The following is a 144,179-nucleotide window of genomic DNA, read 5'->3' as shown; positions in this document are numbered from 1 at the left end:
GGTGCATGATGTGAAACTCACAAAGAATCAATAAAAAGTTTTTGAAAAGGAAAGGATAATACATATATACTATACTGTTATTTAAAATTGTGTATCATAAACAAAACCCTCAATCTTTCAGTAGGTCTACTCCCACTAGATAAAACTGCATGTTGGTATGAATATTTCAGTATATACAAACACTTCAAAGAACTGAATTCATACAAATAGTAATAATTCTAATCAAAAGCAAAGGACCTCGCTTTATCCTCCTCCATGACATATTTCTGTGTCTCTCATCCCTCAAGGGCAGCGCTACCTGCAAGGAGAATTACTCAGTGACAAATTCTAGCCACCTTTCAGAACTATCTAGCAGGCTAGAGTGTTAACTCCACATAACTTAATCTGCTTGTGCCTGTACTAAGATGCCCATCTCAGGATCTGTAGCTGGGGAAACTCAGGGTACAGGACACCGCTACTCACCTCTCCCACAGACTCCCAGCTTCTAATAAATGACCTTGTAACAGCCACCAATACGCAAGCGTGAAGCACAATGGTACAGTAGCAGAATCATCAGCTATATATGGAAAGCGAAACACGGTACATGTTCCATAAGAAAAATTACTTCCTCATACCTCTTTCTATTTTAACAGTCATTGCCTCTATGCTTTCATAGAAATAGAACTACATTGTTGACAGTAGTTTTATTTGTGAGCTAAATTGTAGGTGTGCGGTTAGATGAAGAAAGAAAAGAAAAGAAGGAAAGGGGTGAGGGAAAGATAAATACACGTGTTTGTAGGGTGAATGCTTTGTCGTTAAGTGGCTTTTATGAATCATGTACGTTAGCAATGTGTCACTCGATCCACGTGTTCACCACAGGATCAAATGTGGAAACAAATGAACCCGAAGCCTGGATTTGGATGTCAGGCAAGAATGAGGAATGTTTCTTTTTCATTTAGCTACATAGGTTAAAAAAATAAAAACAGTATATAACAAAACACCTCTTAGCAGTTTTAAGGAATGAGGAAAAATGTTAAGTCTTTGACATAAATCTACCATATAGATGAAAGGCAAATATAATATAATATTGAAAAGGTCTCTATATTGTACATAAGGAAATCTTTTAAAAACATGAACTACACTCAGGAGACACGGTCAGTGGAATCACTTGAGCCGGTGAGTTTGTGACGAGCTTAGACAATGCGATGAGATCCTCATTTCAACAAGCTAAAAGTAAAACAAAAAAAGTATGAATTATAATTTTAAAACTTAATTTATATTTTAAAGTTTAAAATGCATGGGGTAGTTACTCCCCAAGCACCAACAGTGTGACTTCTTACATACAGCTTTATTTAATGAACAAAAAAAAATGACATCACAAATTGTTCAAATACGTAACTCTTGGAATGGAAATGCTCTTTGATCACTTGCGTTTGTAAGGCGCCCTTTTTGGGTGAAAAGCAGCAAGCACTATTACAGATGGAGTTGCTTATGCTCTTGGTTCACGCAATGAAACATCCTCAGATAGATTTGTGATAGTTCCTCTGTTGGTCTCTGAGGTTCTCTTTCCCTACCAGTTGGAGGCACCTCCATCAAGTCCCTAGCCTGTCGTGTAATGCTCCTTTACCCAGGAGAGCTTACCTGTTTGACTTTAGCATTTGAACAACTGAGCTCCCAGATAAGCCTCAGGAGACACCCCTGCATGACCTTGCATGAGCTGCTTCACTCATCAAGGGGCAGCTCTTCAGTGGCCACCTGAGTTGTGGGATTTGCATGGATTAAAGTTCAGGCTTTGCTGCTGTTTTTGGTGAATGATTAAAGACAAGATGTTACTGGCACTGGAGGGGAGCTGGGGGAGGGGAAAATCATTCTTCGTTGGTGATATGACAACTCCCAGGGGGTCTCATGCTCAAATGGATGGCTGCACTTAAGGGCATGTAACCATAGATGTAAGGGCAGAGTTAACTGGGCGAAGTGGGTTATATTAAAAAATCCACAGGGTTGGGAGGAACACATGGTATGTGGGAGGAGCTGGATGGGTAAAGAGAGTGCATATGATCGTATTTTGTCGTGTACATGGATGAAATTGTCAAAATGAAGAAAACTGAAAAAGAAACGTGTGAGACTGTGAAAGGCAGCCTGTTTTCTGGTTGAGCTAGGTTTAAACCCAGGAGACCCAGTGGTGTTCCTGCAAGGAACGGTAGGTGTTTGCCACGCCCCTAGACACCAGGCTCCTGACAAGAGGCCTCAGCTCCATAATTCTGTGGCCATCAATCACATAGAGCAATGCCCCAAGCCCCTGGTTTTTTGTCTAGACTCCACCCCCACAGTTACCTGGCAACAGGTCTCTTACTCTTGCCTCTCTCTCTTGCCCTCTTGCTCTTGCTCCCCTTCTCTCTGCATTCCCTTCCCACCTTTCTCTATGTGGCCATGGCCATGCCTCGCCTCGCCTCGCCTCCCTTTCTCTGCCTCTTCTACCCTCTTAGCCCCCCTTCCCAGACACTCCACCCTGCAAAAGGTATTCTAACCTCAGGCCCACCCTGAGAAAGTGGGGTACAATTTCACTCATCACAACTCTCCACCATGAAAATAAACTCCTTAAAACCATGGACTGTCTCTCATCATTGGGATACGCCATGCTGGAGCAATGAAGCAGGTCTCCCTCTAAAGAGATGCATGTCTAATCTCACGCAGGAGGTCTCTCAGTGCTCCCAGACATGGCCACCACCAAGTCAAGCCAAGCCAAGCCCACCTAGCAAGCCAAAGACGGTCCTCCCCGCAGGACCCAGCCGGAGCTCTCCTCCCACCCTTTTTTCCCTTGGGCCTGGGCTAGAGCCAGGCGGATGGCGGACACCCTGTTCTCAGTTCATCTACGACATCCAGCTGCATCCTAGCTGCATCCACAGTGTCCAAGAGTTTGAGAATCTGTCTTTCTTGGCCTCTGTGCAGGCCCGGGGATCTTCTGGGTCTTCTGCAGCACCCAGTGGCATCTGTGGTGCCCGAGAGTCCGAGCCAACTCTGGCAGTCTGCGAGGACCTCAGACTGTGCTTCCCCACCCCTATGGCTTCTCACAGCCCACCGTCCACCCAGCAGCGGTGGTGTGGGGTATGCGCAGTCAAACTTCCCGCTCCCAAGCCCTGAGCTAGACGCAGGACACCATTTTAACCCACAGAAACAGTGAGTTAAAATTGAAAAGAAGCAAGCTAGATTGTCTAATAAATGACTAGTTCTATCTGGGTTCTATGGGTGAGCTAAATGGTGTTGGGAACTCTGCTTTCTGGTTTGTGGAGGCCAGTCTCTGAAATAACTGTGATCACTAACTCACCTATGGTTGCACTTTCTCTAGTGGGAAGGACTAAGCCATAAACCAATTTCACACAAGCGACAACTGTGTTGTTGCTTTGTGACTCAACTCCAGCCGTTTACCCTTCCAGCTCTGGGTCTACCCCGACTTTGACATATAGAGCAGTGAGGAGCAGAGAGTGGATCCGCCACTTAAAGCCCAGCCTGTGTGATCTTCTGCCCCCTCAGAAGACTTGAGCAGGAATGCGGCTGGAGAGCTACAGTTCACAAGTTTTTTAGGGGAGGCTATCAGACTACTGAGATTATCTTACTTTTCAGTTGGAAATGTATCTGGGAACCAAAACATAAAACCTACATCTTACCTAGTTAGACTTTTAGTGTTCATAATAGACCTCAATATTGTTCTTTGATGTTATAGACTTTAACAAGTCAAGGAGTCATGTGTAACTAAAATGGATTTTCTAGTTTTGGGGTTAGAGAGTGATGGATTATTTTGGATTGCATATACTAATAATCTTCTCTGTCATGTGCTATTGTCTTAGAATCCTTTTGGTTTGGCTAATTACATGTGCTGAAGTGTGTGGGTCTTTTTAGTCTTTAACTATTGCCCTGCTTCATGTATTAGGTATTGGCCACTGCATGTGTTTTGAGAATACAGATGGTTTTTAAGGGCTAGGGATACAGTTTTAGAATTGTAATTTTTTCAAATCTTTTTCAAAATGATGGTTCTTAAATGCATTAACCTTCCTTGTAGCCCATCACCCACCAGAGGTAGTGGAAAAGAAAGGATTTGGGGGGAGTGGACCTGTTTAGAAAGGTTTTTTGGAGCAACTCCCATCTGTGTTGTGTGGAAATCAGCAGTTCAGTTCACAGGTTAGCAGGCAGTGGAGCTCAATCCACTTGTAAACACTTCACAGATACACCAGCAGTCCAGTTTGGTAGAGTTGGGATAGCCACAGCAGTGGCACGACCTAGCAGAGACAGCCAGGCCTCAGCTTTGGCTCCAGTCAGCAGGAGAGACCAGGAGGGACACCAGGAGTTCTCAGCTGTGCCTCTCTCAGGGAAGCAAAGATCAGAGAAGACGCAAGACACACAAGCATTGCATAGCTAGTTGTACCAGCAAGCCAAGTTCTGTCTCTGTCACTCCATCCTATTTATACCCTCCAAACATCACATGTCCTCCATGTGCCTTGCCTCAGCATGGGTCTTGCCTCAGCATGGGCATCCAATCAGCCTGAGTCCTCGGAGTATCAACAGATATGGCTCAACTACAAAAAGTAAGGTGGGCGGCCAATACATGAGTGTTGTTAGCAAAGAATCCTTCATCACGTGTCCTTTCACATGTTTGCTTTAGCAGAACATCCTTCTCCTGTGTCTGCTTCAGGGAAACATTCCTTCCCGAGTCTGCCTTCGTCTTTCATCTGTGTCCATTCTAACGGAATGTACCTTTACGTGTTTGCCCCAGCAAAACATGATCCACCTGACTTTCCAAAGAACCCTTCAGTTTCCACTTCACAGTTCAAAGCTACAGGTCTTGCCTGGTGTGCCGAAGAAACTAATTTGGTCCTTAGAGCCACGTCAAATGCGTGTGTGTGCTTGTGTGCTCCAATGAACACACACAAACACACACACACACACACCAACCAAAAACAATACACACGCAAGCTTTTTAGACAAGGTGGCTCATACCTGTAATTACATCCCTTAAAGGATAGAAGGACTGTTGCCTTCTGATCAAAGCCAGTCTGAACTACACAGTGTGTTTAGGCTACGCTGGCTTAAGAAGAGAGACTGCTTCTTAAAACCAATCAGGGAAGAGAATGTAGAAAGTATACTGAAACCGCATTAACATACTTAAGGCACAATTAATTTCTGTCTCTGGATCTGTTGCTATATTTAACTCCAATTCTGGAACTTTTATTTTATTCAAAAGTTACTTAACTATAAGAACAACTAATTTTTAAAGCTATTTTAGAAAAGAGCAGAGACATTTTCAGCCTCCTGTTTGCTGGCCTTTCCGTAAGTGGTGCTCGTACCTCATCTAAAGTAACTACAGTAAATCATCCACATATGCTCACGTAGTGCCGTCTTCAACGAATGGGGGCTTTGTGCCTAATGAAAAATCTAAAGATCCACCATGTGCGACTGTTACAATGTGTGCACTCATGCCTTCCAGCACCTGACAATCTAACGAAATTTGAATATTTTGTTTTCCTTTACACTTCCTCTTTCTTTTAAATAGCCACATCTGCTTTAGAACTTTTGTGATTTGTTAAAACTTCCTTCTGTGAAGGAGCTTTTAGCTTGTACTAGACGGTGTTACAATTATCTTTTTGGAAACTTGAAAAACATAGTAAATGAGGTAATGAATTGAATTATAAACAATTGAAAGAGAATATTTTCATTGTTGCTCTTTTTTGGAAAAAGGGTCTCCCATATCCCAGTTGGCACTGAACTTGCTATGTAGTGGAAGATAACCTTGAATTTCTGATCTTACTGCATTCATATCCCAAGTGCTGGGATGCAGATGTGCATCACCAAACTCAGTTTATGTGATATCGTGGTGTCTTGGTTATTTACTCGTTTATTTATTTTTGTCATGTTATCTGGAAAGAGGAAACCAATTTTCTAAAGAAATGCCTCAATCAGATTGCCTATAGGGGGGGGCATTTTCTTTTTCTTTTCTTCTTTTTTTTATGGGAGGTGGAGTTTTTAAATTAATGGGTGAAATAAGAGAGCCCAGCTCATTGTAAGCAGTGCCAGTCCTGGGCAGGGGTCCTAGGTTGTAGCAGAAAGCAGGCTAAACAAGCCAGATGGAGCAAGCCAATAAGCAGCACCCCTCTGTGCTTCTGCTTCAGTTCTTGCCTCTAGTGACATGTTCCTGCCTTGGCTTCCCTAAATGATGGGCCTTAATGGAGACCTGTGAACCAAATAAGCCCTTCCCTCCTCAAGTTGCTTTTGGTCATGATGTTTTATCATGATAATAGAATTCTAAGTAGGACATGGGCTTTGAGTGTGTTTGGTAAGCACTTTACCAATGGAACTACATCCCAGCCCCTTGTTATGAGATTTATGCCAAGCATATTTTCCTCATGAGTTTTGGTTCAAAGCATTTATGTAGTTACTACGAGAACAAACAATGGCCGAAATATCTCCAGCTGAATCATCAGTGAATGCTTAATGGATTAGTGAAGAAATAGCAACTCAGGAAACAGAAATTCTAATCTTGGCTCCCTCTGACATCATTTGATGATGTCAAACCTTTCATTTTACTCTAAGCTATTTTTAGCTCAGACCTTACAAATATGGGAAAACTATTAATAGACAACCCCTCCCCAGTTGTGGGAAGACTAAAAGAAGCTTCACAGTAGAGGAGGAAATACAGGCCAGGAGCTAGGCTTTCTGGGTACAGCCTTGCTAGGTAACGAAGCTGTACACATTTAGACAAGTAACTCTGCTTTTGCAGAGACTGTCATTCTGCCTCATGTGTCGCACACAGGTGAACACCTATATCTTCTTTAGCTTGTAAGGCTGCAGGGAAGCACACAATGCAAAGACGCTGGTAACAGACTTTATAAATGACAATGCGCCCTCTAAATGCGGTGTAATTCCAGCAGTAACAGCAGGGCTCGGCTGCAGCACCATCTGCTGTGGCATGAAACACACTGTGATGCTGCCCTGTGTCAGAATGTTCAAGAGCTGTGTGAGTGGCAAGGCGACATCCTGTTCAGCGTTGTGCAAATTTCTAGGCTGGCGTTGTCATGGAATTCAAAGCATGCTCATTTAAGAAGTCAGATTCTATTTCTGTCAGACCACACAGACACTACCTCAATGGTTTGCCTTTGTCTTTTTTTTTTTCTTTTTCTTTCTTTTTTTTTTTTTTTTTTTTTTTGGTTTTTCGAGACAGGGTTTCTCTGTGTAGCCCTGGCTGTCCTGGCACTCACTTTTGTAGACCAGGCTGGCCTCAAACTCAGAAATCCGCCTGCCTCTGCCTCCCGAGTGCTGGGATTAAAGGCGTGTGCCACCACACCCGGCTTGCCTTTGTCTTAAGACTGACCCGATCTTTCCATTGTTTGCTTTCCACTGTCCCTTTTACAAGGGATGCCCTTACTCTTAAAAGGCATGTTCATAGAGGATTCTCAAAGTCCTCTCTGTGCTTCAGAGTCCCTGGAACTCTATAGTACATTCAAAGACATCTGAAAATCTCTAATGGACTGTTCTACCTCTCTCATCAGCGTTACACAGGAAACAGCCGTGACGCTAACCCTGCCCATTCTGAAACCACACAAACACCTGGCATTTGGAAGATATAGTCAAACTCCAGTTTTTATTTTTTTTAATCTCCCACAGTTTTTTTCTCTCATACAGATATATCTATATATATACACACACATACACAGTGTATTGTTATACAGATATATGTATGTATGCATACACAGTGCATTGTGATACAGATATATGTATATATGTATATACACAGTGCATTGTGATACATATATATGTATGTATACACACACATACAGTTCATTGTGATTGTATTCATTCCTATTACCCTCTGGTATCTTGTTCCTTTCTCTCTGAACTCTTTCTTCCCAAGAGATCCTCAGTGGCTACATCACTATGGAAAATTATAGCCCCAACTCCAGGAAACAACTAACAGTCAATAGCTCCTCAGAAAGGGATGAAGCCTCATGTGTACTGCCTTTATCCATGATGGACAGGTGAGAGGCCCAATCCTGTGCAGGTATCCACAGCTGCTGTGTTCATGCCTACAGGGACCGTGTCATGTCTGAATAGAGTGTAGTACAGCATTCCCCCCACCCCCAACTCCTTTTTTCTTTTCTAGATTTATTTATTATTATACATAAGTACACCATAGCTGACTTCAGACACACCAGAAGAGGGTGTCAGATCTCATTAGGGGTGGTTGTGAACTACCATGTGGTTGCTGGGATTTGAACTCAGGACCTTTGGAAGAGCAGTCGGTGCTCTTATTCACTGAGCCATCTCACCAGCCCCATCTCCCCAACTTCTACATCTTAAATCTTTCCATCTCTCTTCTATGATGTTTCCTAAGTGTACTAAGTGTATTAGTTACTTTTCTGTTGCTGAGATAAAATACAGTGACCAGAAGTATAGAAGAAAGAGTTTATGGGACTTAAGAGTTTCAGGGGGAAAATGGAGGCATCACTGTAGACAAGCACGGTATGGTTGGAGCAGCAACCTGAGAACTCAGATTGGAAAGCACAAAGCAGAGAGAGGGAGGGAGGGAGGGAGGGAGAGAGAGAGAGATAGAGAGATAGAGAGAGAGGGAGTCACTAGAAATGTTTTTAGTAGAGCCCACCTTCCGCCTTCAGTGACTGTAAGATTTGTGGTAGCTCAAAATGACCTCGGTTGTAAAATGTTAGTTAAGTAAATGTGTTCATTTCCCGGAATTTGCCTCACTGCAAGGTGTGCCAGGAGATAGATAGTCCTCTGATTGTTTAGAAAAGCCCACACAATGTCTCCGGTCCTTAAGTCTGCCCCCTTAATGCGGTTAAAGGTTAACCAATGGTAAATTGCCAGCCCTAAACTGTGACTGAGAACTGCTCTAAAAAAGTGTATAAAAGGTGCGTGCTTTAGCTACTTGGGGTCGCTTCTAACCCAATTTCAGGACGACTCCAGCATGCTGGATCAATAAACCTTTTGCTTTTTGCATCGATCTCCGTCTCTGCATCCCTGTGAGTGGGACATCCCGGATGTAAGGCTTTTCAGGTCTACATGACACACTTAATCCAGTCAGCCTATGTAGGAGAAAATGCAAGCATTACCTGGTGGCCAGCTTACTTGGCACTCTGCACTTCTAAATAAGAAGCATGGCTCACCATGCTGCTGAAGTTAGAAAACTGGTAGCTGGCCTGCAGACAAGTCTGTACTCTCCACATCTGCTTTAATGTGTTTCTTAGGCATAGAGACCCTGGAGATATGAATGCTCACTGTCCAATCTGAGATAATGCACTCATCAATCAGTTGATATGCTTGTACTATTTAAGTGATTGTTCATATATAATAAAACAGACACTATTTCCTGAAACCATCTCTGGAATGGTTTATCTCCATGTCCTTTACCGACACATAAGCATTTCCATCTTACAGGGAGACACACACACACACACACACACACACACACACACACACACACCATATACTGGTAATAATGAGCCATACCTCCTACACCTCTCCCCAAGTATCGCCAACTGGAGGACATTCACATTCCGACCATACCAACTCTTGGAGTAGTGGTGGTGACATACATATCCTATTTAGGAGAACTTGTATTTTTATTTTTAGATTTTGCTTTATGTGTATGAGTTCTGTTGTAGTTGTTTTTATTGTTGTTGCACACATATATGTGCACCACAGAGGTTAGACAATGGTGTCAGATTCTTCGGGACTGGAGTTATTGGTGGTATATACCCCACGAGGGTGTCATCTTCAAGACAAGTGTTGTGGGTAGCCCTGAGGCTAATTATATTTGATGTTAATTCCATTCTCTGGTGAGGGGCTTTGAACAAGGAATAAATCAGCACTCAGGTAATTTCCTGGAAACCTGCTTCCCACCTTAATTTGTAAAATAAAGGAAAGCTGATGATTGGGCAGATAAAGGGAAGGTGAAGCAGAAGGTGGGAGAGAGAAGAAGGATAAAATGGAAGAGGGAGAAGATGCAGAGGAGGAGGAAGAAGAAAAGCAGAGCAGAAGCACATGGCCTGAAGAAACCGCAAGTTGTAAGGGGTCTCATAGATGTGGAAGATGGTAGTGTATCGGTAGATTTGCCCATTCTAGGCACACAGCATGTATTCATATTAACTGAGTCATGTTTTCATTGCCGGGGCATATTTGGGCTGGAGATTTACTGCAACAGACAAGTGATAGTTTTTTGTTTGTTTGTTTTGTTTTGTTTTGTTTTGTTTTTTGTTTGTTTGGTTGGTTTGTTTTCGAGACAGGGTTTCTATGTAGAGCCCTGGCTGTCCTGGAACTCACTCTGTAGACCAGGCTGGTCTTGAACTCAGAAATTCACCTGCTTCTGCCTCCCAAGTGCTGGGATTAAAGGCGTGTGATACCACTGCCCCACAAATGCTCGTTTTTAAAAATTAGATATTTTCTTTATTTACATTTTAAATGTTATCCCCTTTCCTGGTTTCCCCTCAGAAAACCTCCTATCCCCTTCTTCCTCCCCCTGCTCATCAATCCACCCACTCCCGCTTCCTGGCCCTGGCATTCCCCTATACTGGGGCATAGAACCTTCACAGGACCAAGGGCCTCTCCTCCCATTGATGACCAGCTAGGCCATCCTCTGCTACATATGCGGCTAGAGCCATGAGTCCCACCATGTGTTTTCTTTAGTTGGTGGTTTAGTCCCAGGGAGCTCTGGGGGTACTGGTTAGTTCATATTGTTGTTCCTCCTATGGGGTAGCAACTTGCTTCATCACCTTGGGTCCTTTCTCTAGCTCTTTCATTGGGAACCTTGTGCTCAGAAGGACAAATGATCTTAACCATTGAGTTATCTCTTCATCTCGGAAGTCAAGTTTTAAAAATCAAGAGGATGTTTATTAACATAAGCATCAATTTCAAACTTGGCTTTTATATCAGTGCAATATTTGCTATCTCAACTATTTCAAGATTTTCACCTCCTCTCTTTCCCTCCCTTTCATATTCGTTTCCTTCCTCCATTTTTCCTTTCTCCTTCCAGAGTCTATGAGCTGAAGTTGATGTTGTCCTTCCTCCCCTCGCCTCTGCTTACTATGTGCTGGGATCACAGGTTTGTGCTACCGTGCTTGAGTCAACCATGGTGGTCCACGCAGTATGGACACATTCGAATTCTTGTTGATGGCTAGATCTTCTCTTCCTCAAATAGTAGTCTCTATGTCAACCGAGGATACCATTACTCAGTTATTCCAAGAACAAAAAAAGAGGATGATTTTTAACCGCAGATCTGTGGGGGTTGGTCTGTTGCTGCTGTGTATTCAAATGCTAAATACTGGCCCACAAGATGTGGTTGTACCAAGTGATGCTACATAAACCTTGCTCCCCAATTTAAAGCTATGGGTTAAAATAAAGTGGCTACAATCAATTACTGGGGAGAAGAGAAGATGCGGAATTTCAGTTCCTCAGCTGGGGACAGTGCAGGTAGGAAGGAGAGTGAAGGAAGAGAAAGAGAACAGATGTCTCTATTAGACAGAGCACCTACCTGAAAGAAATGCCCCCCAGGACAGACTGCTGAAACAGAAGTGAGCTGGATGAGATTCAAACAGCAGGTACTTGAGGAGAATAGCTGGGAACTACCAGTGTAGCCAATTGAAGTATAGATTTAGAGGTAATCCCCCAATTGCTTCCCGGCCTTTTCGCTAAGATCAAGTGTAATTGTACAAGAGCTGACTAAATAATCCATAGGACTCTGCCTTGATTAATGAGGGCTGGCTGGGCCATATTTATAACTAATAGAGTTTATCACTGTCTTAGTTAGGGTTTTACTGCTGTGACCAGACACCATGACTAAGGCAACTCTTATAAAATACACTTAATTGGGGCAGTCTTACAGGTTCAGAGGTCCAGTCTATCATCAAGGTGGGAGCATGGCAGCATCTGAAGGCATGGCACTGCAGGAGCTGAGAGTTCTACATCTTCATCTGAAGGCTGCTAGGAGAAGACTCCCTTCCAGGCAGCTAGGACAAGGGTCTTGAAGCCCATACCCACAGTGACACAGTTCCTCCAACAAGGCCTCACTTCCAATAGTGTCATGCCCTAGGGCAAGCATATACAAACCATCACAGTTACACTCCGTTTGAAGCAGGCCAGTAATTCTGACTTCACTTGTAAAGCTCATCTTGAACCTGTGTGCTTTTTCAAAACATCTCATTATCATTTTCTTTTTTCATTCCTTCTTACCTTTCTTTCTCCCTTTCCTCCCTCCTTCCTTTCTTCCTTTCCTTCCTTCTGTGTTTTATAGACACAAAATCCCACCCCCACCCCCGTTCAAAAATTCATTTAGCAGTAAGTTGCAGATATAAGGCTTATCACTCTATTTCAGTGTTTAGTCCCTAAATGCAAGCAAAGTCTCTAATGGTCACAATTCTAAAAATAGGAACATTAACTGACATGATAATGTTACCTAATCTACAGCCATTATTCAAGTCTTGTTAATTTTCTAAATAAAAGATATTCACTTGCAACTTTCCTAAACTTACAACATAAACTTTAAGTACATTGTTGCTCAGAGAGGACCACTGTAGCCTCACATTAATTACGTATTTTTATGTCTTGTTTTAATGGTAGCCCAGTCTGGCCTTGAACCCGTCTCAGCAGGGATTAGGAGCTCTCTCTCTACTATTTACATGGCACCTTTGTGTAGATACAGGAAATGAAGAGGGGATTTGGTTCCAAATGTCCGTTGTCAGATACTTCATTGGCAACCTCAGATGTCTAGACCTTAGTTTCCTTAGCTATTTGGCAGTAAATGATTATCTCAGAAAAACCCTGAGGTTTTAGGATTCCCTGAGGATAGCTTACACTCTCGTATTTAATTCTCAGGCTGAATTATAGCCTCATTCAGAGGTTCCTTGCTGTCAGTGACAGTTCTTGCTAGCATTTCATCTAAGTTCTGCCCCACAATTACTTGGCAATAGTCAGATATGCTCCACCCCACAGTTACCTGGCAACAGCCAGGTATGCCTGACTCATTATAAAAGGGGCTGCTTGCTCCTCCTCTCTCTCTCTCTTGCTCTTGCTCCTCTCTTGCTCTTGCCTTCCTGCCCCTGCTCTGTCCTTTCGTCTCTCCCCCTGCCTCTCCACCTGCCCATGGCCGACTACTCCTCTATTCCTCTAAATTCTCTACGTCTCTTCCCCTCCTTCACCCCCCACTTTTCCTGCCTTTCTCTGCCTCTACTACTCTCTCAACTCCCCTCCCCATGCCCTGAATAAATTCTATTCTATACTATACCATCTTGTGGCTGGTCCCTCAGGGGGAAGGGATGCCTCAGCATGGGCCTGCCGAGGTACCCCCTTCCCCCACACCTCCATAGAACATATCCCTCCCACCCCCTTTATCTTTTTATAAACACATTAGTTCTTTTTTTTTTTTTAAGATTTATTTATTTTTATTATATGTAAGTACACAGTAGCTGTGTTCAGACACTCCAGAAGAGGGAGTCATATCTCATTACGGATGGTTGTGAGCCACCGTGTGGTTGCTGGGATTTGAACTTCGGACCTTCAGAAGAGCAGTTGGGTGCTCTTACCCACTGAGCCATCTCACCAGCCCCAACACATTAGTTCTTGAGCTAACAGGGCTTTTTGCTTTGGAGGAAGCAGATGAGAAGAGTCAGGCTTCTATCTATTGTACTAATAGGATGTTTTTGAGTAAAGTACAGCTCCCAACCTTGAGGCTTCTTCTCAGCCATATTCCAAGCTCTCTGCACTGTCAGATACTGCACATTCTTTACTAGGGATGAGCCCTGTGAATCCTTCCTTAATCCTGCAGATCTAGACTAAGTCCCACATCTAGCACCCCAGCCTAGTCTACCTAACCCTGTTTTTGCAGGCTCAACCTTCAGACTCCAGTCAGGACACACTTTGCCGTCACCTACAGATCCATTTTATATCATATTTGACCTCTCTGCCCAGTTAGGTCCTGCACATTAAGCCAGGGTTTAACAAGGTGAGTCTGGCTGATTATCACCTCCAATCACCCTTCCCAACTCCCAGAACTAAACCCCTAAACTCCAGGATTGGACCAGGATACCAATCCTGTACATTAGCCCAGCTTCCTGTGCCCACTTGACTTCATTCCACCTCAGCCATATCCAACCTTTAGGCCCAACCCGGCACACATATCCTGTGTTCTTCTCCAACCTTCTCTGTCCATAACAGACACAGAACTAACAAAAAAAGTTCACATGTCCAGGTGCCATTGTAAAAAACAAAAACAGTATGAGAGATGAAGGCAGTATCTCTGCATCACATACTCAGAGATCCATCTTTCCTATAGAAATATTTGCCCTTAATAATGGCCCAGATAAACACCAAGAAACAAAAAAATGAAAAATATCATGCACTTGATCAGAGAATTCAAGGAGTTTGAAGAAGACACATAGAGACAACTCGATGAACCCAGAGATAACGAACTTAAGGAGAACAAATGACTGAGCAGTGCCCAAGTCAACAGAATCAAGGTTGATAGAAGTGACAAAGGCAATGCATAATTCGAAAACAGAATTCAATAAAAAGAAACGTTGACGAGAAGAACTCAAGCTGAAGTGAAGATAGAATTGAAAAATCCATTAACTCAACAAGACAACACACAAGGGAAAGCCTTACAAGGAGAATTAATCAGGCAGAAGAGACTCAAGACTCAAAGATAGAGGATCTAGATGAAATAAGCAAAGAGTATAAAAACTGTAAAGCAAAAACATAAAAAAGGGACATTTAGGAAATGTCGAACACCATTAAAAGACCAAACCTATGAATTATAAGCATAAACGAGGGAAAAGAATCCCAGGTCAATGGCATAGATCAGATCATAAACAAGATAGAAGGAAACATCCCTAAACAAAGACATAAGCCTGTATAACACAAGACATACACAGACCACCACCTAGACAAGGCCAGGAAATAAACTCCTCCAGCATATCATAGTTAAAACACCGCTTATATGTAACAAAAAAAAAGGCATATTGAAAGCAAGAGAAAAAAGAAAAAGACACAAGTCATATGTAAAAGAAAACCCACTAAAATAACATCTGATTTCTCAATAGGAACTTTGAAAGCCAGAAGAGCATAGAGCTAGGCATTTCATGCCCTAAGAGACCAGAACAGCCAACATAGACTAATGTACCCCAGATAACCATCTACTATAGTTTGGAGAAAGAAAAACTTTTCCATGAAGTAAACATTAAAAAATTATACTCACCAGATGTAGTGGCGCACGTCTTTAATCCCAGCACTTGGGAGGCAGAGGCAGGCAAATTTCTGAGTTCAAGGCCAGCCTGGTCTACAGAGTGAGTTCCAGGACAGCCAGGGGTACACAGAGAAACCCTGTCTCAAAAAAACAAAAACAAAAACAAAACAAAAAATTATACTCAACAACAACAAACAACAACAGGAAAAAAAAACTAAAGAAAATACAGGAAGTAATATTTCAGGCTGACAAAAGGAATGAACATAGCCAAGCAAGCGATTGTAAAAAGAAAACAAAGTTATAATTGTAAAACCTAAAGTACCACTAAGAACATAAACTACAGTGCCACAAGTCAAAGGCACAACCACTGCAATCAATCACACCTTTTGAATAATAACTTTATTAATGGCCTCAGTTCTCCAATCAAAAGACACAGGGTGGATGAATGGATTAAGAAACAAAACTCAAGCCTTCAAACCTAGCACTTGGAAAGCAGCGGCCGGTGGATCTCTGTGAGTTTGAGGCCAGCCTGGTCTACATACTGAGTTCCAGGACAGCCAGGATATCCTTTTCTCCATCTGAGCTTGATAGCAATGCTTTGTGTTTTCTCCACTTAGCAAGATGTTAGCTGTGGGCTTGTTGTGCATTGCCTTCACTATGTTGCAATGACTCCCGTGCATCCCTAGATTCCTTGGGACTTTTATAAATTTTGTTGAAGACCTTTTCTGTGCCTAATGAGATAATCACACAGTTTCTTTTCTAAAACAGCTGTAAGATATGCAACTTTCCCTCGTATCCTATGCTCATGGGAGGGCCTAAACCAGAGCCAAACTTGGCCCCACCTGGAGCTCCTCCTGAAGCTGTTGGAGCCTGCAGAGCGTTCCAAGCCCCAGTACCTCTTACCCTGCTTCAGGATTACCCATGTCTTCACGTTTCAGCCCAAACCACTGGGGGATATGGAACTTTCCGTGAGTTTGTGGGCCTAACCTGGGGTGAAAAATCCTGTCTCTATGCCAGGTCTGAAGCTGCAGTGAGATTCACTTAATGTGTCTACATTTACTATATTTTTGTTCTTCTATGTACTAAAATAAATCCTCTGCAAGAGTCATGAATTTTGTTTCATTGATTGATTTTTTTAATTATAATAACACCACATGCATTCCTATCTAGGAACAGAAAAATATGCCCTCTGGAATTATTTGATAGTCAGTCTAAGCTAGAAGGGATCCATGATGTTGAACTTGATCCAAGTTCTGCATTTCTGGAAGAAAGAAAATTAAATCCTTTAAGACTGTGTGTTCTACAAAAGACTTTCTGAAAAGAGGTGTTCTTCCCCATGTAATGTAGATAAGCCTCAGAAATGCTTCTCTTGTTTCCTTATAAGGCCAGGCACAGCCTCCAAACTTGAGAATCCCTCCTATTCCTTTCCCCTCCAGTTGATCAATGCTATTGGTGAGGCTTTCAACTAAATTTTAGAAAGATTTATGTATTTCATTTTCTGTGTCTGTATCCATGCGGAGTCAAAGTCTATGCATTATTTGTGAATCCCATAGAAGCCATAAGAAAGCATTTAGATCTCCTGGAACTGGAGTAGGGGCAGGCATAAACTACCAGATTTAGGTACTGGGAACTGAACCTGGGGCCTCAGCAGGAGGAGAAAATACTTTTCCCCCTTTTAGTTGAAAATTTTTACAATATATTTCGATCATATTTCCCCCTTTTTCCCTCCCAGGTCCTCCCCACCTACTCACCCATTCAACTCTAAGTCTCCTTTCTCTTTCTTTTAGAAAATAAACAGGCAAATAGAAAACAAACCCAAATAAACCAGAATAATACATAAATTAAACAACATTAAAAACGTCAAGGACCAGCCTCAGCTTGCAGAGGGGTTCTTGAGAAAAGGGATGTTGGGGAGTGACCTAAAAATATATGCAGATAGTCTATGTTCTGCTCAAGACAGCTTTCCAGATTGTGTTCTTTCTCTCTCTCCCTCTCTCTCTCTCTGAGACAGCTTTTTCTTGAAATACTAAGAACTCTCTAGATAGCTCATCTCTTACAGACCAAAAGCCCAGTTTTTTATTTCCATATCAATTCAGTCACTCCTCTAGGTCTCCTTTTGATTATCCCATGAATCAGCAGCCCTCTGATCGTTAGAGAAGGCAAGCACAGACATTGAGCTAGCTGGGTGTAATCCCGTCCTGAGATTACCATCTCTACCTGGGCCCAAACTTGCTCTGTCTCAGGTTAGCCTTGAACTCAGGAGTCTGCCTGCCTTTGTACCTTCCTGACAAGCTGGGTCATTGATTTTGTTTTATGTTGGCCATTTACTGCTGGGTACGAGACCTGCACTTAGCATGGTTTCTATACCTAGTGAGACACTATTGGAAAAATTTATTGTTCCTTTGCAGTCTGTTGCCAATAAGAGATAGCTTCTTAGGTAGATCGTAGGCCACTTTCCCCTCTCAGCACTGGGGCCCAGTGTGGCTTGAATCTGTGGCCGTGAAGTGCACTCTGTTACAGTCTGTGAGTTCACATTGTGCATCAGCCCTGTTGTGTCTGAAAGAAGCTCTTTTCTTGGAGTTATCTGTTTTCCCTGCCTCTTACAATCTTTCTCCCATCTCCTTTCCGTAGCTCACTAAGATCTGATGGGTGGGGTTTTGTGGGAAGCCACATGTGCCATTGCAGAGTGGCACAGGCTTCTGCTGGCCACCACGCATACATAGGCAGGAAAGTTTTTTTGCCAAGATGAGGTTTTGAGAATTAACCAAAATTGACCAATCAGATGAGAGAGAAGTTGACCAATCAGATGAGAGAAAAGTTGACCAATCAGATGAGAGAGAAGTTAACCAATCAGATGAGAGAGAAATTAACCAATCAGATGTAGGCATGCAAATGAGGTGGTAAGCATCAACCAAGCACAACCAATCCGGGTGTGAGACACGCCTCTCCTAGACCTATATAAAGCAGCACCAGTGCTGGGCTCGGGGTCTATTCGCCTCTACAATCAAGCTCTCCCAATAAACGTGTGCAGAAGGATCCTGTTGCAGCGTCGTTCTTGCTGGTTGAGTCGGACATGCGCAAGAGGGTTTGACGAAGACATCTCATTTAGGACTGAGTGTTCCACAGTCTCTCACTCTCTCCAGATTGTCCTGCTGTGGGTCTCTGTGTTGGTTCCCATCTACTGCAAGAGGAAGCTTCTCTGATGGGGGCTGAGTGAGGCACTGAACTGAGCCCAGCTCTAGTGTGGCCTGTGCTCTTTGCTACTGAGCCATCTCTCTAACCCCTCCACTAAGTTTTAAATTTTATGTATTGAAATTTCATTTCCAGCCTGTTTTTTTTTTCACAGATTTGTGCCTTGCTTGAATTACTGTTTTATACTAAGTTGTCTAGCTATTTGCATTCTCTTTGAAGTTGCAGATCATTAAAATAGTTAATTCCTCAATTCTTGATCTGGCCTTTCATCTACATTGACAGCTTTTGATCAGTTACTGGAGAGTTAAGAATTTTTGGAGGGATCATGTCACTTTGTTTTTCATATTTCTTGTGTTTTCATGGTGATATTAATGCATCTGTTGGTTTTTGTTGCAGAAAATATTAAAAAAGAATGGCAAGTTCCCATGCTACACCCTGCTACTCTCAGCCTTGGTGGTCTTGACAGCCAGTTCTTAACTCAAAGTCTCTTCACCCAGCTCTCTAAGTTCCCACTGGCAGGTTGCTACCATGTCAGCCCCATGCTTCAATTCCCTCACGACCTTTGTGGTACACATCAGGCAAAGCTATGCTTTGTTGCTGTACCTTTTTCTCTTGAACCTAGAGAGCTAGCTGCCTTGTGAAGGAAAACACAACGTAAACTTAGTTCTGAAACAATGGTAACTCAATCACTGTGCACAACAAGTACAATCCTAATCTTGTAAACCTTATTAAATCTAAATCCTCCGGAAACTGGAGAGACACTAGTAGCTACATCTTGTCCTCACTCTATCCAAATGGCCTCCTCTCTCTCTTGCTTCTTCTCTTTCCCTATCCAACCCAGAAGTCCCTCCTCCTTGCCCAGTGATTGGCTCCTTTGTTAGGGGATGGTTTACACTCCTGGCACAACCCCTCCCAGGAAAAGGAATTAGCATCAAAATACAAGCATCCCCAGGGCTATACTTCCCCCTTTCTGTCAACTTAAAAAGACTCTTTTATCTCAGATATAAATTGAGCACAACTATTACCATTCTGTAATTTATAAAGTACAAGATAGACTTAACACCCAGTCCATCATTTTTGTCAATAAAATAGAACGCTGTCATGTATCCCAACTTAAAAGACTTCTAATTCTACACTTGACTTATGTACTGACTTTAGACAGTATGCTACCTGAAAACCATTCTCTCAAATCTGTTCTCTCAGTGTTAAATAGCCTGGGTTGGCTATGAGAACGACCAACATTATCTGAAAATACAGGAAGCCTAACACAGCTTCCAGAACTGAGACTGAAGAAGTATTAAAAAAGTATAGCAAAGTAAAAACAAAATTCGAGGCTTTTGGGCCCAGGCTTGGGAGTGTAGCCTTTGTGGCTTAGTGCTCCAGGTACTGGTCATAAAACAGATAGCGACATTCCTCCACCTACCCGCTTCCTGGGTTCAATTCAAAGAATGACACCCTGACCATTACTGGAACCTGCAATGCAAATGTGCTATCTTTAGGGGCTCTTAGATTGTTAGGGGCTCTTAGAAACTGTCTTGAGAGATAACCTGACACTTGTGACTTTATACTTCCTTGTGACTCTTAACTGGTATTTTTGGTATTTTCCAACAACGCCCTCCCCACCTCCATGAATTGTGGTTTCTTACTTTAAATACCCCCTTACTCAGCTACTCGGGGCGCCATGGTCGTCTACCCCTGCGTGGTGTATGATCATGGGCCCGAGAACGCTCTCGAATAAAAATCCTCTTGCAGTTGCAGCAAGATCGTTTCTTGTGGGTGATTTTGGGGTGTCGCCTCTCCTGAGTCAGAACGTGAGGGAGTCCTCACGTTGTGGGTCTTTCAAGACAAGTTGTAGAGACAGCTTCCTACCCATACAGCCCCAGTAAGTCAGGAAATTGGAGCATCAGTCTTTAGCCTTCTGGCCCAGGATTATCTGACAGACCTTTGAAAAACAGGAATATTAAGGACTAGCCTATTCTGTCTCAGCAGAACTAAGTTGCCCTAACCTGTAAATTGTGTCCTTTCAGGAACAGAACAGGTCTGCAGGAGAGATGGGCAATTTCTGCCCAGTGGTGACCTAGCCACAATGTACTCACCTGGAGGGAAAATGCTCAGCTGCTGCTTTGAATCTACAAATGGGAAGCTCTTAGGAGCATGTTTGTCTCAACAACAAGTGAATAAATAACATTAAATGTCACATTCTGTGGATTTGTGACATTTTTGAAAACTAACTATGCAATTTGGGTTGTTCTCTGTTAACTACTCAGAGTTATTTCTAATTAAATATCTTGAAAACACCCTAATAATAAATAAATAAAATAAAATAAAAAGCCATGAATTTGCTATTTTGCCCTCAACTCACAGTCTTAAGCATTTAAATTCCTGAGCCTATGGGGACTATTTTTATTCAAACCATACCTTCTCTTCCTTCTGTTCTAGCTTTTCCCAGGCAGGTTATTGCTAGTTTTGTCTTACTTTTCTGTGCTCCAAGGTAACTGCCCACATGGGTTCCCTCAGGCTGCTCCAAGTCAGAGGTGGTAAACATGGGCATAAGGGTGTGTGCTAGTTTGAATAGGTTTGGCAACCATAAACTCATGTGTTTAAGTGCTTGGTCCACAGGGACTGGCACTATTAGGAGGTGAGGCCTTGTTGGAGTAGGTGTGGCCTTGTTGGAGGAAGCATGTAGGGGTGGGCTTTGAGGTCTCCTATGTCTAGACTCCCCTCAGTGTGGAATGAGAGCCTTCTCCTGGCAGCTTGTGGAAGAGAGTCTCTTTCTGGCTGCCTTCAGACCAAGATATATAATTCTCAGCTCCTCTAGCACCAAGTCTGTCTGCATGCTGCCATCCTTCCCACCATGATGATAATGGACTGAATCTCTGCACCTGTCAGCCAGCGCCAATTAAATGTTTGCCTTTATAAGAGCTGCTGTGGTCATCTTGGTGTCCCTTCATAGCAATAAAACCCTAAGACAGGGTGCATATCCTACTTCCTGGAGTGAAATAGGTGGCTGTTTTTGTTTGCTTCCTGGACCAAAACTATTAGTTCCTTTGTTTTGTTTTAAAGAATTGCTTATTGAATCCCAGGCTTAGCCCATGCAAAGGACATGCGCTATCACTGTGTTAGCCCCTGAGAGGTCTAATGTATTTGCTTATTAACAATTTAATTTTATATTCTGGTCAACCTCCGGGTAAGTGGACTTACAGAGATGTCTCTTTCAAAAGTAGAGATGAAGCAGGACTCGTTTGTGCTGATGGAAATAATTTATTCAAGAAACATAGAAACCTGAATGGGGCAGAGGTGGTGACCCAGATGAATGGCTGGATTCTGCATCCTTTGTAGGTCAGAACCAGTGATCTGGTGATCTGGTGTGGACCTATTGAAAAAAATCAATTGTTAGCATGTATCTATTGCCTTAGCAGATTTGATAGTGCAGAAAAACTGTACTCAACCTACTTGCCCTTTTCCTATCTTGCAATGAGAGAGCAGGGCCATCCTTTGGGTTAAACAGTTACTAGGAAACTTAATTCAATCTATACCTGTTGGCAGGATTTCTTTATTTTCTGATTTGCTTTTCTTCCTACATTTCATTTCCTAATTTAAACAGATATATATGCCAGTTTGTTTCCTATCCTACCTCTATTCACCAGGACAGTTCAACCTTTCCCCCTTCTTTTAAAGCTATCCTCAAATAAAAGAATACCGTTTTTAGGGAGAAAAGAATTAACAGTAGCTTAAAATACAGTCCGGTATACTACTCATCAATTTGATTTTAAGGTGACTGGAAAAATCTAACGCTAAAATAAACTATAAGAGATACAGTATTTGTTTTTACCGTTCCGTTTACTGGTTAAGTCTAGTCTACTAAGTAGAGTTTCAAGGCAGGAGCCACTGCAAAACAACTCAGAACAGATGAAACCCTAGTGTCCTTGTTTAAATGTATACTGGTAGAATTAACATTAATACGCATTAACAAATACACCCATTATCTGTAGCCAGTATTTCTACTTCCGTTATAACTTTTGTTGTTGTTGTTGTTGTTTTTTTCCCGAGACAGAGTTTTTCTGTATAGTCCTTGCTGTCCTGGAACTCACTCTTTAGACCAGACTGGCCTCGAACTCAAGAAATCCGCCTGCCTCTGCCTCCCAAGTGCTGGGATTAAAGGCATGCGCCACCACTGCCCGGCCCGTTATAAGTTTTAAAAGCTGAGCTACTAGACTTTCTTCTGTTACCTAGATGTGAGAACTTGGGTAAGCAGTGCTTGTTTGCAGTGTTTTTTCCTCAACCATTCAACATATATAGTAGGCAGCTCTTTTTGCTTGGTTCCAGGCGGCTTGGGGAGTTAAACGCACCATTTAACAATCATTTGGTGTCAAACGTGAAATGCTATGCCCGATGGCTCGAGGAAACACTTGGGAAGACAAGGCACGGGGCACCAGAGCTTCCTTTGTCACTGCAGCAGTCCTCGGATCAGTTTTCAGTGGCTGCAACCGCTCCTGTGCAGTTTTTGGCTATTAAAGTCACGAGCTGCCACAGGGCTTAGCGTGCGCGAGCCTAGAACCCGGCGATGCTGCCTAGAATTTCACGTTGTCTTTTAAATACAGAGAACTGCGCAGAGGCAAAGTGTCAGGGTGGCTTCTGCAGGCGACTCCAACACTTGCACCTAACCTTACCCAAGCAGCCACTAGGCTCACAATCTCCTTCCGGCCCGTAGGAGAAGCACCCCAACACACCAATAGGCTTCTTATCTTTCTGCAATGGGGCGGGACCTCACGGCACCTCTGAGTCCCGCCCCTTACGTGACGTACGTGCGCAGACCCCTTTCCTCAGCGCGTGGCGCCCCCCGGCGGCGGCGGCGCTCCTTTCATGCGAGGGCCTGACTACCACCAACCATGGAGCCGCAGGCCGAGGAGCGAACTCTCGGGGAGCCTGCGCCTCCGCCTTCTGGCGCCTCGGCGTCACCGACGCCGGACGAAGAGGAGCGAACCGAGGGCGGCGCACCGCCGGCGGCGACTCCCGCGGGCGCATCGGGGGACAGCACGAGTGCAGACGGGCTCTGGGGGCTGCCGGTGGAGCACGCGGAGCGCAGGCCCGAGTGCGGCCGCTGCAGGTGAGCGCGGGGCCGGGGCGGCCCGGGAGCTGCGGCGCCCCCTGCCGGCCAGGCGGACTCCAATTGTGTCTGCCAGAGTAAGAAGCTTTTCGGCCTAGGGCCATAATTATGTATCCCGACTTTCTTCAAGACTTACTTTTTGAACTTTTGTTTGTTTTTTTCGAGACAGGGTTTCTCTGTGTAGCCTTGGCTGTCCTGGAACTCACTTTGAAGACCAGGCTGGCCTCGAACTCAGAAATCCGCCTGCCTCTGCCTCCCAAGTGCTGGGATTAAAGGCATGTGCCACCACGCCTGGCTTTTTCTTTTTTCTTTTTTCTTTTTTTTTTTTTTTAATGGTTTGGGTGGTTTTTTTTTTGTTTTTTTAATTTTTTTGTTTTTGTTTTTGTTTTTGTTTTTTTAGACACGGTTTTTCTGTTTAACAGAGCCCAGGTTGTTCTGGAACTCGCTTTGTAGAGTAGGATGGCCTTGAACTCGAGAGATCTGCCTGCTTCTGCCTTGTTCGTGCATCAAAGGTGTGTGTCACCAAGCTCAGCAAGACTTAGATCTTTTTTCCAAGAAATTTCATTTCCAAGAAATGCCCTTTAATAAAGGGCATTCTGGAGGCGTAATGGCATTAATACCTAACGCCGCTTAAGTGTGCTTGCCATCATAATAATGGGTTGTAGGAGCAATGGATTGGGGGAGAGGAACAAAGCGGCTGCCTGTGTTGAGAATTTTGAATTTACTTGGCACTATATACTGAAAACCAGGTTTGTTATCCGAGTATTTTGAAAGTGACGGCAGAAAGATCAGAAATTCAAGATCACTCGCAGCTACCTAGGAAGTTAGAGGTTAGCCTGGCTGTATGAGGCCCAGTTCCAAAAAGATTTTGTTAAACGGAGTTTCTTGTGTGTTTGCTGTCTGCTGGCTGTTCTAGGCACTAGAAACGCAGCGAAGAATAAATAAAGCGCCGCCTCACGCCAGCTGGACACTTACAGGCTCGTGCAGAGGTTATTGGGTGGACAATGACAACCAGGGCTGGCTGGTCACAACATAACTGGTTATTCTTTGGGGGGCCACGTCAGTGCGTTGGTGGGCTTCAGCTGCGCATTTTGTCCTTCCTGCTTCTTTAATCTCAGCACTTCCTGCTTCTTTAATCTCATCACTCCTGGCCTCTTGGACGTATGTCCCTGGTTACCTATCTCTGTTGCCCTTCCTCTTTTAATTATTAAATTCTGGTCAGCTTTCTCTTACCTTGGTACCTGAGGTATTCAGCTTATAAGGAGAAAGTTTATTTGGGTTCAAGGTTTCAGAGTTTGCAGTCCAAAGCTTGGTTGGCTATGCTGGGTCTGCAGTGTTGCACAGGTTACTGTGCACAGAATGGGTGAGGATTACAGAAAGGGGCCAAATACCCAGGGTTCCACGCAAGTCATTTACCTGATGACCTAACTTTCTCTGCCTAGCCTGCCTCTCCCAGTAATGCCGAAAGCCTTTGACACATGGACCCTTGCAATGTGTGTGCATGCACGCACAAGTGTGAGTGTGTATGTGTGAACACATTTCAGATCCCAACTAACTAAATCTTATTGTCTCTCCTTCCTTGCCTTATTGTCGTTAGCCGCCTGTTCATATAATTGCTCTGAAACGGCTTCTGCTACAGCTGCCAGTAACCTTCCTGAGATAAAACCCAGTGGATCTTTGTCAGATTAGATAGTAGTAGATCAGCTGGCAGCATTCTGTAAACACTGTCACAGACGCTTTCTTTGGATCTCCTTAGATTAAGACGACGTCGTTGGTCCAGTCTCCTTTGCCTATCCTTCTCAGACTCTAAATGTTGGGCTTCTCTGTTGGGAGGATGAAGGTCCTTCAACTGACACCTCTCCGGGGAACCAGGAATGTTAAGCACACAGGATTGTCTTTGATGAAAAAGATCTAAGCCTGGACTTCCATCCAGAAGGCTCTGAGCTGGAGGTGATTAATAGCCTGGTGATCTGCATTACCTGTTGGGCCAGGACTAAAGATGGCTAGTAATCTAAATGACCCTTTCATCCAGAGACTTTCTAAGCTCCCACAACCAGGACCAGAGGTGGCTAATAGCCCAAATGACGACCTCTAGGCTATCTCTATGACCGAGACTTGCCATACCCTTGCTTAGGCCTTGAAGCTAGTACAGGTAGCCTATTTTTAGAACCCATCTTCTTGGAAGAAATGACATGTGCCCTGATTCAAGTTTTGATGTAATTATGCTTTCCCATGCATTGGGGATTGTATTACACCAGGAAACTTTTCCCCAAATGATACCATGTTTAAATTTGTTGGCAATAAACCACCTGGCATCAGAGTCTCCGAAGTCTTAATCCAGGTTGACAAAGTCAGTCTGAGCTGAGTTTTCATGTCAGCTCTTCCCAGTGGACTTTCCTGCCTGCCTGACACCTGCAGAGACCCCCTCGCTTCTCCAGAGAACTGATTCTAAGTTCTCTTCTCTTTTGAATGGTATGCACTTCCCACTGGTGATTTTACCCAGTTTCCTGATAGAGTATCATCTGTAATCCAGTTTCCCTACCCTGGGCCTTCTCCTGAGCACCAGGCCTATGGATTTGCTTCTTACTTATTGACCACTCTGCTAATCACTTACAATACAGTGATATAACTTCATTTTTAAAACAGATACTATAGGCATTGGAACAGCAAACAAGTGGGCTGCAGACTGGGGTTTGGTGATTGGGATGCTGGCCCAGAATGGTGTCTGGAAAGCTCTCTTGAGTAATGTGATGAGGTAGGATGCCTTTTCTACTTGAACACTTAGGATACTTTATCTTTCTCATGTTTTTGCCTTCTGCCAGAAGTCAGAATGGATCTGGATTATAGGATGCCTTACTTTCTAGATGTACTTATCATTGTGTGGTTTACAGTTTTCCAGCTTCACAGTAATGGGAAAGCAGCATGCATTCAGTAGGAACTGGCCTTCAGGTTTTGTATTTTGTCTTCTTTTGGGGTTAGCAGTGTGTGGCTCAGTGCTCTCTTGAGAGCTGGGCAGCAGCACTGAGCTGCAGTTCAGCTAATCCTGCTGTTACCATGGGTATTCACTGCACATGTTGCTAAGTTATGTCACCTAAGTTACATGTACCAATTACATTTCAACTTAATAATGTTTCAGTTCCTTCCTTCCCCTCCCTTTCTTATTCTTAACATGGTATCACTTAGCCCAGCTGGTTTCCAGCATTCTGTGTGGCCTGGAGTGTCCTCAAACCTCTGATCCTCTGCCTCACTTCTTGGTGTTGGAATTATAACATGGACTGGCACACCCCGCTATGGGATGCTGGGGTTTTACCAAGGGCTCCAGGAACACTCCATCTGAGGTCCATTTCCAGCCCTTTTTGTAAATACAAAATCAAATACATTAGTGATGATAATGTTTAGGGTAAAAATTTAGGTATTCTGCAAATTTAATTATTTTTGTACATATAAAATATTTCCAAGGGAAAATTATTAACTTGTTCCTTCCGGTTTGCATAGAAAATATGTTTATTCTTGAAAGTGGTTTGTTCATAATATTTGTGCAAAGCTGATTTAAGTCGAGCAAAGATGATATATGCCAAGAAATATTTTCTTTCTTAATCTTAATTAAATCTTTAAAGAGGAGTGACCAGTTAAAAATAAAATATACCAGAGCTTACTAAATATTTGATTTACTTCCCCCAAGAAAAATAAGATTGCACTGTTACACTCAGATGGATGTTTTCTTCAAAGAACATTAAACCACATTAATTCCTTATGTTAATTTGTCCCAAATTAATAATTTATAGTATTAGTTATGCTTAGATTCAAGGACTATGTAATAAGTAATATTCTAGTTTAAAACTTGATATTATTTAAAAAGAGTTCATAAGTTACAAAGTAGTTGAGAAAAAGTGTTTGTGTCTGTATACTTGTGCACACCTGCCAGGCATAAATATGGAAGAGACATAGCCAGGCGTGGTGGCGCACGCTTTTGATCCCAGCACTCTGATCCCAGCACTCTCGAGGGCAGAGGCAGGTGGATCTCTGAGTTCAAGGCCAGCCTGGTCTACAGAGTGAGTTCCAGGACAGCCAGGGCTACACAGAGAAACCCTGTCTCGTAAAACAAAACAAAACAAAACAAAAAAACCAAACCAAAGCAAACCAACCAAAAACAAATATGGAAGAGACAGGACAGCTTGTTTTTGACTTTCTCTCTCTCTTCCATCTTTAAGTGTGTTCCTGGGATCAAGCTCAGGCTTGTAGGCTTTTACAGGGAGAGTGTTTAGCTGCTGACCCCCAAAGTTATTTTTATACATTTTTATCTAACAGGATAACTTTGTGATTTGAATAATGTTTTTCCTCTGTTTTAAGCCTGACTTTGTTTCTCTGTCTCTCTGTCTCTCTCTCTGTCTCTCTGTCTCTCTCTCTGTGAATGTGATGTGTGTGTGTATGCATGTGTGTGGATAATGAAGAAAAACCTTGGTGTTGGCCTTTAATTGTGGTCTCTTTTTGTTCTTTTTGTTTTGTTGCTGGATATGCCAGGTATGTGTGTGTGTGCATGCGTGCACGTGCTTGGGGTGGGGTGGGGTGTGGGGTGGGGTGGCTCGGGCCAGCGGGGAGGCAGCTTGAGCTGAGACTATAGACTGCCTGACTTTATTTGGGCTCAGAGGATTTGAACTAGGTCTTCCTCTTTGTGTGGCAAATGCTTTACGGTTGGAGCTGTCTTCCATACCTCTGTGTTTCTGTCTTTGATGATCTGTCAGTGGCTGGTGCTTAGTGACTGGGGTAGCAGCTCTGGCTTTGATGTTTCTGTTGCTGGTGTACACAGTGATGAACTGTGTACAGACCAGCATATGGGCCCTTAGCTTTCTACTGCACGGGGTATGTATTTGTAACAATGTATTTCTTCACCCTTTCCGATCCATAGATTGTTTTCTATTCCTTTGGCTATGGTCATTTTTAATTATTTTGAGATGAATCTATTTATTTATTTATTTAAGTCCTCTGGTCAAATTCTGGGGTGTCAGGTGTGTTCTACCATGCTCACTGTGTTATTGTCCATGTTAAGATCAAGCTCATAGCTGCTGAATCTTTTTCCTGCCTAGGATCAGATTCTCGTTTCTCGTGGTGGCTCTTCCCTCCTCAGTTAGGAAAGCAGCTTTGAGAGTAGTGCTGTTAGGAATTTACGTTTTTCCTTTGCTTTTCCTTCTCATTTAAAAACATTTTTATTCTGTTGGAAGCCTAGTAAAAAGATGGGGAAAGAGGAGACAGTGAAATGGAGTGAGTAAAGTTTTGGGACCACGCAAGGAAAAACTCCAGAAACAAATACAATAGTAGTCTTAAAGAATGAAAAAGGATTCCTCCTCTCAGAGTACAGAGCCCAAATTTGAAATCTCTACTCCCCGAGTCTTTCATCTGTCCTGTTTGTGATCAGTGGCCTGTCTGTTATCTGTGTCTTAAGTCTGTCCCTAATGAAGGGTTTTTCCTCAATATTTGTTGAATAGCACAGAAAACATGGAATGGGGAAGAAAAAAAGGAATTCCTCTTTACAGAAATTTTTAGTGGAATCATACAAGGAAAGGAGTCATTTTACTGACCCCAGATGACCCAAATAGTACTTAAAACCACAAACAGATGTTATTAAACCATATCCAGATGTTGCTTCCAACATTTATGGTAGATATTTGTTTTCTTTAAAATGACTTTCAACCTGTTGACTGCTTTCAGCAACTTATTGCCACCTCTTCCCCCTCCATCCCTTACACACACACACACACACACACACTCACAGTCACACACAAGTTTTGGTCAGAGGCATGAAGGAATGTGTAGTTAAAGGTCTGAGTTTAGCTTATGTTATAAAAGCTGACTGCATGTGAAGTCCAAGGTAGAGCTAGGTAGTGTTATATTGTTTTCTTAAAGGCAAGTTAGCCAGAGTAAATATATAGGAGGGAAACAGATTAAGTGTATAGTTTTAAATGGTCTCAGGGCATATTAACTTGATTGCCAAAGTTTAGTTGTGAAAGCAAAGGGTATTTTCAGAAAAAGCCATTCTCACAAACAACAAGAATAGGTTTTCACCAAGCCCACTATTCTTGCAATAACGATTAGAAGAACCAGCTCAATAGAAACATATCTAGTTTGTTTGTTTATATGGGTAAGTACCTTGCCAGACTTACCTTTGTTTTTGAGTTGTGGCAACATATTAAGAATATGTGTATCATCTTAAGTGTGTTATAGGTTTGGATTCTGTAGTGGTTTCAATGAGAATGGCCCTCATTGTCTCATATATTTGAATGTGTGATTCCCAGTTGGTGGACTATTTAGGACTAGGAGGCATGGCCTTGTGGGAGAAGGTGTATCGCTGAGGCTAGGCTTTGAGGTTTAAAAGCCCAGACCAGGCTCAGTGTCATTCTCTCTGGCTGATGCTTGTGGGTCAGATGTTAGCCCCCAGCTGCTGCTCCAGATCCATGCCTGCCTGCCTGCCTACTGCTTGCCCTGTACCATGATGGGCATGGATACTAACCCTCTGGAACTGTAAGCAAGCCCCAATTAAGTGCTTTGTTTAATAAGCTGCCTTGGTGATGGTATCTCTTCACAGCGATAGAACAGTAACTGAGACACATTAGATTTGTAGTGTTACACAGTCATCAGCACTGTGTGAACCCCGAGCCTTTTTATCGTCTTAGTATGAACTCTGTGTCTTATAAACATGGGGAGGAAAGGGCTTATTTCAGCTTCCACATCATTGCTCATCCTCAGAGGGAGTCAGGACAGAACTAGCAGGGCAGGAGCTGGAGACAGGAGCTGATGCAGAGGACTCGGAAGGGCACTGCTTGCTCACTGGCTTGCTTTGCACAGCTTCCTCAGCCTGCTCTCTTACAGGACCACTTTCCCAGCTGTAGTACCACCCACAGTAGGCTGGCTCCTTCCACACAACCTTGAATCAAGGAAATGCCACACAGACTTGCCTGCAGGCCAGGCTAATGGAGACAATTTCTAATGGAGGCATTTTCTAGTGGAGATGTTTTCCCAATTGAAATTCCTTTTCACAGATGACCTTGGAAAATTATGTGAAGTTAACAAAACTAACCAGCATACTGTGTCTCTAATAATTTTCCATTTTCTTCTTTCAAGGACTCTAGTAATTTTATTTTCCCTTTTTGATTATGATAAAAATTTAAAATTTGACATATATATGGAGTCTTATACAATGCTTTAATGAATGTATGCATTTTAAATGTTTGAATCAGAATAAAACAGATGTTCTTTATGACAGAAAAACCTTAAAATCCTTTCTAGTGTTTAGAAATGCACCGTACCATTAGCCACGCTCTCCTGGCTGTGATGGTTCGTCCGGCTCTCTGTTCTCCATGATTTTGATGCTTTTGAAGGACACTGCTCAGTTACCTTGTAGAATGTTGTTTAGCTTGGGTTTGAGTCCTGCTTTCTCATGGTTAGCATTAGGTTGCACGCTCTGTTATTTTAAGGGATAACAACTGCAGAGCAGTGTGTCCTTAGCACCTCACCTTAGAGCTCCAGAATAGGGAGCTTATTCACAAAAAAGAAGCGTGTGTGTGTGTGTGTGTGTGTGTGTGTGTGTGTGTGTGTTCATGTAATGGGAGTCAGAGGACAACTTGCAGGAGTCAGTTCTTTCCTACCTTGTGGGGATCAAACTCAAATTACAAGGGTTGGAGGCAAGTGCCTTTACCTGTTAAACTGGCCCAGGGCTGCTTAAAAAAAAATGCATATGGATGTTTTGCTTGAGTGTATTTCTGTGCTCCAAGTGCCTGAGCCTGCCTGGCTTATGCCTGAGGAGAACAGAAGAGAGCCCCAGAACTGGGAACTGGAGTTACCGTTGTGAGCTGCTATGTGGGTGCTGGGACTTGAACCCAGGTCCTCTGGAAGAGCAGCAGGTTGCCTTACTTGCTGAGCTAGGCTTCCAGCCTTATAGTTAACTTTCTTTATACATTTCAGTTTACATTTTTATATGTAATTTAAATGTTTTTATTAAAGCACTATAAAATTATTAAAATTGAAGGCATCAGATATAAACTTGAAAATTAAACTTATAAAAATGTTTGTTCTTTTGTAGTAACTTAGCTTAAAATAACCTATAATTAAAAATATTTTCATTCTATTATTTTAGCTATTTTTTTCTATTTTGAAAAATTTCAGCTACTTTTTCAAAAATATTTTAAGTTTTATGAAAAACAAAGACAAGTATACAGTATACAAGTATACAAGGACCAGGGTTAAGGTCACCATCACTGTCCGTCAGTCTCTATGTTATCCCACTGGAAGTCTTCTGGGCTGTAACACACCATGTCGGTTCATTTGCTGTGTTAACAGTGCCTTGGGACCCTTTCCTGAGACTTGCCTCTGGTTTCTCTCAAAATGGTGTAACTTGTTTTAGAAAAGTGCCCTTGTTGGTTAGCTGCCACCACCACCTGCTACTACTCTCTTCCTCCTCCTCCTCCTCCTGCTTCTGCTCCTCCTCCTTCTTCTTCCTCCTCCTCCTCCTTTTTTTCTCAATCCTGGATTTCCTTAACAATAGGTAAAGCACCCTGGCACTTCTCTTAATGAAAACCTTTGTTGAGGCTTTTCAAGAAGTGTTTTTAGTTATTTTGTAACATAGTGACCAACCAGCAATTAGCCTCAGTTATTTGGCTACACTTTAGGCAAGTAAGTACAAATTGAAGACATGATACTTATTTTAAATCATCAGAAGCATCAGATAGCAATGCTGCCTCAAGTCAGCCAGCAGCTGTGATGACGCCTGACTTCCTCCTGCTGCTTTTCAGTGCTGTGAGAGGATGGCTGGAACCACCTTAGAAGGGAAAGGCTGCAGGGTCATGGTGTTTTTTTTTTTTTTTTTTTCCTGGTCTCACTTATGGTGAGACAGAACTTATGACTAGGAGAACAAAGTAGCTGGTTCATGGCAAGTAGGAGACAGAAAGACCAACAGCAATGCCTAAAGACAAAAGTCTTTCAAGGCTTTCATCACACCGCCCCGCCCCCAGCCTCCTTCCTCCACATGTGTCCTACCTGCTGAAAGTCCATTCAGCTGAGACTCATGTTAGTCCATTGCTCATATGTACTGACCTCTCTGAAGTCTGCCAGCCACCAACTAACCCTTCAAATCCCAAAACTCTTCTCCCTGGCCATTCCGTGGGATGTAGGTGACACTGGTTGGGTATGATCATCATGGGGCCGCCTTCCAGTGCCTTCTGTAGCCTTTGACAGATGTGATCTGGCCAAACAGGGACAATTGGAATTTTTATAAGGACAGCGGACTGAAATAGTTATGATTTCTCTTGCTTTCCATAGTTAGTGTTTCTTAGTTGTGCTCACCCTCTGAATACAAAGGAGGTATACACTTCATGGGAAATGCTGCCTATTGCTATATCTTACAGTGGAGCATATGGAAACACCTCATACCATTCCACAACAGACAGCAGTTACCTACTCACATGTGTGAAAGAAATGTCCACTGACTTAAGCAACCTTTTTATTGGACATGTATGTGGGGTTTTTTGTGTGTGTGTGTTTTATTTTATGTGTATGTATTTTGCCTGCATGTTTGCATATCACATCTGTGCCTGGTGCTTGTGGAGGGTAGAAGAGGGTACCAGGTCCCCAGGAACTGGAGCGATACACATTGTAAGCAACTGAATCAGTTCTGGGAATTGAGCCTGGGTCCTTAGTACTTAAGGACTGAGCCATCTCTAGCCCATCTTCTTGGCTTCCCTGACAAGTAGAGTTTAATTCTAAAGGTTGAACCCAGGGCCTCAAGCATGCTAAGCGATTGTCCCACTACTCTCTACACCTACAGCTTTTTTTCTTAAATGTTTTATTGCTCATGTAAATTTGCTAGAATGTCAGACATGCAGCCAATTCCTGATTTATGTCTAGGATTTTGGGTGGCATCCTGGAATTTTGATACTGTTAAGGTAGTTTTCTGGGCTGTAGTCTCAGTGACTTCCATCTGTGGTTGACATCATCATGGGTTTTGGCAGAGGAAATGCTGTTGTGTGTATAAAGCACCAATGCAAGTGGGAGGTGAACAATTAGGAGACACTTTTCCTAGCAGTCATGGCTTGCCAGGGCAACCATTGCAAACCACCACAACTTAGAAGCTGAAGACAACAGAAGTTTGTTCTCAGACCTTAGGAGTTGAGCGTTGGAACTCAACTTGTCACTGGTGTGGTTCCATCTGGGAAGATATTGTTCCTTGCTTCTCTTTTCTGGCTGTTGTTTGATTAGTGGTCTGCCCCTCTTTCATCAGATCTTCCCTTTTCTTTTTTCTTTTTTTAAAGATTTATTTATTTATTATATGTAAGTACACTGTAGCTGTCTTCAGACACACCAGAAGAGGGCATCAGATCTCATTATGGATGATTGTGAGCCACCATGTCGTTGCTGGGATTTGAACTCAGGACCTTTGGAAGAGCAGTCAGTGCTCTTACCCACTGAGCCATCTCTCCAGCCCCCCCCCCCCCCTTTCTTATAAAAGTCATTTTAAGTCATCCTAGACCAATTTCATTGTATGGTTCTTAATTATGCTTGCAAAGGTCTGATATTCAAATAAAGCCATATTTACCATGTTAGGGGTTTAGGACTTGGACATACCTTTTTAAGTGACATTGTTCAACTCATACGATCTGATACCTCTTATATCTCTTTGGATTTTCTAGTAAGAATTTAAGATCACCAACATTTTTACCTTTTCTTAAGGGTAATATTTATACCAAGCAAGCTTGAGAGATGAAATCTTTGTCCAAGCAAAGGTTTGTATACTACTTACAAAACCAGTGGTTTCCCAAGCTCATTGTTTCTCCTGTGATATAAACCATTTTATCACCCACTTTATTCTTGTGGACTCAGGGAAGAGAAGGACTGCTGTGAACATTTGGGATGCTCCGAGTACCACAAATAATGCACTAAGATGCTTGGCCTCTGACTCAGAAGTCTCCCCTCTTCTTTAGACTAACTCACTGATCTCCAGTGGGGTAGAAATTCTCAGATGTGGCCAGGAGGCTTCTGTCTTGTCAGATTCTTGGATGCTGGAATCCCTTGGGCAGGACATTCCTGGAATTTGATCCAGAACATGAGACTTAGAGTAAAAAAAGGACTTTACCCCTTGTCTAACTCAGCGGTTACCATCAGAGGATCAAAAGGATAGCACGTGAGCCCAGAGTAATAGGGTGACAATGGCCAAGCATGTCTCTAGGAACAGCTAAACAGCTAGAGAATATACAGAAGACAGAGACAACCTCTCAGTATGGGACACAGTGCCGCTTAGTGCCTCAGTTTCCAAGAAACTGTCGTAGAATCCAGATAGATATGAATCACTAGTAGTTTTTCTTGAGGAAAAACAGGTAGTGTGACTGAGTTCAGATTGTACAGTTCATTGCTCAAGCCTTGTGTGAAGTAGATTTAGACCTCAGCTAGTTCTTCTCCTATCTCAAAGTAAACAACTCAGGTGTGCTCTGCAGATGTTTGTTATGGGGAGCCTTACACTAAGCCAGGCACGGACTGGCAGGATGAAGATGAAGAGAACTTGGCTGTTATCATCAGGAGTCTCCAGGGGAGGAACACAGGAGTTGTGATGTAGCATGACGGGAGATTGAGGCAGGGTGGAGGGATTTACTACCTGGAGCTCATGAGAAATGAGCCGCTTGAGCTACTCATTACGTGTTCTTCTCACTGCTGTTGCTGTCCTGGTTTTCACAGTTCTGCACTTATGGTAGCTGTTTCCCAGGTTGCATTTCACCATCAGTCCAGTTCCCAACACCTGGGGCTGCTCCTGTTATTCTTTTCCTGGAGATCTGTGCTTGTATTCTAGGTAAGGGGAGGGGTTCAGACTCCTGAGTGTACTGCCTGAAGCCTGCAGCTTAGTCCTCAGCCTGCTGATTTGTGTCTTTCTCTGCCACTCCATACATACCCTTCCTTGTTATCAGGAAATGTTGCTTTTAAACAGTTATTTTTTTATGTTTACCTCTTTACCTTTGTCCTGTTAACTTTTCCCCTTTGAGAGTCTCTTCCTGTATGAAATCCTATTCTATCTCAGTCCAACTTAACTGCCACGAAAGTTTTTATCGCTTTCTGTTTTTTTCCAAATTTGAGCACATACACACACTCTCCTTCCCTCCCCGATTCTCCCTCTCTTCTCTTTCTTTCTTTGCATATATGTGTACAGCACATGTGTATGATATTTGTGTGTCTGCATGTATGTGAGTGTGGGCACATGCACATGTCAGAAGACATGTCAGAAGTCAGGACAACCTTGGGTGTAGGTCCTTGCTTTCCACTGTTTTGAGAGAGGGTTTGTTTGCTGTTGTGTGGTCAAGACTTAACGTGCAGGCTTTCAAAGAGTTTCCTGTCTTTTCTTCCCCTCTCCCCTTAGGGGCACTGTGATTATAGATGTGTGGTACTGTGTATGGATGGATGTGTTTTCTGTGATTCTCAACTAAGTCCTCATGCATGCATAGCAAGTGCTTTTACACACTGAGTCATCTCCTAAGCCCTTGAACTGTTTTCTTCTTTTAAACCTAGATTCTCCCTGCTGCACTGTTTACTTCCTTATATCTATCCTGACATCCACACTCACATCCCCAGTTACTTTTAGCCATTTTATACTAGTTTATGGTTGCTTGGGTATTGACCTTTTTCTTCTAGCTTCTTACAGGGTCTAAAGCTTACCTTCAGCTATTTTAACTGTAGTGATATGTACGTAGGGCCTAAAACAGCTTAGACAAAGTTGTACCTTAAGACACCATGAGCAGTAGATATATGGACTCAATGTAAAGTACTAGTTAAAAGCATCTGGACTGAGAGCTGTTGTAGCGCCTGCTATATTTTCTTCAAAGGAAGTTACTAACCTATGTGAGCCTTCTATTTTTTACCTAGAGTAGGGCAGTAGTACTAGCACTTTGACAGGTAAAACATTTGCATTGCATCTAACATAAAAAGTATGGGAGCAATGCTAAATTCTCCCTCTTTTCTTCTCTTCCTCCTCTTTTCTTTAACTCCCTGTTCCTCTTCTTTTCTCTTGTATGAACTATCACTTATTGTCACTAATGAATTAACACCTTTTGCTGGTATCTAACTTCCTTGTTGCTAGGGTATTTTCCCTTAAACCAGAGGCTAAGGGACATAATGAATTTGTGTTAATCTGTAGATCACATCAGGTCAATTACCCATCCTTGGAGGTGTCACCCTGGGGCTTCTAGTAGGTCTTCGTTTTAAGCAAATCTTGTCAAACTACTTGAAACAGACAGACAGACAGATAGACAGACACACTTTTTGGATATGACTTCAAATCCATGGGTTATTCATAGTATTGGAGTAAACTAAACCTTAAAATACTCTATTTCAAGAAAAATTCTCAAGTCTCTTTATATATATATTTTTTTTTTGAGGAAATAGACATGTAAGTAAAGTTAGGAAAATATAAAACCCCATATTTTAAAATGTAGGCAGTTTTTAGATAAGCGACAATGAAAGAATGAACAAAATGAAGATTTTTGTAGTAACATAATCCTCACACTTATGCTGTTGTTTGGGAAATAGCTTTACTTTTAACCATTGACTCCTTACCTGTGCCTTTAATTCTGCCCGTGGCAGGGAACTTGAGCTTCTGTGTACATGGGGCGGGGCGGGGCGGGGGCGGGGCGTGACTTCATGTCTTGTAGGGTCTGGACACTTGGCCCAGGGCCACTTCTTTAGCATGCTGAGGGCCTGGGTTTGACTCTCAGTACTAGAAGAAAATAAAGAACAGTTTTTGTTGTTGTTGTGCTTTGTTTTTTTGTTTTTTTCTGGGGAGGGGCTTGTGGATTTGTCTTATATTTATTCAGTCATTTATTTTAATATTTAGTATCTGATAAATAATATTTAAAACAAATTATGCAAGTATAGAAGCAACATTATGGAGGGGACTCTGATTAATTTGCTACTAAGATACCTACTTCTATCTTGTTTTTCCTGTGTAAGGCATCAAAACCAGGTATTGTGGATGCAGGCTAGATGAGAGCTCTCTCTTATGTACATCCTCTAGGTTGTTCCATCCATCCGTCCATCCGTCATCATCTACTATCTATATATCATCAGTATGTTTATCTTAAAAACAGGAAGTAAATCATAGCTGAATGTAGATAATAATAAAGTTCTCAGTCCATAGGATCAAGTGTTTGAATAGTCGAACACCACCCCCCCACCCACCCCCCCATTGATAGAAGAGTTGGGAAGGATTGGGAAGTATGACTTTATTAGAGTAGGTGTATCACTGAGGGCAGGCTTTTTCTCTCTGCCTCATGATTTTGTTTCAGTATGTGAGCTCTCAGCTGCTGTTCAGTGTCATGCCTGCTGCAGGCTTCCTGCTATGAAGGTCATGGACTCTGATCCCCTGAAACCACAAGCCCCAAATGAAATGCTTTCTTTTATGAACTACCCGGGTCATGGTGCCACTTAACAGCAGTAGAAGAGTAACTTTAAGAGTTAAGGGTCTGACAGAATAGACTTACCTCCACTACTGTACTGGAGGTTTGCTTTGTTTTTCTGTGTTTGTGTTTGTTTTGTTTTGTTTTGTTTTTTTAGATTTATTTATTTATTCTATGTAAGTACACTGTAGCTGTCTTCAGACACTCCAGAAGAGGACGCCAGGTCTCGTTGCGGATGGTTGTGAGCCACCATGTGGTTGCTGGGATTTGAACTCTGGACCTTTGGAGGAGCAGTCGGGTGCTCTTACCCACTGAGCCATCTCACCAGCCCTTGTTTTTGTTTTTTATCACATTTTATAGATGATTAAAAAATTAGTATGTATGACTATTACATATACTTACATACATTTTATTTAATAATACTGGATAGATGTTATAAACAAATATAAAATTGATTAAAAGGAAGAGACAATGAGGAGATAATCTGTGAAAATGTCTTTCTCAGTAATGATAGTAAAATGTGCTATCATTTATTTTTTCAGTTACTCATAAACAAGAGTAAGATGTGAGTTTAATGTACAGTTTCTGGGGCAGGTGTTTGAAACTATCAGGATACTTATTCCCCTTGAAGACTTTCTGCCTCTTTTACAGCAGTATTTTTTTTTTTTTTTTTTGGTTGTAAAATGTATTTTTAATTGGGAGAATATTTTTACATGTCTGCCTCCATGCCCCATCCTCTCTCCAGCCCCTCTTAGGTACCTCCCCTTCCACCCCTCCCATTGCCCATCCACTCCTAGGACAGCCTCTTTGTTTTTTATTATTATTGTTACATATGTATGTATGTGTATGCACATATGTTTTTTTTTTTGTCTGTGTATAGTTTTAGAGCTGAACATTGTGTTGTTCAACCAATAATGGGCCTCATCCGTGGGAAAAGCTGATTCTCCTCTCCTAGAAGTCATTAATTGCCTATGGTTCTTTGTCTATGGGAGCAACTCTATGAAAAATTTCCCCTTCCATGTTACTATGGCCATTGTTGCTGCTATTGTTATGGTTTTGTTTATGTAGCCATTTCCAGTAGAGATTGTTTTACAGCAGACTTCCTGGTATTCTGGCTCTTACAATCTTCCTGCACATTCTTCCTCAGTGTTTTCTAAGTGATGATGTTAGGAGCTATGATATGGATAGATGTATCTTTTAGGGCTGGGCTTCCCACTCTCTTTTTAATTTTTTATTAGATATTTTCTTTATATACATTTCAAATTTCAAGTGCTATCCCAAAAGTTTCCTATACCCTCCCCCCCCAACCCCGCCCTGCTCTCCTACCCACCCACTCCCTCTTCTTGTCCCTGGCATTCCCCTGTACTGGGGCATATAAAGTTTGCAATACCAAGGGGCCTCTCTTCCCAGTGATGGCCGACTAGGCCATCTTGTGCTACATATGCAGCTAGAGACATGAGCATTGGGGGTACTGGTTAGTTCATATTGTTGTTCCACCTATACGGTTGCAGACCCCTTCAGCTCCTTGGGTGCTTTCTCTAGCTCCTCCATTGGGGGCCCTGTGTTCCCTCCAATAGATGACTGTGAGCATCCACTTCTGTGTTTGCCAGGTACTGGCATAGCTATACCAGGGTCCCTTCATCAAAATCTTGCTGGCATATGCAATAGAGTCTGGGTTTGGTGGCTGATTTTGGGATGGATCCCCGGGTGGGGTAGTCTCTGGATAGTCCATTCCCACTCTCTTTTTATCTCTGTGTTGTGTCCAGTTGTAGTTTTCTGTGATCTGTACTTGCTGTGAAGAGAGGCGTCTGTAATAAGGAGTATGCACTTATCTGTGGTGTAAGGATAAAATTTGCCCTGCGGTAAGGAATTACACTGGTTGAACAAATGGCAGTAGTAGATTTTTATCTAATGTCCATGACCTCACTAGCCCCAGGGCTGGCTAGGTTTCTAGTACCTGGCTTAATTTTTCCGTGTTGAGTGAGCTTTAAGTCCAATTAGACAGCTTACAATAGTAATTTTTCCTTTTTATGCTTTTTCTTAACTCCTATAGTCAGTTTGAAAAGAATCCAGTAAGAAAAACAGCTGGGAGAATATATGAGACTATTATAGTTACTTAAATATGGAAGTCATAAATGGGAGAGGTTACCTATATATGGGATGAAAATTTATAGTATGTTAAATATTTGTACAGGTGCTTGTCTTTTTATTGGTCAAGTTGCATATATAGTTTAAAAAAATCTAACAAGTAGAATTCATTTTCTAGGCCATTTTAATTCTTTAAAAGATAGTAAGAACAGAGCGGGGCTGGCGAGATGGCTCAGCAGCTAAGCGTGCACGTTGCTCTTCCAGGGGGCTGGATTTGCTTTCCAGACTCACAGAACCCGTCACAGTGTCACAGTGCCTAGAGCTCCTGTTTTAAGGGATGTGACCCCTTTCTGGCCCGTTGGCACCTGTATGCAGGTCACACACAGCGTCAGCACACACATAAATAAAAGTGAAAGAATGTTAAAAAAAGGAGCAACCAAAATACAGCAGAGGGCACTGTGGGATTTAGTTTTTCACAGTATGCTTTAAAATGAGAAAGCTGTTGCCAATTTTGTGTGTGCTGTGTTGTAGTCTTCAATTAATGCTGCAAAGAGCTGTGGAGTTCTTAACTTTCTTCCTCTTTTGAGAATATTAAGAAAAATTGTTGTTTTGGAAAATTTGAGTTAAGCTATTAATTTTTGGGGAGTGGGTTTATGTTTGTGTTTCTTTAGTTAATGAGTAAAAATCCTTTAAAATAGTAATTATTGTAAATCTATTCATAAATCCTTAAATCTTGCTTTTACTTATGTGAGATTATCTGGACTAAAATCAATACTGTAATAGGGAAAAGCTTTCAGTGAATATTGTGTAAGGGACTTAATTAGGTTTTGAAAGATTTGTTTATAGGTCCTAGCATCTCAGATCCATGCCAGCTATATCTGCATTAGCCACCAGGCTGTCAGAGGGGTGTTGGGAATGGCAGGTTAACAGGTACTGCCACATTCACTGAGGAGGCAGTCAGTTTGTATCTGCAGGTGTCCTACATATCCATTCCTGCATCTCTACTGAGAAACAAAGAAAAAGCTTATCTCAATCAGATCCCTTAGGGAAATTTTTTTTGCAGGTTCCATTCATATTTTAAAAATATAATTAAAATGCATTGGGTTATATAGATTTTTAAAGAAGATAAATCCTAATGAATGGAAAAACAATAATGTGTTTTCAATGCATTATAAATGTAGTGAATGGAAAAATTCAACTCTCTGGTCATTCCATTATAATTAGATGTACAGTATATATTAAAATAGGAATTCATTGAATTTATTATTTACTATACTTTATACAGGTATGAATTTTTCAGACTTAAGTTTAGATACTTAGAGTTTTTTATTCTTTTTAAAAGAGTCTAGAATGAAGATGGCAATTACTCTGCAATTACTATTTATTAAGAGATAGTTTAACAGCTGAATAGTTAGTCATCATGACATATGTGCTGTAGGAAAAGTATTTAAAAGAGGAAAAGTATTTAAGGTAACAGACACAAATTCTCAATATAAAGTAACTCACTAAATATAGAATTGGTTAGTCGAAATGATAAGATGTTTTAAAGAACTGTAATTTCGAGGCTGGAGAGAGACCTCAATTACTAAAGCATTTGTTGTACTTACTGAGAATCTTAAGTTTGGTTCCTAGAGCCCCTATAAAAAGTTAGCTAGAGCTGGCAGTGATGGTGCACAGCTTCAGTTCCAGCACCCTTGAGGCAGAGGCAGGTGAATCTCTATGAGTTTGAGTCAAGGTTGATCTGGGACAGCCAGGACTAGAGAGAGAGACCCTGTGCCAAAACAGACAAATGAGGGAAAAAAAAAAAAAGAAAGAAAAGAAAGAAGAGCCGGTGTGTTGGCACAGGACCCTGAGGTTTTCTGCCCAATCAGCCTACTTGGCAAGGTTCAAATCAGTTAACTACCCATGTCTCAGAAACCAGTGTGGATACCTCCTGAGGAGCGATGCTTTAAGTTGCCCTCCATGCACATGAATACACTTGCACACGCACCTGCACACATGTGTGCTCACACCAACGAACTATAGTTTCAGGTTACATTTAATTATTTGAATTAGATTACTAAAGACTAAAGTTAAATATGTAGGAATTGGTGTTTTATGAGGTTATCAAAGCATGAGAGGAAACAATTAATTTTAGCTTACATCACACTTACAGAGTTTACTCAAAGTGCTTAGCTGTTTTCTTCAGTAACAGGTTTGCCTCTTTCATCCTACCACTTATTAAGTTGGTCACAGAATATTCAAATGGAGAACAGAAATGCTGGGTTTGTAGTAGAAACAAATTACTTAAGTACTATAGAGAAAAATCACGACGGAGGTATGAAATTTGATGACTAGGAAAAATGAAGGGATGGGATAGGAAATTGAATAGAAAAGCATCCATTGTGGAGGTAAGAGAGATTGTAGAGGTATTCTTTCATACACCGAGCATTGTTTGAGATCCTACTATGGCCTTGTTAGGAATGTAGCAACAAAAAGAGGAGGCCAGACTTTGTTGTTCTGTAGCTGACAATGTAGTAACCCTTCCCTCCAGCCCCCCGGTATTCTGTTAATACGATCTCCAGTAGTGATTAAATATATGAAGGGAAATCAGGATAAGGAGCTAGAAAGTGGTGGTAGAATGAGTGGATTATTTTAGAAAGGTGTATTGGAGCAGATAAGATGATGAATGAAGTCCTGCAGATAGGTGGAGCTAGTGAGACATCCTGGAAAATAGACAAGTATAGGGTACTCTTCCTACCCTGCCCCGCTTCACCACCTCCCTCTCTTTGGTTTTTCAAGATTTCTGTGTATCCCTGGCTGTCCTGAAACTCACCCTTGTAGACCAGGCTGACCTTGAACTCTGAGATCTATCTGCCTGGTTCTGCCTCCCAAGTGCTGGGATTAAAGGCTTGTGCTTCTACCGCCTGTATGTAGGTGGAAGCACAGATACAGGGCAAGAGCAGCAGCTTGCATCAGAGCAGGCCAAGGTGCTTCTTTTCTGCCATAATCTTTGTGGCAGTCTAGTTTAGCAGTCTGGCTCAGGAACAAGGTGATGTATTCCACACAGCACAGCTATAGATGACAGCTTCATACCTAGAGGAATTAACATCTCATAACTCAAGCAAGTTTCTAGGGCTCTAAGTTAGGGAAACTCAAAGTATGGTGTCCTGATCAGGTCTTTATAGCTTTCTAGGCAATATGCATTCTATCAGTTGTGCATTGTTTTAATCATATGCAGGGTTGCCTAGTGATAGAGTTGTCAGGGCAACTAAACTGGTTGGCTAGGAAAGGTCATATCTTCATGAAGAGAAAATGGTTTCATTGGCTTGTTCGTTTACTGTTCTGTTGTTTGTTCTCTGGTAACTGCTTCTTTAAAAATTCAAAAGGCTTTGACAGTCTTCAGATGCCAGAATGGATAAGTAGGCAGCATTTAGATAGGAATGAATTTAAGTTATTCAATGGGAAAGAAAATCCTGCAGGGTGGATGCCTATAGGGAACTGCATCTGAGACTGTCCTGCTATTTATCTCCCACTGCAGCATCAGTATCACCCACCAACTTGTCACAAATGTTACTCTGTCAGAAGCTCGGTGAGCTGATGATTAATTAGGCTCAGCAATTTAGCTTAATGAGCCTCTGAGGTGACAGGGATGTAAGCTAATGTTTGTAAACTTATATCTCAAACACCAAAAGGAAGTAGACTAGTCAAAGGCCACCCTGTACTGCAAGATACACCTCCTGATCCTTCCAGACAGCCACCAGCTGGGGCCAAGTATTCAAATGTCCAAGACTAATGGGAGGGAGGGAGCATCTTAGTTCACACCACCATGTTTCACTTGCTGTAGCCACACCACAGTCACAATTACTTAGAAGTCCAGAAGTACAAGTAAGAAGTTAAGGAACTGTATGACTATGATTAATGACAGTGAATTCAGCCCTGTGAGGAAGAAATGACTGCAAACAAGACGAGGAGTGTTCTAGAGCATAATCATGTGGTTCTGAAGGTTAGACACCATCCTTAAAATTAGGTAGTAAGTAGGGTATGGATTGATGGGTTAAATTAACCAGGACTCTAACCAGTTCTAGAGAACCAATTTTATTAATAGACTGCTAGAACACACTTGGTAAATGTTCTTAATGGTTGTTAAATAGGAAGATGACCTGTTTTTTGTACTTAGTTATATTTGATATCCAAAATTTCAAAATTTCAAAAGTTTTAAAAAGACTATAGTATTTTGGATCAATTTATTTTTTATAAAGCTAGTCTCATGTAACATTTTCACCAGCTTCACTGAAGGAGTATTTATAAAGGGAAGTTTGAGTAAGTTGATTTTGCAATGCTAACAGGAATTTTTAAGGATACCAAGGTTTTTAAAGTTTTAAAAATGTCCATAATAGTTGAAATGACACCTAATAGCAAATGCTATACAACACAGCTGATGAATGGTAATTATAAAAATGAAGTGTAATTGGTGATTCACGTACTAAAGGTTTGAGATGAATGTTCACTACTGTGCCAGCACAGGGGGCTATAATATTAGGACTTTGATCTGTAAAAAAAACTAAAGTTAATATTTTTATAACTATACCTGTTTTGGGGCCAAAATTTGCATATGTTTACTAAAAATTTATTGAACTATACCTTACCTACTGGGGTATGGTTAGGGTAAAACTTTAAATTGCCTGATGTTATACTAGAGAAACAGAAATTTTTATTTGATTTTTTTCACTGATTATCTTAGTTTATGCTTTTTGATAAATTTCATGTGAAGCAATAGAGTTTTAAGCTTTTGGGACTTTTAATGTTACCCTATTTCTTCTTTTACAGAAAGTGTTCTTTCTTATAGCAGACCTTGGTCTACACTTCTTAGTATACTCAGAGTCTTTAGGTCTGTCTGCCACTCTCTGCACTTTATCTAGTAAGTACAAAAAGACTTGTCACCCTGAAACTCTGTTCATAGTCACGACAGGGCATTCCCTGTGCTGCAGGACAGTTATACTAGATCATCGCAAAGGGAGCTAGAAAGTGGGTGCATTGGATTATTAGTCTTCTTAAGGTTCATTGAGGGGGAAAAAGCTGGTATGTGTGTGTGTTTAAAGATTTATATATCTTATTATTTTATGTATGTGACAGTTTTGTTTGCATGTGTGTTTGTGTACTACCTGTATGTTTGGAAGAGTGTATCAGATCCCATGGTACTGTATTGATGTGCAGTTAAATGAGCTATCATGTGGGTGCTGGGAATTGAACTTGGGTCTTCTTCAAGAGAAACAAATGCTCTTAACTATTGAGCCAATTCTCTAGCCCAGGATTGCATATTTTAATTCCTACACAAGGTATCACCTAGACCAGAGCTTCTTAAACCCTTTCCCATTGTTGGGGTTGGAGAGATAGCTTTATGCTTAAAAACACCTACTGCTCTTGCATAGGACTCGGGTTCAGTTCCTAGCACCCATATGATAGCTCACAGCTTTCTGTAACTCCAGCTCCAGGGAATCCAGTAGTAGCCTTTTCTGGTTCCCAGGGGCATTGCATACACACACACACACACACACACACACACACACACTAACACATATATGTGTGTATGCACATATATATGTGTGTGTGTATATGTGTATATGTGTATATATATACATATATATACATACACACACATACAGTAAAAAATACATAAAGTGTAAATATACAAATCAAACATTTAGTGAAATTAAATCAGAAAATTTTTATTTTAAAACAATTCTTTGGAATAGATACAAACCTATCATAGAAGATAGACATCTTTGTTTTTACATAAAGAATTAAATTTTAGCTAAATATTTGATCCTGCAGAACACTACAAAATCGTCCGTATTTTTCAGAGTTGATTGATACATTTAAATTTATGATTTGGGTTCCTGTTCTGACTTCCTTTGGTGATGAACAGCAATGTGGAAGTCTGTATAAACCCTTTTTCCCCCAAGTTGCTTTTTGATCATGGTGTTTGGTTGCACAGTAGGAGTTGAAGGAGTTGGTTGCTCTAATAGCTATTTTAGCCAGCCGACCCACACTCTGTAGTTTAGTGTAAGCATTTCTTACTTGGGCTACCTTACACTTAAGTGGAGGTAAGATTTCACAGTGGTCAGTTCTGAAGGTGAGGACACTGATGGGGATTAACTTGTTTGCTGCTGTAAATGTCACATGCCATCACGGCTGTAGGCACTCCTCAAGTGTTTATTGGTCATTTGTATCTCTCCTTTGAAATTTGCTTCTTCACTTCATTCTGTCCTTTTGCTTATTAGATGATGTATTTTTTAATTTGGAGTTATTTATCGTTTATAGTTATTAATTCCCAGTCACATGTTTGTCAAAGATTTGCTCTGTAGTTTCACTCTTTACTCTTCCTATTTCCTTTGCTGTGGAGAGGCTTCGTGTAATCCCAATTGTCAGTTCTTTGTGAAAGTAACTTTTACTTGCTCTCAGAAGCTTACTGCTGAATAAGCTCACTCTTTCTAGTTCTTTCTGAACTCTGGCTGGCTGGGTCAACTCAGCTTTTCTGGCTTAAATCTTCTCCAAGATGACTGACTGAATCTGGCTTTCTCAGCATCTCACTGAATTTCTCAGCTTGTACTCAAACTAGCTCCGGCCATTTGTTCTAATCTCCTGGCTCCTCCTTATTCTTCTACTTCAACTGCCTCTGCTGACCTGCACTGACCCGCATGAACTCAAGAACTCAGCTCCACTGTACTGCGCCCCCTGCACTGCGTTTCCTGCACTCACTGCACCACACTGGGCCCCCTGCACTGACTGCCAGCTCACTCACCTGCCACCTGATTGGCTGAACTCCTTCACTCTCCCTGGACTGCTCTTCAGTAGCTTTTCTCCTGAGTTGGGTATATTCGGTTTCTTACTCATTCTGTCAAATCTTTCTCTGATTTGTCATTTTGTTTGCCCTTCAACTAGACGTCATTATTTGGGATTAAAGTTGTGCAGTAAGGGAGTGTGTGTATTCCAGCTGGATCATACAGACCTTGGGCTTTGGATGTGATCAGAGCAGCCATGTTGCTGGATTAAAATTCCTTTTCAGCTCTTGGGTGGTTTCCTGTGCTATTTGAGTTCATTACAGAAGGCCCTTACATATGCTTATATTTTTCTCTAGCACTTTCATTCTTAGGTTTAAAGAGGGTCTTTGATATATTTTGAACTTGGGGACAAAGCAACAGTTCTAGTTTCATTATTTAAAATCACAGTGTCCTGTTTTAGCAGGATTATTTGTGAAGAGGCTGTCTTTTTTTTCCCACTATATGTTTCTGACTCCTTTGTAGAAGATTAAGTGGCTATTGACCTGTAGGCTTATCTATGGGTTCTCAGTTCTGTTCTGTTTGTCAGTGTCTGGTTTTGTGCCTCTACAAAGCTGGTTGTGTTACTGTCTGTGGCTTTGTAATGTGGTTTGAGGCCTGGAATTTTGATACCATCAGTATTGTTTTTTCTGTTTAAGACTTCTGTGGTTGGGATTGAAGAGATGGCTCAGCAGTTAAAAGCACTTGTTCTTGTGATGGATGCAGGTTCAATCCCAGAACCTGCATGGGGACTGAAAACTGTCTGTAACTCTGGTTCCAGAGTCCAACACTCTTCTGGCCTCACAGGCACTGTGTGGTACACATAGATGAAAACAAAGTACTCATATGCATTGTTCGGTTTCAGATCCTGGGACAAGGGACTGAGGTGCATATTTTACATATTAAAGTAGACCTGGTCTCCAGGTTCTCAGCACCCCTCAGTCCCTAGTGGCATACCCTGTCCCCTACCATGAACGTTCCAGCCCAGGGGCTGGGCTGCCCTTCCCCAGAGGCTCTTCCCTATATAGTCCAGACATTTTGTCTGCCACACGTCTCTCTCTTCTCCTTACCCTGTCCTCTCTGCACTACAGCTCTTTCTTTCTCGTCCTTCACCACATTTCCCCATAGCGACTCCCTTGTCCTAAATCTTTGGGGCCAGTGAACTCACCTAAGAGCAGCTTCCCAATAAACCTGCCTTTAATATATTCTAATCCGGCTTGAATTGGCTCATTTTGCCACCAGAGAACCTATCACACATAAAATACATAAATCTAAAAGACTATTGTGGCTATTTGAATTGGTTTGTGAATCATAGGATTTTTTTGTTTTTTCTACGAAGAATGAAATTGTGACTCCAGTGTTAAATGTGGATCTATTTACAATTGCTCTGTTTGCTTAATTAATTACTTCCTTTATTAAATGTGGTGGCCTTAACTCTTCTGGCTAATTTTGGTTTGTGTCTTCTTTTACCAGATATCAGCCATGTTTTTGGCCTTAATTCTCTTGATATTGTTTTTGATCTTTGCCTCTCAGTCTGTGGGTGTTTTTTTCCAATGGGATATTTGCTTTGGAGACAACAGACAGTTAGATCTAGTTTTTGAGTCCAGGCATCCAGTCCATGTCCTTTTACTGGTGAGTTAAATCCATTTACATGTAAGGTTGTTACTGAGAAATGTTTACTGTTTACTAAATCCTGTAATTTGTTGGTTCTTCCTGTGCTTGGCTGGGTTATTGTTTTTCATTTTCTCACTTGCTAAAATTAGAGGTTTCCTAGTTTATTAATATAGACAAGTGGACTTCTTAACTTTTTTTTTGTTTGTCCTTCCTTTCCTGAAATTTATTTCTCATGCTCTTAGGACCTGAGACTATTTTATTTTATTTTTTTCTGCCTCTGGGTCCAGGCCTTTTGTTTTGTCCTGAGTTCTGTTCCTGATGTGAAAAGAAAAAAGTATCTCTTCGTGAATGAAAAGGCCCCGGTGACCTAGTGACTACTTTTCCAGTAAAGACAACTAATATTTATTGAAGTTCTTTAATATTAACCAATTAAATTGGTCTTGTGGTGGATTGAACCTATGGCTTTGTGAGTGCTAACTAAGTGCTATACCATTGAATGTGGTATACTGCCAAGCCCAGAATCTCTATGGATGGAGAATAGTTTACTTAAATCTCTTTCATAATTTCATGTCTAAAATATTTTATTACATTCATTAATGATGTTTTATTTTGAGCTTACATAGCTTTCTAAGCCCCTTTAGTTATAAAACACGGCATGATGTTGACTGGCGTCCTATTAGGATGATGTTCTATCACATCTTAAAAACTCACTGGTTCTTTTTTCTCTTTCAGCCGGCCCCAGAAAGTGTGCTTATGTCCATATCTCCCAGTGCACCCACTCCAGATCTCTACCCATTTGTACATAATCCAGCATCCAGCAGAGGTGAGTTAGTGTCCTCAGGAGAAACATGAGTCCACCGAGGAAACACGCGTGTGAACATGCGCATTCCTGGACGCTACAGCTCTGTAGCGTCCAGAAAAACCATTATCGATGAGAAGTATACTTTATATTTTGAAAGCTTTATCTATGAGATGATAATAGATGCTTGAGACAATGTTTCATATGATTCTATTATAGGGTAAAGATTTAGAACTTCTCCAGATTTGCATGATACAAATATTTATTTTTTTGTGAATAAAGAACTCAGAAAAATGATTACTTTTAAAACTTTGATCATAGCCTTTGCTCCCTGGTGTCTTTTCTAGCTAGAGTAGATACTGACTTTGGCATTTTACTCTGTCAAAATGGATATGAAGGTAAAATTTTCTTTCTTTTAGGTGGCTAGAACAAACACATTTACTTAGTACTGTGCCATCTGTGATACTTTTAAATTAACATTCTTCTCCTTTGTTTAGAAGTCCACACGTGCCAGTGAGTGTCATATTTGTGAGCTTTGATTTGTGATGAGGGGATGTAAGGAGTCAGTACAGAAGTAGCAGTGAATGATGTAAATGGACTTAGTGTTAACCCGAGTGAGAACTCCTGAGCGTTTAGAACTCAGTACTCTTATGTCCAAGCAGGCTATAACAAACAGATAATAGTAATTAGTTTATTTTTTAAGTTCACAGCCTATTCAAAGATACAACAAGGATGTGAAATCAATTAGCCTTTTATGTTTTCGGAGTGATGAATACTGTTTCTCTGTTGCAAGTTATTTCTTGGCAGCTCCTCCTCAGACTTCACAGGGTCTTGTGATGCTGACATTTTTGCTGCTGGATTTTCTTACTGTAGTGAGAATTTCGTTTCTTTGAAAAACACAGACATGTTATGGGATTATGTTTTTGTTTCAGTCCCAGGTGTGGGGTATATGGGGCTTTTCAGATTGTCCACAGCAGCTGATTTCAGTCCCAGGTGTGGGGTATATGGGCTTTTCAGATTGTCCACAGCAGCTGATTTCAGTCCCAGGTGTGGGGTATATGGGCTTTTCAGATTGTCCACAGCAGCTGATTTGCCTCCTGCTCTAGCATGGGCTTGATTTTGCCAGCTGCAGATAGTTTCTGCGATAGTGTAACGTTTAGAATTCTGAGAACTTTTTCAGAGGCTATAGAAATACTTGGGCCCTACGAGGTGGAGTGGTTGTTGGTTGGATGGTTGCTGTTGGTTGTGGTTTGTTAAGTAGTCTTTGCAAGGAAGAAACAAGAAGAAATTAGATGTCCTGTCTGCAAATATCAAACTTGTCCCAAGGAACTCAGTGGCACTACCCAGCAGGAAGTAGTCAAACGACAGTGTCGCCCTCTTTCCTCTCCTTTTTTCTCTTCACTCTATGGTTAGGGGGTTAAAAGGGTGGAAAAGAAGGTAGACAAAATGGAAGAAAGAAGAACCCACAAAGTAACAAAAGACCGGCTACATGTTACTACAGTTAAGATTGTAATATTGTACAATTTATATTTACAGAAAACAATAGCTTCTTGGTCATAGGGAGTTAACATTTTTAATGAATTTTAATGATTACTGTATATATTATTAATATGTATAGTGAATATTTGTATATATTATGGTATAAATATGGTACTTTTTCATGGTTGTCCTAAGTTATTAATTAGATAGCTTTCAAGGTGTAGTTTTAAAAGTTGATTTGTGGTGATTTTTATGTTTTGAATTTTTTTACAGGTATTTAAAAAACCCATAATTCTCACTTTAGCCGATCCATTATGACTACTACAGTTGTATTTTATGGATAGACTAGCCAAATAGATTCCCCTATCAGCAGAGGGACTTCCTGGTCTTCATCTAATTCACTGATATTAGGCTTCCTGTGTGTAACTTCAGCACACTACTTTGCATAAACTGATTTGACAATTTCATGGGTCTCCCATGAAAATGGGATTGAAAACCATTTGGATGGGTTCCAGGAGTGAGATTTAGGGAAAGAGATGTGGTAGAGTGGATTGCTTGGAAGTGATATGATGCATATTTCAAGAGTAGGGACAAATGTAAAACATGCTTAAAAACAAGAGGTTATCTCAAAAATAAGCAAAAAGAATCTTTACAAGGAAGTAATATTATACCAAATTGCATGACCTTATGAACTATGTATTTAGTCATAATGATATAATCACTGTATATTGATTTTGTTGAAATCATTATCAGATGTGAGAGTAAGCTTAAGGTGAGAGTTCAGAATGCTAACTTGTTAGGAGAGCTTGCACTTGTGAAGAGTCAGTGTTCTAGAGCAAGACTGCCTGAGTTTCAGATGCTGTTAGCTATGTATATATAGTCCATAGCCTTATGCAAGATAATACCTCTCTCTGGGCTTCAGTCTCCTCATTGCTAAGATGGATGTAATAAACATTCCATTTCTTAACTGGTTTGTTGAGAAAAGTAAATGGGTATTATATTTATATGCCACACACTTGGAATTGTATATCTTAATGTTAGCTATGATGATGATCATTTGTAGTTTATAATATAAAAATTGAAAAATCAAAATTGTAACAGATATTATAGCAAATATGGAAATAATTCTCAGAAGCAAAAGCTAACAGTTAAAGTGATTGCTTCTTGGACATGGTGTGGGGCATTGGGCTATGCACAGACAGGCTGAGATGCTGAACTCTGGGACCTGGTGGTCATAATTTACCTTCAGGCTAAACTCCTCCCCAGTTACCTAGCAACAGAAAAGATAGCAGCTCACTAAAAGGGGTGGTTCGGCCCCTCCTCTCCTCTCTCACTTCTTTCATTCCTTTGTTCTCTTACCTCTCACTTCTCTCTCCTCTTCCCTCCCCTCCCCTCCCCTCCCCTCCCCTCCTCTCCTCTCTTCTCCTCTCTCCCTCTTACTTTCTTTCCCACCCCCTACCTTCTCTCTTTCTCCCTGCCTTTCTACAATAACGCTCTAAAACCATAGTCTGTGCTCATCAAGATCCGCTGTGCTCACTCTCCCATGCCTGGGAACCTCTCTTCCCTCTTCCCTCTCTCCCATAACCCTGGGGCTAAAGGGTGTGGCCCCGGGCCCCCTAGGTTGGGCTGCCCCTTGTCCCCCCAACCACCACCCCGTCGAGTGGGTCAGAGGCTTGCATGCCCACCAGGGCTGTGGAAAGCGTCTGGCAGCCCTCCCGAGTCCAGAGCATAGGTGGAACTCTGGCAGGACGTGGGTTCTTCCTCCCCCCTCTTTCTCCAGGCCCCTTTTTAGTTCCCACAGACATGGTACTGGGGTGTACACATGGGAAAATTAGGACATTTAAAATCTTTGTGACTATTTAATTTGACATATATAAATGTATTACTTTAACACACTGGCAAACTTCCTGCCTCCATAGAACTAATGATAGAGTTGTGGTAACAGGAAAGCTTCTTGTGAGCTGTGAAGTTAGGATGCTGAGGAAAACTACTGATGGTGGTCAGTGTTTTCTTGGCAATTGTGAATCCTGAAAGTGTGGCCTGTTTACATGGGAAGAGAGAGGAGGCTTTCTAGGGTGGGCAGTGTCTTCATCAGCAACTTAGAATTGTGTAAGAAAGCTACTTCCCTTGTACAGGTGACATTGTGGAGACTTTTGTATTTTTGTTTAGAGTCCAGTATTTGTTTTGTTCCTTAAATTGTTCCATTTGGCCATTAGCAAGTGTCAAAATTAGTGGCTGTCATTTTGACATGGCCTTTGTTTTATCTTTTGTGCATTTTGCTGCTTTTTTGGTGTAGAGATACAGGTTATCATCTGCAAGCTGACATGTTCAAAATGTAATTACTGTTGAAATAAAAAGCTTGTCAGTAAATTATTTAGTTTAACACAAATTTACATGCATTTATAATTTATTTAGTTTATTATTAAGATTTATTAATTATACATAATAATGGATTTCCTTATGGCATTTGCATGCATATCTACAAAGTGTTCTCCCCTTATAATTTATAATTCTAACCATTAGCCTGAAAATATATCTAAATAAGTTTAAAAAGTGTGCTTGTATTATACCGATAGAGAAATGTTATCTCTTCTTAAACTCTGATCTTGATTAAAAGACATGTAAAAATATATTAAGTTAGAAACCAGATAGTTCTCAGAGAAGTTTTTCTTTCTGCCGTGCTGATGCTGACACTCAGGTCCTTGTATCTCATGAGCAAGCACTTTCTCACTGAGTTTCATCAGAAAAGTTTAGAAGTGCTTATCTAGGTAATAACTCCATGCTTTAATGTTTCATTAAAGGAAAGCAAAGTGTTGCGCACAGTCCCTCTGCTAGCAGCATGCCTTCCCCCAGACAGATGCACAGTTAAGATTGGCCGCCGCTTCAGTGAAGAGCGGTAAGTGGACTGACTGACTGGGAGGTTGGGAATAGTTCTTTTCAACATAGGTGTTCCTTTGGGAGGGTTAAAAATGATGCCACTGGCCATTGGATAGGAAATAAGGAAGAAGAGCATGGAAGAACTGTGCTGAGGAGACAACACTGAGGCTTTGACTGGCCTTTGCATTAGTGTCTCCGTTCAGTTAGATGGCAGAGGGAATGTTGCTTAGGTCTTCACTAGTGCAGTAAAACTTATGTTTTCCCCATACCTAATAAAGATATCTTAAAAATTATTGTTTTAGAGATGTTGAACTTGCAACTGTTTGCCGGGACTCTGGTACATTAATATTATATCCAGGGGCTGAAGCTACTAATTTGGAAGAATTTATATTAGATTCTCCTGTTTATCCTTCCACAATCATCCTCATTGATGGTACATGGAGCCAGGCTAAGGACATTTTCTATAAGAATTCCTTGTTCCGACTTCCCAAACAGGTAAACTAACTACTTTAACAAACAATAAGTTCTATTGTATAATTACATACTATTTAGGTTTTTGGTGAAAAAAATATAGTTTAATATATGAATTAAGTGGTATTCATGTGTATGAATATATGCACTTAGATATGCACCTATATATACTTTTATATAGAGAAAATTTTAATTATATCATCTCTTTATGTATATAAATGATTTTGTTAAGAAATATATTTAGCTGGACAGTGTTGGCACATACCTTTAATCTCAGTACTTGGGAGGCAAAGACAGGTGGATCTCTGAGTTTGAGTCAGTCCTGGTCTATAGAGTGAGTTCCAGGACAGTCAGGACTACACAGAGAAACCCTGTGTCAAAGGGAGGGAGGGGACTGAGGGAGGGGAGGAGAAAAGAAAGAAAGCTATATTTAAATACCTACTTAGTTCTTATTAGTAATGATTAAACTTTTGGCAAAGTTAGTCATATTATCATATGATTTATTTTTTATTTTTCAATTTTTTTTTAACATTTAGTGTGTGTTTCAAATTTGACATAATTTGTTGTAATCAGAGTTTTTGAAGTATTGGGTTATGTTTGTGTCCCTGGAGTGAACTCTCCTGACTTGATATTCTGTGTACAGCTGCAGCTTGTACTCTGTGTTATGTATTGAGCTGTAATGCACATGTTTCCGTACTTCTGTCTGGCAGGTTTGGGCACCAAGGTTGTTCCAACTTCATAGGGTAAATTGAAGGACTGTTCTCTATTTCTGGAATAGTCCCGTAGAATTAGATCCTCCATAGAAACGAGATGGAATGATTTGATAAAGCAGTCTGCTCTGGTCACTTAAAAAAAAGGTAGCTTTTCAAACCCTTCACACTCTTCTGTGGATTCCTCAAGCTTTTTAGTTACATTTGGCCTTTCTTTCTCTATTTCTTTAGGGGATTCTCCCTTCCGAGTGAGCAGTAACATAAATTGTTAAATAGTTAACTTGTCCTGAATGTGTTCTTTCTTGTTTCTTATACTATACACTCAGATCCCCACATACAGATACACAGAGATACACCCATGTATATACATAAACACACACACACACACACTCTTCTTTTTACACCTCACAAAGTTCTCTACTTTATGAGCTTTTCAAAGCTTCTATATTGTTTATAGTTGCTATTATATTTTGTTTTCACTTAACTAATCTAACTTGATCAATTTTTCAGTTGTATTTTTAATTGTCATAATCCTTGCCTATGCTTCTGGAGTGGTTCTCTGGGGCAGGTATATATGCTTAATGATAAATTAGTGTGCTGAGTGCCATTACCGTGAGTATTCATTGTTGTTTTGTACTGAGACCATTTCCTCAACTGTGATTGTTTCTTCGTGGTCAGAATATTTAGATTTGTTTTCCAGCTATTTTGAAGCTGTCTGTTCTTGTCCGGAGCCATGGTACTGTGTGACTGAGCGTGAGCACCTCCTCCTCCCGGCTCACTGGGTCCCGTGCTGTGGCCTGTCACTCCCCTCTTTGCTTTGCCATTCCCCACCCCTTTGCAGTCTTTGCCCATTATTTCACCTCAGTTCTGTGATAAGCTTTAGATTCCACAGGAGTATGATTGTATAGCACGTTTCTTTCTGTGTCTGGCTGTGTTACCCAGGATGTTGTTGTCATTGTCTATCCCGGTGATGCCGACGGCAGGGCTTCATTCTGTATGGCTGAGTCATACCTCACCACACATGAGTGAAACTCGTATGTGGAGGAAACTCTCTTTCTTCTCCTTCATTGTACAGTTTTCTTTGAAGAATTTTCTCTGTTGTGGTTTGGTTGCCACAAAGTCCTTTAATTTGTATGTATCTTGAAGTATCATTATTTCTCCCTTTTTAAACATAACATCAATGGGGATAGCATTTTCTGTTCATAGTTATTTGCTTTCTGAGCTTGAAATATTTCACTTCATGCTTTTCTGGCTTTGTAAAGTTGCTGATGTAAGGTCTGGTTATTGTGGTGTTCCTGCCTCTGCATGTAAGTTGACGGCTGTCAGATTCTACTTTTAGTATTGTTTCTTTGTACTGTTGACATCTTGGCTATGATATATCATGGAAATGTCATCATGATATCAAGGTCATGTCAATTTGTGGTTCTTCTCCTATGTTTTTATGTGTACTTTTTTCTCTAGGTTTGGGATTTTTTCTGCTGTAATTTCATTAAAGAGGGTATGTGTTTCTTTTAGCATCATCTCTGTTCCTTTTTTTATCCCATAAATTCTTAATTAGGTCCGGACTCTTGAGTATATCTCAGTCTTCATGGAAATATTGGTTGTTTTAAGTAGTTTTGCTCATATATGTATTGTCTCAGGGTTTTACTGCTGTGAACAGACACTATGACCAAGGCAAGTCTTATAAAAAAACAACATTTAATTGGGGCTGGCTTACAGGTTCAGAGATTCAGTCCATTATCATCAAGGTGGGAGCATGGCAGGAACCAGGTAGCATGGTGCAGGAGAAGCTGAGAGTTCTACATCTTCATCTGAAGATTGGCTCCTGCATGGTTAGGAGGAAAGATCTCATTGCCCACCTTCACAGTCACACACTTTCTCCAACAAGGCCACACCTCCTAATAGTGCCACTCCCTGGGCCAAGCATATTCAAATCACCACATGTGTGTTTGTGTGTGTGTATGTATGTATATATATATATATATATATGTGTGTGTGTGTGTATATATATATATATATATATATATAATGCATATATATGATTGTATTATTTTCCATCCTTGAAGAAGTTCTTCATAGTAAATAGTGTTGTCTATTGATGATGCTTTCTGATGTAGTTTTTATTTAAATAATCATGTCTTTCATTTCCAGTATTTCTGTTGGGTTCTTTTTCATAGTTTCTTCAATGGATTTTTTTTTTTTTTACACATTTTGTTTTTTTTGGCTCTAATTTACTATATCACTCACTTTAAAGATTGTCTTGTCAAAATTTTGGATAGATTTCTATAGTCTGTTTGTTTGTGTGTGTGTGTGTGTTTGAATGTTCACTATAGTCATTTTTTTTTTTAAAAGTAGGACTATAAATTCTTTCTTAGTATTCCAGCTATCTCAGCAGTTTCTGACTTCTTAGGGAGCTGGTAGGTTGGGAATGGGCTGTGGTACACAGTTGTGTTATTCTTTCTGTGGAGTTTTGCATGTCTGTAGTTTTTTTTGTGTTTTAACTTTTGCATGTCTGTGTTTATTTTGTAGTTTTAACTTTCTCTTCTTTCACTCTCTGGCTGTTTTGTTTTCTGTGAGTCCTAGAGAGAGAAGTACATTAGCCTCACTTTTATTTTCTGACTATTTATGGTGGGGATTCAGTGGTATGCTCCACTTTCCATTGGCAGACTTTGGTTTGTGTAGCTATAGGAGAACCTTTTCATTACACTTGTTATGTTCAGAGACAGCAGCTTGGGTTATTAGTTAGAGAAAGTCTGATTATAGATTTGTTTTAGAGCTGGGTGTATTAATATTGGAGTAGCAAAGTGTGGAAGAAATAGGAAAAAGAGAAGATCCCGTGTGTCTGAGAAGCTGTGTGAATGGCTGAAGGTATGAAAGGGACTAAGGGGACTATTATAGATGTAGAAGAGAAGATCTGGGGGATTGTGAAAAGTGAAAACAGCCATTAAGGACAATTTTGGAAAGATAGAGGCTAAAACTTAGTGGGTTAACAAATAATATACAAATTTGTAAGTATAATTGCATAAGAAATAACAACAGGAGAAAATTAACTTCTAAAATGTTAGAGAAAGAGACAAAAGCAAAAACAAAGATACAACCAGCTAAAATAAAAAATGACAAAGAGTGAAACACACAAAAATACTAGCCACCCAACCAGCTGAAAAACCCACCAAACAAATTGGAAGCCAGTCAATGTGGTACACATCTCTAATCCTAGCACTCAAGAGGCAGAGGTAGGTGAACCTCTGTGCAGTCAAGACCATTCTCATCTACATAGCAAGTCCCTGGCCATCCCAGTGAGCCTTGTACTGAAAAGCAAAACTGTGCTAGCTAGTTTTATGTCAACTGCATACAATCTTGAGAGGATGGGATTTTTAGAAAATGCTTCCAGAAGACCAGGCTGTAAGCAGACAAGCCTGTAGGACATTTTATTAATTAATTAATGATCAGTGAGAGAGGTTCCAGTCTACTATGGGTGGTGCCACTGTTGGGCTGGTGTTCTTAGCCTCTATAAGGAAGCAGGCTGAGCAAGCCACGAAGAACAAGCCAGTAAGCAGCACCCCTTCATGGCCTCTGCATTAGCTCCTGCCTCCAGGTTCCTGCTTGGAGTGATGGTGCATGCCTTTAATCCCAGCACTCTGGAGGCAGAGGCCATCTGAAACCCTGGGGGGTGGGGGTCGGGATATCACCAGTCTGATGGGCTGTTCTGACTTCCTTTGGTGATGAACTGTGATATGAAAAATAAGCCAAATAAATCCATTTCTATCCAAGTTGCTTTGGGTTATGGTGTTTCATCAAAGCAATAGTAACCCTAATTAGGACAAAAATTGGTACCAGGACAGGGGGTATTTCTGTGACAGACCTGAGCATGTTTGGGGAGGATTGTTAAAAGACTTTGAAACTTTGGGATAGAAGTCATTGAGTGTTGAGAGCTCAATGGGCTGTTTGGCAGAAGCTCAGAAGATTAAGAATGTTGAGTAGTGCAGACAATGGAGGCCTGGCTTACGAAGATTCAGAGGAAAGCAAAAACTACACGTCATTTGTGTCAAGAATCGGTGGTGTCTGGTTAGTTGGAACTGAAGAATTTTTTTGTGATTAACAAGATGGGGGTTGCACTGAATCTGTAGATTGCCTATGGTAGGATGGCCATTTTTAATAATCTTAGCAATCCAGGCACATGGGAGATTTTGTTTGTTTGTTCTTTTCATACAAGTCTTTCATTTGTTTGGTTAGGGTTACCCTGAGATATTTTATATTATTTGAGGTTACTGTGAAAAGTGCTATTCCTTGATTTCTTTCTCAGTCTGTTTGCCGTTTCTGTATATATAGGAAGGCTACTGATTTTCTCGAGCTCATTTTGTATCTGGCTATGTTGCTGAAAGTGTTTATCAGTTTTAGGAGTTTCCTAGTGGAATTTTTAGGGTCGCTTATGTATACTATCATATCATCTGCAAATGATAGTTTGACTTCTTCCTTTCCAATTTGTATTCCCCCTGATTTCTTTTTGGTATCTTATTGCTCTTGCTTAGACTTTACTGTATTGAAAAGGTATTAAGAGAGTGGACAGTCTTGTCTTATTCTTGCTTTTAGTGGAATTGTTTTGACTTTCTCTCCATTTAAGTTGGAGTTGGCCATGGGCTTGCTGTAAGCTGTCATTATCGTGTTTATCATAAAGGGGTGCTGGAGTTTGTCACAGGCCTTTTCTGCATGTGATGAGATGATCATATGTTTTTCTACCAGTTTGTTTATATTGTGGATTACATTTATTGATTTTTTGTGTGTTGAATTGTTCCTGAACCTCTGAGATGATGTATTTTTGATCATCATTGTTCTTTTTGATGTTCTTGGATTTGGCTTACAATTTTTTTTCCCTCTGAGACAGGGTTTCTTTGTGTAGCCCTGGCTGTCTTAGAACTCACTCTGTAGACCAGACTGGCCTTGAACTCAGACAGAAACACCTGCCTCTGCCTCCTGAGTGCTGGGATTGAAAGCATGCATCACTGTGGCACAGCTGGTTTGCATAGGAGAAACTGGTCTGTAATTCTCTTTCTTTGTTGAGTCTTTGTGTTGTTTGGGTATCAGGGTAACTGACTATGGCCTCATAAAATAAATGGGGCCATGTTCTCTCTGGTTTTGTTTTGTGAAATAATTTGAGGGGTATTGGCATTAACTCTTCTGGCCCTGTGCTTTTCTTTGGTAGGATTCTTTTAATAACTGCTTCTATTTCACTAGGGTTATAGGTTTGTTTAAGTTGCTTATCTGACCTTGTTTTAACTTTGGTAATTGGTATGTATCAAGAATATTACCATTTCTTTAAGATTTTCCAATTTGATGGAGTACAGGTTTTTAAAGTATGTCCTTATGATTGTTGGATTTTCTTGGTGTTTGTTGTTATATCTCCCTTTTCATTTCTCATTTTGTTCATTTGAATATTTACTCTCTGCCTTATAGTTAATAAGGTTTTCTCAGTCTTACCAATTTCCTCAAAGAACCTACTCTTTCTTTCATTGATTAATTGTATTATTTCAGTCCTGCGTTTGATTATTTCTTGCCATCTACTTCTTTTGGGTATGATTTTTTTCCATTTTTGTTCTGGAGCTTTGAGGTGTGCTGTTAAGTCACTAGTATGAGATTTCTCCATTATTATTATTATTTTTGGGTAGACACTTAGCTAATTTAGCTTTTAGAACCCTCTTCATTATATCCCATAAATTTGGTATGTTATATATTCATTTTCACACATTTATAGAAAGTCTTTAATTTCTTTTTTTTAATATTTTTTTTATTACATATTTTCCTCAATTACATTTCCAATGCTATCCCAAAAGTCCCCCATACCTTACCCCCACTTCCCTACGCACCCATTCCCATTTTTTATGGCCCTGGCGTTCCCCTGTACTGGAGGATATAAAGTTTGTGTTCCAATGGGCCTCTCTTTCCAGTGATGGCCGACTAGGCCATCTTTTGATACATATGCAGCTAGAGACAAGAGCTCCAGGGTACTGGTTAGTTCAGAATGTTGTTCCACCTATAGGATTGCAGATCCCTTTAGCTCCTTGGGTACTTTCTCTAGCTCCTCCATTGGGAGTCCTGTGATCCATCCAATAGCTGACTGTGAGCATCCACTCCTGTGTTTGCTAGGCCCCAGCATAGTCTCACAAGAGACAGCTATATCTGGGACCTTTCAGCAAAATCTTGCTAGTGTATGCAATGGTGTCAGCGTTTGGAAGCTGATTATGGGGTGGATCCCTGGAAATGGCAGTCTCTAGATGGTCCATTCTTTTGTCACAGCTCCAAACTTTGTCTCTGTAACTCCTTCCATGGGTGTTTTGTTCCCAATTCTAAGAAGGGGCACAGTGTCCACACTTTGGTCTTCATTCTTCTTGAGTTTCATGCGTTTAGCAAATTGTATCTTATATCTTGGGTATCCTAAGTTTTGGGCTAATATCCACTTATCAGTGAGTACATATTGTGTGAGTTCCTTTGTGATTGTGTTACTTCACTCAGGATGATGCCCTCCAGGTCCATCCATTTGCCTAGGAATTTCATAAATTCATTCTTTTTAATAGCTAAGTAGTACTCCATTGTGTAAATGTACCACATTTTCTGTATCCATTCCTCTGTTGAGGGACATCTGGGTTCTTTCCAGCTTCTGGCTATTATAAATAAGGCTGCTATGAACATAGTGGACATGTGTCCTTCTTACTGGTTGGGACATCTTCTGGATATATGCCCAGGAGAGGTATTGCTGGATCCTCCGGTAGTACTATGTCCAATTTTCTAAGGAATCGCCAGACTGAATTCCAGAGTGGTTGTACAAGCTTGCAATCCCACCAACAATGGAGGAGTGTTCCTCTTTCTCCACATTCTCGCCAGCATCTGCTGTCACCTGAATTTTTGATCTTAGCCATTCTGACTGGTGTGAGGTGGAATCTCAGGGTTGTTTTGATTTGCATTTCCCTGATGATTAAGGATGTTGAACATTTTCTCAGGTGCTTCTCTGCCATTTGGTATTCCTCAGGTGAGAATTCTTTGTTCAGTTCTGAGCCCCCTTTTTTAATGGGGTTATTTGATTTTCTGGAGTCCACCTTCTTGAGTTCTTTATATATATTGGATATTAGTCCCCTATCTGATTTAAGATAGGTAAAGATCCTTTCCCAATCTGTTGGTGGTCTTTTTGTCTTATTGATGGTGTCTTTTGCCTTGCAGAAGCTTTGCAGTTTCATGAGGTCCCATTTGTCAATTCTCGATTTTACTGCGCAAGCCATTGCTGTTTTATTCAGGAATTTTTCCCCTGTGCCCATATTTTCAAGGCTTTTCCCCACTTTCTCCTCTCTAAGTTTCAGTGTCTCTGTTTTTATGTGAAGTTCCTTGATCCACTTAGATTTGACCTTAGTACAAGGAGATAGGAATGGATCGATTCGCATTCTTCTACATGATAACAACCAGTTGTGCCAGCACCATTCGTTGAAAATGCTGTCTTTTTTCACTGGATGGTTTTAGCTCCCTTGTTGAAGATCAAGTGGCCATAGGTGTGTGGGTTCATTTCTGGGTCTTCAATTCTATTCCATTGGTCTATTTTTCTGAAGTTATACCAGTACCATACAGTTTTTATCACAATTGCTCTGTAGTAAAGCTTTAGGTCAGGCATGGTGATTCCACCAGAGGTTCTTTTATCCTTGAGAAGAGTTTTTGCTATCCTAGGTTTTTTGTTATTCCAGATGAATTTGCAGATTGCTCTTTCTAATTCGTTGAAGAATTGATTTGGAATTTTGATGGGGATTGCATTGAATCTGTAGATTGCTTTTGGCAAGATAGCCATTTTTACAATGTTGATCCTGCCAACCCATGAGCAAGAGAAATCTTTCCATCTTCTGAGATCTTTATTTTCTTTCTTCAGAGACTTGAAGTTGTTATCATACCGATCTTTCACTTCCTTAATTAGAGTCACGCCAAGGTATTTTATATTATTTGTGACTATTGAGAAGGGTGTTGTTTCCCTAATTTTTTTTCTCAGCCTGTTTATTCTTGGTGTAGAGAAAGGCCATTGACTTGTTTGAGTTAATTTAATATCCAGCTACTTCACTGAAGCTGTTTATCAGGTTTAGGAGTTCTCTGGTGGAATTTTTAGCATCACTCATATATACTATCATATCATCTGCAAAAAGTGATATTTTGATTTCATCTTTTCCAATTTGTATCCCCTTGATCTCCTTTTGTTGTCGAATTGCTCTGGCTAGGACTTCAAGTACAATGTTGAATAGGTAGGGAGAAAGTGGGTAGCCTTGTCTAGTCCCTGATTTTAGTGGGATTGCTTCCAGCTTCTCACCATTTACTTTGATGTTGGCTACTGGTTTGCTGTAGATTGCTTTTATCATGTTTAGGTATGGGCCTTGAATTCCTGATCTTTCCAAGACTTTTATCATGAATGTGTGTTGGATTTTGTCAAATGCTTTCTCCGAGTCTAAGGAGATGATCATGTGGTTTTTGTCTTTGAGTTTGTTTATATAATGGATTACGTTGATGGATTTCCATATATTAAACCATCCCAGCATCCCTGGAATAAAACCTACTTGGTTTTAATCAGGATGGATGATTGTTTTAATGTGTTCTTGGATTTGGATAGCGAGAATTTTATTGAGCATTTTTGCATCGATATTCATAAGGGACATTGGTCTGAAGTTTTCTATCTTTGTTGGATCTTTCTGTGGTTTAGGTATCAGAGTAATTGTGGCTTCATAGAATGAGTTGGGTAGAGTTCCTTCTACTTCTATTTTGTGGAATAGTTTGTGAAGAACCGGGATTCGATCTTCTTTGAAGGTCTGGTAGAACTCTGCACTAAACCCATCTGGTCCTGGGCTTTTTTTAGTTGGGAGACCATTAATGACTGCTTTTATTTCTTTAGGGGATATGGGACTGTTTAGATCGTTAACTTGATCCTGATTTAACTTTGGTACCTGGTACCTATTTAGAAATTTGTCCATTTCGTCCAGGTTTTCCAGTCTTTTTGAGTATAGCCTTTTTTAGAAGGATCTGATGGTGTTTTGGATTTCTTCAGGGTTTGTTGTTATGTTTCCCTTTTCATTTCTGATTTTGTTAATTAGGATGCTGTCCCTGTGCCCTCTAGTGAGTCGGGCTAAAGGTTTATCTATCTTGTTGATTTTCTCAAAGAACCAGCTCCTTGTTTGGTTGATTCTTTGAATAATTCTTGTTTCCACTTGGTTGATTTCGCCCCTGAGTTTGATTATTTCCTGCCGTCTACTCCTCTTGGGTGAATTTGCTTCCTTTTGTTCTAGAGCTTTTAGGTGTGTTGTCAAGCTGCTAGTGTGTGCTCTCTCTAGTTTCTTTTTGGAGGCACTCAGAGCTCTGAGTTTCCATGAGGAATCATTTTAAGGTAATGTCCATTAAGCAGAATAGAAAGTTTTCCATGTGGTTGGATTTATATTCTTTTTTTTTTTTTTTTTTAAGATTTATTTATTTATTTTAGGTATATGACTACACCATTGCTCTCTTCAGACCAGAAGAGGGCATCAGATCCCATTACAGATGGTTGTGAGCCACTATGTTGTTGCTGGGAATTGAACTCACTACCTCTGGAAGAGCAGTCGGCGCTCTTAACTGCTGAGCCATCTCTCTAGACCCTGGATTTATATTCCTTTATTAGACTAGTAGTAAATTGAAAGTTAAGTTGTGAGATTTCCTCTATTTATTTCTGATTTTAAAGGAAGTATGACTATAAATATTGGAAAGTGATAGTCCTGTCTGACAAACAATAATTGGCATTTCTATACAATATGCCTTTTGATCATTTATACTGTGGGTATTAATTACATGAATAATTTTACTAATATCTATCTATGAGGAACCTTCCTCGGCTCTCCTGTGACATATTTTTTAATCAGTTTTATGGATTTTTTTTATGTTTATGTTTCATCTTAGTTTTTGGCTGGTAGATTACTAAATCCATGAGAAGAGGAACTGTGGTCTTACTGTGTTACATTTAATAAATATTTATTTATTTGCATTACTGGGACTTGAGTCTAAGATCTTCCCCAGGCGAGGCACCTGCTGGATCTCTGAGATTCATCCTCAGAAAATTCTTTACAAATGGTAAACACTGATACCTTTGTGATTGCTCATTTGTGTTGCTATAAGGGAGCACTACAGACCGAGTCATGGGTAACAAACAGAAATTGGTTCCCTACAGTTAATTGAAATTGAAAAGTCCAGAAACAGTTTTCCAGCAGGTTTGGCAATTGTCATTCTAAGACAGTGCCTGCCTTTTGTGTTAGAAGGTGAGGAAGCGAACTGAGATCAAGATAAAGACCTACTTCTTGGGGGCTGGAGAGGTGGCTTAGCAGTTAATAGCATTGAATGATCTTCCGAAGGTCCTGAGTTCAAATGCCAGCAACCACATGGTGGCTCACAGCCATCTGTAAGGAGATCTGACGCCCTCTTCTGGAGTGTCTGAAGACAGCGACAGTGTACTTTCATATAATAAATACAAATTTAAAAAAAGAGACCTTCTTTAGCTTTTTTATTGCCTGATTTTATTTAGTCATGAGGATACTACCTAACCAAAACCTATTAGCCAGTTTGGTCCCATTTCCAGTACTGTCACAGTGAGAATTATTTCCAGTATAGGAATTCTGTGGGACATGTTTAAGGATAAAACCACAAAGGCTCCCAAACCACCATAAACATTTCTGTATCTAATTAGAAGTTAGACTTGAAGACAGAAGAGCCAAGCCTTAAACAAAAACACAAAAGGCATAATAATACAGTTAATTTATTACACACACACACACACGCATTTTTTTGTTGTTTCTGTTGTTTCGAGACAGGTTTTCTCTGTGTTAGCCCTGGCTGTCCTGGAACTCACTCTGTAGACCAGGCTGGCCTCAAACTCATGTATCTACCTGCCTCTGCCTCCTGAGTGCTGGGATTACAGGGATGCACCACTCTGCCAGGCTAGACTTGTACCTTTTTAATGTTCTCTTGATTTTTATCTTCTTGCATAATAAGAAAAAAAATTTATATTTAGCAGCCCAATTGACAGTTCATGTTGGTCATGTTATTTTGTTTTCATTAAATTTATAATCATTGAATATATTATGTAGCATCCTCTGTATAATTACAATTATATTTTGTTTCATAATTGTATTTTCCATAGTCATTTAAATTATGCTTAAGCTAATTTATTGTTCACTATTGGGTTAGTTGCTTAATTGTAGTGTCCTAGGTAAACCTTTATACATGCTATTTACGTGCTACTAATAAAATATTACACAATTTGAAAGGTTTTTTGGTTTTTTTTTTTTTTTTTGGTTTTTCGAGACAGGGTTTCTCTGTGTAGCCCTGGCTGTCCTGGCACTCACTTTGTAGACCAGGCTGGCCTCGAACTCAGAAATCCACCTGCCTCTGCCTCCCAAGTGCTGGGATTAAAGGCGTGCGCCACCACGCCCGGCTCTATTTATACTTTTTAAATTTGATACTGGTTTCTGTGAATTGCTTTTAATTTTCTCACGGGAGTGTTAGAAATGCTGTTTTGTGGTTGGCTGTGCCCATAATGTTCTTACCAATGTCTGTGTTAGTGATAGTTGTCTCACTTGCCTGTTGCTGCCTGCACAGAGAGCACCTAACACAGCAGGACCGAGACCACTCAGTCACATGCACTGAAGGAGAAGTTCCCTAGGCATGGGTAGTGCCTGTGCTCTAACTGCCAGTTCACGGTGTGCTCTGAGATGGGCACCAGCTTTCCTCTGGAGTCTGACATGTGGCCTGTGTGAGGCAGAAGGTGGCTGCGTGACTAGCCTCCAGGAAAACTGTAGTACTATTTCTGAGATGCTCCTCCTGTAGCCAACACTGCAGATACTGTTAGGATTCGCTGCTGCCGGACTTATGTGCACCTCGTTCTATTCCTATTATCACTACTGTTAGAGGGCTCTAGGAACCTCATGCATGCTTTCACTGGGACCAGACCCCTGGGTCTTTTTGTTTCTTTTGCTTTTGTTTCTTTTGCTGTACTAATTCCTAATCACAACACTGACTTTGGGTGTTTTAGTCCTGGCAAGTCACTGAATCTTTGAGTAGTTACGGGAACACTTAAAACACTGTATAATAGGCGTCACTGAAACTTAGTGTCTCAAAGCCCCAGCTGTTTTACATTATCTCACAGTCCAGTCACAGTTCAGTATGCTGCTGACAGAGCTCACATTGAAATATCCATCACATGGTCGGCCTGGACTAGAAGGTCAAGATAGTTTCTGCAAATACCTGGCACACTGGCATGTATAACTGGATGGTGGAATCAGACAGTTGGTTAGAATGGATACCTGTAGCTTTTGTGATATTAACACCCCAAATGAAACCAGATTAGACAGATTATTTAATTTTTTATTTTATATCCTGGACTACTGTGTATTTTTATTAGGAAGAAAAACTGTAGTCCTGAGTTCCCTATTTTTGCATGTATGTACATTGTATAGAAGCTGGTTATTGAAAGCAAGAGCACAGTGAAACCACTGAGCAGACTACTTGATGAGTAGAACGAAAGGTTTATTAGGGAGTCACACTATTTACTGGGGTGTGGTGGGGGTCAGAGAGAACAGCAAAATGGTGGAAAAGCAAGCAGATTTTATATGACTGTCAGCGGGGTTGTGGTCTTTGAGCTAATACAGGCTATTCAGACTGACCAGGAACTAGATGCCCTTGCCTGAGGCAGTTGGCCATTGTGTGGATAAGGGTCTTCGTGATTTTCATTGTAATATAGAAACCCACCCTCCTTTAGGCTTCTGTTTACCCAATAGCAATCCTTCTGCTTACTTGGTCAGAGCCCCCTTCCATTTACGACACTGGTCTTTTGAGGCCCTTTTGGACCTAACAGTAATTCCTTTCACCTCTTCCCCAACTATCTTTTTCAAATCTTAAGGAACATGTTTTTATTCTTTGAATGATTCTATGTGCATAGATCTTTGGTTGTCTTATTAATACATAACGTCCTCTCCTGGCTCTGGTATTTCTAAGATAAGCAGTGCTTTGATTATATACTCATTATAGGGTGTCTGTTCTTCTCCCGTTTTAATTTCAACCTTTTCAGGTTGATACTGTATTTGGGAATAAAAATCTGTCCAGCATATAAAACTGAGAGCTAAGGTACACTTTAACTTTTGTTCTCCAGAAGAAATATGGAGGAAAGACTTCTAGTTATAGAACATATTACAGGTTCTATTCTATGACTAGAAATTCGTTTTATTTACTATAGAAACATTTCCAACATGTTAAGAGAAACATTTCTTGTTTACTCCTTTGTAGCTCCTGATAGACCTTGTAGTCCTTCCCTCTGAAGCATGGAGAATCTTCAAATCTTATCTAGGGATAATTTGATCTTTTCATGTACAGATTCATTCAGTGCTTCTATGTGAGTGTTAATTTGTTTATATTTAATACTTGAGTTTGTATTTTAGCATTAATAAATGATAACCTTTTGGAGGTATTACATGTTAGAAAATAATTTTGGATAAATTTTATTTTATGTAAATAAAAATTGAGGTATAAATACTAGTGATTTCATGTCATTATGAATTAGCAAGCTTGAGAAAAGAAGAAAGGAATGAGAAGCGGGGTCTTCTGACTTCAAATCTCTCTGCTGGTCTTAGTCTTTCCTAGGTTCCTCTAGTTTTTAGGGACAGCTATGTGCCCATCTTTGTCTGGTCAACGGATTTGTTTTGTTTGCTTTTTTCTTCCTTCCACTTTGCTTTGCTTTGCTTTGCTTTGCTTTGCTTTTCCTTCCTTTCTCTCTCCCCTCCATCTCTTCTCTTTTCTTCTTTCTTTCTTTCTTTCTTTCTTTCTTTCTTTCTTTCTTTCTTTCTTTCTTTCTTTCTTTCTTTCTTTCTTTCATCTTCCTACTTTGTCTTGGTTGAGGTATCAGGATACTATACAATTGGCCTGCAGTGGAGGTTGAATAAATGATTTTAGCTTTGTTTTTGGAAACCTCAGGAGAACCACAAAACTTTTGTTGAATCCATGTTTCTTTATTTTAATACTCTGTCTAGATGAGTTAATTTTAGCCCTGAATTCTGAGTTCACAGTCTGCTTACCTTAATGGGACCCGGGCCTTGCCTTAAGTTGCTAGTATTTTAGGTCTTACTCTTACACACTGGATCACAGTCCTCCAACCACTTGCTTCAAAGTAGCACAGTGGGCTGACTCCCTCTACCTCTTATCTGTCCTTCTCATTAGATAGAATGATGGATGTTTGCTTGACTACTGTTTTGGTGCTACTGAAGACCTTATAATAAGTTTTGGGGGAAGTGCTGGTAGAGCTGGGAGGGAGGGATAACTGTGGTCTGGATATGTTGTATAAGAGAAGAATCTATCTTCAATTAAAGAATAAAATAACACACCTTTCAGATAAAAAAAGTAGTTGGTTTGGTCACCAGCGTTGGGTAGAACCTTATAATCACACTCCTTAATTTCTACTCCCTCCTTTTCCACAGTCATGGGTACTGACATTGAGATTCTTAATGCTCTTTTTGTGTATACCATTCATTATGGAAATCCTAAATTGCTAATTAGACATATAATTGTTTGTACATAATATGTTTTCATTCAGATTTTCTGCACTATTCTTGTGACGTTGATAATTTGGAATCTCATTAAAGCAGTACATTCTCAGTGTTCAGTTTGAAGGAGTGGTTCGGATCCGCCAGTCATTTCCAGATAGCTATGACTGAGTGGAATGAGGATATGAATATTATTATCTAGAATGAGAACATAGACTAAAATAGAGAGAGGGAGTGGGTTGGGGTTTTAGCTTAGTGGTAGAGCACTTGCCTAGCAAGCACAAAGCCCTGCCTTCAACCCTCAGCTCAGCTCTGGGGAGAGAGAAAGAGGGATGGGGAGAAGAGGGAGAGAGAGGAGAGGGGGAGAGAAGAGAGGGGGGAGGGAGGGAGGAGAGAATGAGAGAATATATATTTAAGATTGGGGCTTGAGAAACTGGAGTGTTTACTGTATGGGGAGCATACACTGTAAACGAGACTGTTGGCCTGATGGATGGAAGGGAAACCAGGGAATCTGGTGTCTTGACAGCAGGGCACGAGAGCTTCATTACAGTTGAACACTGCTGTCAGAGCAGTTAAAGTGAGGACAGGTTTAGTGCTGTGATAGTTGCTGCAGTGCTGCTTTTAGTAAGACAAGGTTTAATGGAGGGCAGAGATGGAAACCAGACAGTCTGGCTTAAGGGGCTAATGGAGAACCTTGATATGAAGAGTTTGGAGAGAAAAGGAAAAGAGTGGAAGCTGGTGGAATTGGGAGACCAGTGTGTGGGGTTGTTACTTTCTCCAAATAAGATAGGCTCAAGCTTGTTTTAAAGTCAGCATGGAGGATTTAGTTAAAAGAGATCAAAGTAAGAAAAGGAATGTATGATAGTGTGTTTCTCAGACAGTAGACAGGATGAATGAGGGTGTTTTGAACATTCTTTCATTTGAATATCTACAAGTAGACTTTGTCTCTTATTTAACTTTATTCTTGGTTTTAGCCATTTTAACCATAATAGCTTGTGCCTCATAGTGGTATAATTTGCATTTGTGTCCCTTATGATCAGCCAAGCATCTGTTTGAGTTTTGTCATTTGAGTTTCTTCAAGTATTTGTCCTTTCCTACTTGGGGGACAGTTTTTATTGTTGAGATGCACGACTTTAAAATATATACATAAACTATATCTTTGCCATATTTATGTATTACAAATATTTATTTCAGTTTCTACCTTGCTTTACATTTATTAATGTTGGTTTTGAAGAACATGTTTGTAACTTTAATGAAGGCCAGTTTGCTCCATTTTTCTTTTCTTTTTTTAAAAAAAATATTTATTTATTTATTTATTATACGTAAGCACACTCTAGCTGTTTTCAGACACTCCAGAAGAGGGCATCAGATTTTTTGTTACGGATGGTTACGAGCCACCATGTGGTTGCTGGGATTTGAACTCAGGACCTTTGGAAGAGTAGTCGGCGCTCTTAACCACTGAGCTATCTCTCCAGCCCCTAGTTTGCTCCATTTTTATGGTTTATATTATTACAATGAATTTTTATTAGTACTGAGCTTGATTGTTTTGTGGTTTTGTTTATATAAATTTTGTGGATAATTTTTAATGTGTGTGTGTGTATGTGTATACCTACATGTGTCACACTAGGTGTATGTCGAGGTAAGAGGACAACCTGTAAAAGTTGGTTTCTTCCCTTTACCATGTCCTGGGGGCCTGGGGATCAAACACAAGTTCTTGGGCTTGGCACCAAGTGTCATTTATTACTTAGTAAGCATTTTGTCAGTCTCATTTTACATATTTATTAAATACTCATGCCTTGATTTCATGTATGTAGTAAGTTGCAGTCATATCTGAAAGGGCCTACTAATGTTCGAGATGTTGGTGTTTGTTTTGAATCAGTGACTGTAACTTTAGATAGTCATATTATTTTCTGGTGATGCATAAGCCTCTAACTGTGTAAAATTCTTGGAGTACATTATTTAGAACTGTTCTGCATATCCACAATGAGAGGAGGCTGTGAGTAGCAGTGTATGCACTGTAGACTTGCATGCAACAGCTGTCACAGTTGGCAATGTCATCCTAGAGAAGTGCTGTATTAAATTGGTCCAGTGGACACAATTAATTCAGAAAAAGGAGCTGTTTGCATGACAGGCATGCTTGGCATAGTTAGGCAGCTGGTGTGATTATGTACCTCAGTTATGGGGCATGGTGGATAAAGCTGCCTCTGCTTATGAAAAGATGAGTGCACAGTATGAGCAGATGGTAAGAATACTTGACTTTCTAATACCTTGCCATATTACTAGTCATTGTTAAAGAATTGGGAATTTTTTTTGTATAATCTGAGAAATACCCTGAATATTAATGGAAGAAATTTAGATAACCTAAATCAGAAGAAAGATGACACTAAATTATATTTCATTGCTTTTAGAAGTTACTAATGAACTTCATTGTTGCTTATAACTGTTTTATAAACATGCAGGTAACCTTTGCATTTCCTAAGTTTATTGTTGTTTATTATAAAATGCAATACTTTAAAGTATTTTGCTTTTGTAGCCCATATATTTCTCTCTCAGAACATACACAAAACCACATCACTCACACACACACACACACACACACACACACACACATCTTTATGTAGGCACATGTACAAATGCAGCCTATATAAGCCATGACATTTCATGTACTTTTTACTGTCTCTTAGCTACTTTTTGGTATTCTTGCTAAGTATGTATGTCCCACATCAACTTGAAAGTGACTCTTTTAAAATTTATTGAACCAAAAGCAGATAGGTAGTATTCTATAATTTATGGAAAAAATTAAAAATTTATCATTTCCATTTTCTAAGGGGTTAGTCTGAATCTGAGAGATAAAATTAGACCATTTTATGTCCCATAAGTGTTGTGGCATCTGTTTTAAAGTGATCAATATTTCTGGCCTAGATTGAAGGCAGTGAAGGAATTTGTTTAGTTACATCATTGTCTGTTTTGCTAATACCACTCAATTTGGGGAAAAGGACCAGATTTAAAAAATAGTTTCTAGTAAGTTTTGAATGCTCCTTTTAGACTTTAAAGTGTGTGTAAATTTCCTGTAAGGGACAAGTAGATCCTCAGAGATACTACTTTAAACTACCTTTCACCTAAAGGGCAAAAAATAAGATCAAGTAAATAATGAGCCTTAATAATTCCTCAGTCATCTTAGCCATAAGCTTGTAGTAAAATATGTGTTTAAGAAATATACTTAAGAGTTTATTGATTTGTTTCCCACTTCTTAGAGTTATACCTTAAGTAGCTGCTGTGGATATATCCTGTGCCTTTTGATCTTTCTCAATTGACAGTTACTCTTATATTTTAGACATATATATATTCATATCCCTAGTAAATACTTGGTCATTTCCTATTTTCCATACATGTTTAGACCCAAATGAAATTTAAGGTCATTATAATATAATTTTTCTGTGTTTTCTGGTATTATATTATATAGGCAGTTGACCTGGACTTTTAGATGGATAGTCCAGAAAACACAATAAAAATGATTGTGTTGGTAGAAAAATCTTTAAATGTAGCTTTTGGTTCTTTAATAATATAAGAGCAAGACTTTCTGAACAGAGCGCCGATGGTATGGGCCTTAAGAACAATAAATGGAACATCACAAAACTAAAAATCTTCTGTACAGTAAAGGACCCCACCGTTCAGGCAAATTGGTAGGGAAAAGATTATTTTTTGTGCCAAGTGCACATCTGACATAAGGCTAATACTCAAAATATAAAAGAACTAAAAAACTAGACACCAAGAAATTGAGTACAGATCTAAACAGAGAATTCTTAAAAGAGGACACACAAACGACTGAGAAACAAATGTAACCCAACACTACTCTGAGATTTCATCTTACACCCATGCAAGTAACCAAAGCAGTAAAACAAGTGCCAGCTCCTGCAGGCGAGGATGCAGGGTCCGGGAAATGCTCATCCATTTCTGGTGGGAGTACAAATGTGTATAGCCACTGTAAATGAGTGTGGTTGCTTCCTTCAGAAACTAGGAGTTGTCTACCCCAAGATCTAGCCACACTACTTTTGGGTGTATACCCAAAGGGCATTTGATCATACTACAGAGACATTTGCTTAACCATATTCATTGTTGCTCTATTCATTATAGCCAGAAATTAGAAACAGCTTAGATACCCATCATGGATGAATGGATAGAGAAAATGTGTATTTACACACAATGGAATATACTCAGGGGTTAAAAAATGAATCATAAAATTTGTGAGAAAATGGTTGGAGCTACAAAAACCCATTGAGTAAGGTAACCCACACCCAGAAGGACAAATATGGTATGTATTTCTTATATGTTGGTGTTAGCTGTTACATCTTTGATAAGCAAACTATAATCCGCAGAGGTTAGGTGTAGAGCAAGGGACTGGGGAGGGAGGGAAGAATAGATCTCCCTAGGAAGAGGAAATAGAATAATTAATTTTAGATGGATGTGGAGGGTGTGCTGGAATGGGAGAATCAGAAAGGAAGGGGAGCTAATAAAGAGATGAGGCAGGGACTATGAGAAGGAACAGCTAAAGCTAAGGGCCATCGGAGAGGCTAAATGAAAACCTATTGCCATAGAAGCTTCTGGAAGTCTGTGTATGTATGATGATTATCTAAATGAAAGAAGCAAATAGGGGAGATGGAATGCCAACTGGACAGCTCTTACCACCATGAAGTTCCCAGTACTGGGAATGGATTACATCTCATTGAGTTGTTGACCAAAGGGGGCCCAAACAACTTAGGCTATTGCCAAGGCAATTGGTTGTTCTCCAGTAACTGATGACAGGCCCCTGTTGCTGAAGACAGCACCTATACAACTAGTTGAACATGGAGAGCTAGTAACTATGTAGAGCATTCACACCTACAGAGTAGTTAGTGTTCATGGTATTGAAAGGTACTTTGCACACTATCAAAGGAGAAAGGTAAACACCAATCCAGCTACAAAACCTAGGACTGGTTAAAAATAATCTTCCTGTGAGATATATTGGTATGATAGTGGCACAAAGCTTGTGGGCATAACCAATATCTCATTGGATTTAACGGCCACCCCATGAGGTGGAGCCCATCGGTAACAGCTCAGGTGGCCAAGAATATTACTGTTTTGCTGAAGGAATACAGCAATAAAATGATTCCTCATTACATTCTGCTGTACTATAGATCAATGCCTTGCTCAGTCATCATCAGAGAAGCTTCCTTCTGTAGCAGACGGGAACAATTACAGAGACCCACAGCCAGACAATGTGCAGAGAGTGAGAGACCTTGGAACACTCAGCCTTAAACAAGATGTCTTCATCACATCTTTCTCAGGACTCAGGGAACCCTGTGGAAAAGGAAGAGGAAAGAGTTTAAGAGCCCAGAAAGATGAAGAACACCAAGGAAACAAGGCCTACTAAATACAACAGATGCACAAGAGGATTCACAGAGACTGAGACAGAATGCACAGAGCCTGCGGGGTTGGGGGCTGCACCCAATGGGGTCCCAGTGATGAGAGGAAGTCTGTCTAACTCAGAAGCTATCTCCAGTTGTTAACAATTCACAGATGAATTAGACTTACTCTGAATGTGTAAACACAGCACATTTATGTCCAAGTTCACAATATAGCATTTCTTGCCCCAAATTGAGAGGTTAAAACTTATATATGGAAGCCCTCAAATGTATTCTTCATACAGTTAATGCAAATATTGTTGCATCCTCCTCCAGGAAAGAGATTTTGAATCATATAAGTGAAAAATCTCATCCCCTGCATTTTCTTATGATTTTCTAAATCATTCCACATAGAAGGGAAGGGGGTGGGGAGGAGCTGTGTGAGGGGATACGGAAGGAGCGGGGCTGATATGGGGATGTAAATTAATTAATTAAAGAAAAATTATTGACTAACAACTTTCCTCTGTTTAAATGCCCGAATAGATTTATACTTAACAGTTGTTTTCTTTTTCTACGCTGAATTTTGCTAGTATCAGATCTTATTTTAGTCAAAGGAGTAACATGTTTGTTTTTTTTAAACTGTTTTTCTAGTACCCCATCTCTCTCTCTCTCTCTCTCTCTCTCACACACACACACACACCACACATTTAAGTCTGCATACGAGAGAACATAATGCTTTTCATTTGCATCTGTTTTTCCTATAAATGTCACAATTTCATTTTTGTTTAGAACTACATAAAATTTCATTGTATATAAGTACCATGTTTCTAAAATTTAGTTTCTATTTTATTTTACATTTAAACTCATTTTCTCATGTTTTACTTTTATTAAAATAGATTTTTCCTCTTACATACATAATACTTACCGATTCGGGTTTCCCTCCCTCTTTTCCTCCTATTTCCTCCCCATCTTCTCTTCTATCCAGGTCTGTCCCCTTGGTATCTCTCATTAGAAAACAAATAGGCTTCTAAGGGATAATAATAAAATATAATAAAAACAAAAACTAACGTATTGGAATAGGACAAGACAAACACAAGGAAAAGAGCCTGAGAAGAGACAAGAAACAGATTTAGATTCAGAGACTCACTCATTCACACTCTCAGGAATTCCATAAAAACACTAAAATGAAAACTATAATAGGTTTCATTTTATAAAAGGACCTGTAGGGTAAAAAGAGAGAAAATATAAAAAACAAAATTAAAAGGAAAAAAAAAGAAAAGAAAAGAAAAGAAAAGAAAAGAAAAGAAAGGCCTTAACACAGTGTGAGCCAACTAACCTCCAAGGATGCCGTAGGGTCGGTTTTCTGCGGCCATGTGCCGGGCAGGCAACCCGTCCTTATGAGTAGTCTTCTGCCCAGCAACACTCCCATGGAGGAGATTAGACGTCCATTTACACATGCTTATCACTCGGAGATAACCTCAGGGTTAGTGGTGGAGGCATGCGTCAGCTTCTTTTAGTTCTAGGACCCTAACTGGTACACACCCATGCAGGTACTATGCATGCTTCCTCAGTCTGTGAGTTCGTGTGTGCGTTATTCATCCTGTTGATTTACAAGGCCTCATTTCCTTGCTGTCCTCCACCCCACTGGCTCTTACACTCTTTCTGCCTCCTCTTCTACAGGTTCCCTGACCTCGGAGGAGGGATTTGATGGAGACATGTCCTTTAGGACTGAGTGTTCCAAGATTTCTCATGCTATCTGTATATTGTCGGTCTGTGGGCCTCTGTATTTGGCTATAATGATGTTAGTTTTTTGAGGGGGAAATAAGGGGAAGGCAGATTGAGTTGAGGGCTTCCTGCATACTCAGCAAGGGCCTGACACTGAGCTGTATCCCTAGCCTCATGGTAATTTTTTTCCTGTTTTAAGCTATTCATTGGGTCATTTGGGAACTTTCCCATGTACCTGTTGGCTATTCTTTTGTGAAATGTGTACTTCCTGTTCTTGTCCTTACTGGAGGGTATATAGAAATTTGGATGTATTATGGGTAACTTTCTTCCTCAGATGTCTTTTTGTAGCTAGACTCTTCTGCTGTTCAGTAGTAACAACTAAAGATACTGATATGTTTAGTATTTCTGAACTTGCAATCTTAGGAGGAAGGTGAACAGTATTTACAAATATAGATTTCATCATTTTAAATTTAAGATGAAAATTAGATCTTATTACTTTGCTTTTGGTTTTAGGTGCAGTTAAAAACTAGCGTTTGTAGTCAGTATGTAATTCGGATGCAACCAACAAACAGGTGCCTTTCGACCCTGGAGTGTGCTGCTGTTGCTCTTTCCATCTTGGAGAAAAACAATTGCATTCAAGAGGTATGTGGAAGTCATAGATTTTAAAAGTAGGGTTGGGTTTTATTGAGAAAACTTAGATATGCATAACTTGTAAACTGTAAGCCAAATGGCAAGTGGAGTATATCTGCAGTAGATATTTATGGGATTTTAGTGTGTTGGTTTAGATTCCAGATTGCATTATTTAAATATTCCCACTGAGCTGTGCTAATCAGCACAGCATTCAGTAGAGGCTTAGGGCTGGATTTTTCCTTCACTGTTCTCTACTTCTTTTTTTAGTAGTTTGTATTCTTTAGTGATCAACTTTTTCTTTTTAATTAAAAGAACATTCTCCCGCAACATTGCTTGTTTGTATTGGTGATTTTATTTGAGGAGATTTGCTAACAGTCTCTTTACTTTCTGAAACTTTCTTAGAGTGTAAAATAGGTACTGACATGGATAGAAATGCCCATAGACATCAGCCTTATATTTAATTCCCATGAAATTCTAATGCTTTTATACACACACACACACAGACACACGTACATGTAATAGTCATCAGCAGAGAATAACACTTCAGTGAGATTAGTAATATCTCAACTTTTTGAGACATATTAGAACCTTTACATTTAAAGTAAAAGTATCATAAATAAATGATTTTTAAGGTGGGTTATGAAAAATAAGTAAACTATAATTTCTTACTCTGGACAAAAAAGTCAGAGGATGACAGTTAAAAACAAATGGAGTTAATGCCTCCAACACACATTCCTCCCCACAGACACATACATGCATGCCTGTGCATACAGCATTCTTCCTGCCTCTTCTTTCTCTCATTGTAGAGCATCTTTACTGTTATGAGACAGTGCCTTACTGGTGAATAAAATTTCAGCAGTGAATACAACCTAGTGCAGAGTGGCTGGAAGCCACAGAAACATTAATCTTGAAGAAAACAAACAAAAAGATCTCTAGGAACAGACCAGTTGACGAGTGATGGAGCCAAGGTTGAGTGCTTTGCCCCTCCTGGGGCCCTGAGCTGTGGAGACTGAGAGTTGGAGCCTATCTTCTTTTGATGAAAGTTGTGTTTCATAACAAGGCTTTCTCTAGATATGTGCGTAGACTGTTTCAGCGAAACAGTTTAATTCCCCCATGTCATCTTTGAGAACAACACAGCAATCCTAGGTCTGTGTTTTGAATGACCAGGATGTCCCAGCCGTGTCCCTTTCTTTGTTACCATCACCTTCCTCTGTCTGTGTAATTTATTTACATTTGTTCACTATTCTTTCTTCTTGATGTAACCAGAAACATTCACAGATAACAAAGAGCTGACATTGATTCCTGCTAAGTTCGCTCTGATAGTTTATGATATCTTAAAATAAAAGAAGAATCCTTATCATGACTACACAAGACTTGGGTAACTAGGTCCTAAGTGTAGTGTCTGAGAATAAGCAGTGGCTAACATACGTGTGATGGGATGGGACATGTTCCTCCTAATGGGTGGATTGAACATAAACTTCCATAATAACAGCGAGGGCCTTGAACCTTTAATCTCTTTACTTCAGCCTTCAGGGATAATCAAATCACAGTGGCCAGGAGTAGAGAAACAATGTCTCACAATCATACTCATGGCTTGGGTAATTCTAATATGATTGGTCATAGTATGAAAGGGAGACATGTGTAATGAAGCAGCTCAAGTTACTTCTTATAGAAAACAGATTTGCTCCTAATTTATAGTATAAGTTATTTTCTTGGAAAGTAAACCTTAAGGCCAATTTGTTAACAATTAGTTACAAAAAATAAGTAGCACACTACTTTGTGGAACACAATTACTGTCTTTTACAACAGAAGGTGTATTGCTTTCTTCCATGGGAGAAAAGCTATGGTATATTTCTGCTTGAAAACTTTGAGATCCTGGAAAAATATGGTATACCTTCATTCCATACACAGCAGGCTTCTAAGAATTAACAAACTTGATGTAACACTGAGTTTCAGTTGTTAGTTCATACCCATTCTTTATGCTAGAGCAACTTCCAAGCACAGGAAGGAAGTGAGAGACTGTGGGAGTGTGCCTCCAGGAAGGAGCACAGTACTGGAATCAGGGTTTCTCTGTGTAGTCCTGGCTGTCCTGGAACTCACTTTGTAGACCAGGCTGGCCTCGAACTCAGAAATCCGCCTGCCTCTGCCTCCTGAGTGCTGGGATTAAAGGTGTGTGCCACCAATGCCCGGCTGTACTTTTCCTTTTAAACGTATATAAGAATGCTTACATAGCCTTGGAATGCAGCTCAGTGAGAGAGAACTTGCCTAATATTTTCAGTCTCCATTACTGAAAAGAAATTACCTTACTGTCGAGTGAGATGTATTGTCAGCACAAGCACCTTTGCCTCTCAGTGCTCCTCAGATTTGACTGTGGATCTATAGAAGTTTAAATTACAGCTTGATGAGTTTTATTAGTGTACTATAATATTTACAACGAGGCCTTCAGCTTCTGGGTGTTTTTGTTTTTGTTTTTTCGTCGTCTTTTTGTGGGAAGTTTTACCCTACAGAATGTCAAAGACAGAAGTGTAAATTTAAGGTCCTTAGCTCTGTCCAGCATCAGTGATCGCTAAGAATGGCCCCTTGAAAGCTGTGACCACACACATGCAGGCAGAAGGATTCACATAACACTCATTTACCCCAAGTAAACACTTAGAAGCAAACTTGTTTTATAAATAGGATTTGCTTATGTACTCTCACCCAACCTGGTAATTCTTCTTTATATGGAAGCACTATCATTTATTGAACATCAAGTAGTGGTTTCAACACTATAGTTGTTGGGGTCCAGCATGCCATCTTTTGGTTACTATGATAATAGTTATACTAGGTGGACCTTATTTACTTATCTTGAAGCACATAACTAGTATGTGATAGTATCATCAAGGTAGACTACAGTAAATTAAAATTGTATAATTTTATGTCTCTCCCCATGCTGCTTGTCCAGTGGGAGTGCTCAGAGAGCCTCTGATAATGCAGTTGCTTAGGGACCCAATTTTATGGAAAACTACCTTGAAATCATTCCACTTGAATAAAGAAGAGCTAAGAAAAATGGTAAATTCTGCTTCATTTGTAATGAATGCTTCCACCCAAAGATGACATACAACACTTGAGCTCATATTTCATTAATTAAGTCTACTTGACATGTGTTGCTCTGATAAATTACTCTGAACAAAAGCAACATAGAGAGGAAAATTTAACTTCAAGATTGCAGTCCATCATTGAGGGAAATCAGGACAGAAACTCAAGTAGGAATTTGAAGTGGAAACCATAAAGGAATGCTTCTTTGCTGACTCACACACAGGTGCAAACCTAGCAAGCTTTCTTATACATTCCTGCATCATCTGCTCAAACCATGGTATCACTGTGGGTTGGTACCTCTAGTATCAGTTAACAAGACAACCCCCACAGGCATACCCTCAGGACAGTCTGATCTAAGCAGTCTTCAGTTAAGAGGCCCTTTTCAGATGACTCTAGGCTGTGTCAGGTTGACAGTTAAAAACTAAATAGGACAATGATCTTGGCTAACTTCTAAAGGGATCAAAAAATGGAAACGGATTTTTTTTTTTACCAAAACAAAAGATGACTTTATTATTAGTGGCCACCACAGAGATGAAATGGGAATCTTGTTTAGTTCTTTCTATTATTTAAGTAAACTTGATAGAGTCTTATCTTTGGATATCAAAGTTGGAAGTGTTTGGCCATAAAGAACATTAGCATTATTCTATCTATGGAAAGCCTAATAAATGTCAGAAGGTGAAGAGACTTTCAGTTGCTTCTGTTTATAGTCTTATCCATGTTTCCTAGAGACCTATGGTGTTTTACCATCTACTATGTACTTTGGGTTGTCTATTAAGTAACATACATACATTTCTCTACTTCCTTTCCTGTCTTTCTTATGAAAGAAATAATAAAACATACCTAATGGACTTTCTATAATAGTAAAGCGTGCACTAATGCTGTGTAGAGGTGTCCAAAATATTTATGTAGTGATTTGCACTGTTAGGAGTGTGTGGCCTTGTTGGAGGAAGGTGTGTCACTGTGGGCATGGGCTTTAAGACCCTCCTCCTAGTGGCCTGGAAGCTAGTCTTCTCCTAGAGGCTGGAACTCTCAGCTCCTCCTGCACCTAGCATGCCTGGATGCTACCATGCTCCAGTCTTGATAATAATGAACTGAACCTCTGAACCTATGAGCCAGCCTGATTTAAATGTCCTTGTAACAGTTGCCTTGGTCATAATGTGTGTCCACACCAGAAAAACTCAAAGACAGATGTTGGTACCAGGAATAGGGTATTGCTGTGATAGGCCTGACCATGCTTTTGTTTGGAAGAATGTGGAATTTAGGGCTTTGGAAAGCAGTGGAATGCTTTAAGTGAAGCTTAATGGGCTATCCTAGTAGGGATATGGAAGGCATTGTTGCTGATTTGAACTGTGTAAACCTGGTCTAAGAGGTTTCAGTGGAGAAGAATTTCAGTATGTGGCCACTGTTTTTGTAGTTGTTTGGTGAAGAATGTGGCTGCCTTTTGATATTGTCTCAGGAATCTACCAGAAGCTAAGGTAAAGAGATTTATATTGATTGCATAGGCAAAGGAAGTCTCAAAAAAGCCCAGCACAGATTTTGTTCTCTGGTTTAGCCTCATGAAGAGCATTCTGATCAAGCATAGCAATCCTAAATAGAAAAAATACAAAATATATGGTTTAAGTATTAAAGGGGCACCAGGAAGTGAAATGGGACCAAATCCTGTGTTTAAGGAGATAAACAGATTAAGGAAGTGGTGATCTCAAGGCAAGATCCCTCCCAACTACGCTTATTGTTTATGCTTGCAAATGAACAAGAAATAGTTATGTCATGTTATGTGTATTTACCTGGTTATTTTGTTTACATTTAGACTTTTAATCTGGAATAAACTACAATCTAGAAATGGAGAGTATACTTGTGATCCAGATCTTGAGGCTAGAAGACAGGCTTTTGTTTCAGACCTTGAAGAATAGTGGCCATGAAAAAGCTTAGGCCCAGGCATGGGGCTATACACCCATTTCCCAGGAGAGAAATACAAAAGGATCCCCGAGTTCAAGGCCAGCCTAGAATAGAGCAAGTTCTAGATGAAGAAAAGCTTAAGTCTAGGTGTGGTGGTAGGTGCCTTTAAATCCAGCTTTCAGGAGACAGAGCCATGCAGATCTCTGAATTCAAGGTCAACCTACGGGACAAGTTCCAAGGAAGCTAAGCTTAGGCAGTGAGGGGGTTGGGAAACAGAAAACTGGTAATAGAATAAGGAGGGAGGGGATATTCCAGCCCTAGCAAAGAGCAGAACTCTGCAACTTCAGCCATTTGACACTGGTAAGAATAGAAGGGCTCCAGGGACAAGTGATGCTGGTTAGGGGATATTCCAGCCCTAGCAAAGAGCAGAACTCTGCAACTTCAGCCATTTGACACTGGTAAGAATAGAAGGGCTCCAGGGACAAGTGATGCTGGTTAGCTGGAGCTAAGAAATTAGTGGTGATTAAGAAGAGACCAGCATCAGTGAGATGAAATATTCTGAGAAGTGTTTTCTGAGAGCACAAAGAAGTTGTGCTCCACTATGTTCATAGCAGCCTTATTTATACTAGCCAGAAGCTGGAAAGAACCCAGATGCCCCTCAACAGAGGAATGGATACAGAAAAGATGGTACATTTACACAATGGAGTACTACTCAGCTATTAAAAGGAATGAATTTATGAAATTCCTAGCCAAATGGATGGACCTGGAGGGCATCATCTTGAGTGAGGTAACACAATCACAAAGGAACTCACACAATATGTATTTACTGATAAGTGGATATTAGCCCAAAACTTAGATACCCAAGATACAAGATACAATTTGCTAAACACATGAAACTCAAGAAGAATGAAGACCAAAGTGTGGACACTGTGCCCCTTCTTAGATTTGGGAACAAAACACCCATGGAAGGAGTTACAGAGACAAAAGTTTGGAGCTGTGATGAAAGGATGGACCATCTAGAGACTGCCATATCCAGGGATCCATCCCATAATCAGCTTCCAAACGCTGACACCATTGCATACACTAGCAAGATTTTGCTGAAAGGACCCAGATATAGCTGTCTCTTGTGAAACTATGCCGGGGCCAAACAAACACAGAAGTGGATGCTCACTGTCAGCTATTGGATGGATCACAGGGCTCCCAATGGAGAAGCTAGAGAAAGTACCCAAGGAGCTAAAGGGATCTGCAACCCTATAGTTGGAACAACATGATGCACTAACCAGTATCCCGGAGCTCTTGTCTCTAGCTGCATATGTATCGAAAGATGGCCTAGTCGGCCATCACTGGAAAGAGAGGCCCATTGGACTTGCAAACTTTATATGCCCCAATACAGGGGAATGCCAGGGCCAAAAGAATGGGAATGGGTGGGTAGGGAAGTGGGGGGGGGGTATGGGGGACTTTTGGGATAGCATTGGAAATGTAATTGAGGAAAATACGTAATTAAAAAAAAAAAGTTGTGTTCCAGAGATAGCCAAGGTTGTACCTTGTGCTGTGGTTGGACTTGGTAATGTGTAAAGATCAGCCAGGTGGTACTGATTTTGAAGGCATGAAGTGGTCAATGAGAGCAGCTGAGGCTTGGTACTGTCTGAGGCCAGGGAAGGCCATTGATGAAAGTGGAGCCTCGTTTGCAGTTGATGGCTTAGGACTGAAGGGGTCATGCAAAGAAGTTGAGGCTTGGTGAAAGAGGCTATTGGTGAAGCCTAGTTGCAGTGAAAGACTCCAGCCAATTAGAGATGTCATTACTATGGAATGATCACCAAGAATAGCAGCAGCAATGGAGTGGAGGCAACCAGAGCCTACAGAGTGAAGAGCTAACCCAAGTCCTTTTGAGAAGCCCAGAAGATCATGTGTGGAACAAGATACTGGATCCCAGATATTGGAACAAGAAGCTGTGAAGTTGAAAGTTGTAGTTGCCTTGGATACTCCAAGATGTCAGAGATGCCAGAACTGTAGGATACCTACCAAGGAAAGCTGCTAAGTGGGAGTGCAACCAGCCCAAGAGAATGAAGTTTGCTGAATGCTAGATCTGCCAACAGCAGTCAACAAGGATGAAAGAAGTTGGAGATCTGAAGAGGACTTTGACATTGGACATGTCTGAGTTTGGAGTTTGTCTAGGTGGATTTTTGTCTTGCATTGGTCCAGTAATTTTGACTTTATATGGGATTACAGTTGAGTCTGCATGAATCTCAGAAGAGCCTTTGAACTTGGGACTTTTAACATTGTTGAGAGTGCTATAGACTAGGATGAATTTTGAAGTTGGATTAAATGTATTTTGCATTTTGCTATGGATAGGTATGGCCCCCCCTAAACTCATGTAGTTGAGCAAGGCTATGGGGACCAGAGAGTGGAATGTGGTTGGTGGTTGGAATATGCTTGGTCCAGGGAGGTATGGCCTTGTTGGAATAGATGTTGTCATGTAGGATATGTTTCACTGTGGGTATGGGCTTTAAGACCCTCAACCTAGCGACCTGGAAGCCAGTCTTCTAGTATCCTTCAGATGAAGATGTAGAACTCTCAGCTCCTCCTGCACCATACTTTCCTGGATGCTGCCATGCTCAGATAATGGACAGAACCTCTGAACCTGTAAGGCAGCCCCAATTAAATGTTGTCCTTATCATAGTGTAAATGTTGCCTTGGTCATAGTGCCTGTTCACAGCAGTAAAAAAATTAACTGAGATAATTTGTCTGTGTTTTTGTTGGTTTGTATCAATAGGACTATGTGTGATGCCATATAAAAACAGAGGCAGTGGTTAAATCAATTTTTTAAAACTTGTTTTATACGTACAACATGCTGAAGCTGGCAGTCTTGAGTTATGAATGCAGATGGAAAGGACATCAAGAATCCAGATTTGGGGACTGGAGAGATGATTAAGCAGTTAAGAGCACTGGATATTCTCCCAGAGGAGAATTTTCCAACACCCACACAACAGCTCATAATTGTCTCGACCTTGGATCCTAGGGGTCCCAGGGGATCTAATGACATCTTTCTGCCCCATGGGTGCATAGATATACATGTAGGCAAAACACCACACACATAAATAAGCACAAAAGGGACATGTTTCTTCTGTCTGTCCATCATCCTTTGTGTCTAGTTTTAATCTTAACGATTACTGCTGACTAATCATGATAGTGGTCCCACCTCTAGCAATCATGATAGTGGTCCCACCTCTAGCAATCATGCTTTTTTTGACAGAAGAGGGCAAAAAAAGTATGCTGCCTAAATGTGTTGGCTTTGAGTGCTTCTAAAAGCCCCATTCCATGTGATTTTTATTTACCTGTCATTACTCATTGTTTTATTAGTAGATGGGCACAGCGCCATCATGAATGCAATTTGGGTTCTGTTAATAAAAATAAAAACAATGGGTATAGAGAAGAAATTAGCAGAGACTGATTGCCAGAGTGTTTTACCCTTCATTGTAAAGCAGAGCCCCTTCTACCATGTATTTTGCATATGTGGGGGGGATTTTTTTTCACACAGATACTTGGAAATTTTTCTATTAATTTATCCCTTCTTAAAAATGATTCTTGCAGGGCAGTGGTCGCACATGCCTTTAATCCCAGCATTTGGGAGGCAGAGGCAGGCGAATTTCTGAGTTCAAGGCCAGCCTGGTCTACAGAGTGAGTTCCAGGACTGCCAGGGGTACACAGAGAAGCCCTGTCTCGAAAAACCAAAAATAAATAAATAAAATAAAATAAAATATAAAAATAAAAAAAAGAGATTCTTTAATGTTTTTTCCAACTAAAACCTTTGCTGTTGTTATTTAAATGGTTTTAATAAGCCTTAAATCCAAAGAATCTGATCCAAAAATGTGTTTAAAATACTATATAATTTTGCTTTTGGTCATAATATATAGAGCATGTGTTCCTGTTGTATGGCAGCCTTCACCACTAGATTAACTTATATGTACATCCGGTTCACATGCTAGTATTGTATATGCTTGGCTCTGCAGGAATTTGATTTTAGGCAGGGTGTAAAATTATAGTATTTCAAATGAACTACATAATTCTGGCACTCATGTGTCATCTGTGGACCACTGTGAGGAAGACTTTGCTGCCATCCTGGAATCATTTGTGTCAGTGAGATATAGTAACTTGTGATGAAAGCCAACTAATTTGATGTGCCCATCTTCATAGCTAAATGTTTCCTTTAATCATCTTGTTAACAGATTAAATTATTCTAGTGACAAATTTCAATTTTATTTAAATAAAATTAGTGTATAAAACTTAATTCAGACTCTATTGCTTATATAGAAAATCAGTATAAAGCCTTTTATTAGAATCTGTTAATTTAGAAATATGTATTAAATGTTAGAATAGCCATTGCTCCTCACAGCTAAAGAAAATGATTAAAAAGGTCACATAAGTGTCTGTATTTGAAAGAAAGATGTAGATAGAATACAAGTTGACAAAATACATTTTTAGTGTCTTTTTTTTTTCTCACAGACCCTGCTCCGCCCCCTTCAAGCTCTGTGTTCTTTCCAGCTTCAGCACGGCGCTCAGATTCGCCTCAGCAAGGAATATCTTCTGAGAAACGGATTGTATCCCAAGCCAATGCCAAAGAACAAACGCAAACTCAGGAAGATGGAGCTGTTGATGAACAGTGTTAAAATTTAGCACGTCTGTCCCTGTGGTGCTAGTTTACCTGTCACTGGCTGACAAGACTGTGCTACATCTTCCCAGTTTAGGCTTTCTCTCTGAAGAAGGAACTTTGGCCCTTTCTTGTGCTGAAGGACGAGGGCTGCTCCACAGCGCCTTATGGTTCACTTCCGTTGACTGTGAAAAGCAGTTTCACATTGCCTCTTGCATTGTTTTGTTTTTGTTTTTGTTTTTTCAAGACAAGGTTTCTCTGTGTAGCCTGTAGACCAGGCTGGCCTCAAACTCAGAGATCTGGCTGCTTCTGCCTCCCAAGTTCTGGGCTGAAAAGCATGCCCTACCTCTGTCTAGCTTCTGTATTTGCTTTTAAACATGTGCTTCCAATACTTTTTTTTTTTTTAAATAATCTATTCAAAATACGATTAGTCTAGAGTAAGGAGCTGTTGTTTGTAAAATGGGGAAAATTGTGCCTGGGAACATGTTCCCGTCAGTGTTTATATGTATGTAGGTGTAGATCACTGATGGGATATACCCCATGAAACTAATGTTTCAGCCTAGTGAATGAAATTATAAGTGTGAAGTAAGTGACACAGAGGGCTGTTTATTTCATTAAGTAGTGTAAGGGAATAGGGAGACGTTACTGTTTACAGTTCTACTCGGACTCAGCTAATGTGACTCACATCTTCTGTTAGCATCTGAATTCCTGTGGAGACATATAATTTTGAAATAACCTGCGTTCTCTATGGGGGATGCTGTGCATAACTTTCAGTGTTCACTGAGCAAGCTAACTGGTGGTAAGAGGTTTTTGATGAAGTTTCTACATGGAAATGACTGAAGTAAATTATAATAAAGCTATCATTTTAAGAACATATTTCTGTAAGTAGCTCTACTTACTTTTTTTTTTTCTAAAAGAAAAACAACTTTCAATGTGGAAGATACATGCCCTCACCTTATTTGGAGAATATTTACTGATATTTTGTATAGAAAAAGAGAAATGTATACATTCTATATTTATATCCAATTTACAGTTAAGCATACACTTTGATCAAGATCAAGATCAAGATGTTTCGTTTTGACTGTTGTTCACGATTGCTAAGGTTTCCTGAATTCAGGGTGACAGTGGAAGGGAGAGTCAAGCATGACTTAGTTTGTGATCTTTAGTTGTGATTTTGATAAATACCTCTGTGTGTGGCATGAACACACACCAGTTTCTGATTATTTTTATGCTCTTTTGTTTGTTATTAGCTTAGATCAGACACTCATTAAGAGCTTGGCTGGTCCTAACTAAAATGCTAACAGATATGTAGCATGTTACAGAAAGATATTAAAATTTAGGTTTGTCTTAAGTTGCTTATATTTGCATTTAAAAATAAGTCGGTCTTTTATAACCTAAATGTCTAGTATCAATTGAATATTTATATAATAATGAAAAAGTAGTATAATGTATAATGGTTTCTTAAGGAATGAGTTAAAATCATCTCATAATAATTTTTTATGTTGGAAATAAACTTTATAAAATCTTTTGAGTGCTATGATTGCTCTTTAAGAACAATCTGACAAATGATACTATTTATATTTCCAAACATCAATTTGTGTTTACCATTTAGAATAATTTTTATGTTTTAAACATAATACTTAAATACTTAAAGTTTATTACTTTGACTATATATTTTTTTCTTTCTTTTCTTTTTTTTTAAGAAGATATATCTAGATAGAAGAAAGATGGCAGATTTGAGATACTTGGCACTTTGATGCATCTGTGAATCCAAACAGCATCAGGTACATGGCTACAGGGAGTGGGGAGTGACGTAAAGTCAGAAGTTTAGCAGTAGACAGAGATTAGGCAAATCCAGAAAAACAGAAGTTTAGATTTGTTGAAGAAATTGGACCCTAAGGCGGTATGTATTGAAGCTTTAAATTAAAAAAAAAAGGGCAGAGTGTTTACTGAGCTTCACAGGCACTTAAATGGCATTTTTCAAGATGTAGTTTAAAGCGGATATCTGAAATGTGCAGCCTACATGTGCACAGCAAGCATATAGGGCAGAGGAGCCCACCTCCTCCTCAGTGTGCACACCAATGCTGTGGGATCACCATAGGAGAAGTCTTATGGTCAAACCTTTTGGTCAAGAAAAGAAGCCTGCATTCTTTTATCCTCAAGCTCCAAAGGCCTGCTGGCTAAGCGAATGACCACTCTGATAAGCAGGGTAAGTAACCTAGGGAGCTGGCTGTGACTTGGACGTAGGTCAATGACCCATTAGGCCATGTTTTCGAGGAAAGTGGAAGATGAATACATTAGGAATGACAGCCTGACTTTGAGAAGAGGTAGATCACCTCTGTGTGGATATGAGCAAGATAGGAGGGAGTCTGGTGTGGCTAGGGCATGCAGGATGCTGTCAGTGCAGGCACATAATTCTCTTTCTAAATTCTTGAGTTTTCGATAAAGTAATTTAAAATAAACTCAGTGGGAATTGAGAGACAGTTAACTAGAGTTAGAGAAAACAGTAGAGCAGGTAAGTTGGAGAGCTTGATAGCTGATATTGGAGAGTGATGGTAAGGGGAGGAGGTTAGAAAGTTATGTTTCTATACACTGGCCAAGATGAAGTCAACTTCATCCCAGAAATGTAGGGGTAACTCAACAAATGTAAAGCAGTAGGTGTAATTCACTACGTAAATAGACTCAAGGACAGCGACCACACAATCATTACATGAAGAAAAAGCCTTCAACAGAACCCTCCACATCTCATTATGGCGCATGTCCTGGAGAACCTGGGGATACAGGGTCATTTTGCAACATAATGAAGGCTACCTTCTAGACAACACAGGATAGCAAGCCCAGTGCCAGGAATGAAAAACTGCCTTTGGAGTTGTTGGCCTGTGAGGTCTCAGAGATCTCCAAACATTAAATGCTGTTGCCAGTGCTCTCAGTTACATGGCAGAATTTGATGAAACCCTATTGCTGAAGACTCTGCACACTTGAATCAGAAAATGGAGAAAGTAAGCCGGTACTGACCTGGAAGCTTCCACAGTGCCCGAAGATGCCGTACAGACTGCATCCGTGTAGCGTCTGGAGGAGGAAAGTAGTCATCAGTCTCATCCATCTGTGAACTGTGAGCGACAGTAACACTGGCCTGACAAGATGTGCCCACTGGCATAATAGTGGTTTGAACATCAATGGAACAGCTAACCACTTTCTGATTGGATTTAAAAATCCATCCCATGAGAGAAAACTCATACCTGTCAACATTATGGAAGTCAATAATCTGTGGCTAGCAAAGCCCTAGGATAGAATCTACTCCTATTATTCTACTAAAGACTTACCATTATATCCTTAGGTTAGTGTAGCTCTTAAATGTTATCAGAAAAACTACTTTGCCCAGTAGATCATGATTAACAGAAAACCATCACTGATCAAGGTACAGAGAATACAAGACTGTAGAATGTTCACCCCTAAATGACACATTTGTATCACATACCCTCCTTCCAAGGCTTCATTCAAGAGTTCATTGCAGAAGATGGGGCAGAAAAGTTGTAAGAGGCAGAGATAATGGATGGCAGTGTGTTTCAGATGCAGCGTGGCTTTTGAACATAGGAACTTGCAGTATACGTAAGGCTTGTGAAAGCTGAAGCCAGACCAAATAATGGCACGGAGAGGGGAGAAGAGCTCTTAGCAATTGGTAGCTTCTAGGAGATGTAAATCCAATCATCTTTGTGTGGCCCCTGGCGAGTCAGTCATACTCCAGTGCGTGACCATGCATTCAAGAGTATATGGACAGCATAAGTTGGACTCAATGGATTTTTAAAAAAAATTTACAAAGTATTAAAGAAGTTGGAGGAGTTAAGGGAGGGAAGTTAATATGGTGAATATGCATTGCATAAAATTATGAAAGAACTGGTAAATGAGGAAAAGCGAGCAGATGAGCATGTTGCTACGCAGATGAGCATGTTGCTACGCAGATGAGTATGTTGCTACATAGCTGTAATCCTAGCACTGGTGAGGGAAGGAAGAGGTAAGATGATCCTGGTGGCATGTTGGCTAGATAGTCCAGCAGAACTGAGACTCTATCTAAAGAAAGTCCAGTAAGCCAGAAAGCTAAAAACGCACAAGTAAGAAGAAAGGAACACAGTATTTGAATGAAGCAGAAAAGATTTACACGTGTCAGCTTATCTTCCTCAATAATGGTAAATGAATGGCTTTCAATGTCCAACTCAAAGATAAAGATAGGATTATGAAAACACTATCCAATTGGTGTTCCAGAAGGCAGAGAGGATGGGGGAGAAGTAGAGGGTGGGGTGATAGCAATCAAAACTAATGGTGTATTATTTTTTAAAGTCATGAGGAAACCAGGTAATAGATAAGCTAACTAAAACCTCACAGCAGAGAGGTGGCTCTCTGGGCTATCATGCTTTCATAGGTAGACTCAGGTGATATCGCCTCCCAGGCACTGTGGCCAGATGACTGTTCTTTGTACCCTTTTACTACCCTAGTTAAGTCTTAATGTGAGCTTTTCACATCCCGCTGCCCAGCCCTCCTCATCTCCACTACTGCCTTCATAAGTGCCTTTTTCCTTCAAGCTGTGTCAAGTGAATTCCCAGCTTCCTGGAATTCCTAATCAATTGCCCAGAATAGTTCAGTCTATAATAATAGGTTCTTGTTAGTGACTTCTTAATAAGTGTGTTGTAGTTTTCCTCTTACTCAGCTAGTTCCCAAATAATTGAGACTGGACTACTATATTTATTTATCAAGCTGTAAGGGCATAATAACTGAGCAGTTATTAATTTTTCTATGCTAATCTGGCTACCTCCCAGCCAAAATCCTTGAGATACTTGGCATTTTATGTTTTTCTCTGCTCCGGATATTTTTCTAATGCTCTCTCCCCAACCTGTCTCTGCAGCTGAATTCCCGATTTCCTTTCTCTCCCTGCCCCTCCTTTGGCTGGCAGAAAGTCTAGCCCTATTCTTTCCCCTGCTCAGTCATTGGCTGTTAAGCTCTCTTTATTGACACATCATGGAACAGTTGGGGAGCTGGTGTTTATGAATGATTGAGACAGGAGATTGTTTGAATAAGGATTGCAACCAGATATAGGGGCACAGAAATCAGCATTTGAATAATTTATGCAGTGCCCAGTAACATTGTGATTACAGGTTCCATTCTAAGATGATAACCAATCATAGCCCTCTGAAATATGGGAAATAAAAAATAATGAATCATCTCTTCACTGTTGACCCTTCACACAGGAGGAAGCACTGAGTTACGGCCTGTGAGAACCATGGACTTGTCCTGTGTGCAGGACTGGCAGTGTTTATACATGCTTGAAGGTGAGGGACCAGTGAAGTCAGGGACTTCCTATTGCATTTGACTATTTACTTCTTGAGCTTAATGAGCTAAAGCCTGCTGTTTCACCTCTCTGTAAACATCCTGTGCCTTAACATCGTTTCCGCCAAGATGGAAGCTATTAATCTTAGGGGAAACAGTGGAGTAGGAGAGAGAACTCAGTGGTTAAAAGGGCTGGCTGCTCTTCCAGAGGACCCAGGTTCTATTCCCCTTATCCATTTGGTAAACCTCAACCATTTTTAACTCCAGTCTCAGAAGAGCTAGTGCTCTCTTTGGTCCTTGTGGGCATTGCACATGGCCTATACATGATGTACACACACAAGTGCAGACAAACACCTAAATACATGAAATCACATCGTCAAGGTATAAACACCATAACTCATGGTGTAATCCTCTCTGAAGATGCCCTCTTGATATTCCCAGTGTTGTGCTTCACTGATCTCTTAGGTCAGTGCTTCTAAACCTATGGGTTGCAACTCTTCGGTGGTTGAACGACCCTTTCACAGAGGTTGCCTAAAGCCACCAGAAACAGATATTTACATTATGACTAATAACAGTAGCAAAATTAGTTATGGAGTAGCAATGAAAGCAGTTTTATGGTTGGGGGTCACCACAACATGAGGAATTGTATTAAAGAATTGTAGTATCAGGAAGGTTGCAAATCATGTCCTAGGTGATTTTCAGTCCAATCAATTTGACAATTGAGATTAGAATCACACCCAGCTACTTTGTGTAATATAAGTGATCCAATCAAAGGACAGAACTTGTCAGATTGGGTTAAAAACTGAGTTTCAGCTGTATACAGTTTAGAGTAGGCACTGGACATACAGAAAAGGAACTTGAAAGTAAAAGAGATTGTAAAGATACTATATAAACCAAAAGAAAATTGATAGATTGGTGCTAATCTCACACAAAATAGACTTCAAAGATTATCAAGCCTAAAGAGGATCATTTCAGTAAGGAATATTTCTAAACAAGTTAAACAAAATTTGTTATAACCAAGGGAAAATATAAAATTTTAACTTTTTGGTGGAGTTTGTTTCTACATTCCTCCTTTACTAGTTGGTAAAATATTTAGTAAGGCTGTGGTTGGTCTGAACACCACAGTTCATCACTTGGACATAATTAGCTTTGTGGTACATTATCCTGCAAAACTCATAGTATGCAGGTATTGAAGTTCACATGGAACAGTAAGGTAGACCATCTCCAAGTCTTAATAGAATTCCTGATAAACAATAGATTGAAAGCCTATAGAATATATTAGTTCCTGAATATATTTGTATTTAATTAGAAATCATTATTCACAGGCAGCACACTTCAAATAATTTCAGGGTCGGTATAATCACAAGGAAAATAGTAAGTCTTTTCAAATAAGCCGTAATGAAAATTTATGAGATTTGGTTAATGCAAGCCTTCAAGGGAAGTTTGTAGCTTTAAATTTTCATATTAGGAAAAGTATTAAAGAAATGATATGATTTTTGCACGGTGATTGTAGTAATATTGGGGTGAGACCCTTCAACACATACTTAGTGTGATAGCTCCATCCTTGTGGGTGGGATGGGTATCATTATTAAAAGGCCACTTCACCTCCATAGCCCTTACTCCTTTATCTTTCACTGTAGGATGATGGAAAAAGAAGACTTTTCCTAGATAACCACTCCACTGATGGTGGATTTTCTACTTTTTACCTGTAAAGGAATAAGCATGTGAGTTATTAAATCACTGTACCTGTGGTATTCTGTTCTCGCAATATGCAAATCAAGAGGTCATGTTCTCTACCTGACCTTGTATTAGGTTCTAGTCACAGCATCAGATGAGTACTAGTGTTATAGAAAAGGGATTAATTATAATAGCTGAATCTTACAGAATTAGGAATGGAAAGGAAGACATGAAGGCTCAAAAACATGGGGGTAGAGTGTCAGAAAGGGACTTAGTTACACTTTGTCTGTCTGAAGTCCTGGCCAGCCACATAGCTCAGAAAAACCTCCTACCACCCGGGTAAGACTGTGATGAGAATCCCCTTAGGCAGCATGGTGTCTGAACTGCACTGTGTGTGAGTTCTCCATGGCCTGGAGCAGCTGCTGATCAGGTAGGCTAGAATGCAGGAAGAGTGGAGAGTGAAGAGAAACCAGAGGCTGCTAGGCTGCACTCAGGTTCCTGAAGGCCTCATCCGACCCTCCGGGAGCACCCTTTTTCCCACCTTTCAGCTTTCAAGGCCCCCTGTAGGCCAATCCCAACAAGGATCTAACAAGAGACAGATTTCAAAGAAGTAGCTTCCAGTTTAACCAAGTCAGCACTATAGTAGCCATTACACTTCTTCTCATAAATACACATCTTATACGTGTGTCTTTTAACCAAATGTAACCTTCCATTAAGGGTATCAATAAAAGTGTGCTTCTACCCACTGTAATGTAGACATGTGTAAAACAACTGAACATGTGTTAACTCCTCCCTGCAGAAGTATATACAATGTACCACATCAATTTATCTGTCTTTGTATGATGTTTATTTCTCTTTCAGCCAGGTTCCTTGGTTAACTTTAATCTTCTGTAACGTAAATACTGAAGTTGAGTGTATAATAAATCACTGTGAGGATAGCTTCTATTTGGTAAAAACAGAAGGGGAGGAAAACTGAAAACTTACATGAAACTAATGTAATTATTATAGTTATTCTTTCTATAGAACTCACGTTTGTAACTGAGCATACACCTTTATTTATGTCCTCCTCCTAAACATTCAACATTTCATGTGCCTTCAGCAAGCACTCAGCTATTCATGTCCCCCCACCCCCCACCCCCATGGTGAGATAACCTTAACTTAAATTCTTGAGCTGGATCACAGCTTGGGGAGGTGATAGGAGAAGACTAATACCCATAAATTGTGTCACCTCATCTACTCAGTGATTGAGATCCCTCTGCACCCAGGTTGCTTTTGGTGATAATTCACAGAGCTTCACACTTAGTTATAAACTGTTTCATAACAAAACACCCCCAGAGCACCCACCATTTACTTGCTCATATTTCAACCCATGACACCAGTGGACTGACTTATCTTGGGTTCTTGTAGTCTCCCATCAGCCTTTCCCATGGGCCCATGAGAAATAAAAGAAGCACTAAGGGATGCTGCTCATGTTAGTCTTTGAAGCTCTCATTTGTGTTGGGCAAACCACTTTCCCTTAATGATCAGGATTAGTTAGTCAACACTATAGCCCTCCTATCTACCTGTTGTTTTCCTAGCATGAAGACCCAATATAGTTGGGTGGAAGTCTCAGTTTCCAGTTTAGTGGACCATTGTTGTATCCCTTGGTGGATGCCTTCCTGCTTTGGAAACAAACAAACAAACAAATCTCTGTATCTGCTGTTTCTAGGACTTCTAGGACAGGAAACAGAAATTTTGTTTATTGATAAGACTTAAAAAAGGAGTAATTCCTATTTTTATTTTCTGACTCCTGGAGTTAGGACTCCTCTAAACACAGGAGGTGTGTCACCATAAATTACTGCTCATTCAGAATGTGTACTGCATCCTGGAGGACATGATTATCTCAGCCCTCCAGTTACCCCACAGTATGCCAAAATGAGGTTTCAAATGTTCAACATTACATCAGGCCGGGTGCTTCAGAGTGATGGGAAGGCGTAGCCCGAGTGCATTAATTCCTTGTGTGTCAGAGCCTGCTTCCAGCCTTCACTGGCTTAAAATGAGTTACTTAGTCCTAAATGATGATGATGTATGGAGTATCGTGATAGTGAATTGAGATTTCTCCAAGTCCTTGGATTTAGTGTTGATAGAAGCTCTTCAGGCAGGACAGGCAAAGCTGTGTCTGTAGTAAATGCTTACACTATTGCATTCTATGATAGAAATGGTCCATTATAATCAATCTGCCACTCCACGTATGGCTGAGTTGGGCAAGAAATGGTACTGGGCTCCCTTAGTTTCTGTAGTTGAGTTTTAGGGCAGTCAGCAGTAACTGTGCCCAGCAAATGGAAATTCATGTTGATAAGCCCATGCATAACTTGCGTCCTGGTGTCCATCGTCAAATTTAGTTTGAGCCAGCTGGCCAAGTGTGAGCATAGTGATATGGGAAGAGGACTGATCCCCACACACGGTGTCATCCTGTCTACCCAGTTATTAAGATCCCTTTCTAGTGAAGTTTTTCTTTGAAGTTCACAACTATGAACTGCTGCACAACCAGTCATCTCAAACTGATGCTCACATTATTTCCGTGCTAGGCTCAGCTAGCATTGTCTCGACTAGACACTGTTTCTGTTAGCACCCCGACATTGTTCATGAAGCTACAGTATTTAGAAGTATTACCATTTCTAGATGACCCCCACAATGGCTTCATTTGCATGTCTTTCACTTTAGCTTGACTGGATAAGACATTCTGGGCCCCTTCCCATGTAGCTATTCTAATAGGATAGCCAGACTATTTGACATGGTGCTTAAGGCTTCCCAGAGAGTGAAGGCAGAGGCTTATATGCCTCTTATAGGTTAGGTCCTAGAATTCACATAATATAATTCCTACTATATAATATTCATACAAGTTATGAGGTTAGCTGAGTGTTAAGTACACAGATGAGTAAATTCAATCTTCATGGACTATCTGGCATTGTGAACAAAACTCAAAGCTGTGTCTCAAGAGATGGATTGAGTGGTTTGAATTTCAATACTATAGAGAGATTGGAATGTTTCAGGTCCAGAGGCTAATTAACTTGGGCTTGCATAGTCCCTGGAGCTATTTCTTGCCCAAGTCTGTATTGGAAGTAACATCCTGTGACTAATAGATAGCACTCTTCTGAATCTATTGACTTAGCAGAACCAATGGCTTCCACCAATCCCAAAACTAACAATAGCATCAGCTAGCATCTCAGGCCTATAGAAAGCCTCTACCATCTTTCTGTAGCCACCTCTCCAATGTACCCACCCATGTATTTTAAAGTTGCCTTGATTTATTGTTTTTCCTGTAAAATTATAAAAACTTCATAAAACCATATTATAACATGGAATTTGCTGTGTTCCTGGTCCATGATCACTCAAAACAGCTTGAAAAGAAACCATTTCTTAGTCTCTTGTGGTTTTTGTTGTTGTTGTTTTAGTTTGTGTGTGTGTGTGTGTGTGTGTTGAGAGTAGACACATTCATTTCTATTTAATCTTTTATCCTAGGAGCTCATGGTTTAACATAACCAATTTTAAATGTTATAGTTTGAAAATCACATTTTAATATCTTGTTGCCTCCTTACCATCTTGCTCAAGAAATTTCACTCCAGTCATTCTTTGACCTCACAGGGCTACCATCTTGCTCAAGAAATTTCACTCCAGTCATTCTTTGACCTCACAGGGCATTGAAATTTCTCTCTCTCTCTCTCTCTCTCTCTCTCTCTCTCTCTCTCTCTCTCTCTCTCTCTCTCTCTCTCTCTCTCTCTGTTGTATGTATGTGTGTGTATATGTGAGAGCCTGTGGTGTCCGTGAGCATATGCATGCCAGAGCGTGCATATGGAGGTCAGAGGACAACTCTGTGGAGTTGGTTCTCTCCTTCCACTTTATGCTCTAGGGAAGGAACTGGAGTCATCAGGCCTCGGCATCAAACGCTTGCCCTCATGCATCATCTTGCCAGGCCGATCTCTGCACTTTTATTCCATCAGATCTTGATTTTCTTTTCATTTTATAACTCATCCCATCCCATTATTCACTCAACATATTTATGTTTAGCAGTATCTGATCTCACACATTCTTTTAGGCACAGGAAATACAGCAGCAAGTGTGCAGTAAACTCACTAGTGTTCTGGAGTTATATGTTCCAGCATTGGGCTAAGCCATCAAGCAAAACACGAAACACATGGACACTAGTGGTCAGCTTTCTTTATACGTCTTCTAAAGACCCAAGTGTTCTGAAAAGTTTTTAAAAGATGAGACTGAAAATTTGAATCCAAAATGATCCTTAAAAGAACATCCTCCCACAGTTTTCTGATGAGTATTTACAGTTAGCTCAGAGAAGACCCTACTAGGCTTCTCCCAGGGCCTTAGGTAAAGCTTATGACATCACCTGCTGTCATCACCTGCTGCTGCCACTAGGTGCAGCAGGTGTGGGCTGCATATAAAAGGACAGCTTGCCACTCCAGCTCTGCTCTCTATGTTTCCAGATCATCTCTCTCTCCTCCTTTCCGTTCCCTGCTCCATGTCGGTCCTCATGGCCCTGGTCCCGTACGTCTGCCTGTCTACATGTCCATGTGCCTGCCTCTACCCCTTCTCCAGGTGCTCACTCCCTTCCCTTTCCCCAGCAAAGCCCCTTTATACCAGATCTGCTGCATGGTCTAATTGCTCAGGAGTGTACCTTGGAATGGGCCTGCCAGGTACCCCCCTCGCTGCATTATATCTGAAAACATTTACCATTTTTAGTTTCTGGTGCTTTTTCTCAGTGGTTCTTTCTATTTATTTCATCTTCCATGCAACTCATGTTATTCATATGTTTCTCTTGAGCTTGTGTTGGGGGCAGAAGGTAGGTGAGTGGGAGAGTTTCCTCTTCTTGCCTGAACTAGAAGCAGCCTTGTGAAAAAAGGGAACAGAGGCAAGAGAACCAAAGTTTCTCTTTACTGAGATTTAGTGTATTTTACTTGAGAACTACACCAAATTTATTAAAAACCAGACTTGTCTTTCCATGCTTGGGTAGTTCTGGATGAAGCAGCCTTCCTACAGAAGAGATTTTTACCCAAACCAAGTTATATCATAACTGTCAACGCCAGACTGCCAAAGTAGTGGTAGATCATAACTTCTGAGGCAAGCTCACTCCCCAAAGGGAGAGTTCAGACCTGAATTATACATCTTAGACCTTGTCACACCAACTTTAATGTTAGAAAAAAAAATGTTCCATTTCCCAGAGATGGCATGGAAAAAAAAGTCAGAGAGAGGCTACTGGAGTCTTAGGGAGGAGGACTGTCTAACATCTGAGATGGCTTCTCACCACACCTGCCAATCACACATGCTGAAAGACTGTCGGGGTCATTCCCTTCCTACACTGTGCAGCCCCCTTCCTCTCACATACTCACATCTTTCTGGCCCTTACCCAGATAGGAAAGCTGTATTTAGATCCTCATATCCCCACATTTCTTCCCATCCAACGCATTTCGCATGCATTCTGTTGCTCTGCGTAGCAATTTTGCTTCTTTCTGGGCCCAGCTACTTCCTAGCTCAGACTATAGATGTTAGCTTAGTCATATCTTTCCTGCTAAATACTCCACACAGATATCATGAGGTCAAAAACATCTATTACATGCATTGACATGTTGATGCTCTTTTAAATACCATTTCTAGATTTAGTTTTATTTCAAAAACTGATGAGTATCTACTGCCTTGACTCCAGCAGATGTTCCAGCAAGTTTTGCTTGTAGTTGCCTTTTAAGTATCTATTGTAGTACATGTCCCATAATGCCCCTTGTGTGAACTTATGATAAAGGAATTCAATCACTTTTTTTAAAAGCCATTATTCTTAGTGTTTAAAGTATCTTGATAGGGATACTTATTTTAGTATGCAGTCAAAAATGCAAATTCATGTTACTATTGAAAAATGTTTGAGATGATTTTTTGATAATCTTGTGTTTGGGAGAATTTTGCTTTGACTTTACAGTTCTTTCTTGTTCATGAGGTAAAGATAGAGAAGAGGCCACATTGCATAAAAACAAAAACAGAAACAAAAACAAAAACCAACAAACCAGTGAACAAAGCAAGCAAGCAAGCAAGCAAGCAAGCAAGCAAGCAAGCAAGCAAGCAAGCAAGCAACCAAGCAACCAAGCAACCAACCAACCAACCAACCAACCAAACAAACAAAAAAAAAGGGTTCCCTTTCTACAGAGAGCAAGTCGTTTTGTCTCTAATCTTGGAGTCCACATAAACAAAATTTCTTAAATAGAAAATTCCTGGGTTTAACTCTAAACTAACACTAAGGACTTGGACTTGATTAGAGTGGGTAAAGCATCTTGTACAGAGAATATTTTGTGTACTGTATGTATGCATCACCTGCCAATTAAAAAGTCTATGGCCTATGGCTTAGTCAGGAAATAGAAGGTGGGACATCCAGGAGGCAAGAAGAATTCTGGGACAGAGCCAAGTACAGGGAGATTCACCAGGGAGTTGTGAGGACACAGACACATGGTATGTGAGCACAGGTAACCAGCCGTGTGACAGATTGTATATTAAAATAAATGGGCTAGCCAGAGAAGAGCCTAGTTATATGGCCAAGGTATTTGTAAATACAATTTGAGTCTGAGTTTTACTTCTGGGGGTATGGGTCTAGAAGGTAGAACTGGACCTAACATTTACAAAATCTGTTATTCTTACTCTCTTTTATTATCATCATATTTCAGTTAACTGAAATATTTGCTTATTTTCAAATAACTAAAATGGATCTATAGTGTAAAGTAGCCAACTCGTATCTTTCCAGCTGAAATTATGTTTCCAAAATCAGGCACACTGTTTCTGGGTCGTTAGAACCACTGTTTTTTTTTTTTTTTAATATTTTTTATTAGGTATTTTTCTCATTTACATTTCCAATGCTATCCCAAAAGTCCCCCATACCCTCCCCCCACTCCCCTACCCACCCACTCCCACTTTTTGGCCCTGGCGTTCCCCTGTACTGGGGCATATAACGTTTGCAAGTCCAATGGGCCTCTCTTTCCAGTGATGGCCGAATAGGCCATATTTTGATACATATGCAGCTAGAGACAAGAGCTCCGGGGTACTGGTTAGTTCATAATGTTGTTCCACCTATAGGGTTGCAGATCCCTTTAGCTCCTTGAGTACTTTTCTCTAGCTCCTCCATTGGGAGCCCTGTGATCCATCCACTAGCTGACTGTGAGCATCCACTTCTGTGTTTGCTAGGCCCCGGCATAGTCTCACAAGAGACAGCTATATCTGGGTCCTTTCAGCAAAATCTTGCTAGTGTATGCAATGGTGTCAGCGTTTGGAAGCTGATTATGGGATGGATCCCTGGATATGGCAGTCTCTAGATGGTCCATCCTTTTGTCTCAGCTCCAAACTTTGTCTCTGTAACTCCTTCCATGGGTGTTTTGTTCCCAAATCTAAGAAGGGGCACACTGTCCACACTTTGGTCTTCGTTCTTTTTGAGTTTCATGCGTTTAGCAAATTGTATCTTATATCTTGGGTATCCTAAGTTTCTGGGCTAATATCCACTTATCAGTGAGTACATATTGTGTGAGTTCCTTTGTGATTGTGTTACCTCACTCAGGATGATGCCCTCCAGGTCCATCCATTTGCCTAGGAATTTCATAAATTCATTCCTTTTAATAGCTGAGTAGTACTCCATTGTGTAAATGTACCACATTTTCTGTATCCATTCCTCTGTTGAGGGGCATCTGGAGAACCACTGGTTTTATAATTGTGTGCATTGTACCAACTTAAAATTACGATTTTCTAACACTTTTGGTTTTAGCTAGGAAAAAATAGCATAAGGATAAAAAAACACATTGATATTTGTTCTAAAAGTCACATATGTTTCTATAAGAAGGAAAAGCAACTTGTTGAAGTTGAACATCTAGTAGTACTCTTTTTATACTTCTAAGTATCGAAGAAATGTAAACAGATTGCTGTCCCTTTGCCAGAGATCTGTTCTTTCTCTTTCACTATGAGATCACAGTAGTTACACCACTGCTCCTTAGAAAATCCTTTCATTCTGCCTGGATCTTTATTAAGAAAGGTCCAACAACAGTAATATTTTATACCCACTTGCTAGCTTGAATTGTTCATCTCTGTCCTTGTGATCTAGTATTTGGCTCCCTAACTTATTCCTTTAGAAACCGGGTCACATCCACACCTTCTTTGTGTGGGGGATAGGATGTCTTTTCTCTTTCTGAGCCCAGGAAACTATTCACTACACATGGGAAATCTCTGTCAGATATGAAACAAAGCTTCATTAGATGTTCCTTATAAAGAAAATCAATTCTGTGTTCTTAGCCTGCTTCACCAAATAGCAACAGAATATAGTTTAAAAAGTGCTTTTATGTTGACAAGGACTTACTGCACAGAGGTTGTTCTGGTTAGCTTGCTGATTTGTATAGGAACATGTCTTGCTTGGTGCATAATTCAGGTAAGAGTAGCAAGGGATTGGACTGACCAATGATTCCAGTGAGGAAATCTTGTAGGAACTAAAATATTCTATGTAAAATGTATGATATTCTTAATGCTCCTGTTTAATATTTAATATGCCCAGTCCCGAGGGTTTCTATTTGAAACACAAGTTCAGCTACCTGACTGGCATTTCTCTAAGCCATAATCAGAGCTGTCAAAACCAGTTCTTTTAAAGCAGAAGGGAAGAAGCTCAAGCACTTGCTGTCTGTAGTTGTGCCAGCACCATCTGATGTGAATGCAGAAAGGTAGAGCCGAATATATACTTTCTGGTAACAAGGACACACACATGAGCACACACAAATTAAAGGAAGGGGCATGTTTTTCAAGGCTAATATTTAGATCTTTGCTCTTAACCAATTAGATATTTTTTGAATTAGCATGCTTTGCCACAAATATATAAAGAAACAGAAAAAACTTTTGAAACTATGTCAAAAACTTCAAATGGTTATAATGTGAAAGAGAAAACTGTCAAATATAAAACTTCACACCAATGATTTTTCATTTTTGATGACTTTGTGTCTAACAGAAATGATTTAATTTTCCTTCAAATCTCAAAACTACATGAATTATGAAAGTGGAATAAGACACAAAATTGCCTGTAGGTCAGTCATAGGGCTATGAAGGTGGTTCAGACAGGAAAGGAGTCTAAGGCTCTTGGGAGTTGCCTTTACAGCCGGTCTACAGAATACTTCTTCCTGAGTCACAGTCCTTCACGAGATACTCATAGCAGAAAATTTTAGTGAAATCATTAAGGTGTTTTTAGAAAGTGCTTTTGTCTATGTACTCCCCAGGTGGCAAGGTCTCCATCAGAGAAATGAGATGGAGAAGCTGCAGTAAATCCTACAGTGCTTTAAGAAACTTTCTGTAATGTCACCCAGAATCCAGACACAGGTTCTCCATATTATAGGCAAGAAAGTGATCTTTTGATTGTTGACTTAAATTTACTCAAAATAATAAGAAAAGGACGTAGATTTTTATTGGGGAAATTCAGAGAAGGAACTATAGCTTGTTTCTTGTGAGAAAAGCCAGGTGAAGTACGTTGATCGTCCCACCTTTGGATGATAGCCTCCTTACTTCTCACCCTGCCTGTCTTCTTTCTGCACACTCAACTAACAATTGTCCCTTCAAATCTAAACACTCGCCAATTTATCTGCGCCAGACCTCATCTACAGAACATGAATTTTTCATGGAAGATTCTACCTATTTGAAAGAAAAAAAATCACTATTTATATTATAAGTCTATCACTTTATAATATTTCAGAGTTTTGAAAATTTTGTTCAATTGCTTTCTTTATTATTTAGTGTTTTCTGTAATACAAAATTTCTTTAGCCACAAGGCTAGATGGTTTTTGCACAGACTTCTGCCAGAGTTTCAAAAAAGAGTTAACATTAACACCCCTCAAAATGTTCCACAAAATAGAAACAGAAGGAACATTGCCCAATTAGTTTTATGAGGCCACAGTCACCCTCATACCCAAACCACATAAAGATTCAACAAAGAAAGAGAATTATAGTTTCTAATTTTCCTTATGAATATAGATACAAAAATAATCAACAAAACATTTGGAAACTAAATCTGAGAACACATCAAAAAGATAATCCACCACAATCAGTAGGTTTCATGTAAGAGGTGTAGGGATAGTTCAGTGTACAAAAACCATTCAATGTAATCCACCATACAGACAAAGTGAAAGAAAACCCACAAGATCATCTCATTAGATGAATGAAAGGCCTTTGACAAAATCCAACACCTCTTCATAATAAAACTCTTGAAGAGATTAGGAATATAAGGACATACCTAAACATAGTAAAGGCAATTTACAGCAAGTCTATAGCTAACATAAAATTAAATGAAAGGAAACACCTGGCAATTCCACTACAATCAGGAACAAAACAAGGCTATCCCCTTTCCCCATATCTATCTAATATAGTACTTGAAGTTCTAGCTAGAGCAATAAGACAACTAAAGGGACTACAAATTGGAAAAGAAGTTGAGCATTGTTATTTTCATAGGATATTATAGTATACATAAATAACCCCCAACATTCTAGCAGCAATCTCCTACAAATGATAAACACCTTCAGCGCAGTGGCTGGATACAAGATTAATTTAAAAAAATAACATAAAATTAGTAGCCCTCTTATATACAAATGACAAATGAATTGAAAAAGAAACCAGGGCAATAACACCCTTCCCAATAGGTAAAATAATATAAAATATCTTGGTGTGAATCTAACCAAGTAAGTGAAAGATGTGTGTGACAAGAACTTCAAGTCTCTGAAGAAAGAAACTGAAGAAGATATCAGAAGATGCAAAGATCTCTTATGCTCATGGATTGGTAGAATTAACATGGTAAAAATGACCATCTTACCAAAAGCAATCAACAGATTTAATGTAATTCCCATCAAAATTCCAACACAATTCTTTACAGACCTTGAAAGGACAATTCTCAGTTTTATATGGTAAAACAAAGAAACAAAAAACTCAAGACAGCTAAAATAATCCTGGACAAGAAAAAAACTTCTGGAGGTATCACCATCCTTGATTTCAAGCTGTACTACAGAGCTATAGTAATTAAATGGTATTGGCAACATGTTAATCAGTGAAATTGAATCAAAGACTTAGAAATAAATCCACACACATATGGACAATGGGGTTTTGATAAAGAAACCAGAAATACAAATTGGAAAAAAGACAGTATCTTCAACAAATGATGCTGTTCAAATTGGATGTCTGTATATAGAAGAATTGGTAATAGATCCATACCTACCACCCTGCCCAAAATATAGCTCCAAGTGCATTAAAAACAGATACACTGAGCCTGATAGAATAGAAAGTGGGGAGTAGCATTGAATACATTGGTACAGGAGACAACTTTCTGAAAAGAACACCAATAATGCATGCACTAAGATCAACAATTAATAAATGTGACTTCATGAAACTGAAAACTTTCTGTAAAGCAAAGGATACCATTAATCGGACAAAGTAGCAGCCTATGAAAGGCCAAACTTACTCCATCTTGGGTCCCACCTCCATCTTGAAAGAAAAAAAAGCTTGAGAACTTGACCTGCAGCTGAACCCAAGCAGCACCCAAGAACCAGGAAGAACCCCTTGGCTTGCCCTTGGCCCATATCCCAGAGATACTCCCTAGCTACTTCCTAACAACAGTCAATCAAAGATTAATCTGATTGTTTCAGATGTACTTTCAGACCGTTTGTGATTATATATGGTCTTGGTTCACCTGTTGGCTTACAAAAGTCATTCAATTAGGTGCTTGCCAGGATGGACACCCCTTCATTTGCTCCCATTCCCTATAAAACCTTGTCTCAATGAGAGTTCAGGGCTACTTCACCAAACCATCCCCTGTGTTGGTGGTGAGTAGGCCCAAACTCAAGTTTGTAATAAAGAGATCTTAATGTGATTACATTGGAAATGGCTCCTTGGTGGTCTTTTGGGGTTCATGAATGCTTCCTGGCAAAACACCTACAGAGCAGGAAAAGATTTCCACCAACTCCACATCTGACAGAAGGCTAAAATCCAAAATATATAAAGAACTCAAGAAACTAGATATCAATAAACCAAATAATCCAATCAAAAACTGGGATACAGATCTAAACAGAGAATTCTCAACAGAAGCTGAAGTGGCTGAGAAACAAGTAAATGGACATGCAACATCCTTAGCCATCAGGTAAATGTAACTCAAAACAGCTCTTAGGTTCCATCTTCTGTAAGGAGCCGCCTTCACATTCGCCATTACAAGATGGCGCTGATGGCACTTGAAAGACTCCAAAACTCCCAAAGGGAGGCACTTACTCAAGCCTCGGGTCAGCCGCGCACCCAAGAAGACACTGAGACCGGTACTTAAGATGTATAGAGAGTAAGATTTAATACAGCAACGACAAGAAAGCACATAAAAGCACATATACCAGATATCTGGGGTCGAACCTCATGCAGCAGGTGCAGAGGAGATTCGACCATTGGCCCATACTTTTCACAGGCTTTTATAGGAGAAGGGTAAGGGGGGAGCAGGGCAGGGAAAATACAGGTTTTACGTCACTAAGAGATTCAGTCAAGGGTTTTTTTCAAAGTGCTTTTCGCAACGCGTCCCACACTTTGGCCATGTACTTGATTCATTAGAACTGAGGTTTTTACTCACACCCTTATCTCAAAAATGTCCCTGGCACAGTCCTTAGTTGGGAGGGGTAGGACTGGGTTCGTTCCAGGAAACCCTTATCTCAGAAATGTCCCCGGAACAGTTTTCATTTGAGAGGGGGTCTGACTCTGGTGTGAGAGTTCAGAATGTACTCTGGGGTGAGAAGTTCTGGTGGTCAGTAATTTTCCTCTTTCATTCCCCACTCCTTCTAGTGAGTAATTCTAATCTTAGAATTTCAGAAGTCTATATTTTTATGCGGAGAATACTGCATTTACTCTATTTTAACATGGGAACAAAAACAGAATAAGAAGCATTAGTAAACAGAACTAGGCAGGGGCCCTTTTAGCGAGGCTTGAGGGTCTGGGCACGATGTAGGTGCACGTAGATCAGATCTCTGGCTGGAACTGGTGAGATGTCCTTGGGATACCCAGCTCGTTCACTGTCTCAGCTGTTGGGATCCCTGGAGCAATGTCGTCCGCGTACTCAGTCCAATTTTTCCCAGTTGTGACCAGACCACCTGCAAGCCTTTTAACTTAGCATACAGATCATTATTATAACAACATAGGTTTAAACACATCATTTGAGACTATGATGGGCATAGGAGTCTCATAAAGGATAAAACTGAATCAAGAGGAAGTATTTCTAGTACGTTTAAGTAGGGCATAGGGAAGGAACACCAAGTCTGTGCCAGTCTCTACGATTAATTTAGTCAAGGTCTGTCTTAGAGTTTTAAACTAATTTCTTTATCTGTCCTGAGCTCTGAGGTCTATACACACAATGTAATTTTTATTTGACCTCTAAATACTTGGCCACACCCTGACTTACCTGGGCAACAAAGCAGGGCTATTATCTGACACTATTGCTTTTGGCACTCTGAACCTTGGAAAAATTTTCTTCAATAATCTTCTTGATGACTATGTGAGCAGTCTCATTTATCCATTTTGAGAACGTTTTTTCTCAGTAAAGTTTATTTCTCAGTTGATGTCAGGTCTGTCTTTTCAAGGGAGGACTAGTTTTCTTTCTTTCAGTTTTTACCATTTTATACAGGGTTTCTTTTACCAGTCTTAATTTGTCTATAACTTGATAGTCTTCAGACTGCCAGGATCATTGCTCTTTGGGATGCCTGTTTTTGGCCACAGCATCTTAGGTCTTTCTCTGTAGATGTCAACAGCTCTCTTTGTCTGTATATAGTGGCAAAAGCATACCTGCTGTCAGTGTAGACTTTTATAAAGCTTGTATCAAAGCCACAAGTTTAGCTTTTTGGGCTGAAGTCCCTTTAGGGAGGCTGCTGGCCTAGATCACTTGCTTTTTGTCCACCACTGCACTGCTGTCCCTGCCTTCTGCTTACCTTAGTCAAATCTGGCAAAGCGAGAGCGGGGGCTGCAAGCAGTGCTGCCTTTATGCTGTCAAAGGCTTTTTGGTGTTTTTCAGTCCAGGTGAATGGGACTTTTTCTTTCTGCAAAAGCCCGCCGTTCCCAGAAACTCACGTACTTGGCGCGGGGTGGTGGGGGTTGGGATCAGCATTACAGTCTTTTTTCTGGCCTCGGTGAGCCACCGCTTTTCGTCGTCTCGGCACCTCGGTACGACATAACTGAGCTTTCTTGGCTGATACCCGGTACCCCAACTCACCCAGTTCATTCAGGAGCTTCTAGGAGGGCCAGAATTTCTTCTTTGTCTTTGATGTCTCTGCCTTCAGCCAACCGCAGGGCTTGGGTTAGTGCCAAGAGTTCATGTTTTCCAGAGCATTAGTCAGCCATCGGTCAGGGGGCTGAACCACACTTTTAGGGCATGTGCCAAGTTTTGTCTCAGAGTCAGTTTATCTGCGTCCTTGACCAGAAGCCACTATGTGCAGACAAGCAGGTCATCTTACAGTCACCAGGTCTAATTTTCACAAGTATGCCACCGGTCTTTTTCAGGGTCCCAATCTCTGAGTAAGAACCTCTTTGGCAATACTTTTGTTCTCAGTCACATCTAGGAGTCCCAAAGTTAGGGACAACATTAGGGCAGTCTCAATAGCATCTAAGGCCATCCAAGGTTGTTCTTTTTATTTTTTTATACGAAGGGCTGTTTATCTTTTTAATGCAGCAAAACCTGGAATCCACAGTCTGCAAAGGCCTGCAGTGTCCAGGAACCTTTTAAACTTGCTTTGCACTGGTCAGTGGAGGAATATGAAAACACAGTCTCTTTTTAGCTGCTTCAACAGGTAGACCACCGGTCTCTTTTAAGGACTCAGCTTCTGTGTTAGCACCCCTTCTGCTTTTTCTTTACTTTCAGCCACGAGCAGGTGAAGGGTTTTGTCTTGAGGGGGGGGCCCCTCTTCTTTTTGTTAGGACAGTCTCTCACCCAGTGCTCTTTTTCTTTAACAGATAACAGTAAACAGTTTGATCTTCAGCCAAAAGCTTGCTTTTTTTTGTTGCCAGGTACTAAGTTTTCTAGTCTCCCTAACTTTTGTGACCAGCATTTTTTACAGATCATTTCTAAGTGCTAGTATTATTAGCAAGTGTCACTTTGCTAGGTTCTAGTCTTTGTCATTTATCTCTCTTTGTTCCTGTTTCTTAACTGCAATGGAGATCTCATATAATGTCTCTCTTTCTATCTATATATATCTCTTTCTTGTCTTTGCTTACTTTGAATGTTATCTAATTATTACATCTATATTCTGTCACTTAACTTTTTTCATAGTTCGACTACCCTGGTTTATTTTTCTGTCTTACAGCACATTTCTGATTCTGACTCTGGTCTCTGTACTTGCCAGCCTCATTTTACTGGTTCCTCTTTTAAATATTTCTCATTTAGAGTATCTTTCTCATTTCAGACCTAATTTTTCTTTATCTCTATTTTTACCTCTTTTCACTGTTAACCTATCTCTTCTGAGTCTGCTGAAGCTTTGCTCTCAGCTCTTTTTTGCAGACCTCTATCCTTTTCTTAACTTCTATAACTTTTTATTACCTATTACCTAGGTCAGATTGATGGGACACTTACTAGTCCCACAGACATGAGACCTTTATCTGAGCCCGGCAGTTAGACTCGCAGGTGTTCCCTACCTTGGACAGAAGAAGCCCCAAGTGAGTGGTCTCCCTCACCGGAGCTTAGAACAAACTCACACAGCTCAGGGCAGTGCCTGAGAAGAGAAAACACATGGGGCGGAGAAGGGAGTGCAGTTCTCACATCAGACCACTGATATTTCAAAATGAACACAATTTTTTCTGTTTACAAGAGACAGGATACAGGGGACAGGAGAATGAGCCTCTCTCCCACCCAGGAGGCAGGCAAAGGCTGAAAACAAATCCTTTGATGTGAAGAGCCCAGCGCCGAGTCTCCACCACGCGCCGGAATGCGGTGTAAACTCCTGGGAGTGGCAAACAAACGCTGGCAGGCAGAGGCAGCAATTTAACTATTTAACTACCTGATAGACACCCGGTGTTCTCTGCACTGTCTTTGGGGAGGGAGCACGCAGTCAGGCAGGCACAAGGGAGTGCGGGTAGACTCTGGGGGGGGGACCAAAGGAGGGATGGCTGCTGTAGTCGGCCCCTCCCCAGCTGTGGCAGGCTTCACGGCCACTCCGGGACTGGCAGGCGGGGGCGGCAGGCCGCTGCACTCATTATCAGCATCTCACAACTCGGGGCACAGACAGCCTCTGCTTCTGCCGTGCCTGCAGAAGCCAGAACCTCAGCGCCACTGCTACTATCAAAGCCCTACCCGCGCTGCCAAAGCCGGAAATTCTTAGCCCAGCTCTGCAATCTCAGAGCTCTTTTGAGCAGCCTGGGGAGGACCTGCCTGGTGGTTTTCTTTCCTTTTTAAAACCATTGCTGACAAATTCTGTCCTGACGTCAGTCCAAGTCTACAGTCGACAAAGGGTTAACACACACACACACACACACAGTCTTGTCATGTGGCCACAAACAAGCACACTCGTCCACGCCTGGACTTACACAACCAGCCAAACACTATTTTCTGACGGGGTCGGATTCCACATTGACTCCTTTTCCTGATAGGGGTGGGATTCCACATCCACTCCCGCCCTGGCAGAGAGAACACTCTCTCTCTCCTTCACTCTGCCAGGCAACAGCCAGGTCTTTTTGACTGTTCTGTACCCTGGGCACTCCTTCCAGGGTCTCCCTTGGAACATCTTTTTGGGGTGCAGATTGTGAGGCCATAGACAGTCGTCCTCTCACAGCCACTGCCAGAATAAACCCACAATCTCAGAATACACAAATGCAGCAGTTCCACACCTACACACCCAGCAGATTGTCCCATTTCTAGAATAATAGCAGACACGACAAAAGCAGACACGAGACTGAGATAAAAAGAAACCAAAAACAGCGGCGACTTCCCATCGCCCACAGGCAACTCACAGATTCAGATGGCCTCTCCAAGGCCGGCCGGCTTAGACCTTCCACCAAAGTGATGGTCTCTCGGCCTTCAGAGGGGTCCGCCAAGCGTCCTTGGCCCTCCCCTTGTCTTCCTGGGGCGTCCCCCAGGGCGATCGGACGGTGGACACCAGACACGTCTGTCCTATCCACCCCGCGCTCTCTATTGAGACCTGCCTGGTCTCCAGCCCTGAGCACGGTCTCTGGTGCTCGTACTGAGCACAGAGCGTCACGCAAACCCAAAACTGCGATCGCACCAAACAGCAGAACGGCCTACCTGGCCTCCAGATACAGAACACAGATACCAGACCAAAGCAGAACAGTAAATCTTACTTCTGAGTGGGTCCAGGACTTCTGGGTGGTCGCGCTGATTCCCGGCCAACGCACCAAATGAAAGACTCCAAAACTCCCAAAGGGAGGCACTTACTCAAGCCTCGGGTCAGCCGCGCACCCAAGAAGACACTGAGACCGGTACTTAAGATGTATAGAGAGTAAGATTTAATACAGCAACGACAAGAAAGCACATAAAAGCACATATACCAGATATCTGGGGTCGAACCTCATGCAGCAGGTGCAGAGGAGATTCGACCATTGGCCCATACTTTTCACAGGCTTTTATAGGAGAAGGGTAAGGGGGGAGCAGGGCAGGGAAAATACAGGTTTTACGTCACTAAGAGATTCAGTCAAGGGTTTTTTTCAAAGTGCTTTTCGCAACGCGTCCCACACTTTGGCCATGTACTTGATTCATTAGAACTGAGGTTTTTACTCACACCCTTATCTCAAAAATGTCCCTGGCACAGTCCTTAGTTGGGAGGGGTAGGACTGGGTTCGTTCCAGGAAACCCTTATCTCAGAAATGTCCCCGGAACAGTTTTCATTTGAGAGGGGGTCTGACTCTGGTGTGAGAGTTCAGAATGTACTCTGGGGTGAGAAGTTCTGGTGGTCAGTAATTTTCCTCTTTCACACTGACACCCGTGTTCTAAGTAGTAAACAAGCAAGCTGCGCATGTGCCGGGGTAGCTTTCCACGCCATGTGCTCTGCCTTTCCCGTGACGACAACTCTGGCTGATGGGCTGCAGCCAATCAGGGAGTGACACGTCCGAGGCGGAGGACAGTCCTCCATAAAAGGGAGGGGGCTCCGCCATCTCTCTCTCTCTCTCTGGCTCTCTTCTCCACTGGCTCCTGATGGGGTAAGCAATAAAGTTTGTGCTGCAGAAGATTCCGGTTGCCCTGAGCGTGTTCTTACCAGGGGGACACAAAAGCGCGGGCAATAAATGGTGCCGGAACCCGCAAGCTACTGCATCACGGGGAAGGAGCGGTTAATGAAGTGTTCCCGGAAACAGACTGTTGAGAAGGATCCAGTGTGGGTTCAGAACTCATCAGCTGGGGAACTGTGGTTAATGAAGTGTTCCCGGAAACAGACTGTTGAGAAGGATCTGGCGTAGATTCAGAACTCTTCAGCTGGGGAACGGACTGCGCGTTACAGCTTTACAAGGTATGTCTGGTCTTGAACTTTCTCTAGTGTTAAAAGCCTTTTTATTTCTTTTCATATGTCAACAAGCAGTTAAGACAGGGTGGAGAATTCTGGACAAAATTCAAGACAGTCTATCAGAAGTAAAGCGGGGAGAGAGAGCAGGAAAAAAGAGAAAGCATGGCGCGCGAAATAAGTATACAGGCCTTTCCATGGGTCTTGAACCCGAGGAAAAGTTAATGTCAGGGAAGAATACCTGGGGAGAGATTAGAAGGAAAGAGGAGAAAAAACAAAGGAAAAAAGAAAAGTTAATGTCAGGGAAAAATACCTGGGGAGAGATTAGAAGGAAAGAGGAGAAAAGAGATGAGTTTAAAGAGCCAGTTCTTAGTAGCTGTGAATCAGATGAAAAATTAGCCCTTCTGAGAAAACAGACTTGGAGGAGGGAGCAGCTCATTATGAGAGAGAAATTCGAGCTTTTAAGTCAAGAAAAAAGCCAAAAGCGGCTGGCAAAGGCCAGCTTGCTGCTTGGCCTCAGGGCAGTTGGCTTCAAGGTCATAGTGCACCTCCGCCCTATGTGGAGCCCCCGCCCTGCGTAGTGCGTCAGCCCTGCGCAGAGAGGCAGTGCGCAGACTCGTTCATTCCAAGAGAGGCACAAAGGAAGATACAACAGGCATTTCCGGTCTTTGAAGGAGCCGAGGGTGGGCGTGTTCATGCTCCGGTTAAAGAGCTTGCTGAATCGGTCCGTAAATATGGAGCCAATGCTAATTTTACTTTGGTGCAGTTAGACAGGCTTGCCGGCATGGCACTAACTCCTGCCGACTGGCAAATGATTGCAAAAGCCGCTCTCCCCAATATGGGCAAATATATGGAATGGAGAGCTCTATGGCAAGAGGCTGCACAAACGCAGGCCCGAGCAAACGCTGCTGCTTTGACTCCAGAGCAGAGAGATTGGACTTTTGACAGGTTCAAACCTTGGCAGCCACATCCAATGATTGGGCAGTTTTAGTTACCTCCTTTTCAGGACAAATAGATAACCATTATCCAAAACATCCAATTTTACAGTTCGCCCAAAATCAATCTGTTGTGTTTCCACAAATAACAGTAAGAAACCCACTTAAAAATGGGATTGTGGTATATACTGATGGATCAAAAACTGGCATAGGTGTCTATGTGGCTAATGGTGAAGTAGTATCCAAACAATATAATGAAAATTCACCTCAAGTGGTAGAATGTTTAGTGGTTTTAGAAGTTTTAAAAACCTTTTTAGAACCCCTTAATTTTTTAGAAATGGCTGGAGTGATTAAGCCTTCCAGTAAAGTTGCCAATATTTTTCAGCAGATACAATTAGTTTTGTTATCTAGAAGATTTCCTGTTTATATTACTCATGTTAGAGCCCATTCAGGCCTACCTGGCCCCATGGCTCTGGGGAATGATTTGGCAGATAAAGCCACTAAAGTGGTGGCTGCTGCCCTAACATCCCCGATAGAGGCTGCAAGAAATTTTCATAACAATTTTCATGTGACGGCTGAAACATTACGCCGCTGTTTCTCCTTGACGAGAAAAGAAGCCCGTGACATTGTTACTCAATGTCAAAGCTGCTGTGAGTTCTTGCCAGTTCCTCATGTGGGAATTAACCCACGCGGTATTCGACCTCTACAGGTCTGGCAAATGGATGTTACACATGTTTCTTCCTTTGGAAAACTTCAATATCTCCATGTGTCCATTGACACATGCTCTGGCATCATGTTTGCCTCTCCTTTAACTGGAGAAAAGGCCTCACATGTGATTCAACATTGCCTTGAGGCATGGAGTGCTTGGGGGAAACCCAAACTACTTAAGACTGATAATGGACCAGCTTATACATCTCAAAAATTCCAACAGTTCTGTCGTCAGATGGATGTGACCCACCTGACTGGACTTCCATCTAATAAAACAGAAAGGGGGAGTCGAGGAGGCTCTACCCCGAGTACCAAGAGTGTCTGTGTCTACAGCACTTTTTACACTCAATTTTTTAAATCTTGATTCTCATGGCCATACCACGGCTGAACGACATTGTTCAGAGCCAGATAGGCCCAAAGAGATGGTTAAATGGAAAGATGTTTTAAATAACAAATGGAAAGGCCCGGATCCTATTTTGATAAGATCCAGGGGAGCTGTTTGTGTTTTTCCACAGAATGAAGACAACCCATTTTGGATACCAGAAAGACTCACCCGAAAAATCCAGACTGACCAAGGGAATACTGATGTCCCTCGTCTTGGTGATGTCCAGTGCGATAACAACAAAGGGAGAGCAGCATTGGGAGGTACAGAATTGGACAGCTAAATTTGAACAGACCCTTTGAAAATTGAGACTTGCCCCACGCACTTGGACCTGTCCCTGACCTAAGGACTATCTTTTCAACATTTTCCTTCTTTAAAGAATGGGTGGGGGTGGAATTATTTGGAGCTGTTCTTTGCTGTGGATTAGTGTTGCTTCTTTGATTGGTCTGTAAGCTTAAGGCCCAAACTAGGAGAGACATGGTGATTACTTCCCAGGCGCTTGCAGCACTAGAACATGGTGCTTCCCCTGATATATGGTTATCTATGCTTAAGCAATAGGTCGCTGGCCACTCAGCTCTTGCACCCCACGAGGCTAGTCTCATTGCACGGGATAGAGTGAGTGTGCTTCAGCAGCCCGAGAGAGTTGCATGGCTAAGCACTGCAGTAGAAGGGCTCTGTGGCATATATGAGCCTATTCTAGGGAGACATGTCATCTTTCAAGAAGGTTGAGTGTCCAAGTGTCCTTCCCCCAGGAAAAACGACACGGGAGCGGACCAAGACCCCTTCGGGTGATGAGCCTGGGAGGAGGTTTTGTGTAAAGCCCCTATTTTACACACTGGGGATTTGACCTCTATCTCCACTCTCATTAATATGGGTGGCCTATTGCTCTTATATAAAAGAAAAGGGGGAGATGTAAGGAGCCGCCTTCACATTCGCCATTACAAGATGGCGCTGATGGCACTGACACCCGTGTTCTAAGTAGTAAACAAGCAAGCTGCGCATGTGCCGGGGTAGCTTTCCACGCCATGTGCTCTGCCTTTCCCGTGACGACAACTCTGGCTGATGGGCTGCAGCCAATCAGGGAGTGACACGTCCGAGGCGGAGGACAGTCCTCCATAAAAGGGAGGGGGCTCCGCCATCTCTCTCTCTCTCTGGCTCTCTTCTCCACTGGCTCCTGATGGGGTAAGCAATAAAGTTTGTGCTGCAGAAGATTCCGGTTGCCCTGAGCGTGTTCTTACCAGGGGGACACAAAAGCGCGGGCAATAATCTTCCAACTGTCCAAATTGCCAAGATCAAAAAGTCAAGTGATAGCTCATGCTGGTGAGGATGTGGAGGAAGGAGAACCTTCCTCCATTGCTGGTAGGAGTGCAAACTTGTACAGCCATTATAGAAATCAATATGGTGGTTCCTCAGAAAATTGGAAATAGTTCTACCTGAAGATGCTCCACCATACCACAACTATGTTCACAGCAGCTTTATATGTAACAGCCAGAAACTGGAAACAACTAAGATGTCCCTCAACCAAAGAATGGATAAAGAATATGTGGTACAGTTAGACTATGCAGTATTACTCAGCTATTAAAAACAATGGCATCATGAAATTTGCAGACAAATGGATGGAACTTGAAAAAAGTAATCATAAGTGTGGCAACCCAGAACCATAAAGACAAATATGGCATGTACCCACATATAGCTGGATATTAGCTGTTGAGTAAAGGATAATCACATTACAATCTACAGACCCAGAAGCTAAGAAGCAGGGAGGGCTCTGGGGTGGTGGTGGTGGTGGTGGTGGATGCATGGATCTCCCTAGAAAAGGGAAATAGAATAGATTTCGCAGGTGCAGAGGGAGTCAGCACAGGGGATGGGAACAGGAGTGATCAAGTGGAGGAGGGAGAGATGAAGGGATAGAGTACAGAGACAGACACCTAGAAATGGGGGGAGGGAATTTGAGGGCAATGTGGAAACCCAGTGCAGTGGAAATTTCCTAGAATTGATGAGGTTGACCCTAGCAAGGTCCAACCTGTCCTACCTGCAGGATGTGCTGGGGCAATGGTGGCTCAGAACTTGTGGGAGTGGCCAACAAATGACTGGTCTAACTTGAGGCCCTCACCTTGAGAGATAGCCCATGTCAACACTGTCTAGATGACCAGTAACCAGAAGCTGGATGGCTCAGATACCTAGGGTAGATCCAAACATGGCTGGCAGAAAAAAAAAATCACTGAAATGACTTTTAACGATTTTCTGTTATACTCATAGATTTGTGTTTAGCTCATCATCATCATAGAGGCTTCATCCAGCAGCTGATGGGAGTAGATGCAGAGTCTCACAGCCAAACATTAGGTGGAGGGTGAAGAACTCTGAACATGAGGGTCAAGGACGCCAGGAGAACATGATCCACAGCATCAACTAAGCAGGCCTCATTGGGGTTCACAGAGATTAAAAGAGCACGGAGGGATTAGGGGTGTCTCTGACTCTTTTGCTTGCTCTTGGGATGATTTTTTTCCCCACATCATACTGGGTTGCCTAGTCCAGCCTTGATATGAGAGTTTGTGCCTACTCTTTTTTTTTTTTTTTTTTTTTTTAGTTTTCTTTGAATATTTTCTTTATTTACATTTCAAATGTTTTCCTCTTTCTAGGTCTTCCCTTTGGAAACGTATCCCATCCCCCACCCCCCTCCTTCTATGATGGTGCTTCCCCATCTACCCACCCACTCCCATCTTCTCACCCTGGCATTCCCCTACACTGGGGCATTGAACACCCTCAGGCCCAAGGGCCTCTCCTCTCACTGTTGTCAACAAGGCTTGTACTCTTTGGTTAGTGGTCCATTCCCCGGGAGCTTCAGAGGGTTTGTTGTTCCTAGTCTTATTGCATCTTGTTATGCTGTGTCCAGTTGATATCCCTGGGGGACCTTTGCTTCAGATAAATGGAGAGGCAGTAGATCTCTGGAAAGGGGAGGTGGGAGCATAACTGGGAGGAGTGGAGGGCAGGGAAACTGCTGTTGGGATATATTGTTTGAGAGAAGAATAAATAGGAAAAAAATTCTTTGTCCAAACAAACAAACAAACAAACAACAAAAATCCAGTGTTTTTAAAAGTCTGTTAAAAATAATAAGCTTTTTCATGGTATTTATATATTTTTAATCCTTGAGTATGTGTGTGTGTGGTGTGTTTGTGAGTGTATGCATATATTCAGGCATGCCCATAGCAAACAAGTGAAGGTCAAAGGACAACTCACAGGTGGTCAAAGTGCAGAGAACAGGCGTCAGTGGATGACTTAGCTACAAATGGGACCTCTGTGCTACCATCCACCAAGGCTCAGGGCCATAGAGGAAGAGTTAGCTGAAAGACCATAAGAGACACAGGTTGGTTAGGACTGGAGAGAGACAGTGTCTTCTGGACTTGACAAAAAACCATCAAAATGATGAACTCTCAGTAACTGTGGTGTTTCTGCACACCACCATCACAACATCAGGCCACTCAATATTGTGCAGAGGAGGTTGGAGAGATTCATGAGCCCTGACTCCTAAGAAGCTATTGTTGATGGCTTCTGTGGGAGGGAGAGTCAGTTCTTTTTTCTTTGTTTGTTTGTTTTTGTTTTTGTTTAAAAGAGTGTGGCATGTGGTAGGTTGACCACATTCCAGTGATGGTTTTATATTCTTAAGTAGGAGTGCCGCACAAATCGCACTCAGTGGATTATTAAGTGAATTTGGGGGTGGGTAAGAAGGTAGGGAGTTGGATCTGGAAAGGCTTGTGGGCAGCCAATGTGATCAAAATAAATTGTATGAAATTCTCTAAGAATGAATACAAATCGCATGTTAAAATGGTTACTAACACATCACAATGAAGAATGTCATTAAAAAATAAAACATAAACCTGAGACTTCTGACTTCTCTTAAAACTTTTTGTAGATTTGGTTTCTCTAGGCCAGTGGTTCTCAAACTTTCTAATGCTGTGACCCTTTAATACAGTTCCTCATGTTGTAGTGACCACCCCACCACCACCATAAAATGATTTTCATTGCAACATTGTGACTGTAATTTTGCTACTGTCATAAATTGTAATGTAAATAACTGATATGCAGAATATCTGATATGTGACCCCTCTGAAAGGGGTCATGACCCACAGAATGAGAACTGATACTTTAGGCTTGCGCTCTTCATGACAGACATCAGATAGAGAGCAGTACCATCAGCTTCTATAGTAAGAACAAACTTCAGGTTTCCCTCTCACTGACCACCAGTCACTTGTGCTGTCTGCCCCCATGTGCTGTCATTTGAACCTGTGGCCTTTGTTGTAGAACCATACATAACTCCTTTTCATCAGAGAAGATGACAAGAAAGGCCTTTTCCTGTTTTCCACAGTGTTTTCTGGGTTGCATTCAGCAGGTATGGCTCCTAACACATGGCTCTCATCATGAATGTTTGAGTAAAAGAGAACTAACCCAAGTAATTTTTATGTCCTAGAGTGTTTCAGTTTTTATGGAGGATGTGGTAGGATTCTGGATATCAGTGTGTTTTTGATGAGGGCCGGCCATATTTCCGTAGGAGCTGAAATGCAGAAAAGTGGTTGCATTTCTGGTGATATTCGGTAAATTGAAAGAAAGAGCATTTATGGGAGATTTTGATGGCTCCCTTCCCCCCCCCCCGCCCCAAGTTCAGACATGCATTAAAAGCAAACTGTAAGAGTGTGCATGTAACAAGGTATAATTTAGAAAATGAAGGCAATGAAAGTACTAAGTGGCAGCTTTTCTGGAAAGCATGGAGGTTTAATATGGATCAGGAGGAGGGGCAGCGGAAAAGAGATGAACCGCGAGTGGGTGCGTACGTTCTTGTGTGTGTGTGTGTGTTTTGGGGGGAGAATTCAGATGGAACTGATATCTGCGATATTCAACAGAATATCGAGCTGAAATGCCAAAAGGTGCCACCTTCCTCAGGTACCATTTAGACACAGGTACCACCTTGACTGACATTTGTAATTCTGAATGTCTTTAAAGGAAGTTTAATGTTAGACAATTGATCTAATCAGCGAGGCTCACCCAAACGATTGGACATCATTTTCATTGACCTTTTGAAGACCTTATCTGAGTGTGAAGTGGTGCCCGAGAGACAGACGGGGCTGAGCTTCCAAAAGACTGTAGGGAAGTGACTCTCAGGCTGTGCTGTCATTACAGCATCTGCGGAAGTGTGCAGTGGGCACAGGACTACTGCTTGCTTCTAATTTCCTATTTCCAACAGGCCATTAAATTGTGTTGCGTTTTGGAATCATCAGCTGCCTTCTGTGATGACATTATTCTACTTTGAACTCATGCAAGTTTTCCTTTTGAAACAGTCTAAAATGATTATTATTAAATCCCCTCAGGTGTAACTTGACTCCTTTTGGAATTGTCTAAAGTGATTAATTTTTATAAAGTACCCTCAAGTATAATTTGATGATATGAAAATATACTAGCTAGCTGTCTTAGGGTTTTTATTGCTGTGAAGAGACACTATGACCACAGCAATTCTTGTAAAGGAAAAATATTTAATTGGGCTAGCTTACAGTTCAAAGGGCTGGTCTATTATTGTCATGTTGGGAAACATGGCAGCTCCAAGATAGACCCAGTGTTGGAAATGTATTTGAAAGTTCTACATCTTAATCAGCAGAGAGAGAGAGAGAGAGAGAGAGAGAGAGAGAGAGAGAGAGAGAGAGAGAGAGAGAGAGAGAGAGAGAGAAGAAGAAGAAGAAGAAGAAGAAGAAGAAGAAGAATAAGAAGAAGAAGAAGAAGAAGAAGAAGAAGAAGAAGAAGAAGAAGAAGAGAGAGAGAGAGAGCACGCCATTAGGCCTGACTTGGGCACTTGAAACCTCAAGCCCCAGTCTTAGTGTCACACTTCCTACAGCAAGGCCACACCTACTCTAACAAGGTCACGTGTCCTAATCTTTTCCAGTAGTGTCTCTCCCTATAAGCCTATGGGAGACAATTTCATTCAGATCACCACACTAGGTTAGTTAGTTAATCACAGAACAAATTTAAAGTACAAACAAGATATTGGTAGAAAAGTGAAATAATGTATATCAAATCAAATACTTTTGGGACAAAAAAAATCACATAACTAGAAAAACTAGATGCCAAACTTCAATAAAAATTTCTGGTCTAAGTGTGGGTTCTTGAAAAGAAGGCATTGTAGACACATAAACCTCACGGGTGCCAGACTATGTTTATGGAGACTTCAAACTTAATATTGCTAATTTCTGGCTATCTTGAGTATAGCAGCAATGGACATGGTTGATCAAGTGTCTCTGTAGTAGGATGAGCATCCTTTGGGTATATGCCCAAGTCTGGTTGTCTTTGGTAGGGTTTTACTGCTGTGAACAGACACCATGACCAAGGCAACTCTTGTAAGGACAACATTTAATTGAGACTGGTTTATAAGTTTAGAGGTTCAGTCTATTATCATCAAGGTGGGAACATGGCAGCATCCAGGCAGGCATGGTGCAGGTGGAACTGAGAGTTCTATATTTTCATCTGAAGGCTGCTAGCAGAGTATTGGCTTACAGGCAGTTAGAATGAGGGTCTTAAAGCCCACATCCACAGTGACACACCTACCCCAACAATGCCACACCTACTCCAACAGGGCCATACCTTCTAATAGTGCTACTCCCTGGGCTATGCATATACAAACCATCACAGAGGTATAGCTAGATCTTTATATATATCAATTCCCAGTTACCTGAGGAGCTGTCACACTGATTTCCATGGGGATTCTACAAGTCCGTGCTCCCACCAGCCGTGAGTAAGTGCTCTTCTTTCCCCTTGAGCTGTGTTGCTTGCTTTATTGCTCTTCACCATTCTCAGATGACATCTCAAAGTAGTTCTAATTTGCATTTCCTTGATAGCTAAGGATGCTGAACATTCCTTTAAGTGTTTCTCAGCCACTTGTTTCATCTTTTGAGAACTCTCTGCTTAGTTTTTACCCCATTTAAAAAATTGGGTTGTTTTCTTGATGTTCAGTTTTTGAAAGTTTTTTTTTTTTTGTATATTCTAGATACATATAACAAGGTGTATAGTTGGTAAAGATTTTTTTCCATTCTATAGGTTGCCTCTTTTCTTAAATGATGGTGTCCTTTGCCATACAGAGGCTTTGTAGCTTCCTGAGTTCCTATTTATAATTTGTTGGTCTTAGTGCCTGTTCAGAAAGTTCTTTCCCATGCCAATGTCTTCAAGCCAGTTACCCCTTCTCTCTCCTATCGGGTTCAGTTTATACAGCCTTATATTGAGTCGCTGATTGATCTGGAGGTGAGTTTTGTGCAGGTATAGATATGGATGCACTTTCATTCTTCTGTATGCAGATGTCCAGTTTGCACAGCACTATGTGTTGAAGGTGCTGTGTTTTCACCAGGCTGTATTTTTGGCTTTTTGGCAAAAACTGGGTGACTGTAGTGTGTGGACTTAGGTTTCTGTCTTTAATTCTGTTCCATTGTTCAGTATGTGTGTTTTTACATATACTGTAAAGATGCCAGGCTATCTTTATTAGCATAGTCCATAATACAACTTGAAACTGTAGTTTGATTTTTTCATTCCATATGAAATTATGCAATACCTCTTCCTATGTCTGGTTTATTGTCTCCTTTAATCTTTCTCTCTTTCTTTCTGATATTGAAGAAAATAGCTATTTTTAAAAAGCCAAATACTATTCCATTGTATATATTTATCATAATTTTTCTATCTATTTATCTGTTGACAGAAACATTAAGGTTATTTCTATTCTTGGCTGTTGAGATAATGATGCTAAATAACCATGTAGAAATAGAGATATTTTATTTATCTGCATATATTTGCACATTTTATAATGTAGTGATTTTATTTCTTTTTATTATTTTTTTCTTCAATAAGAGATATTGCTGGGTCCAAAGGAAATTCTATTTTTAATAATTCTTTTAGGAAGGTCCATATTATTTTCCATAATGGCTACACTAATCTAAGTTCTCATCAACAATGGATAAAGATTTCCATCCACCCATGCTCATATGAATACTTGTTATTTCTTCTCTCTTTTTATATGATAATTATCTTAATAATTGTACTTGTGTATTGTGGTTTTAACTTGCATTTTTCTGATTGATGATGTTGATCTTTTCATATAGCTGTTGGCCATTTGAATCCGTATTTGGAGGCCTTCTATTTATCTACTTTTTAATTAATGTTTTCTGGTTGCGTTGTATGAGCTCTTTATAAATGGTGAATGTTAACCCCTTATGAGACATGTACTTGGCAAGTATTTTTTTTCTCAATCAAACCCTTTTTGTTTTGTTGATTGTTTCCCTGGCTACACACATGGTTTTCAGTTTGATTATTTCCTTATATTAATCTTGCCTTTTGTTATGGTTTGGATCTTAAATTTCTTCAAAAGCATCATTAGGATCTGGAAAGATAGCTTGGTCAGTTCAGTGAAGTGCTCGTCATATGAATCTGAAGACCTGAGTTTGGATTTTTTAGCACCTGTATAAAAAAGCTAGGCTTGGTGGTGTATGCACTTAAAACTCAGCACTCGGACAGAGAGAACAGAGGCAGGAGGATGCCTAGGACTCACTGACCAATCAATACAGCTGAATAGCAAGACTCAGGTCTGCCTGAGAAGCCCTGTCTTTAAAAACACTCTCTGGCAGCACCCTGAGGCATGACGCTTAATGTTCACTTCCATTATTCACACATATGTACACAAGCATGCATGCTTCTGTGTACACGCATGCACACCTCCCCTCCCCATCAGGCTTATATGCCAAAGGTTTGTTCACTAACTGTGCTAGTTCATGCTTGTCAATTTGACACAAACTAAAAATCACTCGGGGAAGAGGGAGCCTCAGTTGAGCAATGGTGTCCATCAGATTGGCCTGTGGGGGCATTTTCTTGATTAATGGTTGATGTGGGAGGGCCTGCACCACTGAGTGTGTGTGTGTGTGTGTGTGTGTGTGTGTGTGTGTGTGTGTGTGTGTGTGACCTTGGGTCAGGTGATCCTGTATTGTATAAAGAAACAATCTGTGCAAGCCATGAAGAGGAAGCAGGTGAGTAAGTGACATTCCTCCAAAAGCTTCATGAAATGTCTCTGCACCTGCAGCTCTTCTGCTAGAGCACTTTATTTTAAGTTTGTAAGTTAGTGGGCAATTTGGTCTCCCACTTCAGAACAGTAAAACTATAACTTCTTATGAGCAGCTCCATGTCCCCAGAAAGGACTCTCACCTCTCATGCAGGGTGGAAGAAACTTGACAGATGTTAATTGTATTGGCTGAGCTGAGGATAGGGCTAATGGCTCCACCTTTCTGATTATAGAATTCAATCTACTCTCTTTTTACTTCCCTGATTCACTCAACTATGTGAGGAATCCTAGAAAGCGAATTCTTGGTCTTTTGCCAGGGTTGTCATTCAGTTATGGTATGAGGGACATCTTTTAGTTATGTGCAATGAAGATGAAACCCTTCAAGTAATCTGCATACATCCAGCCATGAACAAACTTTTACTGCCTCTTGTTCCAAATTCTTTTTACAAATCTCAGTTGTAAATTGACAGGTTCCCTCTGTGGCTTCTTCAGTTCTATCATCACCTCCCCACAGCAGGCAAGATTTCTTAAGCCTTCTTCTGTCACTCTTGTATGCAACTGGCAATATGAAAATATTTATATGATTTTCTACATTCATAAATATGCAAATGTATATGTATTTGAAGGAATTCTTAAAATATTTACTGATTGAGACAGGGGATCATGGCAGGAAAGAACTGCTCATTTCAGGGACATGTTATTAAACTTCTGAAAAATCATTGCATATGAAGATAGGATTGGCTAAGTCTTCCTTAAGTAGTACTAAAATTTTGCAGGAAGAAAACACAACAAAATGAAGACAAACACATTAGATTAATCACATGAATCTCTGGAAATACACTCCTGAATAGACATTTCATGAGTCATATTTGGCATCAATTTTTGAGGATAATTTCTTATAATTAAGAATATTCCCAAATAAAACATGCTGATTTGAGTTTTTAAATCTTTAAGAGTTTTCCCCCCTCTTCCTTGCATTAAGTTTTAATGTTTGATTTTGAGTAATTCTGGACACGAAGCCTCCTTTTGGATTGATATATTGGACTAAATGGTTTTAAGTCCCTCTTAAATCTAATATTCTAACATTTGAAATAGAATTTAAAGGTACAAAGTGCCATAGAAAAGTCATTTTGAATTTGCAAGTTGGGCCTTAGAGTAGCAGTCATGCGGTGTAACTTTATTTTTATTAGTTGTAGCTCAGTTTTTGTCACATAACCCTATTTTGGATGGTTCCTCCTAGGGACATTACAAATCCCTTGAAACTTAAAAATCAAGGTTCTGTGTCACTACCAAACCAAGCCTCTTAAATCACAGTTGAACTTCATGTGGTCTTGTGATTGAATCTCAGGTTGAGAAAAAATTTGCAATAGTAAAAAAGTTTCTGGATGTGTAGTGACAACAGTTTAATTCAAAATCAAGCATGTCACATTATGCAATGACAGCACAGCTTTTATCCTGAACACAGGATACTAAGAGTAGCTGTGTCTCCAGCACGAGCCATGCACATGATCAAGACAGACAAAAATCCCAGCATGGAAGGGGCAGGGGTCCCAGAGGTCCTCCCTATAGCTTATCCGAGAAGCCATTGGCAGTTGATGGCTGCTGAGGGAGGGGTATGGCTGATGGCACTTTGCCCCTGGCCCTGGGGATGGCCTCACACCTGTGCCCGTAGGAACAGCACTAACTGGACTCGGGAAGTTATTAATAGCAATAAGAAAAGCATGAAGCTGGGAGGGAGTTGAGTGGAGGTAACAGGAGGAGTTGGATGGTGAAGTAGTCAAGAGATAAGATCAAAATACATTGTATAAAGTTTTCAAAGAACAGATACAAACATTACAAACACTGAGTTTAATAAAAGTCCATTAAGTAATTGTTCTCCTGGAATTAGGAAAGATTTTCCACCAGGTTCTGAAACAATCCTAGGCTTACTTCTGCCATTTTGAATTATATATTTCTATGAAGAAACATTCTCAGACTTGATTATTATAAAATATAGATACCGCTGTACATCCTGCAGTATTGAATCATCAGCCAAAAACTAGCTCCTTCATCTCATTAATATGCCAATTTATTTAGTATTTAATAAGTGGTAGATTTATGTGTATCCCAAAGAATTGTTTCAAAATAAATTTCTTTATATTCTACAAAGAATATGTGATTGATTTGTATGTCTGTTTTATATACTTATAAACCTAGGATTGCATAATAATATCTTGGACAGAAGGGTTCACATGTGGTTAGAACAAAACCAAACCATTTCACTGGGCTGCTTTCAAGTGGAATAAAAGTGTTTATTTATCTGTCTAGCTATAGAATTGTTCTTAATTTGGGGACAGTTTAGGCTTATAAACACACAGACATTAGTCAGTTAGGGACAGGGGGGAACTTACTGAGTTTACATAGGACAGGCATTTGAGTGTCCTAACAAAGGCGGGACCAGTTACCTGTCACTGACTCTCTCTGTCTATAACTGATTAGCTGCCTACTCTTGGTCGGTTAATTTTCACTAACTTCGTGGATCTCTCTGTCATTCCCTATCTGAAACGAGAGGGAGACAACCGTAAATATCAGCACCCGCTGAGTTTGAGGGTCTTGGTCTCTTCTGAGGTCAATTCATAATGCATCTCTGTGTGTAGGACCAGGCATGGGGCTTGCTAGCTTGCGTGTTTTCCAAGCCCAGACTGTGAGTTGTGTCTGCACCTTTTATACACAGCACAGATAGTTTCACAGTTTGTACTAGCACAGATATGTGCAAACTAAAATTTGATTTAGGACTACCCATGAATCTTTCACTTTTCACAGTACGTCCTTACTGATGTAGAATTGTAGAGATTATTTAATCCCATCCTGGGGTTTCTACCCCATCTTGATCATTCAGTTCCTGGATAAAAAACACATACAACCTTTATATTTACAATCAGCCTTAATCAGCACTAGAGCTGGGCAGATATCAATCCTCTATGCTATTAGAATCTGCTTTCCTATCAATAATGCCGAATTACTACTTACTAGGTTTCAACGGGGCTGCTCTTAACTTTAATTGGCTAGCCCTCAGGGCCATGTTTTTAATGGCTCACCTAACCCATGGCAGCTTCTCCTTCCTCTTCCATCTTTTTCTTTCTTCATGGTCCTCCTCTGCCTGCGAATCCTAAACCCCACCTATGTCTCTTCTGCCCAGCTATTGGCTGTTGGCATATTTATTATTATTATTATTATTTTGCCAATCAGAAATAACTTGGGGGCAGGGTCACATAACATCACTTGGGTCTATGTGCAGACTCCAGGTCTTGGGGACTTGCACTTAACATTACAATAGACAATAAGACCAAACCTCAACATAGACTTCTGCTGCTATGGGGAAGTGGAGATCAACTGGTTACATTGGTCCTGGGAGATAGGGACCAGATGTTGCTGCCTTGGCTTACTCTTAGTATTTGAATATCTAGTGTTGTGGTTTGACTGAAAATGGCCCCCATGAGCCCATAAAGAATGACTCTGTTAAGAGGTGTGGCCTTGTTGGAGGACGTATATGACTGGGATTGGGCTTTGAGATCTTAGATGCTCAAGCCAGGCTCAGTGTCTCACTCTTTCTGCTGTCTGCGGACCTGGATATAATTAGCTACCTCTCCAGCACCATGTCTGCCTGCATGCTGCCATGCTGTCTGCCATTATGACAATGGACTAAGTTTCTGAACTGTAAGCCAACCCCAATTAAATGTTTTTCTCTGTAAGAGCTGCAGTGGTCCTGGTGTCTCTTCACAGCAATAGAAACACTAGGGCAAGTGTCTTGCTTAAAATGGTAACTTGGGATCCAATCCTTCAATTTGTGTGAAAGCTTTTTAAAGACTATTGCTATTGGCTTCATGTTTCTGTTGAATGCCATTCAGATGTCTATATTCATCCCCCAAATCTGAATCTTAAGTCATTTCAATTGCTATAATAGTAAGAATAGTATTTTGAAATTTTGCTGAATTATTTAATGGATTAGCTATTAGGTATACTGTTAAACACACACACTGGGATTCCCCAGAATGAAGTGTTGAATCCACTAAGTTGTAATGACATCTAACACTTGTGAATATCCCCCCCCCCACCTCTAGACATCTATGATCAAATGATAATGTGATATTTATAGACTGGTGTTATTATTAGACGATACACAAAGGTATTAGACATTCTAAGGAAGCAGAATAGTTAGTGTGTGTAAGAGCACACAGACTCCATCCTTACTCTTCCATGAAACATCTATAAAATGGGAAAATATGAGCTGATTTTTATCTTATCCAAGTGTAAGCATCTTGACTGTTTTTGCCTCCTAACTTCTATACTTCTATTGTTTCCACTGCTTCCCAGACTCTTTCTTCTGAGTCTGTCAGATTATATTTCAAGACAATACCATGCATATCCTTTCCTGTGTATCCTCTGAATAAACAAAGTAGAAAAGTCCAGGCTCTGTCTCACTATCAGATATTCATCATACCAGATAGCTTATCATACATGCAGTTGCTTTCACTGATACTCAAGGCTTTGGCTCAGGATTTTAGATACTATGCACTCTATAGATGTTCAATGAAAGCCTTGAATGTGTTTGTCTTAGACTGTGTTCTATTGCTGTGAAGAAACACCATAACAACAGCAACTCTTGTAAAAGAAAGTTTATAACTGAGGCTGGCTTATAGTTGCAGAGGTTTAGTCTACTAGCCTCATGGTAGGGAGCATGGCAGCATTCATGCTGCTGGAGGAGTAACTGAGAGCTCTACATCTGGATTCACAGGGAGCAGGAAGAGAGACTTGGGGACTGGCTTGGGTCCATTCCCAGAGACACACTTCCTCCAACAAGGCCATACCTACTCCAACAAGGCCACACCCACTCCAACAAGGCCACACCTCCTATCCCTCTCAACAGTGCCACTCTCTGATGATAAAGCATTCAGTTACATGACTTAGGTGGGCCATTCCAATTTAAATCACCACACTCTTAGATTCCTTATAGCTTTTAAATAGCAAACCAGTTAAATGTATAGTTGAGACCTGTTTCTGCCAGTTTCATTTGAGCTTCAGGAGCTCAGTTGGGGCTTGATGGTCTAAAGGGACCTTACCCATGTGTCTGATATCTCAGTCTAATCAGAATAGTTGGGGTCATAACATGTTTCTTTCCTTGTGCCCTTTCACTGGGTGTTCCTACAATGGTGGACACATCCCTGTGGAGAACTGTTGTTCAAAATGTTTCTACCGTGTCAAGCTTGCTGACTTTCCTTGGGCAAAGCAGGCCATATAGATCAGACTCAGATTCAGTGTGGGAGGAGACTGTATAAAGTTTAGATGACAGCATGCACTTCAGGGCCATTGATGAAGCTCATGAACTTTTGCGTTCACCTGTTACAGATTGTTCATTCAAAATACTTTTGTTATTTTTTTTTTCTCCACAAAGTTTCCCACTTCCTTCTATAGTTTTTCATAGTTTTACTGCACCTGGAAAACTCCATCCTCCTGCTGTATTCATCATGAACTAGGACAATGCATTCATTTATACTCTCTCTTGTTCTAAGACATTGTAAGGCACATCTTGGAAATAGGGATCACAAGGTCACCTTGAAACCTTTAACAGAACAACACACGGGGTTTAATACACATTGTCTCCTGGCTCATGTCTGTGCTTATTCAGGGTTCTAATATATATCACAAACAAATCTATTGTTTTACAAATTCCAATTCGGAACAGATGCAAACAAAAAAGCCCCAGTGCTGTGTTGGGATGGGGTCAGGGAGGACATTCTTCCAGGCAGTAGAAATGAGATGCTTGCAACTGTCCTGTAAAGTGATTTAGCGGTGTGCATTGAGATCTCAGAAAGTTCACGTGGAGTCAAATCCAGCAATTCCAGCTCTAGCAAATCATTCGAAAGGAAAAATAAGAGAGCATCATATACAACGACGTTTACTGCTGCAGTGTTTACACAGATGGAAGTGAAAGAGGATACAGCTGGGGATATAGATTCATGGAATAGTTCTATAATGGAATAGTATCGAATCAATAAGGGCTCTTTGGGCTAAAAGTATAATGATTTGAAAATTGCTCATAATGTAAAATATACATTACTCAAAGGTATAAAGATTGATTCAATTCTATACAACTTTTGGTATGGGCAGGTAGTGTGTGTGTGTGTGTGTGTGTGTGTGTGTGTGTGTGCGCACTTTCAGTGACCAGCAATTCTGAGAGGCAGGTTCTGCTTCATCCTGGAACTCAGTGGAAAGGACAATAAGCCTTAGCAGTTGCTTCTGTCACTATGCTGACAGACTAGTGAGGAGGAAGAACCGTGTGGGTCAGTGCTGCCTGCAGTGGGGATGGTGGGTAGATATACATTAGAGAAAGACTAAGAAGAAAACGAAGAATAAATGGTTGTTACTTTGAATGGACTGAGTGGGTGGAGGAGTGTTTTGACTGGGGGATAATTATAGGTGAGAGAGTAGAGAGATTAAGTCAAAGTTAGAGGGCTTTTTAAATTTTTCGGGCCAAATACATTCCCACATTATCTTTTTCTTTTTGGCAAAAGACTGTTACAAATATGTGTTACTTTCAATTACTTTAAATGTTGAGCTAAAATATCTTTGAATCTGACATGGTGTTGGCACAAAACATTGTTGTCAGAGTCATAAATATACCTGTTATATGCGTCTAGAAAAATTAAATTTAGCACAGTGTATCTGAGCAAATCAAGACATGTGAATCAGGCAGTGCTTACGCCTGAAAGTTTCAGAGATCGGCTCAGCAGCATGAGCCATGACATCAGAGAATCAGACAGCGCCTTGATGAGCTGACTGCCTGAAAATTCAGCTATTTCTTTCAAGAATATGCTCTTAAGGAAGGTTGGAGTTTGTTTTGTAGAAACTCAAAGAATGCAGACATCCTTCTTCTCATTTATTTTACACCCACACACCTATTAGTTGATCTCTCCCCCTTCCCCCCACGCCCCCCACCCCCTGAGACAAAGTTTCTCTGCATAGCCCTGGCTGTCTTGGAACTTACTCTGTAGACCAGGCTGGCCTCAAATTCAGAAATCTGCTTGTCTTTGCTTCCCAAGTGCTGGGATTAAAGGCGTGCACCACCATGCCCAGCTAACTTTTTTTTAAACAATTGTATTAAAGATTGGAGACATAATAAAAAAATGAGATAACTGTAGGTATTTTTATTTTGTTGTTAATTTGCCCAAAGTTAAAAAACACTTGCACACATAAAAGAGAGACACCTTAAAACTTGAATATGGCCATGGAAAAGTAGGTTTGTCAGCAGAGAAAGCATCCTGTTGTCTTGGCAAGGGTCAGGCTAAGTATAGTGTTAATTACTCAAGCGTCCCCAAAGGGTTTCTCTAGTGCAGAGATCAATGCCCTAGGTCATCATAGCTTGAAGTCACCAGACTCGTGTTGCATTGAAATAATTCTAGTTTTTATCCTACACAGACATTCTTCTGAGTACAGATAGGACTGACAGCATAGGTAGCGAGATCTGCAGAACAAATTGCCTCTGTCCTCTCAACTCTCTGTCCATGATCTATAGGACAAGAACTAGCCCACTAGAATTCTTTGTCCTGTTGGTCAGCTAACTTAAGCCATGCCCCGCAGAGAGATTCATGCTGTGTGCTGACAAAACCCCATTGCTGTTTTCCGGGGAGCATGCACCACAAATGTGGGTCACAAAGGCTTGTCTGTAGGAGCTTCCTGGTGGTTGTTTGTGTGACCCATTTGGTGGCATGCACACGTGAATGTATGGGCATGCTACATGTTCCTAAGAAATCTATGATACTGACTTTATAGAAGACTTCCCACTTTTCTATTTTCCTCAGCAAAGGGTAAACCTTCGAAGGCCAGTTATCCTGTCTTCATTTTTTCCCATATCTAGTCCCTAGCTCAGTGCCAGCAAAGAGTATGCACTTAATATTTATTACAAATATATACCTTCATGTGGCTAATTATCAGCCACATTGAAACATATAAACATGGACAAGTGTAGACAGATTTTGGAACATCCACCCCTTAGGATAACTTATACTCTGTACATGTTATTTTAATAGTCCGATAACTACATTTGTAAAGTCCAGTCCAGTCTTCTCTTCCCCGTGAAGTTATTTATGTGAGCAGCGTTACAGCATGATACAGCCGTATCTTATTTAACAGTGTATCAGGCTGGGGTTGGCACCAGGGCTCAGTTTGTAGACTATTTGCTTGCTTAACATGCATGAAGCTCCAGGTTCCCTGACCAGAGCTACATAAACTGGGCATGGTGTTACACACTTGTAATCCCAGCACTCAGAAGTTAGAGGCAGGAGCATTAGTTTAAAATCATTCTCAACTACATATGGAGTTCAAGGCCAGCCTGAGTTACACGCACATGTGTGGGCGTGCGCCCCCCCCCCAACCCCCCAATCAAAGCTTTGGCGTTCTGTTCTTTTAAAGCATCACGTATAAACATTTCAGGACTGGTTGGATATAACCCAGTGTTGCTGAGGAAAGAAATCTGTCTATCTAAACGAATTTTATAACTATTTCAGTGACATTTCCTAGTGGGCTAAAGTTTACCCTGCCATTAAAAAAAAAAATGTGTGCAGAATGAATGCACGTGGGCTCAGAGGAGCACCGGCATTGGCATTTTCTCTCCTCCATAAACCAGATAGAAGCAGACAGGAAAGAAAGGTAAATACCTGTAACCTCCTTTAAATCAGACTCCGTGAACTCATTGGGAGTGAAATGAGGCTTACAGCAAAGAGTCCTCTGGGAGACCCCACGTTTCCTTCACCTCCCCTGTTGGCATGGACTTGGGATTCCCTCTCCGTAACTCTTCTGGGCCCTCACGAGGAAAATAAGTAATCGGCTTAGACTCGAGCAGTGGCCTCCACGTGGCTTGAGGCCATTTCTCAAGTTTTGTTTTCTTACAACTGCTGAATGACGTTTCCTCAGCTTCAGCTACTGTCCCTCTCTCTGATGAATGGGGCAACTGGTGACATCAGCGGTGCAACCAGGAGACATTCCTGGCTGCAGTAGTACTTGATGCTCATTCAAAAATGAAACATTGTGTTTTGTCCTTCGGAGGGTGTGGGAGACAGGCAGTGCCGAGAGAACAGTCAGCCCTGACTGCGCCATGGGAAGTAAGAGGGACCGTTGCTACTGTGTCGCAGATGGCAGCTAAAATGTGGCCGTTTCAGCTTGACGCACATTGGGAGATGGATTGGATTGTTTTCCTCATGGCCGTTATCTTTCTTTTGCTTGGGTCCATCTTCACTTTAATATTTAATCCATGTATGTAACACAGGTTTGTTATGATATACACCAAGTGTAATCCCTAAAAAACAAACAAACAAAAAACCCCTAAAAAATAATTATCTGTTAGTTATCTGTTTTCATTCACTGTAATTTTCAGGAATTTAAAAAAATATTATATATATATATATATATATATATATAATTTTATTTTATTTTTGGTTTTTCGAGACAGGGTTTCTCTGTATAGCCCTGGCTGTCCTGGAACTCACTTTGTAGACCAGGCTGGCCTCGAACTCAGAAATCCGCCTGCCTCTGCCTCCCAAGTGCTGGGATTAAAGGCGTGCGCCACCACGCCCGGCTAAAAAGATATATTTTTATTTTTTACTTGTGTGTATGTATGTGTGAGCATAAGCCGGTGTGTGAAGATGCCCAAAGAGTTAATGGCTGTGATGTGGCTTTTAGTAAGTGAACTTTGGTCCCTTGCTCTTTACCACTGAGTGATTTCTGTAGCTCCATGGTAGAAATATTACACACACAGAGGATTTCAGTTAAAAAAAAAAAAAGAAGTCAAGGAATTTTTAAGAAAAAAAATTCAGAAGAATTTTAGTGAGAAGAAAGGCAAATTCGGAGAGGGAAAAAGAATCTATGTGTTGGGGTCAAAAGAGGACCCAAAGAAACAGTGTGAGGTGCCCCAGGCTGCGGCTGTAGAAGTCCAGGCTGCAGGAAGAGCAGGTAATTCCTGAAGTGTAGCACAGAGGGAAAGTGCATCTTAAGATGTACATGAAACAAATTTCTGATAAGTAATCACATTAAATGCTCATTTGCACATCACATCACACCACACTTACCAAAATCATTACGGTTTGAGATCTTAGTGGTTATTCACAGAAGACCCACTGGAGTTGGCCCGAGCAGGAGAATGTAATGAGTGTTGAAAGGAAAAGGTGTAAACGGGGAGGCTTGGTTAAGGGACTCAGGCAGAACTGCCAGGCTTCCCGGTCGGTCGGTCTCCACATCTCCTGCTCCTGCTTCCTCTGCTTTGAATCCCCCCTAGTAGCGCTGTCATTCAGCCACGCTCTTCTCTGCTTCCTTTTCAGTTTATCCTGTAATGTTGTGGGATTTCTCTTGAACATCCTAACTTAACACTCATCTAGATCATTAACTGTGATGTAGATGAATTCGAACGAATAGTAGGCTACTGACTATTCTCTGGGGTTAGGGTAGGAGCCATTTGAACCACGCGCTGACCTGAAAGAGAAATATAGCCAATAAAAAAAAAAATCAAAGGAATAAAAAGTCATAAAGGAATAAAAAGTCCATTGTGTGGACTCATGTGAAATTGTCTCAAAATAAAAGGATAATGAAGAAAGAGGAGTGGGGATGTGTTACGATAGTAAAGTACTCGGTGAGCATGCGCAAGGGTAGGGCTGTATCTCGATAGTATAGCAGTTGGTGAACATGCGTAAGGCTATGGGCTAATTTCTAGCCCTGAAAACAAGAAGTCTTAATGGAAAGAGAAAAGGATTAATTAACATTGTCTAGCACAGTCTACCACATATACTAAATCTTAGCTTACTTAACGTAACTTTGTGTGTGTGTGTGTGTGTGTGTGTGTGTGTGTGTGTGTGTGATAGGGTCTTCCTACGTAGCTCAGGGTGTCTCAGATTTAAGACCCTCCTTTCTGAAGCTTCAGGGTGCTAAGAATAGAGGCATACTTTTATCTCCATGCCTTGCCAATCACCCTGTCCTTCTAAAACAGATGATTAAAAAGGAATCCGTGTTTTATTATTGACTCAGTATAGAAGGGTCAATAACATTTAACATTCTTATTACTTACAGATTTTCAAGTTTCTATGCTGACCTCTGTGAACATAACCAGATTTCTTCTCCTCTGAATATAGCTTTTCCTGTGCGTAGAATGTTTGTTAAGATGGAATATATTAAGTCGACAGTTCACGTCCTGTTCTGTCTCTTCTTCACCCCCATCCTAGACATTTCAGTAGACACTGCATAGGCAGTGCTGAGTTTGCTGTGCCTTTGATGCCCGCACACTAGGTGTGGTGGAATGACCTTTTTATATCGGTGGCCGATTTTACTGCTCTAACTGAATCCATAAAGGATGCTCTAAAATTCAATATTCCATAAACTGATGTGGTCACAAACAATATACGTCTGCTATAGTGCTGAAGGTTGGAAAACCCAAGGTCAGGCAAGGTTAACACAGATTGCTGTCTGGTCAAGGCTCCTTCCCCAGCTCATATGTCCATCTTCTGACTGCGTCCTCACCTCTACGAGAGACAAAGGAACGTATTGGGGCTGGTTTTGTGAGAACACCAGCCCATCTATGAAGGCTTTTCCCTCATGGCCTACTCATCTCTCAGAAGGACCATCCCCTTATGCTGTGGGTGCTAACATTTCAATGTACAGATTTGGGGAAATAACACGTTTTCAGGCAATAACTTCCTCTTTAGGAATAACTAAGGTAGGGTTAGGTTCTGAGAGGTGAGATGGGATGAGAGGACCTTGCCCAATAATCTTCATCACCTCCTTTGTTTGGGGAGGGTTCCCATGCTTTCTCATCCCACCTCTTGGCTTTATATCTAAGGGGGACTATGATAGACATTTGTCAGTCAGAGATTTTCTGATCCATTGCTACTGTTTTTATTCTATTTATTTTCTCTGTCTCTGTCTCTGTCTCTGTCTCTGTCTCTCTCCCTCTCTGTGCCTGCTCATGCCATGGTGGCCTTTGTGAGGGACTCAGAGGGCAAGTTGTGGGTCCTGAGGTTTGAACGTAGGTTGTCAGATTTTATCTGATAAACCATCTCTCTGCACCCCTTCTCTTTGAGACAGTGTCTCATGTAGCCCATGATGGTTTGAATTCACTATGTCATCGAGGATGACCATGAATACTTGGTTCTTCTGCCTCTACCTCTCTAGTGCTAGGATTAAGGGTTTTAATACCAGCACACCACATTATTCTCACAACCATTTCTTTTCTCTTTGCTGAGAGATACTCGTATCCTATTCATATATGAATTTTCACGGCATGTTTTTACATTTTTACTAGTAAAGTATAGTACACTTACCAGTGTGAAACTGGAGTTCACTGTTTAATATTTAACAACCAATGTTCCCAGTTATAAATGGAAATATTTAAATAAGTTCAGCTACTGGAAGAGAGAAGGATGGCAACAAAGGATAAACCAAGTTTGTGAGATATAACTGGATGAAAGTTTGTCTAAATCATTTATTTATTCTTATTTTTTTCTTAGCAACTGAGTCTTAATGGTGAGTTTTAATTTTAGTTAGAATTCTTGAAGACTTTGAAGCAGCCAACTAATTAAAGAAATAAATGTTGTTGCATAGACTAGGACCAGCTTCTACTACTGGAAATAAATACTATTTCTGGAGCTTATGCCTAATCAGTCAATCAGTCAGTCAATAAATCAATCAGTCAGTCAATTGATCAATATGTTTACATAGTTCAATATATTGTTTTCTCCAAGATGTAAGGAATTTGTTAAGAAGCACTCAAGGATCACTTATATTTATGGCAAAGAAGTAGTCATTCTGAGGTGAGCTTTTAGGCAAGTCTGCTGTGTGGTAAGGTTAGCAGCGAGGGAGCATGCTTCTCTTCCAGGAAGACCTGACTTTTTCTATTTTCCATAGTCACTGTGGAGGGTACAGAAAACCCCAGGGCATAGAAAATGCCTTTCATAGCCAGGGCAGCTGGATGCCTTTTTTGAGCTTTGTTTCTACTGGATCTGGATTCAGGGCTTGGCTGCGTTCACAGTTGCCACCAATCCCTGGAATAGTTTCTTTGGAGCACAGACCTGCCTTAGATTTGCTTCTCCTATTGTCTCTGTGTCCTTGACCATCCTAAAGCCACATTTTCTCTGCTTGTTGGGACAGAACCTTTTGCCTTCCTTTGGGACTTTCACCAGAGCCGCCATGTCTGGACTGCGGGCTAATGTGAGGATTAACTCTCCTGAGGTCACCGAATCTCTCAGAATTTCTAGTTTCCCTTCTCCCTGTACTCTGGCTCTGGCTTTCTAGCTCCCAGATTCCTTTACTGCCTGCACTGATCTATAGATGCTGTAGGTAATGGAATTAGGATGTAGAACAGAGCAAGTGAATAGACTACAGAAAGCATATTTTTCAGGAAAGGAAAGTACATGGTTTGAACCTTGGTTACCTCATGACCACATACTCATCCAGCTTCGTCATAGGTGTACACCCTTCCCCCTTCACTTACTGTCTTAATTTATTTATTTTGTTTAGATAAAAACCCGTCCCTCCTACAATGGGATTACAGATTCTTTATCCTGGGTAATCATCTTACAGTGAAATCTGTTTTGTTAATGTCTTCCTGAAAATTTTGTATCCAAAGAAACAAAACATAGGTGACCAAAGAGTTCCCAAAAGTGCCCCATCATCTGGGCTGCTTTTCTTCATCTTGTAGACAAAGATATCTTGAGAGACTTTAAAGAAATGTCTCACTTGAAGTCTGAAGGAAATGAGGCTGTGAGACATACAGCAAGCCATGAGACTATCTTACTTAAGGTTACTGTTGCTGTGACGACACCAAAGCAACTTGGGGAGGAGAGGGTTTGTTTGGCTTATACATCACCTTTCATTGAGGGAAGTCAGGGCAGGAACTCAAGCAGGGCAGGAACCTGGAGACAGGAGCTAATGCAGAGGCCGTGGAGGGATGCTGCTTACTGGATTGCCCGTCATGACTTGCTTGGCTTGCTGTTTTATAGAATTCAGGACCACCAGTTGAGGGATAGCACCACCCACAATGGGCGGGGGGGGGGGGACCCTTCTCCATCAATCATTAATTAAGAAAAGCCTTACAGTTTTGCCTACAGCTTGATCTGGAGACAGTTTGCTAATTGAGGTTCTCTTCTTTCAGATGACTATAGCTTGTGTTAAGTTTACTTAAATCTAGTCAGCACAAGTATACCTCGGATTACATTTCCACATTACCATTTAAATGTGCTGTTTTTCCCTCCCTCCCTCCCTCCCTCCCTCCCTCCCTCCCTCCCTCCCTCCCTCCCTCCCTCCCTTCCTTCCTTCCTTCCTTCCTTCCTTCCTTCCTTCCTTCCCTTCTTCCTCTTCTTCCTCTTCCTCCTCCTCTTCCTCCTTCTTTATGGAGACAAGACTCCATTATGTAGTCCAGGTTGGCTTAGCACTTACAATATACCTGAAGCTGGCCTCAAACTCATGGCAATCCTCCTGCTTCATCATCTTTAATGCTAGTCCTTTGCAGGCATGTGCCACCATGACTGGGCAAGGCTTTATTTTATTTTATTTTGTCTCCCAAGTAGTACCATACTGACAAGAAAAATAAAATCTAAAACATGCCAGACCTTGGCATCTTAGTATCCAGGACTTTTCTGTTTTGAAATGACCTATGTTGGGTTAACTTGCATATTTTGTATGAACATTCATTAAGATTTTAGATCCAAACATTTTGCTAGGAAAGGATAACTTATTTCCTTGCAAAGATTCCCTCTTCCATATTCTGCTCTGTGAGGTGCCTTGTGGGCACCCTAGAGAGCATCCTCCAAGGGACCAGTTCAAGACGATAATCCTTGATGAGGTCCCCAGGCTGCTTTGGCATCTTCTCCGGTCATTTCTTCCTTATCTGTGTCAATCATTGAGAAGTTGATGTCTGCTGCTGGAAGTCTGTGGCTGATAAACTAGGTCATGGATCAGGTTAAAAATAATCTGCCCACTATAAATCATAACTCTTTCACTCACTCTAGCAGGGTCCAGGTAAAAAGGAAAAGCTGGAAGCTGGGTATCTTGATGGACAACTTTAATCCCAGTAATCAGGAGATGGAGGTAGAGGCAGGCAGAGGCAGAGAGGCAGAGAGGCAGAGAGGCAGAGAGGCAGAGAGGCAGAGAGGCAGAGAGGCAGAGAGGCAGAGAGGCAGAGAGAGAGGCAGAGAGGCAGAGAGGCAGAGAGGCAGAGAGAGAGAGAGGCAGGAGGCAGAGAGGCAGAGAGGCAGAGAGGCAGAGAGGCAGAGAGGCAGAGAGGCAGAGAGGCAGAGAGGCAGAGAGGCAGAGAGGCAGAGAGGCAGAGAGGCAGAGAGGCAGAGAGAGAGAGAGGCAGAGAGAGAGAGAGGCAGGAGGCAGAGAGGCAGAGAGGCAGAGAGGCAGAGAGGCAGAGAGGCAGAGAGAGAGAGAGGCAGAGAGAGAGAGAGGCAGAGAGAGAGAGGCAGAGAGAGAGAGAGGCAGAGAGAGAGAGGCAGAGAGAGAGAGGCAGAGAGAGAGAGAGTCAGAGAGAGAGTCAGAGAGAGAGTCAGAGAGTCAGAGAGTCAGAGAGAGTCAGAGGAGAGGCAGAGAGGCAGAGAGGCAGAGAGGCAGAGAGGCAGAGAGGCAGAGAGAGAGAGAGGCAGGAGGCAGAGAGGCAGAGAGGCAGAGAGGCAGAGAGGCAGAGAGGCAGAGAGGCAGAGAGAGAGAGAGAGGCAGAGAGAGAGAGAGGCAGAGAGAGAGAGGCAGAGAGAGAGAGGCAGAGAGAGAGAGGCAGAGAGAGAGAGGCAGAGAGAGAGAGAGTCAGAGAGAGAGTCAGAGAGAGAGTCAGAGAGTCAGAGAGTCAGAGAGAGTCAGAGGAGAGGCAGAGAGGCAGAGAGGCAGAGAGGCAGAGAGAGAGAGAGGCAGAGAGAGAGAGAGGCAGGAGGCAGAGAGGCAGAGAGGCAGAGAGGCAGAGAGGCAGAGAGAGAGGCAGAGAGGCAGAGAGGCAGAGAGGCAGAGAGAGAGAGAGGCAGAGAGAGAGAGAGGCAGAGAGAGAGAGGCAGAGAGAGAGAGGCAGAGAGAGAGAGGCAGAGAGAGAGAGGCAGAGAGAGAGAGAGTCAGAGAGAGAGTCAGAGAGAGAGTCAGAGAGTCAGAGAGTCAGAGAGAGTCAGAGGAGAGGCAGAGAGGCAGAGAGGCAGAGAGGCAGAGAGGCAGAGAGGCAGAGAGGCAGAGAGGCAGAGAGGCAGAGAGGCAGAGAGGCAGAGAGGCAGAGAGGCAGAGAGGCAGAGAGGCAGAGAGGCAGAGAGGCAGAGGCAGAGGCAGGAGGCAGAGAGACAGATGTATTTCTGAGTTCAAGGCCAGCTAGGATACATACTGAGACCCTGTCTCAAAAAAAAAAAGGTGAAAAAATCGAAAATAAGATGATCTTTGTGTGGGAATGAATGGCCCATTTCAGATGGCAGACAGTGCAGCAGGTTCATAGGTTGGCGTTCTAACCCTAGTGCATGACAAGGTGGACTTTTGGGGATGTAATTAGGACACCATAGCAAAGTGCTTCTTGTGAGTTGTAGGACTGGCATTCTTAGGAGAGGAGTTTCAGAAATCCTATTGCCCTCTTGCTCTCTTCCTGTGATGTGAGAATACAAGGAGTCCACAGCCTCAACTGAGGAGTCCTGTGTCAGAACCACAGATGCTAGCTAGCCCTTGATCTCAGCCCCCGGAGCCTCAGGAAATAAATGTTTACAAGCTACCCTCTCTATTACTTTGCTGCAGCAGCCAGGAAAAAGGCACTCACAAGCGCTGGAACAGCTACCTTGACTGTTACTCAAAAATAGCTGCTGCTAGAAGCAGCTTCCAAACACTCTGGCCCACTGCAACCAGGCCTCTGGAGGGAGGAGTGCCTTGTCTACGGGAGGATACCTATACTGTAGTTATCCTGTAACCCCACCCACAAATTGTGCGTTTAGGATCTCAGTTCCTGACGTACAGATGTTTCAACACGAAAGTGTTAACTTTGCGGGTTGCTTTGTCTGAGAAAATCAGCTGCTTAAGGAATAACAGACTTATGGGTCAGAGTGGACAGCACTTGCCCCGAAGACACAGCCATTTTCCTTTATCCCCCTGGAGCATTTCAAAAGTCACTAGACTTATCTGAACTTCAACTTCATCACCAGGAAAGCAGGGGGTGAGGAATGCTCATTTGACTAAAGCAATGTTCATTAATAATGGTAATAACGAATAATTATTAATTATTAATTAATAACCAATAAATAAGTATTAATAATTAATAACGGTAATAATAAATAATAGTGTCTTCTAAGCAAAATATATTCTCACTAACATTCCAAATGGAAAGCAAGTTGCTCACTGCACCACTGGTTGGCTCCATGGAGTATGTGTTTCCTACAATATAGCCATTTTCCTTTAAAATATATCTCTTTACTCCTCAGAGGGGTACATTTCTTATTCTTCCTGACAGATCCCAGAGGATCTCCTGAACATAGTTCTGTTCTGTCCTTCAAGGATCTGAGGCCATCCTGGTCCTTGTTTGATAGCCATCATGACTCAGTCCAAGGAGGACGGGTGGAAACTCCCTTGGTGCTTCCTTGACCTCAATGCGGAGGGTGTGCTTTTCAGGAAGCCAAATGGTTTTCAAATCAGAAGCAAAAGGATTTAACACAGGGAGATGGGGGCCCACATTTCTGCCAAGAGAGAGACAGCTAACCCGTCCCTTTCTCCACAGGCATTCTTGTTTGTCCCACCGGACTTCACCTCCATGTCAGGCTTTAAGCCTTCCTTCACTGGTTTCCTAATCCTCTCAGCCACACCCTAGGTGGCTGTCTATCTTTTGTGTGACTGGGCTACAGGCAGTGAAAGCAGCGTGCTTGTCCGGGTCTGGGCATGAGGGCTCTATTCTGTGTGGAAGGCTTTTGTTAGTAGGCTACATGAGCTCTGACTGTGTTTACTTACAATGTAATTTCTACAGCAAGTGTTATAAAACATAACAGCAACCAAAAGTACCCCATGAGGAACATAGCAGTCTAGCTAAGGAGTCCTGGGCCCCAAGTTGAGTGGGCAAGGTTTTCCTTTTGTCCTGGGACAAGGTGGCTCCACATTGTGACTTAACCCTGGATTTGCTTATGAACTGTCCTCTGTTGTCTCTGAGCTTGCATGAGTTGGAAAGGAAGGGAGTAAAGGTTAGCTGCCTACTGTTTCTACCCCTCTTCGATAGAATTTAGGGTCTTGTGCATGCTAGGCAAGTGCTCCACCACTGAGATCGAGCCCTGCCCCAGTCACATCTTTCATTCTGATAGGACTCTCAAGCGTTTGGTGATCAGAAGTATTTTTTTTTTTTTTTTGATACAGAGAAACAGTCATCCCAAAGAAGTATGGGTGTTTTAAAAGTAAGTTCAAAGGCCACTTCGTCTGGGGTCTCTATAATGTGAGACAATCTCTAGGTAGCCCATCACTTCTCTTTCTGTTTTACAAAACACACTTTTCACTGAGAAAAATAAGGGCATGATGCAAAGGGCATGTAATACACTCGGTGACCACAGGGTGGCACTAGTAGTATTTCTAAGTTGGTTTGCTGAAGTTGAGGTAACTCATGCTGCACTTGTTTTGTTAACACTACCAAAAAAAGGGGTGTGAGTGAGTGAGAGTGTGTGTGTGTGTGTGTGTGTGTGTGTGTATGTGCACAAGCGCGCGCGCATAGCGTGTGCGTGTGTGCGTGCATGTGTGCATGCATGCTTTTATCCCAACCACTGGAGCCTCTTCCTTCTGTTGTTACAGTGAATTCAAAGGCAGGAAGGTTTTGTTTGTTGAGATTTGCCTTCGGGACTGAGGATGCTTGCTTTCTGGTCTTTGAAGCTTTAAGGAGAACAGCCCCAGATTCTCTGGGAAATGATCCCTTGTTTAGCAGCTGTTCTCCAAGCTTCCTTCACCAACTTGGGACTGTTTCAGAGGTGTGGAGTGAGGACAGTACTTGTCTCCTAGCCAAGCTCTCTGCTTCTTCAGGCTTTTAATAGTCCTTGTATAGATTTAATAGAGAAGGTACCAAGTCACTGCTGCCTTTACATAACCAATGGACGGTTTCATGAATAAGTAACCCCGTCCATATAGCTTTAATGGTAAAAGTGCTTACTTAAAAAAGATCTTGAAAGCTACAAGAAACTCTGAAGAAATTCAGCAAGCCTGTCAGGAAGCCTGACTGGGGCATCTTCTTTAGCAGAGAACGGTTTTCCAGAGGAAGTAGCTGGACGAAATCTTACTAAGGACAAGAGAAACCCACCATCTTAAGCATTTGTTTGCAACTTTCTGAGGCAGTTTACCCATAATGACCTGAATAGCAAGCATCTTAGGCTGTGTGGGGCGGAGGGCTTTGGTTGTGGCTGCTGGACTCTACTGTTTAAGCTTGAAGGCAGCCATAGGTAACAGCCACATGAGTGGATATAGTTTTGTTCCAACAACATTCTATGTACAGAAATAGACTGTAGGCTGGATTGAGCTCACAGTCCACAAATCCCTGAAGTAGAGGAAGTGAAACTTCACTTTTCCCACTCTGACGGAGTCATCAAGTTTTTGCCTATGAACCACACTTTTAAGTGACTTCTTCTTCTTCTTCTTCTTTTTTTTTTTTTTGTTTTTTGAGACAGGGTTTCTCTGTATAGCCGTGGCTGTTCTGGAACTCACTTTGTAGACCAGGCTGGCCTCGAACTCAGAAATCCGCCTGCCTCTGCCTCCCAAGCGTTGGGATTAAAGGCATGAACCACCATGCCTGGCTTTAAGTCACTTCTTAGCAGGTATTTCTAAAGGGCTTATATTAGACATGGAGCCTTTCTTCACAGAGTGGCATTGGCTGCATCATTCCTGTTTTTAACGAAGACAGCCACGTTTAGAGAGATGAAATGATATGCAATGGGCTACCAAGAATGAGACATGCGTGCCATTTCCCAAGGGCACACCGGAGATTGTGGACCACTTTCTGTACTCCCTAGATAGGATTATAGCCTCAGAGTCATCTTTCCTGATGATGTCAGCAGCTTTGCTCTCAACTTTGCTACATCTAAACGAGCAGTGGTTTTCATTACAGCCTGTTAAACAAGTGGGAGCATAAAGCAGACAGTGAAACTCTGAAGCCCCGCCCCTTCCTTCTCTCCCACTCTTTTCATTTCCTTTTCTCGCTATTGTGTCCCGCTTGGAGAGTCTCCAAATTGTCACTTGTGTGGGTAGATCATTTGAGAATGAATATGTCCAGTAGGAAATAGAATTTCAAAGCATGATCTTGCAGCAGTAACCTATTGGAAATGTACTTAAAGACTCCAACTAAATGGCTTTCTGCATCATTTCGGAGCCCCATTGTAGTCAAATGTCAGGCTTTATGTGTGTAGGTAGGTAGAGATTCTGTCACCGGGTCTGAATTCTGAATTCTGCATCCCTGAGACCAGATGCTGGTTATCAGGAGCCTTCAGCTCTGCTTATCAGCTCTAATGATCTGGACTACAGCAAAGAACAGAGAGGCGAGCTAATCACCGGGGCTTAGCTTCCTGGGTTGCTTACCATGAAGACTTTTAGAAGACAAATCTGTTAAAAGATTTACCCCACAGAGCACGTTAAGCCTGACGCTCTTCGCTCATGGTTTCTTCAGCAGTTTGCCGCCCTTTGATGTCTATGCCACCTTTCCACATCTTTCCTTCTGACAAATCGGGTTCCCGTGGAATTAATTTGTAGTTTATGAAAGCAGGTTTGAAGCCATGCTCTCTTATTTCTTCAAATAATATTTTTATTTACCTTTTGAAAATTTTATACACGTATACAGCATGCTTTAATATTGCACACACACACTCTAGTTTCCTCCAGACATACTTACTTGTCTCCCTCTTGACTTCATGTCCTCCTTTTAAAAAATTAAAATTAATC

The 144,179-nt window shown here is 41.1% G+C and overlaps 1 protein-coding gene across 3 annotated transcripts; it reads left to right on the top strand.

Annotated features, from left to right (window-relative positions):
* Window positions 1–23,196: 23,196 nt before the first annotated feature.
* Window positions 23,197–88,147, top strand: Dtwd2 (DTW motif tRNA-uridine aminocarboxypropyltransferase 2). 3 transcript variants are annotated; one of them, XM_029471749.2, is made up of 7 exons: window positions 44,880–44,921; window positions 48,295–48,453; window positions 49,168–49,258; window positions 53,515–53,609; window positions 53,893–54,085; window positions 76,955–77,083; window positions 86,546–88,147. In XM_029471749.2, exons 2-7 carry the CDS (start codon window positions 48,440–48,442, stop codon window positions 86,714–86,716), a joined length of 693 nt encoding a protein of 230 aa, XP_029327609.1. In that variant the 5' UTR covers window positions 44,880–44,921; window positions 48,295–48,439; the 3' UTR covers window positions 86,717–88,147. The 3 variants fall into 3 exon arrangements, with proteins under 3 accessions (XP_021006500.1, XP_021006498.1, XP_029327609.1); XM_021150839.3 differs by lacking the exons at window positions 44,880–44,921; window positions 48,295–48,453 and adding an exon at window positions 23,199–23,513; XM_021150841.3 differs by lacking the exons at window positions 44,880–44,921; window positions 48,295–48,453; window positions 53,515–53,609; window positions 53,893–54,085 and adding an exon at window positions 23,197–23,513.
* The last annotated feature ends 56,032 nt before the right edge of the window (window positions 88,148–144,179 follow it).

Source organism: Mus caroli, unplaced genomic scaffold (genome assembly GCF_978045245.1).
Source record: "Mus caroli unplaced genomic scaffold, Mus_caroli_1 scaffold_19, whole genome shotgun sequence".
Lineage (NCBI taxonomy): Eukaryota > Metazoa > Chordata > Mammalia > Rodentia > Muridae > Mus > Mus caroli.
This window is presented reverse-complemented; position numbering and strand designations above follow the sequence as displayed.

Excerpts from the sequence above, each read along its gene's own strand:
- Dtwd2 (XM_021150839.3), top strand. The coding sequence starts at position 23,296 with ATGGAGCCGCAGGCCGAGGAGCGAACTCTCGGGGAGCCTGCGCCTCCG. Across the intron at positions 49,259-53,514 it reads TAATCCAGCATCCAGCAGAG|GAAAGCAAAGTGTTGCGCAC; the intron begins GTGAGTTAGTGT and ends GTTTCATTAAAG. Across the intron at positions 54,086-76,954 it reads TGTTCCGACTTCCCAAACAG|GTGCAGTTAAAAACTAGCGT; the intron begins GTAAACTAACTA and ends TTTTGGTTTTAG.